The sequence below is a fragment of the Ambystoma mexicanum genome, chromosome 1p (assembly GCF_040938575.1).
Source record: "Ambystoma mexicanum isolate Mex_15411 chromosome 1p, UKY_AmexF1_1, whole genome shotgun sequence".
Classification (NCBI taxonomy): domain Eukaryota; kingdom Metazoa; phylum Chordata; class Amphibia; order Caudata; family Ambystomatidae; genus Ambystoma; species Ambystoma mexicanum.
Genome location: NC_090921.1, coordinates 665583835 through 665728013, shown reverse-complemented (window position 1 = coordinate 665728013; position 144179 = coordinate 665583835). Strand labels below are relative to the sequence as shown.

The window sequence follows — 144179 nt, the reverse complement described above, 5'->3', positions numbered from 1 at the left end:
AGTCCCAGTGTCCTGTCCACGTGGTCTTAGTCCTTCCACTTCCACTTCCTGTTCTGTTCCTCTTCTTGAATGCTCTCAACTGCACTCCAACTTGAACTGACATCTTGAACTAGTCCCAACAAAATCTCTGGGCCTCATTATGACCCTGGCGGTAGCCGTGCCGGTAAGTACCGCACGGCTGCCGCCAGAGTCATTCATTTTGCGGCACCCGGAAATGGGCAATTACCGGGGCATTACAGCCCCAGCGGGCCAGGTAATTGCCCATTTCTGGGTGCTGCAAAATATGACTCCCCATTCCCATTTGAGTCCCATTGGACTCAATGGGAATGGGGAGGACGGATGCACCGGCACCATTTATGAATGGTGCCGGTGCATCCATCTAGATATGCGAGCGGGTGCCTTTCAGTCTGCCAGGTCAGACCTGGTGGGCTGAAAGGCACCTGCTCGCATAACTCCTAGTTTGCCGGTCTGGTAACAACGGTACCGGCAATCTTACTGGTACTGTTGTTACCAGACCGGCAAAATTCTAAAGAGGCCCTCTGTCTTTTCCACTGCACTGTCCTGTGCTGCTTCTGCATTAAACTGGCGGCCTTGCTCTCAAACAGCTCCTGTCACCCAACCTGGCTCAGCTGTTCTTCTGATCATCTCCTAATGGGAGGACATAGAATAGCATATTAGAGAGGCGGATACCAATCCAATTCCGGGAGAAAATTAATCATAAGTACATCATAATGCATCAACATTAACTCTGCCATGTATCTAGGGCCGGAAAGTAATGCTCTCATCGTTGTCTTTAATAGAATCAAGACTCCCTGCGCTATTAGCAGGGGTAATCTTCATTCTATGTCAAGACGGAGGCGAGCATTATGCTTGTTCAATAGAATATCCTGCAGCATCGCGCCCTGTGCTAGCGCCTTTGAAGCCATCGCGCCCCTCACTGAATGCGCTCCAAACGTAGCCATGTCTATTCCTGCTTCTTGCATTACTTCCCTCACCCATCTAGCTATGGTGGCCATGGCCACTGCTTTATGGGGTTTTCTATGCGCTATAAGTAATTGGGTCTTCCCTAATGATCTCATCTCTGCGATCCTAAGCTCATGTTTTTTTATTCAGGCTGCTACGCACCACTTGGGTTATTCCTGTAGGTAGGGGTACACTATCATCGCTGAGCCTGTCTTGGTTCTTCTAACTAGTGTGAAAGTTATGCCCTCTGGCCCATACGACTTCCTATTCACGTCTAGGGCTTTGGCATCTGCCACTCTCCTGCATGACACTAGGCACAACAGCATCACTAGTTTCCCCAACAGCTTCTTCAGAGATAGGTATCTGCTCCCTGGCCAGCCAGCTAATAGTCTCAGCATTAGCAAAACATCCCATAAGGTGTCGTTTTTTGGCTTTGGTGGCTTCCTAAATCTTATTCCTTTGAGGAGTCACACTACTGCTATGTTTTCCCCCACGGGAAATCCCTCTATGGGTAGGTGGCCTGCTGATATTGCAGATCTGTTCACTCCAATGGTTCTGTACACTTTCCCGTCTTGGAGTAGCTCCGCTAAGAAGTTTCACATTTTTACTAGAGAGGCTGAAACGGAATGAATATTTCACCCTTTGCACCACTATGACTATCTACTCCAAGCTGCATCGTAGCTCCTTCTAGTCGATGGTGCCCACTACTCTGTGATGAGACGAGCAGCCTGCGCCGAAATTCCAGGGAGGTCTCCTGCTATCTTGCACGCTATCAATGGGAGAGTCCATCTCCCTCTCAGAGGATGATATCACCCAACTGGGTCTGTGAGAAACATGTCTCCTGGGGGCAGTATTCTTGGGTATCGGTCACTAATTCCATCAACGTTGGAAACCATACCTGGGACTTCCAGGTTGGAGCTATCACTATAATTGTCGCTCTCTCTCTGTGAACTTTTGTTAGCTCCCTGTTCATCATAACGAATGGTGGGAAGGCGTAGTGCATTTCTCCTCTCCAGTGCTGGAGAAAAGCATCTACTCCTGCTTCCATCGGGTCGAGTCTCGAGCTCAAGTATCTGCTCTTTTGCGCATTCAGTCTGGACGCAAACAGGTCCATGTGCACTGGACCCCAAAGCTCCTATCTGCCGAAAGATAGTCTTGTCTAGTATCCAATCGCGGAAGTCTGTTAGATATCTGGATTTCCAGTCCGCTACTACATTGAGCGAACCCGGAAGATACTCTGCCACCACTGAGGTCCCTGACTCTCGGCAAGAGTGCCAGAAGTCCTTGGCTAGTTCTGCTAATAATTTGGACCTCGTCCCTCCTAGATGATTGCTATATCTGACTGCAGAAATGTTGTCAATTTTCAGCAGTATACAAGAATTTACCTTGTCTTTCGTAAATGCCTTGATCGTAAATGACCTGGCTAGTAGTTCCAGACAATTGATGTGTAACTTGAGTTCCTCTGAGCTCCACTTTCCCTCTGTCTCTAGCTCTCTGCAGCGAGCTCCCCAGCCTGCCCTGCTGGCATCTGATTCTATCACCAGGTCAGGCTGATCTCCGAATATGGCTTTCCCGTTCCAGGCGTTCATATTCTGTCGCCACCACTCTAGTTCCGTCCTCGAGTCTACATCTAGGGGCACTAGCTGATGGTATCGCAGACCCTGTTGTGTAAGTGCTTTATCTTCAGTCATTGGAGGGCTCGATAGTGCAGAGGACCCGGAAATATCACTTCGATCGACGGTGCTAGCAGACCCACTACTCTCGCTATCATCCGCAGAGAGATGCTGCTTTTGCAGAGGCAATTTCTTATTTCCCTCTTTATATCCCTTATTTTCCTGGCTGGCAATTCCAGTGTAGCCTTCCTGCTATCTATGACGAAACCTAGGAACTCTATTCTTCTCATTGGTATCACTTCTGATTTTTCCTGATTCACAAGAAACCCTAGGGACGTCAGGAGGTCTGCTACCCAGTTCGTCTGATATCAGAGCGTTTCTCTGCTGCTTGCCATCAGCAGAATGTCGTCCAGATATATAATCATTCTTATCCCTCTCTCTCTGATTGCCGCTGCTATCGGCCTCATAAGCTTCGTGAATGCCCATGGTGCTGAGGCTAGTACAAACGGCATTGTGGCAAATTGCCAATTTTTCTTGTTCCACTCGAAGGCTAGAAATGGCAGATATTCCTCTTGGACTGGTATGGTAAGATATGCATCTGTCAGATCAATGCTCGTAAGCCAGTCGCCCTGTCTGAGGGTATCTCTGAGCTGGGGGATTCCCTCTATCTTGAAATGGTGGTAAATAAGTAAGCTGTGGGGGAAGCTCTGGGCTCTTTCCTGTCCTCTATTTCGCCTTCGTTTCGGCAAGCATCCTCTCGGGAGGAATAAAGGCATCCTGCTGCCGGTTTTCACAATATTGGGCCCTGTTGTTCCGAGGCCTTCTTGTGACCTGGTAGCAAACGGTAGCTCGGCCTCAATACCGACAGTTCCCGGCGAAAACCCTTCTGGGAAATGTGTTCTTTATTGAGGCTTGGGCTTTCTCTAAGGAGGTGTAGGTGCCCACGAACCTCCCCATTTCCTTCCCGAAGGTCTCTCCAAATAGCAGTCTTGGGCTGCCTCGCCTGCTTCGTAAGACACCAAATCACCTAACTTGGGATCTATTTTTAAGACCAGTCCTCTTCTTCGTTCTGAAGAAATGGCGCAATTAGCGTTGCCCAGGAGGCATACCACTCATTGAGCCCATTTAGCTAGGACCTCTGGGTCCACGTCTTCTCCAGTATCTCTTGATCATTCTGCTAAGTCCATTATCTTTGCAAGTGGACCTGCTAAATCAAGCACCTTTTCCTGGCAACTGCGCCAGGATCTGTCTATCCCTTTTCTGGGATCTCTGGTGGTCTTTGAAACGAAGGTCAGCATCTTCGGATCAAGCTCCGGTGCTTCTGCCACCTTCCCTGGTAGTTCCGGTTTTGGGCATTCTGCCCACATTCTCTGTCTAGCTTCTTTTTCCAGGGCCTTATGTAATCTGTGGGTTATATATTTTGTGAATAAAGTAGAGGCTGGCTTTGGTGGAAGCTGGCCAAGCGGCGACTCCTTAGTAAAGCTTTTGTACTGAGTAGCTACCAAATTCTTATTTAGTCTCTAATAAAAGCTGATGATTTGTCGGGTCTCGATAGAGGAAGCGGATGTAGCCAGAAACCGCTAATATTATCAGGAAAAAGATGGCTCTTCGAGATTTTATGCACTTTTACACGGCCTTAAGATGGGCGATTCCAAAATAAAGCACTAGGAAATAGAAAAGGGACTAACAAGTACGAGACGCGTTGCATTAGCAACGAGATAGCCTCACGTTCGGTAACTAAGGAAACCGAACAACATAATTACAGCAATGGTGTGGGGAGCCTGAGTGTTAGGAGCCGACGCGTATGAGACTTTGAATTACAATCACGTTAAGCTGTTACAACGGAATCCTTCCCTATTTTAATGTATCTATATTATTTTCACAGAATATGCCTTAAAGCATGTTAAACAGTCAAGTTTCCGAACGTGCATTTATAAATTCACTGCAGCATCAGACCAGCCGCGCTTACAGCAAGTTGGATGTAAATGCTGCAAGAGAATGTTAAACACGCACAAATATTCCAACGTGCTTAACAATATAACAGTAAGATTGAATGCATACAATATCTATATTGGAACTCACGAACGGGTGCTTCATCAGACTCTGATAATCAAACATTTTAGTAATGGCGGGTTTATCATTCACAGGAAACAAAGGGGATCTATCCCTTGATACAAAGGGGATCTATCCCTTGATACAACAAGTATCTAACAATCCTTTGAAACATAATACCCATGGTAAGCAAATATACACGTTCTGTCTGCAAGTTAAAGCAGACTTTTTGAAGATACAATCTGTGTTTTGTATAATTGCTAACCAAAAATTCCATATAACCGTTTCTCCTACTCTCTCACTTCCCAACAATCCTTCCCTTTACCAACCCCATTTTTTCTGTCTTTTTGTGAAAAAACAATGAATGGCTACATAAATTGTAATCAACAAATATAATACTATCATATGACAATTGATGTCTATGAAATACTTGATACAAGTGTGATCATAATTGGCTTGGGCACATAAAATGTGTTTATGAATGTTGATTAGATTACGACTATGCCCTAATTTGAAAAAGGCTGTAATCGGCCGAAACACGTGTCAGCGCAAGGGCACTATACAGTGAATAAAACTGATTTATCTAAATCAATTAAGATCTTTTTTTTTTTGGCGCAGTCTCGAAGAACCATCTTTTTCCTCATATATTTTGTGACCCTCTGTGATGCAACCAGTCTGAGGACTTGGGGTTACGGATGTCCTCTGGCTCGAACATGTCCGCTATTCCCTCTTTGTCCTCCGTATTGTTGAGTTTCCTCAACTTTTTCTTAGGTGGAGGCTGCACCTCCTTGTCATCCCCTTTATTGTCTTCCGCTTGAGAGTATTGTGGGGTTCCTGCTGGCTCCTCTTCAGAATCTCGCCCTTCATTGCCCATATTTTCTTCCCCTCTGTAGGGGGTCAGGAGACTCGGCACTTCCGAGTTCTGCATAAATGCGTTTCGCAGTCTTATGGATGCATCGGTAGCCTCAGGTGCCTTCAGGTTTGGGTGACCTGGGGGATCAGAAGAGTTCTTTCTCTTCCGGGTCTTCTTACACCCCTGTGGGTCTTCTGGTCTGACCCTTGTGGACGTGCTTTTTTTGGGTAAGGTGCTTGCTTCTTTCTGGTTCGGGTATGTCTCAATCATTTCTAGCTTTTCCTGAAGGAGTTTCACCCCTTGAGCAGCTGCCTCTATCAGTGATTTTTTCAGCACTTCCTTGAAGATATGGGCCAGATCCTCAGAATAGGCTGCCTTTTTCTCCTCCTCGCTCCACTCAAATTCTGCCATTTTTTGGGGTTTTAGTGATGTTATGTGCCTTCAATACCTGTTACGGTTTAGAGGCACGTCCACTGTCTCCCTGTATGCCTGATTATTGAGGCTGCACCCTTTGGCCTGCCAAGCAGGTTTCTGAAGAATGTTCTTGTTATGCTCACTTTGTCTCTTCGGGGGCTTGGGCACTGTCTGGTCTGTTCCGATGCTGTTTTTCTTCACACTGGTTCACTGGTCTGACGATAGTGGCGCGGGGACTGTTGGTTTTGCTGCTAAGGGAACAGGGATAGGAGATTTGGTGAATTGAAGGGTCCCTTATATCTGCTCCCCCCTTTTTGTTCCGGGTGCTCGCTCCCTCACTAGGGAACATGTTGGTGGCTCACCTCTTGATTCGAGTTGGTGAGCTCTCCTTCCTGCTATTCACTGCAGGGGTGCGTTGTTGCTGAGGTCCTAGTTACTTCACTGGACCTTTATGGAGTTTAATGTCCCTTTCAGGTTTCAATATTCACCCTTGGGTGTGTACGTTCCACGAGGTCTGTTTCGTGCTGTCTGTTCCATGATATTGTTCCATATGTTTCAGTGTCTCTAATGTCCCTCAACCGCTCCTTGATGAGCATTGTCTATTCCCGTACTGTCCGACTTTATTGCACGGTTTGTTTTCCTTCCGTGATTAATGTTCTTTTGTCTTTATTCCTTAGGTGAAGTCGCGGCTGGAGTAGCAGTGAATGGTGCGGCGCCGGAGTAGCAGCGAGGCGTGCTGAAGACAGAAGCCACGGTGAGTTGAGCTGAACACTGGGGCCACGGTTGCAAGTGTGTGGATTTGCATGTGCCCTGGAAGCTCAGAGTTCTAACCTTTCTCTTCTTCCTTTTCTTTCGGATAGCAGATGGACGTCGTGGTCGCCGGGTCCGGGTAAGTTGCTGGTTTTGTCGTTCTCTCCCTTGCAGGATGCAGGCTGGAGTCGCAGTGAGCGTCACGTTGCTAGAAGCAAAGTAATGCGAAGCACAGACCGATGCCAGGATGAGGCTTATATAGCCAGGTTTGTAGCCACGCCTCCATCAGGATGGCCACGTCTAGTCACACCTAGTGCACGTGCTAATGGGCCCAGATGCTGTTTTACAAGGTCAGCCACACCTAGTACACGTGCACATGGATGTTGACTCGCACCAACCTCCATATTTGAACCCTTTTTATGAGCCTGCCGCCACAGGTGCCAGGACGTGGTCCACAGGGCTTTTTTGAGCATCACATGAGAAAGAAGGGTGGTAGTATAGGATAGCCACCAGGTTCCCACCACACAGAGATGACTGGGCATGTATGCCCCTGAGCAGCCAACCGTGACAGTTCTGTGTGCACAAGTATTCAGCCTGTCTCTGGCTGTGAGTTCTGCAGTTTTTCCTTTCCTGTCAGGTATTGTGCTCTGAACTCGCTCCGCGGGCGAGATGCAGACTTTATAAATATATATCGTAAAGATATCTTCTCTGGTGCGAAGCGTGTGACTGTAATCTCGCACTACGCTCTCGCTGCGAGGAAGCCCCTCCTTTCCGAGGGTGGGGGGCTCCTCTCCCTCCAATGAGCTCTTCGCTCTGACATGCGTCTACCGTCTCACACGCGCCCGCTCCGGCCTCCCAAAGGTGGGGGCACCCTTGAAGGCTTGCGCTGACCACGCAAGTATCACTCCTCCTTCCCAAGGGAGGGGGCTGAATCTCTGTGTCTGTGAGGAGGATGGCGAGCCCCATGCCATGAATGCGGCACAGGACTGCCGTTAATATCACTGTTACTAACATTTCATTGTGCGCTCCTGAGTACTATTATCCTTGATCTGTTACGCACTTCACATATGATAATTAATAGCTTAACATCTACTAACAAAGACAATACAAGCATGTGTTACGCAGCTAAGAGTAAACACCACTTATCTGCATGGAGAGCAGTAAAAGAAGAGGGAGAGAACAGGAAGTGGAAGGACTAAGACCACGTGGACAGGATACTGGGACTACAGTGGGGCCTGGAACCAAGGGAAATGTCGTTTTTTGTAAAAAGATTTTTTTTTTTAAATAAACATGTTTTTTCCTAAAAGGGAAGTTACAAAAAGTTTGTTTATTGTTGAAACTGCTAGAGACAGGAATAAAGGAAAGATGAAGCATAATACTCGGCTCTGTCTTGACATTTGATACAAAGGGTGCAATACTACTCATTCATCTCCCCAACTTCAGTTAACCCTTTACCAAAAAATCACTATATATATATATTTCTGAGGATTGTGGAATCTGCTTAGATCACATGCTGTGCATAGGCCGACATCTAGTGGAAGCTGTGGAGTATTACAGTTTGTTTTTCGAAACTCGAAAATGGGCGTCGACACAGGTCGTGCCAGTAATACTATCCCTAGTGTGACGTCCACTGTACCCAAGATCCCTCACGCGTCTAGGATCCTCCGATTGTTTTTTTCCGCCATACTGGTTGGAAGCATTTTGCAGAGTCCCCTGGCCTTAGCCATACTTTTGCTAAAAATTTAAAATAATAATCTATTGACATCCTTCCCCACCCCAAAGTCGAACTTCGACACTCGACGCTGGCTGGAGAAGAAATCGACCGTCGGCTGCTGCATGACGGATTTGGGCCTCGGAAGGCCGCTGGCCTCGGCCCGGGCCTGGTAGGCCGCTGGCCTCGGCCCGGGCCTGGTAGGCCGCTGGCCTCGGCCCTGCAAGTAGGGAGAGTGGGGAGTGGTACATACTCTACACTCTTGGTATATAGGTACACCTTATACATTTCCTACACTTAACAGCCCGCTGCCTCAAGGTGCGTATGGAGGGTACCCCTTTTCAATTCTGCCCCAAGTGCAATCGCAAATACCCTTGGGTCGACAGGCACGCCACGTGCAATCTCTGCTTGCAGAGGGACCACCCCGAAGCGAACTGCAGAGCGTGTAGTAGGTTTAAACCTAAGACACTTAAGGACCGTTCGACGAAGCGTTGGGCCCACCACGCCAGGCAGGCGGCCATGGCAGCGGAGGGCGCCTTCAGCGATGGCAGCGACGCCGTACTTTCGGATGGCGAGGGCATTACGGCGTCGAAAGACAGCCGAGCGCAGGTCCCCAACCTCGGAAGGTCGTCCGGCAGGGCGGCTATGGGGAAGACCCCCGGCGACACAAGCGCTTCACATACTACACACACTAAACACACTAAGTCCAACCGAGATTCGACGGCGTCGAGTTCTCGGAAAGAGGCACAGACAGAACGGCCCAATTCGGTGTCCTCTGGGCGCTCTCGATCAAGATCGCCGCATGACTCCAGGCAATCATCCACTCTTGCCAAGCGTGCCTCGCTCCCTAGGCTAACAGAAGTTCGATCGTCGGAAGACGAAGACAACTTTCACCCCCAGGCCGCGCTCCAGGAGTCGGAGCCCGCAATTAAAGCCAGCGAGGCCCCACGCTCGAAGGACAAGGACACCTCTCCCGATCCTTGACGCCAGGCGTCAAAAAACTCCGGAGCCACTAAGGGACAGGGAAAACATTTTTCTACGCACGGGGAGGGGGGAAAACAGCAGAAGAAACTACCTGTACATTCTGCCACACCTGTAAAACACTCCACCCCCCCTAAACAGACCCAGGTCTGCTGATAGGTCCACAACCAGCAAAGCTACTCAAGATAAATCCCATAGACTTGCTGAGAGAGTCATTCCCAGTTCCAAAAAATGGTCCAGTGAAGACATGGATAGGGTCATGTCAAGAATGTCTTCTTTGGCTGGTTTTTATTATAAAAATCCAGAACATTTCCTCTCGTATGATCCACAAGGGGCCACACCCTCAGGCTCTACTGATCCTATCCCCCCGAGTAAGAAAGCCCGGTTTGAAACCCCGATGAGGTCTGAACCCTTCGAGGTACAACCTTACGCAACACCATACTCACGGTATCAAGGAGAGGCTTCCTTTTGTGAAGACCAAGAATTTGGTATGATAGAAGAGCAAACCGGGACGGGCTACTATGGGGATGATGAGGACCAGGAAGAAGAAGAGGATGACCCGGAAACATACAGAGTAGATTCCCCGGTAGAGAACGAAGCCCCGGTTACCGACTCCCCGGTCGATAACCAACCCCTCCTAAATGAGGTTCTCGCTCGCGCAGCAGAACATTTCCACATTGACACCCACGGTGTACAGGAGGAAAGGGACTTCGCAGAAGAGTTAGTGGGAGAAAGGAGGCCTGTTGCCCAGACCATCCCTATCCTTAAATCCATTCAGCGGAGAATAGATCCGTCCCTGGTGAACCCAAACCTCACCAGAGCAGTCAATCCCAGGGTTGAAAAACTTATCAGGGCGGCACAGTCTGACCCTCTCTATATAAGAGGACATCTGAAGCCAGACTCCCTAGTTGTCACCAACACTTGTAAGAGGGCTGGGACACCCTTGTCTTCGTCAGAAGCTCCTCCCGACAAGGAGAGCAAAAAACTATACGGTTTCGGCAGGAAGGTAGCCTCAACATCCGCCTATCAAGCAAGGATTGCTAACTCCACCACCCTGTTGGCCAGCTACAACTGCCATTAATGGGAAGAAGTCGCAGCTCTCATAGCCTCATAGCCTCTGCTCCTGAACCGTTAAAGGGCCAATTAGCTCGGATTTCCGCAGAGGGTAGAGCTGTGTCTGGTTGCATTTTGAAAGCAACCTTCGACGCCATGGACAACGCAGGCAGATTGCTAGCAGAAGGTACTGTTATCAAGAGACATGCGTGGTTATGGCAGTCTGGTTTTAAGGCAGAAACACAGGCATCATTGTTGGACAAACCGGTGGATGCCGATCTGTTGTTTGGTAAGGCGGTCGAAGACCCCCTGAAAAATGCCAAGGACGAATATGAGACACTCAAGTCCCTTGGCCAGTTAACCAATAAACCCCCTAACCAGAGAGGGAATAGTCATTTTCGTCGCCCACGCGGCCAATATTCCCAGAGGGGATCTACCTATTCCCAGGGGCAGGGTACACAGTGGAACAACAACCAACATTCTACCCAGGGTTACGGCAGAGGTAATAGGAGAGGTCGTGGTAAAGGCAGAGGCAGCCCCAGCAAGGGAGGCAGCACGCCTCCACCAAAGCAGTGACGCTCAGTTCAGGGTCCCTTCTCACGCAACCCCAGTAGAGGGACGCATTTCAAACTTCACCCAGGCTTGGGAAGGGATCACATCAGACAGATGGGTGCTGTCAACAGTATCCACAGGATATTGTATAGAGCTACTGCAGCGTCCCCGGAACCATCCTCCACGACAAAGAGTACACTCCTTAGAACATCAGAAGATTCTCCTCGAGGAGATCGCCATTCTTCTACAAAAGGACGCAATAGAACTCGTCCCGGGACACCAGGTAAACAAGGGTATTTATTCAACTTACTTCCTTGTGCCAAAGAAAGACTTGACAATGCGCCCAGTATTGGACTTACGGCCTGCCAGCATGTCAAGCCCCAAAAATTTCGTATGACCACGCTACAAGAGGTAATCCCCCTCCTAAAAAAGGGGGATTACATGGCAACCTTGGATATGAAAGATGCTTATTTTCATATTTCCATGTTCCCAGCGCACAGAAAGTACTTGCGCTTCAAGGTGGACAGTCGCCACTACCAATTCAAGGTACTGCCCTTCGGGATAGCTTCAGCACCAAGGGTATTCATCAAGGTACTGGCGGTGGCGGCTGCACACCTACGCAGGGAGGCAATCCCAGTGTACCCATATCTGGACGACTGGCTCATAACGGGGGAAACCCCAGGAATTTGCAAGACAAACATTCAAAGGACTATTGACCTCCTACACGAGTTAGGCTTCTCAATCAACGAGAAGAAGTCAAGCCTGGTGCCAAGCACCTCAAAACAATTCCTAGGAGCTATCCTGGATACCCAGGAGAGGTTGACCTTTCCTTCAGAAGAAAGAATTCAGAATATACTACTGCAAATTCCGCATTATCAGTCCGGTCAACAAATAACGTTACGCAAAGCTATGCGTTTACTGGGCATGATGGCGTCATGCATTTACCTGGTCCCCCATGCGTCCCATGCAGGAATGGTTGGCGAAACAGTGGTCTCAGGCAAGTGGTCAGTGGGACGATCTAGTGGTCATTTCGCCAACACTGGTACAAAGCCTTCACTGGTGGACAAGAGAGAATCTCGCACAGGGGAAACCCTTTTACGATCCCGAAGTACAGGCAGTAGTCACTACAGAAGCATGTCTGATGGGGTGGGGAGCTCACCATCTCCACCACACAGCTCAGGGTCTCTGGTCTCACTCAGTGGCCAAGAACCACATCAACCTGCTAGAGCTTCTGGCAGTATTCAGAGCGCTTCAGACGTTCGAGCCCCATCTACTAAACCTGTCAGTGCAAATCCGGACGGACAGCACTACAGCCATGTTCTACCTGAACAAGCAAGGAGGGACTCGCTCGTCAAATCTGTCCAAGCTTGCCCAGAAAATCTGGATATGGGCACTCAGACGGAACATCTTCCTGTCATCACAACATGTTCCAGTGGAGCTCAATTCCCTAGCGGATGCTCTGAGCAGAGACTCCCTCCCAGAGGAACACGAATGGGTTCTTCACAGAGAGGTCGTAGAAGATCTCTTCTCTCAGTGGGGTTTCCCCACTATAGACTTATTCGCCACAAGCGAAAACAGACAATGCCCAGGATTTGCATCCAGGTTCCCCCAACCAGACTCCCAGGGGAACGCCCTGTGGATGAACTGGCCAGGGATGTTTGCGTACGCTTTTCCACCAACTCCTCATCAGGAAAGTGGTGAACAAGATGAACAGGGAATCGATGACGCTCGTCCTAGTTGCTCCCATGTGGGCAAGACAACCGTGGTTCCCACACCTACGCAGGATGGCGGTGTGCAAGCCCATCAAACTTCCAGCCTGGTACAACCTACTGTCCCAGCACCAAGGTCAAACAGTGCACCAGCAACCCAACTCAATGAACCTGGCAGCATGGCCCCTGAGGTCATAGAGTTTGGACACCTCAATTTGCCACAGAGGTGTATGGACATCCTAAAGGAATCTAGGAAACCAAACACAAGGCACTGTTACTTTGACAAGTGGAAGATGTTCGTTATCTGGTGCCAGAGTAGACAAATCAACCCAGTTGATTGCACTCCTTCCACTATTGTTACATACATGCTCCACCTGCTAGGTGCAGGATTGGTTTTTAACTCACTGAAAGTACACCTGGCAGCCCTCTCGGCTTACACCACTTCCCATAGCAAGGTTTCGTGGTGGAAAGTACCAGTAGTTAAAGCCTTCATTGAAGGAGTAAAGAGACTTCACCCTCCTATTTCAAACCCACCACCAGGGTGGGACCTTAATGTGGTGCTAGCCAAGCTCATGGGCCCCCCTTTCGAAGCCATGCATAAAAGCAGTCTCAAACACCTGACTTATAAAACGGCCTTCTTAGTAGCTATTACTTCTATAAGAAGGGTCAGTGAAATTCAGGCTCTGTCAGTGCAGGATCCCTTCTTTACTATCCATAAGGACAAACTGGGTTTACGCACACACCCTAGGTTCTCAACTAAATTTATATCAAAATTCCATGTAAACCAGTCCATCGAGCTTCCGGCTTTCTTCCAGAACCCGCAGAGCTCGGCTGAGGTGAAACTACACACCCTAGATGTGCGTAGGGCGGTCCTCTACTATGTAAATAAAACAAGACCGCTAAGGAAAACAGATCAACTGTTTGTCTCCGTAGCTACAGGCAGAGAGGGGGATCGCGTCTCTAAAGGTGCCATCTCGAAGTGGATTATTAACTGTATCCGGGTGTGTTTCTCACTCTCTGAAAAGACTCTGCCTTTTACACCAAGGGCCCACTCTACTAGAGGCATTGGGGCCACTCTGGCTTTCATTGCAAATGTACCCCTTGACACCATTTGCAAAGCAGCTACTTGGAGCTCTATTCACATTTTTACTCAGCATTACTGCATTGACACCCATTCCAAGGCAGATACACAAGTGGGACAAGCGGTTCTAAGACACTTATTTGCTCATGACCCTTTTCACATCCCACCTCCTTCTTCTGGTACTGCTAGCTAATCTATGCACAGCATGTGATCTAAGCAGATTCCACAAGCCTCAGAAGGGATACATTACTCACCGTAATCGTATTTCTGATGCTTGTATCTGCTTAGATTCACATGCGACCCACCCTTCCTCCCCTCCGAGAGAAGGCGCATGATTGCTTGTAGTCTTACCTTTCTGTCTATCTGCTTGGATTATCTGTACTCACGCTACTCCTCATGCTACCTCATGTCAGAAAAAATACAATCTGAGGATCCTAGACGCGTGAGGGATCTTGTGTACAGTGGACGTCACACTAGGGATAGTATTACTGGCACGCCCTGTGTCGACGCCCATTTTCGAGTTTCGAAAAACAAACTGTAATACTCCGCAACTTCCACTAGATGTCGGCCTATGCACAGCATGTGAATCTAAGCAGATACAAGCATCAGAAATACTATTACGGTGAGTAATGTATCATATATATATATATGTATCATATATATATATATATATATATATATATATATATATATATATATATATATATATATATATATATATTCAGTAAAATAAACGTTGTTAAAGGGACGTTATGGTTCCAAGTAAAACCGAAAACCCCCTGAAATTCGCCAGTTATGGTAAGCTAAGCAACTGATGACATCACATGTCTGGCTCACTCTTTTTTCCTTTACTGATATATCTAGGCAAGTAACAGTCAGGAACTAAATTTTCAAGACTTATACTTCAAATATGTTCTTACAGTAATTCACTTAGGGTCCACTCACAGCATATGAAACATATACAAAGGGGACAACACAGACTTGGAAGAAAGCAATGCTTTCTATGTGTGAAGATGATTAGTAAGGTTATCAACACTGTCTTATAGTTCTGTTGTTTTTTTATTACTGTACTTTCCCTGGATATGCTCATATTTGTACACATTGCACATACACTACATTACTTAGAGCCTAGTCACAATATGTGATAGTTATACATAGGGAAGTAGTAGCTTTGAAGCAGAGCAATCATTTCTGTGCATGAAGATAATCAGTTAGGTTACTTCACTTTCCCTGTATATGCTCATATTTGCATGTGTAGTTGTCTGTTTGTGTTTTGTGTGCAGTATTGCAATAATGTAGTAAGCGGGTTTTATTAGGTACTTATTAAATGTTTCACAGTATGTAAAACTCTAATAAGAAAGCATTTATAATTTTAGTATTTAACATGGCAAGATAATTAATATTGCATCTCCATCATGTCTCCTGCAAACTATGCCTATGTTACTATATGTGTACCTTAATATATTGGAAAAAATTCATAATACAATGCTATTTGGATTAATTCATTGCTTAATGCACTACATACCTCATGATATTTATTCCAATGATCCTTGACACTACTTTTAACATTACAATAAGAATCCCATGTACAGACTTTTCATGAAAGGTAAATGCACATGTGATTTCATCAATGAGATGTGTGATGCCATCTTTGATGTCCTGGGTGTTAGTCTTAGCAGTGCACTGTGGTGGCGCGAGTTATGGTTGCTTAGTTTACCATAACTGGCGAATTTCAGGGTTTTTTTGGTTTTACTTGGAACCATAACGTCCCTTTAACAAAGTTTTTTCACTGAATTTCAAAGGTTTTTAGTAGCGCAACTTAACCATAACGTCCCTTTAACAAAGTTTTTTTATTGAATTTCATAGGTTTTTAGTAGCACAGCTTAACAATAATATTCCTGACTTTATGTACATGTAACATAGAACATACTGAACCCCCACTACTGAATTTGATGTCCGCAAACTTTTCCTATGTCCACGGACAGGTGCGGACAACAGCAGCACTACTCAAAAAGTCTGGGGGGGGGTATCTTAAATTGTTATATCATAACATATGAACACTGCACAAGTTCACAAACCAGTGCACATACACATTATATGTAGTCACAAATAAGAAGTGTAACTCGAATATTTAACACATCAACCATTCATTTAAATACAATATGTTCTAAAATGGAATATACCAAAAGAAGAAAGATAGGCTTCCAACATGATTACCTCACAGAAACTACACAACTAGGAACAACAGCAGAGCTACAAACCAGTAAGAACACGCCTTATCAGAAGCTAGTAAGTGCAATTCATTTTACTCATATATTTCTAAAATTTCTGTAATAGATAGAGAAAAAGTGATATTTTTTTTTTTCTCACAGAAATGTCTAGTAATCTGGAGTGGCTAGAGGAGAATTTCCCACGTGAGGAAATGTCTGAAGATAGTGAACCTAATGGTAGACACTTTTCTATATAAACCAATTAATAAATATTATTGTATATACATTTAACATACACATTTTATTTTGTACAGACAAACATTGAAAATAGTACACAAAAAGAAATGTTGGATAAGACTCTCCAGCGCATGGAAGAAAAAATGGACATACTCGTGGCAAATTTCAACAATTTGAAAAACTTTGTGGAGGATCACTTGAAAGAAAAAACTAGATACCATTGCCCCACATGTACCTGTCCCCCCCTCACCATATCCCAGTCAATTATCCACAAACCCTCTCCATGAACAAAAATGTTTTGATGAGACTTCCATCCCTTATTCACCTATGAATCCTCTTGAAACCCCCAATTCTCCTGTGTTGTCTCAGTTTCTGCTTCACCTTCTCTGTCATAAATTTAACATCCATGCATAATAAAGTAAAATTATAATATTGTGTCCTAATTCATATATATATATTTTTTTAAAGCAGTTGAGGTGTCCGCGGACAGTGCGGGTGTCTGGAATGTTCGTAAGCAAACAAAAATGTGGCGCCCTAAGGACACTATACCTGTCCGTACTGTTCGCAGGCAAGTTGCAACTGTTCTAAGAACAAACCTGGTGTTCGGGATGTCCGTAATTAATCAAAATGGAGGTGTCCTAAGGACACTATGCCTGTCCGCATTGTTCGCAGGCAAATTAAAACTGTTCTAAGAACAGAAGAGGTGTCTGCGATGTCCGTAATTAATCAAAATGGAGGTGTCCTAAGGACAGCATACATGTCTGTACTGTTCGCTTGCAAGTTGAAACTGTTCTAAAAACAAAAGAGATGTCCGGGATGTCCACAATTAACCAAAATGGAGATTTTCTAAGAACATTATGCCTGTCCATAATGTTCGCAAGCAAGTCCAATCTGTTCTAAAAAAACATTCGGTGTCCAGGATGTCCGCAATCAAACTAAAATGGCAGTGTCCTAAGGACACTATACCTGTTGGTACGGTTCGTAAGCAAGTTGAAACTGTTCTAAGAACACAAGAGGTGTCCGGGATGTCCGCAATTAACCAAAATGGAGGTGTTCTGAGGACACTATACCTGTCTGTGATGTTCGCAAGCAAGTTGAAACTGTTCTAAGAACACAACTGGTGTTCGCGATATCCGTAATTAATCAAAATAGAGGTGTCCTAAGTACACTATACCTGTCCGTACTGTTCTCTGGCAAGTAGAAACTGTTCTAAGAACACACGAGTTGTCCGGGATATCCGCAATTAATCAAAAGGGAGGTGTCCTAAGGACACTACACCCGTCCGTACTGTTTGCGGGCAAGTTGAAACTGTTCTGAGAACACACTCGGTGTCCGGGATGTCCAATTAACCAAAATGTAGATGTTCTAAGAACACTATTCCTGTCCGTACTGCCTGAAGAACATCTATGCACATGCGCACAACCGTAAGTTCTACGAACATTGCGCCTGTCCGTTCGCTGTTCGCATCGCTTGTGTTGCACTTTTAATTCATTTCAGGACCCGAACATTGTCCGTTGAACACCCGCGCGCATGCACACAACCGTTCCCGTGCAGCTGATGTCCTACGAACACCTCTTCCGTTCACAGACATGTTCGCGGCGCCATCACGTGACCGCACCCACGCTGAGCGTGTCTCCTGAATTGCAGACACTGTCCAGGTCCCTGAACATTTTAAAAGTACCTTTTTCGGGCAATCCACAGTGTTTCATACTAAAAGTGCACCATAGCACATGTCCCAGACAATAACCCTGACTTTCCACATATTTCTTAGAACTTATTTGAGCTCATTTGGGGTGTTCGTTCTGTCCGCGGACAGCACAGCTGTCCGCGAACCGCGCACCAGCGCCCCTATAAAAGGCCACACCCAGAGCTCATCCTCATTGTGTTTCTGGCTATCTTACAGAACACAGTGCATTTTGCTGCCAATTTTTGAAGATTTTCTTCTGAATCCTGATGGCATCCATGGCTCCTCTACTGCCACCTGGTACTACATCTGCCTCAACACCCCCCCACTCCCTCCACCACCACCTCCCCAAGGGCCTGAAGAGGGGAACAGGAGTGAGGATGCAGAGGAGGATGAAGAGGTTGAGGTAGTGGAAGTCCCTACTACCAGCACTCGCCGTGAGTATTGGGTGTGGCCAGTGGCGGCTGCTACGATAGGGCAGCCGGGCGCCGCCCCCCCAAACAAAAAGAGAAGCTAAAAGAGATTCAGACAGAGAACATCTCTGATTGAATCGCTTTTAGATTTAGTGCTGCTGCATTTCCTTTGCCAAGGGAATAGGCCGGCCCGGCTTTCACAGTGGGGCCGCGGGGCGCGCCCCAATTTAGTATATTTTTTTTCTATAGTAGAGTGCGTGGAGCTTGCAGGGAGAGCCAGGGCTTTCCCTGGTCCGTTTTATATTTTCAGTATTTTTTGTCAAAAAATGCTGAAAATATAAAACAGCACAATTAGCAGATGCGCCGGGAGTGGTCGCGGGCCGCGGTTGCCCACCACTTGTGTTGTTCATTTTTGTAGGCCTATCGTGCTTTCATCATTTGAAATAGCTAGAAACAAAGTTCACAGGGCTTTGTGTTGGTTGGCATTCCTCTCCTGTGATGGGGAGGGTGTTTTGTTATAACTGGTTATGTTAGCCACTTTGAAACCGGCAAAACAGCTGCACGGCTCTTCTAAATACAATGAAACCCCAAAATTTTGATTTAACGATTATGGTAAAATACTCCATATTTGCAAATGCCGGCTCTTTTTATCACCTGGAAATGTCTGGCTAGGCTGTATTCCGCAGGAATGCCACATGTGCCAAACACCACCTGATTATGAGGTGAAATGCCACACTTGTGTACTCTAATGTTTACCGCATCCCAAAATGTGGATGTAAAAACCATTAAAACTCCACCGAGTTTTTTAAAACGTGCTTCGATAACACTGACGCGCTTCCCATGAAAGCAGCAAATCCTTTGTTTGTCTGGGCATGCCTGATGTCACCTTCTCAAACCCTTTGCCACGCAATGAACCAAAGGGTTCAAATTGACTAAATTGTTCAGATTAAAAAATAGGCCAGTGTCAGCGTGGACATGAGGATGAAAGTTCATGAAAACAACATCAAACAGATGAATGCCTGCTGCAGATTTAGAGACCTCTCACAGTATTTGATGAAATTCACATCAGTTACCACCAACGCAGCATATTTTTCATAATGAGACAGATTTTCAGAAATACCACGTGTGGTAATTGCAACATTCAGTATTTATATTCGGAAATATGTTAAACTGATAATGAGGACCAGCATTCCTAGCATTTGCAAGTGCCATGCAACACATATCAGGGCTACTGTGGCGTGGGCAATTTTCACAGTGCAATGCCAGACCTAGTTCCTTACCATCTCCTTTGCTTTTTCACTTACATGTCGAGTTGCGGGCCTGTTTCTGCACGCACGTCACATACAAATGTCACATTGTTTTCCGGGCCTCCAGCAGAGAAAGGGCGTCACGGCTTCGTGTCCAAGACCTCTCTCAGCAGCTCCTTGTGACTGCACTCCATTGTCAGGGCACGATAATTACACTAAACGAAGGCGTGTTCTGCATCTGTTGTAGCCTCTGTGTGACGTAAGCTAGAATAAATTGCGTGACCAATTCAATTGTCCATCCATTTTCTGACCCGTGGTAGCCTATCCCTTTTCCCTTCTACGACTCTTTCATCTCGTTATCTTCCGCGTAGCCAAGTCTGTCCAACAAATCTTCCAAACTCTGTTTATTTCACACCCTATTTCTGCCATTCGGCAGAGTTCTTAGCCTACACCGCTCTCGTCCCACTCCGCCCTTTCCTGCACATTCTGTGCCCCCTCACCCCCCGCTGTCCTATCACCCTTTCCTTTGATGACTGCCTACATTTTTGGCCTCCTAATTATCTCCTGTGCCCTTCGTTCTGTTCTGGACGTCTCTTTCGATTTCCCTGCTTGAATATTCGAAATGAGCGTTTAACTACCTCGTTGTCTTATCCCCTCCTCTCCTGATGCCTACTCTCCCTGCCCCGTTTCGTTCTCCTCTCTGCAATAATTCCTTCAACATTTCCCTTTCAAGAGCTGCATGTGCTCCTTTGCAGGCTGTCGCAGTCCCCATCTCTTTCAGGCCCCATGGCAGCTTCTACCAGAGCTTTGGTTTTCTTGGACGTCATGCTGGGCCCAAAGGGTAGCCTTTGCTGATGCTTATTGCTCTTCCCCATTACATCTGTATCCCAGCTATTGACTTGCATGGGGGGTGGGGCACTATGCCACAGCGTTCTTTGCCTCTTTCCCTGGCCCAGTCACACGCCACCTGGAGAGCCCAGTCCTCTGATGGTCTGTTTTTCAAGGGGGCTCTCAGCTCTGGCAAGATTTTCCCTCACGCTCCAAGCTATTCACGAGATGCAGGTGCCGCCGCCTCTGTGTTAGAGAGCATGACTGCTGTCTCTATCTGGGGCGTCGCAAAGGGTTCACTCAGCCGGCCCTTGCCAGTTAGTTTCAATGTGCACGCAGCGCCTCTGGACCGGTCGCTTCCGCCCACTGTCTGCAATGGCCTCACAGTCCCACCTGCTCTCACCCCAGACTGGTGGGGGGCAACAGTCTGCAGTGTCTCGTTCTTATGGGCAGACCCTATCACAGTTACCCGGGCCCACCCGGGGGGCGGGCAGCCAGGACCAGGCCAGCCTAATCTAATGCTCACTCGAGGCCACATGATCTGTGCCTGTGTGGCTCACGTCCTCCGTTCTCTGTCTCGGCCTGATGCGTTCCCCTTCCCCTGCTGCGGCGTTCCTTGCCGCTGGCCCCTTACATTGCTCAGCATCATGCTGGGCTCAGTCACCTGTGGGGCAGCATGCTTCTCTGCAATATGCAATTCCAGCAGCAGGTTCTCCGTTGACGATTGTGCAGGAACTGACCACTACGGACCCCGCAGCACTACTCCTCTTATAGCTGCACAGATGACATTTATCGGAGCACTGCATTCTCTACAAACAGGCCCACTAACTTGGAAAATGCGTCTTTTAACAGTTTACTCCGGTTATGTGTATGATAACTCATTAAAATGAAGAAAGTGTGCTGTTGTAGCTGAAGGGGTTTTGTGTTCTACTAGAATCATAGACACAATACATCCAAGTGTGCTTGCCAAACACTGTGACCGAGATGAACTCGCAGAACCTCCCACCAATTTGCATTGCACCTTTAAATAAATAATGAAGGCTGCGCTTTTTGTTCGCACTTGTCACTATTGTTCGATGCTGGCAGAATGCACCGAAGGCCGTTAAAATAGACTGGGCTTAATCTCAAAGTTACATTTCATAAATGTAAAAACAATTTCGCACAATGTGAAAAGTAAATGTGATCTACATGAGCAGAAATAATACCCAATTTGAAATGATACTGAAGTTGCAAATGGCAGAGGACTGCCCAGATTAGGGGGGCTTTATAAGGGAGTGCCTTGCTGCTGCAGGCACGCAGCTCGTTATGCATGAGGAGATGGTATCTGCAATCCCAAACAAGTCAATGACAAATAAGTTGGCATCACGGGAATGACATAGACAGCGCTGGACACTTCACATGTGTGTGTGTTTCACTGCAGTCATGTAACCATTGAACAACCAATTGCAACATGCGGTGATGGGAATGCAGTCAAATCTAATAGTGACTGGATGCAAAGTAATTGCAGGCCAGCACGCGACCCTGCTGAGGTGTTTGTCTCCACGGTGTTACCTTGAATGGGACAGTAGCATTAATCCTGCGCTGGCATAAGGGGGGGTCGGGGGAGTCCTCTTTTACAAACGATAGTGAGACTCCACTTGGCTGGAGCCTCAACTTGTAGAGTCAGACGTGCGCAATACAATTTAACGCATGGATGGCCTGGCAGTGGCTGGCACACTCATAAACTCGTAGACAGTGTGTTTGAACAGGATCTCAGTGGCTTTGCCAATGCTGTTTTTAACAGGACTTCAGCGAAGGACACGCAGAGTGCTTATAAATCGGGTGCCTGAAGGGCTGCAGCAAATTAAACTTGTAATGTGTGCTCCGCAAAGCGCACTTTTAAAGCCCCAGAATGAAAACATTACCAAAATGTATATATTGCAGCATTATACAACTGATGACTGGCACATGGTGGTAGTTGCTGGTACTTTCTTTACACATTGTACTAATGATTATTCTGCTGCAGCTTCAATGTTACAGGCAGTTAACTCTCTCTCCTTCATGTGTGAAAACCATTTTAATACTGCTCTGAGCCTATATTGCCCTTTCTCAGATAAGTCTCTCGCTTTCTCTTTATAGACCATCAGCAACACCATACATGAACAAATCCAACCAGTCCAGGGCAATTGTATAACTAAGAACATCGGACTTCAACCTCCACAGTGCACCTCCCGGGATTTGAATTTCCCATAGCCTTCGAAGGAGTTCATGGCATTGACCATTCTCCAGAACGAGGTGAGCTAGCATGAGTCTTTTGTAGGGTTTAGTGCTCAGGGCTACCCAACTCTGTTTGTGTTCATCTGTAGTAAAGAAGGCACACAGCTATCTTGTTTAATTTTTTTTTAAAAGAACCCCATGTTTGTGGGGATCAATGAGGTGGGGGGAAAATCTGATGAACAGTACAGACTACAGAATGGCATCTATGACTAGCTGAGAGGGTGGCATGTAAAAATGGAAAGTCATACATATAATGCAAAAAGGCCTGCTTATGGTTCAACGGAAGCAAACCTGTCCATTTGGAAACTGTTTTTTGAAGGATAGGTTTGGGTGGTGGTTCCCACTTACCTCATGATGTCCTGGTATCTTCCAGTTGAATGGTATACAGTAATTTGTTTTACTGCTGTAAAATCCCACGGTCTTTCAAACATCAGAATACCTTCTTTCTAATCTTCACCATTGCTCCCACAGTGCTTGGGAGGGGTTGGGGTTGTGTCATGCAGTCAGAAAAATCTCCCTACATTCTAAACGATGTTTTTTTAGAACAGTATTAACAGAACAAACTTGCCTCATTTCTTCCATAAGTATTAATTTGCCAAACAAGCTGCAATACGTACTGTGTGGCTGCTGTCACATTTGCTAATGGGCATGTGTGTTAACACATGCATAGATAACATCGGCAATTATACTTAACTGTACTGGTCGATGATAAGTACAACAGAGTTGTGTATAATTGCAGACGCTATCTGTGTCTAGTACCGACTAATGATACTTATGTGTTATTGAAGACGATACCTAACAATGACTACATGATCCCATCTACATATACATGTACATAATCGTTTTGCTTATTAACAGGTGTCACTTTTGCCGAAAATGAATTCAGTGGACCAATTACTATCAAAACCATTTTCCGGACTTGCACACAGTGAACAACTGGAGGTGAAAAGACTAGGGCCTGATCGGCCAGATGTAAAAATTGAACAGTCCACAAAAGATAGGGGAAAGGCTTACACACGCACATTTTCCATGGTGTGGTATGAAAAGAAGACATGGCTCACTGGTAGCATTGCTAAGCATTCTTTGTTCTGCTTCCCTTGCCTGCTGTTTGGAGGTGAAACGGTCTGGACAAAAACAGGAGTCACTGACTTAAAGCATTTGTCAGAAAAAAGCAAGAGACATGAATCGTGCAAATCTCATATTGAGAATATATTACAGCTGCGCATGTTGGGAAGTGTAAACATTGCAACACAGTTGGATGATGCCTAGCGCCGGAGCGTGATGAGGCATAATGAGGATGTGGATAAAAACTGATACATCTTGTCAAAGTTAATAGACTGTGTGCGTTTTTGTGGTGAGTTTGAATTGGCTTTACACGGCCATGATGAAACTGAAGACTCTTTAAATCCTGGTGTATTTAGAGGCCTGGTGGATTTTGGATCCAGCATAGACAGTGCAATGGAACTACACTTAAAAAATGCAACAGTATTCAAGGGCACTTCAAAAACAATTCAGAATGAACTGCTGGACTGCATGCTCACAGTCACCAGAGAGATCATTATAGAGCAGTTAAAATGCACTGATTATGTGGCTATTCAGGCTGACGATACAACTGATGTTTCCACTAAGACTCAGTCTGTGCTAGTCTATCGCTAAATTGATGAACGATACAGAATTGTTGAAAGGTTTTATGGATTCTCTCATCTGAAAGACTCTAGTGCGCAGACCATTGCTACTGCCATAATGGAAAAATTGGACAAAGTATTCCCTGAAGATTGCCACCAAAATAAAGTAATTGCGCAAACATATGATGGTGCGAGTGTAATGAGGGGGGTGTCTGGTGGTGTCCAAAAGAAAGTAGCTGAAGTGTATCCAAATGCACATTTTGTACATTGCTATGCACACCAGCTTAACCTCATCATTGAACAGGCTGTTTCAAAAATCTCAGAAGCTTGAGTTTCTTTTGTGATATCTCTGGCTTCTGTACATTTTTTTCTCGTTCTCCAAAAAGAACCGCAGTTCTAGATGAGGTATCAGATCAAAGACTTCCAAAACCATCTCGCACTCGCTGGAGCTACCATATTCGGGTAGTGGAAGCCATATATCAGCACAGGGCAGCAATCCGTACATGCTTTGAGCTCATTATTGAAAGACAGACTGATTTTGAGGGGGTTATTGTGCATGAGGTCCATGGATTCATTCGAACTCTGAAAGAGAAGGAGTTCCTTTTCTTCCTTTTTTGTTCAATGCCCCATGTCGACATTCTATATAACCAGCTTCAGAAGCGAGACATTGACTCTGTGTATGTGCAGAAAGCTACTGAAACTTTTATCAAGTGCATTGGCAGAGTACGTGGAAGCAGTGACAATCTGGAAGCTAAACTTCCATCAGAGGCAACTTTTTCAGGTCACAATGCAATGAACACTTTGAATCGTTTGGCTAAAGAAGTATGTGATATTATAGTTACACAAGCCCAAGAACGCTTTGCATTTACTAACCACTTGGAGGGGGCCAAATTGTTGCAGAGTGACCTATTTCAAACACATGAACAGTCTTTTCCCAATGATGCACTGAATGCAACTGTCCAAGCGTACCCCATGTTGAACAAGGAAAGCCTGCGCACTGAGTTTTCAATTGTTTATGAGAGACCAGAATTCTGTAGTTCAAGTGGGGCAATTTCTTTAATAAAATTGTTTTTTGAAAACAATCTCGAGGAAGCATTTAGTGAGACAATGAAGTTATTAAAAATTCTGATTACTACACCCATGACAACAGCCGAGTCTGAGCGCTGTTTCTCCACCCTAAAGCGAATTAAAACATTCTTGAGAAACACAATGACTGAGGATTGTCAGAATGCTTTGGCCATGCTGTCCATGGAAAAACAACTAATTCAAGAGATCCCTTAAGTAGGTTTTTTTACCCTCCTTTCCCCTCCTCTCCTACTGTGTCGTGTGTAAAAAAACAAAAACAATACAAAAGCCGCCTTTCACAGTCAAAAAATAGAAGTGGGAAATAAACTGAGCAGGCTACTGTTTTTTTTTTTTTTTTAGAAGTCCGCGGACAGTTCGCAAACATCAAAGAAATTGGAGTATTGCCCTATAAGAATTATTGCACTTTTATTTGGGAGGAAGTGGTGGCTCTGAAAAGAGCCTTTTGTGGTATTTTTTGTATTTAAATGCATCTTGTACACATCACTCTCTGTGCCATTCCCTCATTGGATACAGGTAAACCGTCACACAGCCATCCAACAATCATATTCAAGACCTCTAAATATAACGGCATCATAGTTCAGCACTTCAAATGTACTGTAGATCACTCTGAGTACAAGTTTCATATCATTGGAAAGCACCTACTACACAAACTACTGCACAAGTCTCCAAGATTTCTTCTTGCAGCTGTATGCATATCCACATGCATGAATACAAACAACAGGTATGCATTTTTTCTGCCCAGTACAAATACAAATCTTATGAATGCATATAAACAGAGTAACTGTCACTTAATCTGTATAACCTACAAAATAAACTTACTGTCATTTTTCCCATCTACTACAATCAACTGTCACTTCCAGATTTGTCTATCTAAACACAATTTTACACACACAGCTATCTAAACAATTACACACAGCCAGGATAAGGTCAAGCACCTTCAAACACTCACACAGATAAACACTAACATTGAAAAATTCCCAATTGCAATAACACCACTAACTGTACATAATATACTTCTGATTTATTACCCACACCTTCACAAATGCATACATTCCATGCTTTTCTATAAAGTATCTGCCATTTACCTTATAAAAATTGCAAAATAAGTATATAATTATTTCTTCTGTTCTGTCTCCTAACATCCAATAACACAGCCTTAAGAAAGTGTGTTTCATACACTTTCTATTCTACTTATTTGCATAGCATGTTGAACTAACATAATGTAAATAAAATATGAAGGCTGTACATAGTCAAAGGAAACTACATACTATATACGCACACAATTACACACTTCTTTCCTTTACAATTACAGTGAAGAGCACTCTCCTGAAAAGCAGCAGAATCCAAAGTACAAACAACAACTCAGAAGAAACCTAATCTTTCCATACAAAAAAAGTAATACAATATTCAATACTGCCATAATATTCTTACTGTTACTCAAACGCTGTGTGCGGTTGATTCATGGTATTTGTGCATAAAAAAAAGATAAGAGCACCATTCTGTCCACAAATACCCATTTGTTAAACAGGAATTTGCAGACAGAATTCTGCACAAATCCCCGTTTTTTCGGCGCACAAATGACATAACTCAGCCTCTAGAATGTTATTATTGCAGAACAAAGTACTGTTTTAATCCTGTGCCGTTAGATTTAGTATTTGTGCTTCTCCTCACCACTAGCTTATTTTCTACTGTCATCTGAACCCAGTATAGTAACACACAAATAGAAGAATAGCCTCCACACACCATGTCATGCATCCCCACCATCATACTAAGACACTCACGCACACAGCACACAAGCATTGCAGAACAACCCAACCCATACCTTCTTTGTTTTTTTCAACAGACCCCAAAGAATGCCTACCAAAAAGCAAGTCCATAGAAAACAATGTAGAAGTAGAGCAAATGAAAAAAGAAGTATCCAAAATAAGCATCCATCTCTAGCAGAATTTGTACAAAAAGTTCAGACAAAACAGCTAATACAGTCATTTAGCAAAACTAAACATGTTTCCAGTACAGAAACTTTGCCTCCTCTATCAAAATGTAAAAGGAAACAGAAAACGATTTTCAAGAATTCAGCTACCACTGCTGCTAAAACTACTCCTATAAATCTTGATATAGTGACAAGTAAAAATACCCCAAAAAATATTTTTGCTAAAATGTTTCACCACAGAGGCCTTCTAAATCTTATAAAAACAGGAGAGAAATCATACACAATCCTTAAAAAAAAGACTTCTCAATAAACGGAATGTCAACAGAAATTACTTCTTAAATATCTGTGGAGGTGAATGGAGTCACACCACAAACACAGAACCATATTTTAATGAAGAAGCATACAAACAAAAGCAAACAAATACGATTGCTATACATAGCAGTGGACGAGGTTATGAAAAAATTTGTAATACCATAATGGAACAAGAAATACTGCTTACAAAAATATCCCCTGAAAACTCAGAATTACCTCTCCATTCGACTGGACAAAAACAACATCCAGTATACAAATGGTCATACACGTCAATGTGTAACATTCCCAAAAAATATTTCAAATCTTTACGCCAATTTCTCAATCAATATGTGAAAGGCAAAGACAAAATCAAAATGAAACTGCTGCAAAATATGGATACCTGTCCAGTACATAAATACACAGGGCTACAAGGACATTCATTAGCCTGCATTTCAGGACCAATTTGCAAAAGCACCTTCTAGCATATCAAAATGATATCAACTCATCATCCAACTATTAGAAATCTAGTCTATAAACTGTACTATGCCAAAAGTCCTGCATTAGCACTAGCCAATTTAAATAACAATCTTCTACATGGTACAGCCAAATAACTACTTGAAGAAATTGACCATATCCAGGAAAAATATTTTGGAAGTGAAAGCCACTTACAAAACGCAATACCTTTACAACAAACTAGCAACAATTGTACAAATGGCAACCTTCTACTATATCACATACAAAAAAGAAATACTAAAATTTAAAAGTACATCCGCAGAAATGTCAAACCATGTGTGTGTGTTGCCGCAGAACTTTTTATAAAACGAACACAAAAACTATAGACATAACATACAAAATAGACGACAATGAAGATTCTAAATGGTTTGAATTAGCTCTCTATCTTATAGCAGAAAAAAAATATGAAATAACTGACCCTTTAATACTTTACAGTTACTGCACTACAAAACTTGACAACAACCAAACTCATTCACGTGCTATCACAAATCATTTTGAATTATTTCCACTAGCAAAATCCCTGCAAAAACTTAATTTATATAAGAGCATCATAATTCAAACAGTACACCCATTTCAAGCAATAATACGTCTTCAACCAAAAACAGCTAAATTACCTCCCTCAGAATTGGTAAAAGGTATTTGTGGCAAAGTAGTTTATTTACCATTAAATCTGACAGAAAATGTACACACTCTAGGAGTGCAACGTCCAATAGAACAATCTTTAATTATCTTAGTAAATGGTGTACCAACAAAAGACAAAATAAATTGGCAACAACTTGTCGACTTACATAAAGTTAGATAAGCCTTGCAATATTCAAAAGAAAATAATGAGTACTACAAAGAAATAAATATTGAAGAAAACTTAAGTGGAACAACTGAAATAATTCAAGAGCAATGAGAAACTGATCAATTTGAACTTCTGGATACCAAAGCAGTATCCAATATATTAGACCATTATACAATTCATCCATTGCACTCTAAAGACAGCATAGATGATGCACTAGAAATGTACAAAATGCGACAAACCAAAGTATCACCAATGAGCATATGGGAAAAAAGTATAGAACACATGCTTTTCCTCTATTTCCTACTGGCAAAGGAGGAAGATACGATGACAGACCCACTCAAATAACAGTATCTGAATACAGCTCATTACGAATGTATTCTGAAGATCCCAGATTTAGACAAAATGTGGAATACATATTCCACCTACTCTTTGAAAGTGAACTAGCAACTCTATGTTACGGAGTTGCATACATATTGAAATCAGGAACACAGTTTCAAAATATGTCGGCTGCACAATTAATACAAAAAGTGCAAGAAAAAGATGAGGTTTTACAATCAAGTATTACAAATCTGTTTGCAAGCATGCGTGGTACGAAAGAATACTGGTTCCGACGTCACAGAGATGTATGTTGTTTGATCAAAAACCTTGGACCACCCACTTGGTTTGTTACATTAAGTTGTGCAGAATATGCATGGGAAGATTTACATGATTTCCTACGCATATCAAACAAAAACAAAACAAACATAGATATACTAACACCTGGAGAACTTTGCTCTCTAGATCCTGTTAATGCTTCAAGATATTTCCATCATCGTTTCATTGCTATGCTACACTTTATTTGTAATAAAACTGTTCCTCCACTTGGAGAAGTGCAACACTTCTTTTAGAGGTAAAGAATATCAAGCCAGAGGAGCACCACAAAGCCACATGCTTTTATGGATTAAAGATGCTCCTAAATTTGGTCAAGACAGTGATGCCACTGTTTTGCAGTTCATCCAAAAATATGTCACTTGTAAAATCCCTTCACAAACAACAAATAGTGACCTTCATGCACAAATTGTACAATTTCAAAGACACAAATGTGGCCAATATTGTCGTTGCAAATACAAAAATAAAGGGAAATACTACACCAAATGCCGGTTTGGTTTCCCTAGACCAGTTACAGAAACAGGTGAAGTAAACAACTTCATGTCTTCAGTTAGACAGAATGTTAAAGGTAAATAACCTAAGAACACATATTACATAAAAAGAAAAGAAGAATCAAAATATATCATTGATTACAATGCAATCATTTCGCACTTATGGAATGCAAACATAAATGTGGAGTACATTGCAGACAATTCCACTGCAGTTGCACAATATGTTACAGCATACTTACCAAAAGCAGAAAAACAGAGCTTCAAGACCTCTGGAATGACCTATCATCAGACAAAACACTATCTCAGAAATTGTACAGTTTAGGAATAAAAATGCTCTCTCATAGAGAATGTGGCATGTGGCGCCTACAAAGCTGCAAATCGTTTAACTGGTACCGCTTTGTATGGAAAATCTGAAAATATAGTATGGCTAAGTCTTGGTCCTGCTAAATCTAGAAAATGAGTTCTCAAATCATATGACAACATAAAAACAATAGCCAAAAATGATCATAACAGCCAAGACATTTTGAAAAACAATTTACTACACACATACTACCCGAACAGGAGTACCACTTTGGAAAACATGTGTCTATACTACATAGCCCAAAACTTTGCATACAAAAATAATATAAAACCCGCTGAAAGCAAAGATGACAGAAGTAGAAAGCACCATGTTTCACTTTGAAGAAGACACAGAAGACTTAACTGCACTACAATCAAAACTAAACACAGAGCAGCGCACCATTTTCGAAGAAGTACCAAAACAAATTGCACATGGTATACAACATGAAAATAAATAATGTACCTGCCAAAATTATAAACCTATACTACTATATGTCAGTGGTGAAGCTGGTTCAGGTAAAACATTCTTAATCAAAACCATCAGCAAGTTCCTTCAACAATTGACAAACAACAAACTGTCAGCTGTTGTAACTGCCCCCACAGGTTTAGCTGCCCACAACATAGGCAGTGTCACTTTACACCGATTACTGCACATGGTATACAACATGAAAATAAATAATGTACCTGCCAAAATTATAAACCTATACTACTATTTGTCAGTGGTGAAGCTGGTTCAGGTAAAACATTCTTAATCAAAACCATCAGCAAGTTCCTTCAACAATTGACAAACAACAAACTGTCAGCTGTTGTAACTGCCCCCACAGGTTTAGCTGCCCACAACATAGGCAGTGTCACTTTACACCGATTACTACTCCTTCCAGAAAAACACCAAAACAAATTAGATTATTACAAACTTTCTACAGAAGCTGCAATGGAACCACGCAGAGTTTTGAAACAAATGAAAATGCTACTAATAGATGAAGTGAGCATGGTCTCCAACCTAATGTTGGCTTTGATTCATCTCAGATTGCAAGAAGTACTTAAAACAAACTACGAAGAACTCTTTGGAGGAAAACACATTATTGTTTTTGGAGATCGTCTTCAATTGACACCAGTGAAAGGTGAACCTATTTTTAAAACCTTAGGACACAAACTCTGCCGTAAAACTATTGGCAGCATAGGAAATGTCTACCTTTGGCAACATTTCCAATACAGAGAATTAACAGAGAACATGCGCCAATCTACAGACCTCACGTATGCCAACATTTAAAAAAGTATTAGAGTTGGTGTATTATCTTAAGAAGCACAAACAATATTAAAAACCCAGCACATCCATGCACTTTATGGCGATAACTCACGTGCTACTGATGTTATGGAACAATTAGCACAAAAAATGTCAATTGTATGGCCTTAATGCCAACTCTTGCAAGCTGTTCCAAATTCAATGAAACAATGTTAAAAAAAGAAATGCAACCAATAATTGAAATTTGCTCCACAGACGTGCATGGTATTACACTACCTATGTGTCAACAAGCCACAACAAGACTAAATACCTTAGAAAATTCAATCTCAAACACAGCTGGCTTGGAAAAAATATTACAATTATCCTTACAATGTAGAGTAATGCTTAAACGTAACCTGGACGTGGAGCAAGGACTAGTTAATGGAGCACTGGGTACAGTTGTTAGCTTTCAAACATACCCACGTGACAACAACATTCAGTTTGTCAATATACTCTTTGACAAACTTTCAGAAGTAAAAAGGATAGAGCGCTCAACAGCTCGATTCCTTCTCTTCAAAGACATGTATGTACGTAGAGAACAATTTTCGCTAACTCTAGCATATGCAGTCACCATTCATAAATCCCAAGGTCTTACCCTAGACAAAGCATTAATAGATATTGGTAACACAGTCTTTAAAGAAGGCATGAGCTACGTAGCACTATCACGCTTATGTACACTTGAGGGTCTATTTCTAATCAACTTTGATGCAAGTAAAGTCAACCCTGATATTCTTTGCATTCTAGAATACAATAGACTACGTTCACTATACACCCCCAATCTAAACACACATCCTGTTCCACAAAAAATAAAACATAAAAGAAAACTAATTCAAACAGAGATGCAACAGAATCTGACTGCAAATCCTCCAAAGAGAGTAAAAGAAGCTAATACTTTATCATTCACAATAAGTAAAGAAGAACCTATTAGTCAAAGTAACTTAGGTACTTCTTCAGAAAGGCAACATACACTCCGAAAAATGACTTGGACACAGAACTCCCTGGTCCATTCAAATTTTCAAATGTAACTGGTGTAAGTTGTTACACAAATGTAGAAATTAATATTCTATTTCAATTGCCACCAATTGTTGACATTTACTTACACAGTACAGACCAACTGTGTTTGCAAATGTTAGTCCTTCACAGAAACACAAAAAACAATCCTTGCTACACGTATAGTGTTCACGGAATAAGACAAAAGTTGGACTACTGTGCTGGAATGGTAAAATTCACTATAAACTCACAAGAAGAACCACAAGCATGTCTAATGTACTTACTACAAGTATTGGAAAACAAAAACATAACTATAAATGAACTCTTCCAGATTTCATACAAGTGGAAACATACCTGCACTCTCTGCAACAATGATACACAAGAAGAAATCCCTAACGAGCGCTTTGTGTATGTATCCATACCAAATTGTGAATCCATTCCATTTCAGCAATTTGTACAACATGCAAACCATGGCAGATTATGTACTAACTGCAATTCAGATAATCGCTCCTCAAAACTAATACAAACACATAGTAACTATGTAATACTAATGCTTCTATGTTACAATGCAGATGATAACAAAAACAACTGCAAGCTGACTGGATTCACACATGGTCAATATCACTTGGTAGAAAAACCTTCACAACAATAGGTATAATCTACCACGCAGGAGCCACAACCAATGCAGGTCACTACACTGCATATATAAAAATAAAATGTGGATGGTTCGAATGTAATGATAGTACCATTACTCTAAAGCAGAGACTACACAGCAAATCTTACAAATGCTTATTTAATCTTCGTAAAACTGAAATTTAATAACTAATCTGTACTTAAACATTAACAAAACTTCAATTAGAAAACTATAAACTATTACAATATACCAACAGGTATCCTAATACCCCAAGATTCTATAACAACCAAATAGATAAATCAATACCACTAAATAAAAAAATATATATTAATTAAAGTTAGAATATGCCATCAGGTATCTAACTGCTTCAGAAATCTGCAAAAAAATGTGGATGGTCTTACAAACGCTTTTTAATCTTCTTAAAACCAAAATGTAATAACTAATCTGTACTTCAACATTAAAGAAAAGTTCAAAGAAAAAACTATAAACTGTTAGAATACGCCAATTGGTATCTAACTAGCCCAAGATTTATAACAACTAAAAATAGACAGTTACAATATGCCAACAGGTATGTAACTGCTTCAGAAATCTGCAACAATCCAACAGATTGAACATTAACCAAAAACAAAAGTAAACACTGAAAGGAAACAAACAAATAGACTGTAGCAAAACAAAAAAGGTTATTTTTAATCCTACAAGGATTTCTTTTTCCCACAGACCCAATGATTTCAAAAACAAACACAGAAACTGAGCAAAATTCACAGTACACTGGTTTGTAAAATAAATATGAGGGTCAAAAAATAAATACTGAAATAAATATGTATTATGAAATGTAATAAGTCTTTATAGAATACATACACTAACATTCTCTTTTCTTCTATTACAGAACCTGAAAAAGAATACTCCCTCCAGGTACCAAACTCATATAAAAAATGTATCGAATGTCAACAAATCATGCAGTAAGTATAATTGAAACCATTTGAAAGATAATCAAATCTATAGGTATGATCTATGGCTGTGATATGGTGCAATGGTTGTGGTCAGGACCTAGAGTATTGAGTATACAGCCTACAGCCTACAACCTTCACCCATGCACCCTGCCACAACCACCACAACATATCACACCCATAATAGTTTATAACTTCAGTACTTACAACTTCAGTCTTCGGTACATTCTGGCCACAACTCCAAAACATATCACACCCATACATCACACCCATGTTTGATTGTATGGGTGTGATCTATGGGTGTATTATGCTGCAGTGGTTGCCGCCAGGGCCTAGAGTCTTGGGTGCATGGCCTTCGACCATGCACCCAAGACTCTAGGCTCTGGCAGCAACCACCGCAGCATAATACACCCATAGATCACACCCATACAATCAAACATTTTTAACTAGGCCTCATGGCATTTTTAATGTCCGCGGACACCTTGGATGTCCTTAGAACAGTTTCTACTTGCCTGCGAACAATACGGATAAGTATAGTGTCCTCAGGACACTTCCATTTTAATTTATTTGAGGACATCCCGAACACCAAGTGTGTTCTTAGAACAATTTCAACTTGCCTGCGAACAGTACGGACAGGTATAGTGTCCTTAGAACACCTCCATTTTCATTTATTTGCAGACATCCTGGACACCGCGTGTGTTCTTAGAACAGTTTCAACTTGTCTGCGAACAGTACAGACATATATAGTGTCCTCAGAACACCTCCATTTTCATTTATTTGCGGACATCCCGGACACTGTGTGCGTTCTTAGAACAGTTTCAACTTGCCTGCGAACAGTACGGACAGGTATAGTTTCCTTGGGACATTCCCATATGGAACGATTACGGACACCAAGGACAGTGCTACTGTCCGTGGACACAATGAACACAATAGCGGTGCCTACCACCTAAATAGATACAATATTCGAACCATCTCTTACCCCCCACGATCCCCAGTCTTACAAAACAACACACTTGCCAAAATTGTATTTCCCCACCATTTGACACCGCGCTGTCCGCGAAAACAATATGGCAGGCTTTTCCAAAAATCTGACGCACTTCACGCTCTTCACCATCCAATCAGCGAACACGTCGCATGTCCGCGACCATGACGCAAGCCGATTAGCCAATCAGGACACTGTCTGCAGACTGAACATAGATATCACTGATTTTTGTTGACCTACTTTTTGGTCATTTTTTAAAAAACTACTCGACGGATTTTCACCAAACTTACAAAAGCACGCTTTCGAGACAAAGGCGCTGCTCCTGGTCCAAATGTGGTGAAAATCCATCCAGCGGTTTGGGCTGTAGGCGTGAGCAAAGTTTTTTCCCCATTCAGTCTATGGGAAAAAAGGCAAAGTGGGCTATATACTTTTTTTGTAAAGTTTGGTGAGATTTTGTCCAGGGAGCGCAAAGTTATAAGCCGTCCAAAAAAATGCTCTTCCTATGGAAACAGCAACTTAACCATAACTACACGGCCACTACCGTCGGCCGTGTAATATATATACATATATATATATATGTACATATATGTACACACACCAGCAGTAACCTGCGCCTTTTACCAATTGCAAGCTTTGTTTTCTGGGAGTTGTAGCGGTGAGGTGAATAAATCAACATAACATTGGTGGTCATGCTTTGAATCCATGTACTTCACGGATTTTCCATGAGTAACTATTTGGGAAGTTGCTAAACCTGGTGGCCAAACACAAGATTGCACATGTCATTTAACAATTGCTGTGTGGGGTGTGTGGATACAGTCTGCACCATATACCTTAGCATGTAAACAGTGAAGGCAGCATAGCGCAGGGGGTCGAAAGAATGCTGCAAGATTATCTGGCTACCACCGGGTTGGGGGGGGCATGCCAGCTGTGTCAGATTTGAATTTGGTAGGTTGGCATGTGGCCTTGTCTTCTTTCCTTAAAACGGCTGTCCTTCCAAGTGTACACAGCACCTATGCATGTACCACACAGAGAGAATCCTATCCCGGGGCCTGTTTATAAGCGGCACACATTCTCTGATAATACTTATTTACCACAAGTTCCACCGGCTGACGTAATTCCCCCTTCCTCCTCAAGCCTGAAATTTTAGAGGTGCAGTTATGATGAGTTGCCCAGCTAACCATGCAGGGACGTATTTACCTTGCGTGGGGGCGGGCCATGCCCACCGAGCTGTAGCCACTAGTTAGGAAGAATTTCCCATCTTTAGTATCACCCAACATCCCACTTAGTACCGCTGTTTTATTGTAATGCAACATTTTAAGTGATTGAATAGCTATATGCGCATAAAAGCTCTCTGGTGAACAGGGGAATTACGTTGGCGAATCTGTTGGCGAGATGCAGGATTTGAAGGGTGGCTGGTGGCGGCGCAGGGATCCCATAACAGAAATTGCCTGCGGAACAGGCCATGTGTTCATTAACCATGAAACCTTTCTTTTCTACTTCTGTTTATTATCTATGTATCTGCAACCAAGAGACCTTTGTTGTTCCTATGTAACCACTGAATGAAGCTTACGTACAATTTCCTGTAACAGCGCCTCGATGCCTCTGGGCTGCTAGTGCGCTCTACAAATAAATAAATACAACTAGCTCGTTCTAGCGCCCTTATACACCCGACACTATATGCATTAAGGGGAGTTAACGGGAGTGCGGTCGTCCCGATTAATCAAAAATAGGTGTAAATAAACCGGCATCTCATCTGATGGGTGTTCTGTACAATTAATAAGCAATGCGCACTGGGCTGTGTAGGAACATGTTGCCGCTCAAACCATGCATCTAATCTATCTAGTGCACTCATACACCTGTCTTTTAAAAATATTCCCTGCTGTCTCCCACACACAGGAGGGTAGCACAAGGTCTAGGCCTAAGGAAATTTAGTACATCAGTAGGACAGGGATGTTTATTAGAGAGGTAATGACTGATTGATGGGCCAACTGTCCAAATATATGACTGAAAGTGGGGGGGAGGGGGTGTGGAGAAAGGGGAGAGAAAACAAAAGAAAAAAATGTGTGGATTAGGTATGGAGGGTGGTGAATTATACACAGAAGGTCAGGGGGTGGCCAAGAGATGTTCAAACATTGGGTGTCAAGCTGGACTGGGGTTGAAGGGTACGCATGCTAACACTGCCAGGGCACTGGTTTAATCAACGCCGAACAAAGGTGGGGCGGTAGGGTGGTAGGCCTGAATGTTATATCACAGGGTTTGTCAAACTGGATATTTCAGTACAAATTACCATAGAAAGGGCACAAGAAGCACGGGGTGCCAATTGGATCAGGAACATATCCAGTGGCACATGGGCGAATCATGGAAATATTCCAGGAACGAGCAGTCTGCAAAAGGGGACGTAGGAGGAGCATGGACTGTGCGGATTAATAGCCGTACTTATTCAAGGACAATACAAGATATGGGTGACTTACAAAGTGGGGAATATCGCATGTTCAAAGGACGGGGCAGTACCACCCTCGATATCAAATTACGAGGGCAGTGGTGGGGTCTGGTCAAGCTGGCCGAGGTATCCCCCACTGAGGAATTAAACGAAGTGTAAACTGAGTTAGCACAGAGATAGTATAACGGTTACTGCTGTGGCATTACCGGCACGTTTGAGTGTCATCTTATGGCAACCAACTCTTGGGTGTCCACAGGAATCACAGATGGTTCTGGCTGGTTTTACACCAACAATCTGTATTGAAGTTGGCGTGCTTTGTGAACTCCCAAGTTTGCAGGCAATTAACAGGGAGATTAAATTATGAGCCCAAGGCAGTGGTAGCTGAATGAGACTCATCATCCACAGACTGAATTTTACCTGTTTGACTGATCATTGTTATGTATAAACCATGTCATGCCTCATACCCACGAGAAAACCAAAAATAGAGTGACTCCACTCTATTGGAACTGATGCTCTCATTTGGCCCTTAACCGGGCTGCGTGTGTGCTATTGTTTTGATCAGTTGTTCAAAATGATAGGAATTCTTCACTACAAATGGTTCGAATTATCACAAAGGAACTGTTTATTCACATTCATCTTTGGTTCTTTCATCAAATATTATTCCTTCATATTCAATGAGGCCAGGCAAATTTAATGGTTAAGGTTTCATGTACATATGCCTATGCATTTCGGTTTGTAACCTTCTTCAGGGCTGTACAAAATATCTGGCATACACTTTCTTTTACAGTTAATTGTATACAAAACACCAGGCATCAATATATTGAACTCATGCAAGTAAAGGCAGAAAAATCACATACCAAAATTTTAAGTGTCCATCCATGTGTGCCAAGGTGTTGACATGGAAACAAACAAAAAAGAACTGACAGTCAGCTAAGTTGAAAAAATTGAAATAACTAGTGTGTAACAAGAATGTGTTAAAATTAAGCGTTGTACCTTGTGTATTCAAAAAGGGATCTTCTGATAGCGTGCAGAATGCACGTACGAATGTTGCTCCTGTCAAAGACAAAAGAGCTGGTAAGTGCGACAGAAGGTCGGCAGGGAATGAGGTAACGGGCAATTAAAGAATTAGCGATGGAAAGAGTTGGGGAAGGAAAGTATTGGGAAACTAAAGAAGTGGGGCATGATAAGAATTGTGGAGTGAAAAGAAATGAGGAATGGACAGAATTGGCGGAAGGAAGAGAAGTGGGGGAATGGGGAAGATTGGGGAAATGAAAGACAATGGGAATGAACAGAATCTGGGAATGAATAGAATGGGGATGGGCAAGGAACTGGAGAAATGAAAAGAATTGGGAAAATGAAATACAAATGAAATAAAGAGAACATGTCCATGGGTAGAGAGGGAAGGGCTAGGTAGGGAAGGGGTTCTCCCGACAGCGTCCTCACAAACCCGGACGGGGATGGAAAAGGAAGCCACGCCCATCAAAGAATCTTGAGGTGTGGTGGAGAAACAGATCACCTGTAAGCTAACACCTGGTTCGATGTTCAATAAAGCTTGCTGCTGCAATATTAACTTCTACCCAGACAACTGGTGCTGCCTCTTTACTTAGGGAACTGTAAGGGGCTTTCAGGGTGGGATTAAGGGAGTGGGGTTACAAGTTTGGTGTGACTGGGGGGAGAGGAGACATGGTATGAGTTTGATGAGGCACAAAGGCGACTGTGTGGTCTGTCTGCGCTATGCTAGGTGACTGCACCCTCCATGACGGCCATCGGCAGGTGCCGCCCTTAGGGGGGAAGCCCACCAAGTCCTGCATCTCGATAAGGGGGATAGTCGGGCCCAGTGCTTTAAATGGAAAAAAAAGACATGCAGCTACTCACCAAACTACGAAGACGGACATTCCGGAGCAGCGCTGTCAGAGCCAGTTGTTTCAACGAGGCACCTTGGGCACGGGTCTCTTTTAGGCACACTTTGTTGTTTGCAGGCAATGCCCAGTGAGATTAAATTATGTGCCAAAGAGTACATGGTAAAGCAGTGTATCTGAGATCCTTTCACACAAACTTCAAGTTTGGTGCTAATCATTATGTTAAGAAAGTTTGAATATCTATATTAAATGAGACTTTCTATTTTTTGCGTATCAAACTAGCAGATATCATAGCTGTAAACTAAGCTTCAGAAGAGGAGTTTTATTATTGCTTGCTTTCATTGCCTAATAAGAAATTAGGTAGGTAACTGGAGCTGTGCGCGAGTTTTCAGTCGAAAACATTCCATCACAACTTCCATTACTTAAACATTTAAATATTAGAATACACACTGCTAATGAACAAGAAACATCTTCAAAAAGGAATTTCCCAGGCTTGCCAAATGAATCCCTACCCCATCAAAGAACACCAGTGGTAACAGGTGAAGTCCACTTAGCGAAACTGTGTTCCACGCCTAGTGCGCAGAGTTCGCAGCTTTGCAGGACTAGCCATCCTTTTGTTCTGCAGGGTGGGACCTGAAGGAGACATTATGTGCACTACCGGTGGTGTAGAGAGGAGGGGAAACAGGGTGCTGCTTTTGCTATCAAAGGCTGCAGAAGCTAAATCCAGGCCACGCCCGTTTGAATCCAGGGAGGCCCTGAAAAACAAAATATTGGCCTGGCTTAATTCCATATTGGGTCCTAACCGTGTGAGAATGCAAGACTTAAAAGTCCTCCAGAGAACTCAAATTGATGAGTGGTGTCCTACTGCCAATACTGATTGTATTGTCGTGGGCTGTGGGTCCAGCAGCCTACCTTTGTACTTAAACAGAAGTTTGATTGCACAGCATGTGTGCTCCTAGACTAACTTCAGAATTGTACTGAACTAACTAGCGAACTGTCGTAGTTTCTTATAACTGTTGCTCTCCTACCCTAGCTCTGCTGTTTATATGCCCTGTACTGTAACACCCGGCATCACCCAATACCTTTATAGCTTGTCTGTTAAGTTACTTGTTTTGGTATTTGTTTTTCTGCTTGTGCGTGATTGTCTCTTGATTTGTTACTCGAATGTTTTATGTCAAGCGCCCTGATGCCTGCGGCCCTCTATAAGCATACAAATAAATAAATAATAAATAAAATCCTTTAAATTGCGATAAAGTGAAATGAAAAGCTTTCATGTTCACATTGCAGCATAATTGAGTAGCAGTACTCTCTTTCAGGTGTTGAGAAGTGCAGGTACGCCAATGCCCAAAACAGTGGTCGAAGTGAGCGGGAACGGTCGGGAATGGTGTTCCACTACTTACATTTTTTACTGTTAACAGATCCACTACTTTTTGCAAGCATTTTCACCATTCCGGAACTGTTCTTTGTGAAGTAAAAGCACACTGCTTCATTTTACTCCCGCATTTCGGTTGCAGCTAAACTGAAATCAGTTTCAACTCCATTGGCTCTCAACCAGCATGACTGCAACCCTTGAAAAATGTGTTGCACGTTGCTCCCTTCCTTCCTACCCTTGTCTCCCGCCAGAGTCACAGTTCCACTACTTTTTTGGTACACTTCTATCATTGGCCAAAAAATAAGCAGTGCAGGTACTGAGGACCGGGTACAACCGGCCCATTTAAAGCACTTGTCGGGAGTGACCCAGTTCACAAGCCAATAGGGAAGGGGAAGCCACGTCACAGCGAGGCGACGGAAGGGGCAGCAGGGCCAAAGAGGGCTGGGGGCTGGGTGTGCAGTGAGCATTTAAATCGGAACTATATTGAGCCTATAGCCTGGTTATACAATTGTAAAAAGGCCCTTTTTTTTGGTTTGCATCTTGTTTATGGGGACTGTGCTATGTCGGATCAATGTAAATAAACCGCCCCTGGTGATAAGTGCCAGGCGGTTGCAGCGCTGCAGAATCAAGCCATGGGAAAGACAGAGGCTAAAGGGCGCGCAAAGGACTCTCAGGCGGAGGCTCGGGCCCAGTACCTGCGCAGACTGGTCGGGGGCCCTATGCAAATCTCTGTTTGCAGGCGCAACAATAACACCAGCGCGACTCCTGGCAGATGGTGCACTTTGCAAGCGCCTGTTGTGGGGACGTGAGAAACAGGCCCGGTGTGTGGCAGCTCCGGCGGGCCTCTATTTGCATGTGTATGTCTGGCACTGAAGGGGAAGCAGTTGGCGGTTGTATCCAGGTGCACAGGCGTGCCCAAACGGGGCTTTCTTAACTCGCGACGGGGTTCTACCCATCAGGCACGCACATAGTTTCGGGGCCTGCTGCTCACGTAACTAAAACCTCAAGATACATTACGAAACCGAAAAGTGCAACGTTTATCGGAGTCGGCTGTTGTTGCAGACCTAGTAAGGTGCAATGCCCAGCATTTTCAGGGCCAGAAATGCTCCTTGTACAATAGTAGCGAAATAACTGTGACGAGCTTCTTCCCACATAGGCCTGCGGGAACAAGCATCTAGTCGTCACGTGGAGCAGCACTTGCAACCTCTGGCTGAGGTTTGAATCTGTTGTGGAACCAAGAACTCACATATTCCGAGTTACATCTTGCAAGCCTTTCTATGGGCTTCCTTCTTGCTGCAGCCTGGCCGTGCAAGATGTCATGAGTTCAAAGTCTGTGCCAACTTGTCCAATAACTCATTGCGGCATCCTACGTTCCGGATCCTCTGCTTTTCAGGGTGCAGATTACAGCCAACTCCAGTCTCCACAGCCTCTTGGCCTTCTCGTTCAAGAGGCTTGTGCCGAGTTCAGCTGACGTGTCCCGCCTGTACAATGAGTAACAGGGCCAAGTTTACAAAACGATTTCGCACTTCAGACACAGAAGCGCATCAGAAGCAGCTTGCAATATGGTTCTGTACAGAGTCATTTGTACCCATTAGCCACCCACTTCCACTCTCTTGGTAAAACATTACTGGCAAATGGCATGTTAACAAAGACGCAGCACGAAAAACTGTAGAACCATTATGGATACAGGGCGATGATTAGTGCTTAATTTGTAGGGGGCTTGCCAGAGCTCAGCCCTTGCAGCACTTGCAACCTCTGGCTGAGGTTTGAATCTGTTGTGGAACCAAGAACTCACATATTCCGAGTTACATCTTACAAGCCTTTCTATGGGCTTATTTCTGAGCCCCAACATTTATTTTTAAGCCCAGCTTGATTATGTTGTGGTATTTTGGCAACTTTATTATTTTAATTGTCAGTCAGTCATAGTAACATAACAATCCAATCAACAACAGTGTGCACTGGCCAGGGAATACTGGGCCAGCAGATTGTTATTCACACACCTGATGACCCTGGTTGGCAGGGCAGGACTATTTATCCATGTTCATGAAAAACAATGAGATGCAAGGTGACAATCCTGGGCACTGGTGCTGGCCATGTCCACACACTGCTCCACTCGGCCTGCATGACACTGCTGCAAATTCTCTAGTGTAATAACAAGCCCGGGTGGGTTGACAGCAACAGCACAGTCACCAGCCCACAGCCCCAACACAGGGGCAAAAATCAGTAAAAAGGCCCATATCGAAGAGGAGGGCCAGTCATAAAGGCCAAGCAACCTAAGCAGGACGATCTTAATGTAGTGTTTGACAGGCAACTCATCAGTTCAGTAATGATTTTGCTGACATTTGTCCAACAATGTGATATCACACAAAAGACCATTACGAGGAGTGCCTTCAGTCTTGATACCTAGAAGCACCATTGGAAGTGACATCATTTTCTGTGAGTAATGAAAGAGCAAATAACTTGTGGTGTAAGATATAAGAATGGTCACTATTATTAATAAGCTGGGAACTGAATCAATTCCTTGGACGGTAGATACCGCAAAGATTAAATAGTTTGCACAGGGTCACACACTTTGGTTAAGTGGTGAAAATGGGTTGTTGACTTTGTAAGCACTTAACCACATATTTCGAAAACTTTCGTTTATATAAATATTTGGTTAGGTTTCATGTGATTTAATAAGACTTTGTTTTAGTGTGATGCTTTGTAAAGTACACAAATAACATGACTGACCTGATACTAATCACTGCATAAACAGGTTTTATTTTTATTTTCCCCATTCCGAATAGAAGGTCACAGTGCACCATGCAAAGTAATGTGATCCTAAATAAATCGCTCTTGGACTTTGCAACTATAGTAATTATTTCACACAGCATGCAACGTTATGCACTCTTCCCATTTATTATCATCCACCCTTCCCACCTCTTACGTGACGCCAGTCCCTATCACCTGCCTCTTCCCTGCTCTGCCGGCTGCGATGAGCCTCTAATCTCTTACCTTGTGATCCTCTGCTGATGCAGAGCGACATGCTAAAAAGTCATGCTTCACATACTGTGGAATCACTCTGCTCCCCTGTGCTCCAAATAGCACACGAGAGTGTGAGCGAGCGGTAAGGCTTGGTTTCTTATGGAGAAAAGCTGAGACTTATACCAGCCTGCACAGGGTGTGTGCTGGACGTGGGACACAGCCTGATTCATGGCACGTTTTCCTATGGGATTGCGCCATTATAAAACACTTCCATGAATCAAGCCCTATGTCTGCAAACTATGGGAGGCGAATGGCCGTCCTAACAGTGCGCCGTACCGCAGCACAGCACCAGCACCGCCCTGAGGACACTCACTCAGTGCCTTTCTGTGAGCACAGCCCAAGATCTCGGTGCTCCTACTCCACGTGTTAGGAGGTCATGCTTGCCTGATTTACGGTTCTGTGAGGAGTTGAAACAAGGGCACCCACACATTTACTGAAAGGTCACCTTGGGATAGATTCGGACGGCTTTAAGAATTGGTAGATTCTTTGCTGCTGTCGAAAGGATTATAGTTTTTTCGGTCCGCATGTTTTGCTGAAGTGTGTTTTTCTACACTGTCCAATGATTGGCCAGTATATGCACATCTTCTAAAGTAAGAGGTGCTCTGAAGGATTGGGAAACTTTACTTTGAAATAGATCAGAAACGGCAGGGATTGGGTCTACACGTGACTGTCGGTCATTTTACATCTATTCTTGCATGAACTTGGGTGAGAAGAGTTGTCCCAACACACCAGTAAGATGACTTCTGTAACCACTTTACTGTATTTGAGAACCACATTGTGTGAGCCCTACGTATATTGAACCCAGTAAAATATGTGCCCATGTCTCCGTCCCTCTAAGTAGAGAAGAAGGGCTTCCAGCAGTTAATGCATATCAGGTCTCTTGGGGCGAATCCTGTCAAGGTTTCTGCTCTGGAGCAGAAATTTTGTAGAGGGCAGCCCTGTGCACTTGCACACCTCGGTCACCAAGGGCTCACAGAGTATCAGAAGGGCCCACCTTGAAGTGTACTTACCATTGTAGGATATGTGGCGTTGCCCCTTTAAGGGCGAGCACGCGACGAGTGACGTCCACTCCGTCGCGTGCTGATATAAATAAACGGGGTGTTCCCGGCGGCCGCAGAGCCACTGGGAGCACACACGACCAGCACCTAGTCTCTGGGCCTGATCACGACCTCGGCGGTAACCCTTAAATCCAGCGGTAGCGCTATTACCGCCGGATTTAACGGTCCGCTGAATCAGGGCTTCGGCGGATTTCGCCCCAGCTCTTGGCTGGGGGGAAATCCGCTGAAATTTCACGCTATTACCGCCGGCGGGAAATCCGCCGGCGGTAAGAGCGTGAATTTTCCCCATTGAGCCCAATGGGGAATGGGGCATTCCCGAATGGGCTCAATGGGGAATGGGGACTTCCAAGTCCGCCCAACTCGTGATCCCGCGCTATTAGCGCCAGGGGCTATGGCGGTCGCGCTAAAAGCCCCCGCGCTAATAGCGTTAGCGTTACCGCCGAGGTCGTGATCAGGCCCCCTGTGTCTTTGTGTTCGGGTCAGTGGGGGGCTCACGGGGCGGCGGTGACCGCACACCGCTAACAGTGGCGACGAACGTCGGACAACTGACCTGGGACAGGCGGTCAACCTCGGAAGGTGCGCGATGATCAGATGTGAGGCGCACCTCCGAATTATGCCGTGGAGAGGGGAGTGACACACGCGGTTGGCGGCCATTTTGTACAATAGGCCCTGGGAGGTCACGGCTTCACAACTGAGCGACGGTGAGCCATCCAAGCCTAATTTTTGGACATTCCAGTAGCGGATAGCTACTAGAAGCAGCACATGACATTTTTATTGTGATTCCTTCACTGTTTCACTGTTTTTCACAGAGTATTTGGGTGTGGAACCAAAGGGGCCTGCTGTGTTTGTATTTGGGGCCCACCCTGCTCAATTTTTGGATACTCTACGCTGCCTGGCTACCTGATCTGCTGCACTGTGGAGCTGCTCATGCCTTACTGCAACTGAAGAACTTTGGCATCTGTGGATTTGCCAGTGGCCACATCCAAGACCATCTACTGCAGAGGACTACTGAGTGGTGTGGTGGTGAGTTGCGGCCCCTTTCTTCATATTTATGGGGTGCCTGTGCGCTTACCACCATGAGCCAAGCTGCGGCCGCTGCCCAACAGCCAGCCGCTCCTGCAGCTCCCCAACAGCAGCCACCCCGTCCTGCCACCAAAACCTTTGCCCAAGCCACCTGGTGCCCTGCAGCCAATGCCTGAGTTTGATGTCTCGAGCACTCCATTGAGTCTGGAGCTGAGGTGGAAGATGTGGATGGACAGGTTAGAGATGTACTTCAGGGCCACATTGGAGACTAGTGAGGGCAGAAGGTTAGCCACCCTCCTATATTGTGCAGGCCCTGCGGTACATGAAATATTCCTGTCTCTGAAACCGGCTGATGGGTCATATGCGGCTGCGAAGGATGCACTCCACAATCATTTTCTGCCCATGGCGAATGCAGATTATGAACGTTTTCTGATGGGGGCTGCTCGCCAAAAGGATGATGAGACTCTATGGGAGGCTACGCAGGCTGGCAATACCATATGCATGGAATGACCCAGACACCATGATTCAAAACCAACTCATCCATGGGTGTGTGTCGGGCAAGCTGCGCCGTCAAATCCTGCGAGAGCCGGGCATCACCCTTCCCCGCATCCTAGAACTGGGGAGGTGCCATGAGGTCTCTGAACTGCGGGCAACCAGAATGGAAGCCAGAGTGCGCCCCAGCAAGTTGGACAATGTCTGCGCAGTTGGTAGGGGCCGATGGCCTAGACGCCCGGCGGGTGGCCAAGGAGTGAGAGGACAAGTTGGGAACAGCTCATGCCTGAAATGCGGGTACGATATCCCGCACCCAGCGGAGTGCCCGGCCATTGGAAAGACGTGTGGCTGGTGTGGGAGCTGACCATTATGCCTAGATGTGTAGGGCCGCAACTCCAACAGTGGTTCCCAGAGGGCCTGTCCGGATTGGTGTCTTCCGCCCCCAGAGATTGTCTAACATCACCCAAATGGACCAAGAGGATGAGGGTGCCTCTCCTGATGGTGACGAGGAAGAAGAGGACGAAGAAAATGTGTTCTTCATCTCCAGCGTGGGCGTCCTAAAAACCAACTCTAAGAGACAGCCCAGGTGCAACGTGGTGGTGAATGGGGACTCAATACCAATGCTGGTGGACACCGGGGCTTCAGTTAATGTGATGGCCAGGGAACACTATGACTCTATGTAACCTCCGCCAACCCTGGCTGCGCCAAAGGCACGTATCTTCACGTTTGGGGGCAACCAGCTAATTCCCCTAGATGGTGTGTTTGTGGCGAGTGTCAAGTATGGCAGCACATCAGTCCGGGCCAGGTTCTAGATTACACCGGTGAGCAACAACACCCTGCTGTGCTGCGGCAGAGGCCCTAGGCATTGTGACATTTGCACATTTGGTGTACTTGGATGACATACAGGTACTACTGGGCAAGCACGCCTCCTTATTTGAAGGCATAGGACAGATGGTGGGTGAACCTGTACGGCTACATATAGATGAGTCTATTCAACCAGTGGTGCTCAAACATCGGCGAGTGCCTTTCAACCTTAGAGACCTGGTGGACAAGGAGCTGGATAACCTTGTTGGCTTAGACATCATCGAGAAAGTGGAGGGCCCCACCCCATGGGTGTCTCCCATCGTGATCGCCCGCAAACCCAAGCAGCCTGATGCAGTGAGAATTTGCGTGAATATGCGCCTTCCCAACAAGGCCATAAAAAGGGAACGGCACTTAACCCCCACCATTGACGGCATTATAACGGAACTGCAGGGGGCGAAATTCTTTTCCAAGCTGGACCTCAGAGCTGGGTACCATCAAGTGGTTTTGCACCCAGAGTCACGCTGCATAACTACGTTCACCACGCATCGGGGGCTGTACAGATATAAAAGACTGAGCTTTGCGGTCTCCTCGGCAGCTGAGGTGTTCCAGAACATCATCAGAGGGGCACTTGCGGACCTGCAAGGAGTCCTCAACATCAGTGATGACATTCTGGTGTACGCTAAATCAGAAGCCGGACACCTGGCACGCCTGGCCAAGACATTCGAGCGCCTCCGCTCACTGGGACTCACCTTGCACAGGGACAAATGTGAGTTTCTCAAAACCACAATTAAGTTTTTCGGGTTTGTTTTCAAGGCGGATGGCGTGTCACCAGATCCGTGCAAGGTGAGGGAAATTAAGGAGTCCAGACCATCAGAGAATGTAGCCGAGGTGTGGAGCTTTCTGGGCATGGTCACGTATTGTGGCTTCTTCATTCGGAACTTGGCGTCCCGCTCTGAGCCTTTGAGGACACTAACGAAGAAGGACACCACATGGCAGTGGGGTCCGCTTGAACAGGCAGCCTTTGACGACATCAAGGGCGCCCTTGCTGCTGAGGACACTATGGCGTTTTTCGACCCGGGGCTTCAGACTGAAATCATTGTGGATGCCAGCCCCGGTGGTCTAGGGGCGGTTCTCACGCAGATTGGGAATGACCAGGACGTCCGCCCGATAGCCTATGCCAGTAAGGCTCTCTCCGAGACTGAGCAGAGGTACTCGCAAATAGAGACAGAGGCCCTGGCTGTGCTGTGGGGCTGCAGCCACTTCCGCCTGTACATCTTGGGGAGACCTGTCACTGTCATCACGAACCACAAGCCCCTGCTGCCCATAATGGCTGGCTCCTTGTCCAAACCACCGGTGAGGATTGAGCGGTGGATGCTTGCGCTCCTCGAGTATGGAGTGTCACTGGTCTACCGCCCAGGAAGCAACAACACTGCTGACTACCTCTCCAGACACCCAAGAGGGGGCCCCCATTCATCTACATTGGCAGAGGAGGCAGATTAGCACGTCCGGCTGGTCATTGAAATGGCCACCCCAAATTCGATGCAGGTGGAGGAGCTGGAACACGCATCAAAGAGCGATGAGTGTTTGGAATTCTGAGGACAGCAATGGAACAAGGTGCCTGGAAAACCGCGTTGGAGGCATTAGGACGGAGAACAAATGGAGGCTGTGGAAGAACTGACATTCTCAGACTCGGGGCTCCTGTTGAGAGGAGATAGGATTGTGGTCCCCCAGGCCAAAGTTCAGCAAATCATCGTCCTGGCGCACCAAGGCCACCAAGGGGCCCCTAAGACAAAGGCTTGACTCAGGCAGAAGGTGTGGTTTCCGGAACTTGAAAGAAGGGTGGAGGAGATTGTAGCATCCTGTGTGTGGTGCCAGGCAGCCTCTCTGGCACAACGTGAGCCATCCATCGAAACGATGCCTCGAGGGACAAGGCCATGGGAAGTGGTTCATGCAGACTTTGGGTCCACAACCAGAGGTACCCACTTCCTGGTGATGGTGGACAAATGGGCACGATACCCCGAGGTAGAATTTGTGGAGTCGGTGTCGTTCGATAAGGTGGTGGTTGCACTGGAGAAAATATTTGCCACCCATGGACTGACCACAGGCTTATGCTCCGACAACGGGGTGCCATTCCAGGGAGACAGCTTCGCTGACCTCATGAGGGACTATGGCATCCATCATAGAAAGGTCACCCCGCTCTGGCCTCGGGCAAATGGGGAGGCAGAGCGCATGATGCGCACACTGAATAAAGTGTTTAGGATCGCTCAAGGAAGGGGTGAGTACCTGCAGAGGGCTCTGTACGTGTTCCTAAGGGGATATCGGACCACGCCTCACTCATCCACGGGCGTGACGCCAGTGGAAGCACTGTTTCAGTGATGCCCGAGGGACATAATACCAGAGGTGGGTGAGCGAGAGCCAGCCGTCATTAACAATGACCAAGTGGAGGAAGAAAGAAGGGCCTGGACCGAAATGGAAAACAACAGAATAGGTCTAAGGCCACCAAGAATTGCCCCAGGGGACAAAGTGTTAGTGAGGAATCGTCACCCGCAGGGCAAGCTGTCTCTCACTTATGAACTGGCTCAGTTGGACGTGGTGGCGGTCAAGGGCTCTATGGTGACCGCATCCGACGGAACAGCACCAGTGACCAGGAACGCCAGCTTCTTTAAGAAGCTGGGTGAGCCCCGGCAGGAGACAATGGAGGACATGGACCCATAGGAAGCACCGGACGAAGGAGCGGGTCATCCTTCCCAAGTGGATTCTCCCACCCGTGGTGGGCCAGGCGAAGCGACGCCAGTCAGAGAGGCCGGCGGGAGGTACCCCCTGAGAACAGGGCGTGGGAACCTTCCTGTTTTATAGACTATGTGACGGACTGAGATGGCGGAGCTGTGCGGTAGAGACTTTGATGCCGTTATGTGGGGTGCCATCTGGGGATCCAGGGTGGGCACCAATAAACGGGGGAGAGTTGGGTTTGTTAATGTGTGCTGTTAATGTGTGTTAGATTAGATCCTTGCTTTTCAGTTTGTTATGGAAAAGGAGGAGTGTGGCGTTGCCCCTTTAAGGGCGAGCATGCGACGGAGTGACGTCCACTCCGTCGCATGCTGATATAAATAAACAGGGGTTCCCGGCAGCCGCAGAGCCACCAGGGAGCCCACACGACCAGCACCTAGTCTCCGTGTCTTTGTGTTCGGGGAAGTGGGGGGATTCACGGGGCGGCAGTGACCACACACCGCTAACAGGATATTGCTCACAAAGCTTCAAGAGACCACCCAATCTGATGACAGTAAGCTCGAATGAACGACTGGATAAATGAATACATTTACAAAGTGAACTCAGTTGCATCGATGATGAAGCACGAGGGGCTAGTTGCCCCAATGATATTCTGTGCATGTGCTTAGCAGAGGCTGTTGCAGATTCGTTTTCTTGTAACATGTATTGGCGTTTCTGCAAACGAGCAAGCGGCACCTGGCTCAGGATGTCTCCTTGCCAGACGTCACCACGCAAGTTGCACCACAGAGATGCTTTTTTTAAGCTCTTCCATGACACATTGCATTGCTTGCATTGGGTGGGACCCCTGCACTCAATTACTATAAGAGGCAATCGGATGTTGACACAATAATCCACAACGGGAGACTGTAGGTATTGAGGACCGCTGATAAAATGCTAAGGGACATGCCTTTGAACAGTCCTTAATGGTGGTATTGACTCAAAGACGGTGGCGGGCTGATGCCTGGGGCAAATGTATTGAGAGCTGCAGCGTGGAGCATGCTTCGCCTGGAAATGCACATGCAAATTCACACGAGAAAGACTCGGTATGCCATATAAGTGCATTCATATGTGGGTGTCGACACCTGCTGCCAGTTTGAACTCTGGCATGACTACATGACTAGGCACTCGCCTGCCCTTTCTCACGAAACGCAAGCCGGATGTAAAAGAGCTTTAAAGGGTTGTACTCACAACTGCAGGCATGTTGGCAGTTTCCAGAGAGTGCAGTACACCTTTTTCTTGATAAATGTGTTTTGCTTTCTGCAACGGAGCAACCCGAACTGGGGGGAGTCACAGAGAGTAGAAGGGGGCTCTCCTTGCAGAGCATGAGAGAACAAAGTTCATCGCAGATATGCCCTTTATGAACAGAAGGATGTTTATTGTTACGAAGAAGCAACAGACCGTGCAGGAGTTGTTAGTGAAGTCCAATATATGTGTTAGTCATAACATCGGCAGGCTCTTGGCTCTCTCTCTCTCTCTCTCTTTCTCCCTCTCTTTCTCTCTATTTCCCACTCTCTCCCTCTCCCTCACTCATTCTCTCCTTCTCTTCCCCTTTCATCTCTCCCTCCCCTTCCCTCTCTCTCCGTCCCTCTGCTTCTCTCTTTCCCTCTCTTCCCTTCTCTCACTCTCTTCTTCTCTTCCTCTCTCCCTCTCTCTGTGTCTGTTCTCTGCCAGTCTCTGAGGTATAGCCCTTAGCAGACTCAAAGTATTCTCTCTTTATTTAGCAGTGTCTGAGATACAGGCCTGTGGCTTTCACTCCTCTTCTGTCTCTGCTATCTCCAATGGCCCGAGATACAGCGCTCCATGACTTCTCAGTCTCTGGTTCTGGGCTTATACAAGGTCTTAGATATAGCCCTCAGCAGGTTCTTAATCTTCTCTCACCCTCTGAGTCTGACCATTGCCAGAGTCTGAGATATAGCTCCCAGTAAGCTTTTGGCTCCTTCTTTGAATATTGGTATGGTTTCTGCCAGTGTCTGAGATATACTCCTCAGGTAGCTCTTTTTCTCATTGATTCTTCTGGTCCCTCCCCTTGTCTCTGCTAACAACCTCTCTCTGTCTTCACCATGCCAGCCTTTTCAAATGAATTGTGTCCTCCCACATATTCCTTATCTTTTGATAATATCTTTCCAGCTTCAGCTGCTTCAGAAAAAATGCTCTCGACAGAGGACGATGTGTGTTGTCTTGTCTTTTGCTTCGAAGAATTACGGCATGCTTCGGTTCTTCACTGAACTTCGTCACAGATCTTCTAATCAAAAATAACGTCACCGTCGGCTCCATCAACGTCTAAGACGGGCTTCAAGAAGTGCCATGATTGTGGGTCGAAAATATCGATCACTGACCCCCACTGCGTATGCCTGTGGAGTCTCAGGACTGAACATCGTATGTCCGAGTATAGCTCCTGTCAGGCGATGACCGACAAGGCTCTAAGGCAGCATAAAGCTAAATTGGCGGTGGGTAGGCTACCTTCGAAGTCTACTTTAAAGACTTTGAAACAGTCGAAGAGTCAAGAGATTCTCCTCGATGGAAAAAATCTAAAAGATCTCGATCGAGAATTCAATCACGTCATTCTTCATCTTCTTCCAAGAAGGCAAAGAAACAACGTTACAGGTCACCTTCGACCTCGAGTGATTCCTCCTACGAGGTAATCAAATGTCCAACCAAATCTGACTCCCCACCTAAATGGAATACTTTTCGTAAAGAAATGATAAAAACTTTCGAGAAGGTCGGTGAAATAACTTGGTACCTGAAGTAACACCTGGACCAGCAGGTAAGTTATCTGTAGGTTTATTTGTTAAGTTTGTGCTAAGTAGGAAGACACCGGCACGTCCCTTCATGCCAGCTTAGGTCTCCAACTGTATATGATAGAACCTGTATTCAGAACATAACATCCCAACACTCCACACTCACTGAGATCACCACATTCCACCATCAGTGATGTCACCCACACTCAGAGACACATTACAACAGTCGGCCCGACCCCCTTGAAAGAAAAGGATGAAGTCCATGCCCCTGTCGCTCTGCATAAAATTGTCAAAGGGAAGTCTGAGGCAAAAACCCGGGAACCTTCGAATCAGAGACATAAATTGGATTTACATTGAGAACTATCTAAATCTCGATCCGACGAGAAAACATCGAGGGCTTCGACAAGCCAAGAATTTAGTCCTTCAAAGATGAAAAAGAAGTCGGCAACTCTGACGGCAACAATATCAGTCTTGTCGACACCATCAGCGTCGCAGCCATGGACTCCAGTTTCGAAGTCGACTCTGACACAGCCGAAGTCTATGCCTGTTAACTTTGCAGTCATTGTCGACGATTACTTCGAAGTTGTCTAAGCCTCCAATAACACAGGATAAGATTTTCAAACCCTTACCATGAAAGGATTTCCTTAAATCTTTAACTTCAATTTATGAAGACAGTGAGCCCTCAGATGATAATACACCATCTGTTGGCTTACAATTTGATACCCAAAATATGCCAGATGTATTAATTTTTGAAGAGTCAAGAATGAAAGACTTACATGAAAACTTGCAGACAGCCAGTGGATTAGATACCTTTTCAGAATTAGATTTTGGGAAGCCAGACGCTATTGACCACGTTGACGCCTCATATAGACAATTTATGAGCAAGGTGGTAGAATTTTTGGGTTTGAGTAGGCCTGCACCACCATGTGAGCAGGATGATTTGACTGATATATTGGATCAGGGTCCCCAGAAAGATCCAATATTACCACTCCATATTGCCCTCCATAAAAGAGTTGCATCTAATTGGGAAACATCAGAAACTGCAACAGCAGTAAACAAAAAATTGTCAAACCAATATAGGCCATTCAGCAGCGACCCCGAATATTTGACAAAACATCCGACACCAGAGAGTTCAGTGGTTCAAGCATCCATGTCCACAAAGCAATCTGCATACCCTACAATCCCTCCTGATAGGGATGACAAGCAAGTGAACGCGTGGGCACAAACAATATGTATGGCTGGAAGTATGGCCTTGAAATCAGCTAATGCTACTTGTCGAAATTTACGTTTACCCTATGAGATTGTGTAGCTATGGCGGCTGACCATATCCCAGAAGGAGAAGAAAGAGACAGATTCCTGGCTATCATCAGGAATGGTAAGGAGGCAATGTGTGAATGCCTCCAGTCTGGTCTGGATACTGCAGATAGTGTTAGCTGATCCATGGCAACTAGTACCATGTTACGCAGGTTTGCGTGGTTGAGGAATTCTGGATTTGCACCGGATGTACAATCTAGACTCCTCAATATGCCTTTTGACGGCTCGGGGCTGTTTGGTAGCAAGGCTAATGAAAGTCTGGAAAAGCTGCAGACCTTGAAAGCGGCAGCTAAGTCTCTCATTGCTGCCATTAGACAGCTTCAACATTCTTACCCCGGTTTATCGTCTTGGAGGGGTAAGTCCTTTTGAGTCCATTCCTCAGTTGAAAGAGTGAGAAGACAGGCCAGTCATAGAGGCCAGAGAAGATTCCCTTGGGTGGACGAGGGAGAGGTACTAAATCAACCCAAGCGACTGCAACTTTGCCCCCAGCAGCTGCTTCAGCTGCCTCAAAACCTCTCTGAAGCCATATACCACAAGACCCCAGTGGGAATCAGGCTCTCTCGGCATCTGCAAGAGTGGCGGGGCATTACTTCAGATGCTTGGGCACTAGAACTGGTAGCCCATGGTTACTGCCTTCCTTTTCTAAAAAGACCTCAGGATCATCCACTGGGGAACAGCTCTTTCAAAATTCCAGATCTGCTCCTTGTGCAGGAAAGTTTGACCCTGCTGGGGAAAGGTGCATTAGAACCGGTGCCTCCAGTGGAAAGGAACAAGGGTTTGTACTCCACTTTCTACACCCCAAAAAGGACAGCGGATTGAGACCCATCCTGTACTTAAGAAATGTGAACAAGTTCCTCAGGAAGGACAAGTCCAAGATGTTTACCCTTCCCCAGAACCTTCAGGCCCTCCAACTCCAAGTCTGGATGGTGCCATTGGAGCTTCAGGATGCTTACTTTCATGTGCCTATCCATCACAAGCACAGAAAGTACCTGAGGTTCACAGTTGGTGGCTCTCATTATCAATTTTGAGCTCGGCCAGTCGGGCTGACCTCCGTCTGAGGGTTTTCGCCAAGTTGATGGTGGTGGTGGTGGCAGCGAGTCTCAGGAGAGGGGAGATTCATGTCTACCCCTACCTGGATGATTGGCTGATCAGGGCCCATTCTCCCGAACAGGCCTTGGAGCATCTCAACGTCACCTGCCACTCCCACAGACTGGGCTTCTCCAATTTCAAGAAGTCCCACATGATACCATCACAAAGGCTCCAATCTATTGGAGCAGTCCTGGATGCAACCTCAGGGAAAGACTCACCACCCGAGGTGAAGGCTCAAGACATTCTGCAGATGGTAACCAAATTCCTGAGTGCCCAGTGACTTCCAGCCTTTGACTTTTTGAGGTTGCAGGGCCTCATTGCATCTTGCATTTTGCTGGTGCCAGAGGCTCGCCTGAGAATGGGATTCCTCCAGTAGGCTTTCGAGGCTCAATGGTCACAATTCTCAGGCAGGATGTTGAGCCTTCTTCAGGTTCCGAGCAGAGTTGCACAGGATCTTCTATGGTGGGCCTACGAGGACTACATTCTGAAGGGAGAACCTTTTTGGCAACCATGGCCGGAGATAACAGTAGGTACAGACGCCTCACTCACGGGGTGGGTAGCACGTGCCAACAATCTGACAATTAATGGTTGTTGGTCTCCATCGGAGTACAAACTACACATCAACCCTTTGGAGCTGAGGGCAATCAGACCAGCGTTGAAGGCCTTTCTGCCCTCTGTACTGGGAAAGAATGTCCTGATAATGATGGACAACACAATGGCCATGTACTACCTCAACAAGAGAGGAGGTGTAGGGTCACTACCACTGTGCAGAGGGGCAATGCAGCTCTGGTTCTGGGCACTTCAAGAAGAAGTCTCACTATCAGCAGTTCACCTAGCCGGAGAGGAGAACACAGTGTCTGACTCTCAGAGCAGTCTCCCACGAGTGAGAACTAGCTCAGGAAGTCCTTCAGGAGATCTTCACCCTTTGAGGAACCCCTCACGTAGATCTATTTGCGACTAGTGTCAACCGAAAGTGCAAACTGTTCTGATCCAGGGAACTTCCCCCAAGACGAGCTCTAGGGGATGCGTTCATGGTAGACTGGGAGCTTCCACTCCTGTATGCGTTTCCTCCAGTCTCCGTTATTCCTCATGTGATCAGGCCCTCCAATACGTCTTCCACAAAGAGAACACCTTCTCTCACGAGAGGAGGGTCGTGTTTTCCATCCAGAGGGCAAGACACTCAACTTTCACTCATGGTTTCTGAGAGGTTGAGATATAAGTATTGGGACCTCCTGGATGATGTAATGGAAATGTTGCTTTCAGCCAGGAAGCTAGCAACAAAATCTTTGTACTGCTGCCATTGGAACAAGCTCAGCAGCTGGTGCAGAGATAAGAATGTGGATCCCTTTCTATGTGATACACCTACAGTGTTATCTTTTTTGTTGCATTTAGCACATCTGGGGCTCCATATTGGAACAATTAAGGGTTATCTGGCAGCGGTTTCAATTTTCAATCGCACTTCAGAGGAGACATATTTTAAAATCCTGCTGATTATTCAATTTCTAAAAGGACTTACTAATGTATTTCCACCAATTTCATTTCAAGTCCCTATATGGGATTTCAATCTTGTGTTAACATTTCTTGCATACATTCCTTTTGAACCAATGCATTCATGTCCATTAAGACTGTTAACTTTAAAGACTGTCTCACTAGAGGCAATAACATCAGCCCGCAGGGTAAGCGATTTACAGGCACTTTCTCGTAAATCCCCTAATACTATTTTCCTTATGGACAAGGTCGTTCTCAGGGTTATACCTTCATTTCTACCAAAAGTAGTCTCACACTTGTCACAAAAAATAATTTTGCCAATGATCTACCAACCTCCTCATCCTGGAAAGGAAGAGGAGAGATTACATAGACTGGACCCAAAAAGGGCCCTCAGTTTTTATATATCAAAGATGTCCAAAATTAATTAGAATTACCAATTATTAATTGACTATATAGGTCATAAATGAGGTTTGGCTGTGACAAAACAGACCCTATCCAGGTGGATTATTCTGGGTATTGGGGAATGTTACAGATTAGCAGGTAAGGAACCACCAGAAGGGTTAAGAGCCCATTCCACAAGGGGCATGTCAACTTCTGCTCTTCAGAGAGGTGTTCCAGTAAAAGACATTTGTGCAGCGGCCACTTGGTCATCTGTTCACACTTTTGTGAAACATTACTGCCTGGATTCATCTTCCACAGAAAACAAAAAGGTGTCCTGACAGGTTCACTAAACATGCATATAAAGTCTATTTATAGTAGTCATCTCAATGCCAAGAGTATGGCACAAACTATCTGAAATAGTTCCTAGGTATGATTTTTATAATTTTATAGGTCCACCTAAGTCTTCATTGGGCTAAGTCTTTCAAATCCACCATTTCATACTTCTGTTTAAGAATGTATCCAAAAGTAACTTTTTATTATTTTTTTGTTATTGCTCACAAGCAAGGTCTGTAAATTACCAAGCACAATTGGCTAAAAATAAATTCCAAAGCAAGCACAATATATACAAAAATGGAACAGATGGGTATCCATATTAATGTACACAATTTTTCATATAGAACAAAATACAATTATTTATACACATTTGAAAAGAACATTTGACAGAAGAAAAAACCTTTTTCTCTAAACAGTCAACACAATGTGAATATTGGAAATGATAGGTCCCCTCTCGGTGGTTGAAACCATATTTAGCTGAATTTTAAATTTTCAGTTCAGTTGGGGGCATTTCCAATTTGCTAGCTGAACTCAAGGTCTACTAGCTGACCTCAGGTCTACGTGTGACACCGGGATGGATCTAGAGGGTGTCGTACTCGTACAAGTATGAATCCAAAAGTATAAGTAATCTACGTTTCGGCGGAGTAGGCAATCCCGCCTTCCTCAGGACCAGTAGAAGTCATGACCCATGTCTGGGGCTCAAGATCGAATTCGCCACTTATTGTACAGTCAGTAGAGTGTATAGCACGACAACCCGTCACGTATATACACAGACGTTTCTTTAAATAGCAGAAGAAACTTTGCAGCAGCCACTTAGCATCTTTTAGCGTGCAGAGCACTGGGGTGCCATTAGGAAGCCATGCGCAGTTTGACACCATGGTTGTACCCAGGATGGACTGCAACCTTCCAAAGTTGTATTCGTCAGTCTGTGTGCTGGAGTCACAGTATACAGGTTGTTGCTCTCTCACAGGACTGCGGACGTGTGAGTCGGCGAGTCATGCGAGCGTAGTCATGGTAAACCTGATTTATCTTCCAGTCAAGAAGGACAATCTGGGAAGGCTGCCCTTCATTCTGTCCATGGTAACATTTAAGAACAAAAATTCTTACTCCCACCCCCAAAATTATTACTGCTTTAGGCGTCTATCAAAAGATAGGAATACGTGGGTGGACACAATCCATTCGAAGAACAAGTTACTTACCCGTAGTACCGATCTTTCCATTGGATGTTCCTCCCACGTATTCCTCATCGCCCCTCCCAGCCGACCCCACCATAGAATTTATGTGTCTTTACACTTTACACTTTCTTGGAGCCTACGGTCTATGGTACGGTAATTCCTCTACGGTGGGGAAAAACAGAACTGAAGCCAACGGGCGCTGCGTGCACTATTTACACTAATGATGATGTTGACAGTTGAATGGAGGCCCTCAACGGACATCGACTCGACCAGACAACACACAGTGCCCCCTGTAGAGAACATTTTTTCCGAAGCAGCTGAAGCTGGAAAGATATTATCAAACGATGAGGAATACGTGGGAGGAACACCCAATAGAAAGAACCTTACCACGGGTAACTAACGTATTTATCTGTGACACTCCCTGAAGGGCCTGGCACCCTTTCATAGCGTGGCAGATCACTCAGATTTTTCATTAAGGGTGGCAGATTACTCTGATTTTTCATTATAGTCAATAATTAGTTTTTCTTACTTCTTCCCTGTATCGCTGTACGTGATTGGTTATTCCATGGTTCCAATCACCCCATAACCAGTATTTCTTTTAATCCTTAAGTGGTTCCCACTGTGGCTAAAGACCTAAAAGGTGTTGCTGCCCTTTTGAAGTCAGGCAGGCATAATGATTCCAGTTTGGGGCCCTGCAGCATGAACCACAGGCTCACTGCGTGTGCAGGTGTGCCACAGGCTATTTCTTGAGCTGGCACGTGAGTTGCTCTATTGTTTGGGATGGAACAGGAGTGGATGTGCCTTGTTCTACGCTGGCAGCGCAGCCATTAGTCTCTGTGACTGCTCAATGCTGATTTACCTTTACTCTTGAGTAGATTTCTTTTGGGGCACTGTTATTGCCTGGGATTCTGTTGTACTTTGAGCCATATGATTGTGTGGATTGACAGGTGTCTGGGAATAGGGCTGTTGTAGCAAGGAGGTCACTGTTGTAAAATGTGGTGTGACATATTCACTCCCCTCTCCCATCCCATGACAGTGATGTATAAACTGCACAGCCTGGAGCCCTGAGTTTAGACCCCAAGGTGACCAGGGCTATAAGGAGGGGCTTTGGGGAATCTCCTGTATATTCCTTTGGGTCTCACTGCACTGCAGTTTGTGCATCCCTTGTAGGCAGGGCCCCCGTGACTATTAATGGAGGGTTGTACAATGTGACTTTGTCAAACTATGTATAGGTATATTATAATACCGCTGTAAGGCAGTATAGTTGAGGCTACATGACACTTTACAGAGGGAAAACGTTTTCTTCTGTAATGTTTGACTTTGTTGATGTAAAAAGGTGCAAATTTACCAGGTGAGTGAGTAGCTCTTTGAATGGGGAGGGGACTTCCTTGATAGCCACATAGTAATTTGAACTAGGCTGGAGAATGCCGTAAATAACAGTGTCTCACGTTAAAGAAACATAGATAATAAAGATGGTTCACAAGTAAGTATATCAAATTTAGCATTAGGCTGAGGCGCGGCAAACAGGCCTTAAAGTATGCTTTTTCAGAAATGTGTGCTCATTTCATTTATTTGCTATAAGCCGCACTAGTTGATGGCACATTGCAAATCCCATGATCCCAAGCTCACACGTTAGGAAGCAAACAACGTTTTTTACTTTCAAGGTCATGAACCAGAGCTCAGGAGTCCTGCCGAAAGCCAATGAATGCACAATCATTTTATAAATGGGTATATTATTTTATGAAGCCTGATCTACTGATGGTTTCAAAAAGCCCATGGCGCTCTCAAATTGCCCCTGAAAACATTTCTGCCTGGGAAGAAGGTTGAAAAGTTCTTAATGTGCTACATTTACACTGTAACTTGTTCTTGGTTCAAGGCTCTGACAGTGTCATGGTAGCAGGTTTTCTCATGAGAACGAAGATGAGATGAACGGGACAGATGAATAAAGTTCCGCTGGTCATCTCAAATGTTTCAATGAATTGGCACTATGATGTGGTAATTGAGGGTTGGATTGTGACATCACAACGGAGGACCAGGGGTGTGGTGGTAAGGTCTGCAGGACCAAATCCTAGAAAGTAATGTATGACCTTCTATAGGGATTTGATAAGCAATTACCAATCAGCTACTTATGGGGAGATGTTTTATGTTGCAAAGTGACTGATGTTAATTAGTTTAAGCAGTAATAAAAGCTTTTGATTTAGCGGTGTTTCTTTGTGTCAGGATTAGTCAGGCGAGTACAAAGGCAGCGAATATGGCAAGGGAAATGTGCACCCAGGAACTACGACTCAGGTATGCTAGAACCCAGGAGTGCAAATAGAGTGTGACATCAAAACCAATATACGAAAAGGGATGTGGGGTAAGCACCTGACCGCGAGGAAAGTCGGCAAGCGCCTTACCCGCAATTGCTGTTACAGGTACTGACAGCGCTAAACCCACGTGGAGGGCAAGCAATGACAGGATCTGTGTACTAACACTCTTGATGGTATTACATAAGGGAACTTAAGAACTGTACTCACGAGGACGAGATAAACCTCTTGAATGTCAGCTAGCCCACGAATCCTGTTGAAGAAACTGGGACCCCGAAAGGCTAGAACAGCAATGGAAGGAAAACCAAATACCTAAGTGGGAATAGTGTTTACAAAATAGTGAGGAAAACATAAGCATTCACACAGGAGCTAGCTAGCTACTACCGCACACCACACCTAATTCAAAGGGAAAATAAATGCAGAAGTGCAGTGGAAAACATGGAATGGATCCTCTAGAAAGTAAGGATCAGGAGCAGGGAAAAACGAAATAACCTATGCAAACTTCTCCCTACCCCTCCAAGGAAAAGACAGGAAACTAAACTAAGAGGAAGGCTAAGGCAAACGGGTAACAGCAGCAAAGGACAGAGTCAAAGAAATATAGAACACAGACAAACTGGGCTGCATCTAAAAGGGGAAAGCACTGAGAAATGCTGCCTGCAAACAGAGGAAGACAAAAAGGGAAATCAAGGGAGCAGAAATCAATTAGCGCATGAATCTGAAATTCAGGGCGGAGGAAACAAGAAAACAGGAACAAGGAAGTAGGTACAAAGGCAAGGAACCAGGAACCAGGGACTAGTCAAAAACAGGAACACTGCAATCGATGACCAGCGCTGGACTGAAGTAAGACTGAGGCTTTTAAAGCTGCTTAACGAGCACACGCCTCGGGTGTGCTGATTGCTGCACCTGCCGCCACAGCTGTTACCTATCCTCCACCCAACCTTGTGTTGCAAGGGTGGAGGTGGAGCAGTGGGCCAGGCATTCTGGGAAGCATAGTCATTTGGTTAAAGAAGCATGCTGGCTGCCAAAAACCTGGAATGGATCCGGAAGGGAAGTAGCTGGGAAAATAGGGATTTAGCGCTCCCAAATCATCACAGCACTGGAGCATAAAGTTCGGAGGAAAAGTCCAGTAGGGAATAAACCCCAAATCATGCCCCCAAATGGTGGGAACGGGAGCGAAGGGAGCGAGTCGTGACAGTATACCCCCTCCTACGGCCGGCTTCGGGTGCCCGCCACCCGCACGAGACATCTTCTTTCCATGATGGGAGTGCTTTTTCTTTGGAGGTGGCACTGATGGAAATGGTGGCCTGTGGGCAAAGGCAGATGGACTTCCATGATAGGAGTGCTTTGTCTTTGGAGGTGGTACTGATGGAAACGGTGGCTTCTGGTGAGGAAGAGACTCATGGTTCGAAGAAAGGCATGAAGGACTTGCAGGACCAGAAGCAGAGTTGGAAGGTCCAGGAAGCTCAGTCACTGGGAGTGGACCCTTATAAGTCTTTGAGGAGGGAGGCAGGCTGGTGCAACATGCCTTAGGCAATGGTAGAAGCTCTGTTAGCCTTTCTGCCGAGAGTGGACATGCGGGAGGTGAGGAAAATGCTGGCTTCAGGAAAGGTTTATGCTCAGCCATTAGAGAAGGTGGTGGCTGAGGTAGAGGTTCAGATTTCCTTCTGTCATCCATCTGGGAAAAGGCTTTAGGTTGAAAGTGACTTAGGTTTGACTGCACATGTTCTACGCCTTGGAGACCTGAAAGTCCAATGGGTTGTACAAGGCTAGTACTCCTGGTGACAGTCGTGTAGCCACTTTGTTTCACGTGGGATACCACAGCAGGGATGTTTGGCATCCTGATAGGAGTGATAGACGCAGTACTTGGGATTTCAGGCAGACTCGCAGAAGGAGCAATAACAGACACATCTCGAACTGCAGCAGTCATTCCCTTCCTTTGGCTACTAGCACCCGACTGGTGCTTCTTGGCGGAATTCTGTTGCACAAGTCCTGTAGGTAATACGCCGGTCTGCACCACCCCTTGTGCACACCCAAGTGAGTGGTTCTGACTCACCACTTGGTCCAGCTTGATGACTCTGAAGCGGGAGCTGGCAAAAGTCTCAAACTCTGATGCTGCATCTTTAGGAGGCCCTGATGCTAAAGTGAAGCAGTTGGGAGAATCGTCTTTTGGAAAAGGCAGGCATTCTGGTGCTCCTCCTGAAGCAAAAGAAAGGCAGGCTAGACGTTCATCGACTGTAAATGGTTGGGATTCAGGAGGAATCACTGGAGCAGAAGAAAATACAGCAGAATCTGATGGTGTAGACAGGTATACCTCTGATATTGGCAGCGAGGCTATGCAGGATACAGGCGTCTCATGAACTGAAGGCAAATACTCAGTATACTCCGGGACTGAAGACATGCTCTTTTGATGGACTACCGGAGGCTCTAAAGCTGAAGGATGATCTGCAGGATGAGTCACTGTATCTGAAGACAGGCAGGTCAGGGGAAACCTTGAGGCTGAAGGCATGCAAGCTGGAGCAATCTCGGTTGCTGGATACAAGCATGTCCAGGTCTTTGGGACTGGCTCTTGAGTAAATGGCAGACATGGCAGCGGTTCATTGGTTGAAGACAGGTGTGCCAAAGATGACTGCAGGGCTGTGGATTGAATCATAGAAGAGTCAATGGTTGTAGGAGGACAGACAGAAGTCTCAGAAGTTGACAGACCCATCGGTGGCTCAGGAATGAAGGGCACCTTTAGGGCAGTAGACTCCTTGGCACCAGTAACCAAAGACTGAGCTGTACCCTTGCAGTCACTTTCTTTAGTGGGTGACACAGAGTCTTTTTCTTTGTAGAAGTCAAAGTCAATCAGTGGAATCACCATAGTAAAGTCTCTGTTAATCAGGATTTCGTCTATTGTCCATTCCTCTGTTTTAGCTTCTGAAAGAGGCAGATTATCAATCAACAGTTCAGGAACCGCCTGACGGTTCTTTGGTTCGGTATACTGTGGAATGAGTCCATCAGAACATGAAATCTGTACTGTCTCTGACTGTTCGTATTGATCAGAAGTGGCAGAAGGAAGAGTGAACCCAGAGGTAACATTGTTTTCCACATCAGCTTTAACATCTACTTCAGTCTCAGCAGCTGTATCAAGAGCAGGGCCTAAGCCTACGGTAGTGACTGAATCTGTGTATGCCACCATTGTGGATTGTGTTTGGAAATCAGGAGCTTGTATGTGTGCTAGCTCAGAATTATGGCAAACTGCTACACAGGGTATTTTTGGTAAAGGAGTGGCTTGTAACTCTTCAGCTAACTGCAATCCCTGATAAACAGCAGAACAATTGTTAGAACCTGTGCCTAGATTAAGCGCTGTGCTAGACGAAAGACCTTCACTCCCAATAGATCTAACATATCGACAAATATCATGGTTTACCAAAGTCTCTGCACTCAGGGGCTGAACAGTGTTCACTTCCTCCACATCAACAGATAAAGTCTGAGGTGTATTCAGTAAAGAGTGTAAGGTTTTATTTTCCTCTTGTGCAGAAATGAGTTCTTGTCTTAACTCCTCAAGTTTAGCTCTTAGCAAGCCCTGCATTAACTGTACATCACTATCAGTAGGCACAGGGGGAAGCATAGTGGCATCAGGGCTGGATCCTGCACTAGCAATCTGGATGTGCATCGATTGTACATTGTCCTCTACTGCTTGCAGGTTCTGTGATTTATAGTTTCTCTTACCAACTTGGTCTGTGTTTCCCTTAAACAAACTATTGACATTAGACCTCTTGGCATTAGGGACTACAGTATGTACCTGTGCAACGGAGTATGCGTTAGACTGAGGGTAGAAAACAGAAGTTATGCAAGAAACCCCTCCATTCTTTATGTTGGTATCATGAAACTGTTCTATCTGAGGTGAAGCACAACTGGAATCATGGGGTTCAACAACAGAGGTACTCTCGTATAATAAGTCTAACAGTGTGTTGTTTTCTGCGGCTAAGGCTTGTGCTGACATAGAATCGGGATCAAAACCAAAGATAGAACTAGGATCAGGCCATGTAGGATGTGCCATCCTATGGGAAAAATACTTTGCACGTAAATGCCCATTCGTGACAAGGAGTTCATTGAAGTCAGGACTAGTGATTTGATTGTCACAGGTAAATGTAGGGGAAGCTTTCTGTACAAACTTGTTAGAGGCCTTGCTGCCTTTCTTTCTTAAACTTGCCATATTCAATGGGAATTTTGGGCTGGTCATACTGTCAGGATTAGTCAGGCGAGTACAAAGGCAGCGAATATGGCAAGGGAAATGTGCACCCAGGAACTACGACTCAGGTATGCTAGAACCCAGGAGTGCAAATAGAGTGTGACATCAAAACCAATATACGAAAAGGGATGTGGGGTAAGCACCTGACCGCGAGGAAAGTCGGCAAGCGCCTTACCCGCAATTGCTGTTACAGGTACTGACAGCGCTAAACCCACGTGGAGGGCAAGCAATGACAGGATCTGTGTACTAACACTCTTGATGGTATTACATAAGGGAACTTAAGAACTGTACTCACGAGGACGAGATAAACCTCTTGAATGTCAGCTAGCCCACGAATCCTGTTGAAGAAACTGGGACCCCGAAAGGCTAGAACAGCAATGGAAGGAAAACTAAATACCTAAGTGGGAATAGTGTTTACAAAATAGTGAGGAAAACATAAGCATTCACACAGGAGCTAGCTAGCTACTATCGCACACCACACCTAATTCAAAGGGAAAATAAATGCAGAAGTGCAGTGGAAAACATGGAATGGATCCTCTAGAAAGTAAGGATCAGGAGCAGGGAAAAACGAAATAACCTATGCAAACTTCTCCCTACCCCTCCAAGGAAAAGACAGGAAACTAAACTAAGAGGAAGGCTAAGGCAAACGGGTAACAGCAGCAAAGGACAGAGTCAAAGAAATATAGAACACAGACAAACTGGGCTGCATCTAAAAGGGGAAAGCACTGAGAAATGCTGCCTGCAAACAGAGGAAGACAAAAAGGGAAATCAAGGGAGCAGAAATCAATTAGCGCATGAATCTGAAATTCAGGGCGGAGGAAACAAGAAAACAGGAACAAGGAAGTAGGTACAAAGGCAAGGAACCAGGAACCAGGGACTAGTCAAAAACAGGAACACTGCAATCGATGACCAGCGCTGGACTGAAGTAAGACTGAGGCTTTTAAAGCTGCTTAACGAGCACACGCCTCGGGTGTGCTGATTGCTGCACCTGCCGCCACAGCTGTTACCTATCCTCCACCCAACCTTGTGTTGCAAGGGTGGAGGTGGAGCAGTGGGCCAGGCATTCTGGGAAGCATAGTCATTTGGTTAAAGAAGCATGCTGGCTGCCAAAAACCTGGAATGGATCCGGAAGGGAAGTAGCTGGGAAAATAGGGATTTAGCGCTCCCAAATCATCACAGCACTGGAGCATAAAGTTCGGAGGAAAAGTCCAGTAGGGAATAAACCCCAAATCATGCCCCCAAATGGTGGGAACGGGAGCGAAGGGAGCGAGTCGTGACACTTTGACAGCACCTTTTCATGCAGTTTTGTTCCACGTTCTGTTTGAATATTGCTGTCCCAGCTGCGTCTGGGGCCCTGAATAAAACTGTGTTACATCACCAACAAGAACCTGTGTTGAACAAATATGTATGCATCGGCAATACGTGCAGAATACTATGGATAACGCTTACTGCTGAATGTATGGACACTAAATGTATGGACACAAACTCAGTTTGCATCCAAAAGGCTCAAAATAGGCAAAACAACATGCACATACCATATGTGCAGAATGGTTATATGTGGTTTAATTGCTGGAAATAAACATTGAGGGGGAAACAATACATATTTTTCAAACCCACTAAACATCCATCCAAACATATTTTAGGACTCGTGCAATTACATAACAAAGTATTCCTAGAATATTTAAAGTGTTGGATAGTGGCTTAAAAGAAAATATCATTCCCCCCTTAATGTTTATTTCCAGCGATGGTATCACTCAGTATTGTGCAGAATAAACAGTTAAGCACAAAAATTAAAAGAGCAGGAAATCAGTACAAGAAAAGAGGTGTTTAAAAAGTGTCAAAGCTAGTTCTTACAAAAGGGGGCAATCTACATATGTTTGGAATGGCAATTTTAAGGTACAAAGACAGTGTCCAAATGTGTGAAAATGTAAACTCTACAAACGTTAGGAATTCCAATGTTAAGGTACATGCACTCTGTTCAAATGTACCCATCCTCTACTCCAAACAAAATCCATTTAATCATAACTCACACTACCATGTTACTTCGCAAATGAGTGTCGTCAAGTAAAAGTACAGTGTGAGTTAACATTAAATCTGTAGCGTTCTGGACATTTTATTAAGGAATCAATCCATTTGGACTGAGTACTGGTACCAAAACATTGCCATTTCCAATGCTAGTAGAATTGACCTTTTTACAGATATTAACCAACAATATTTTTAAAAGCTTGTTTTTTTACTTATAAATTTGAATGTATACTGATATAGTGTGGGGTGTAACCAAAGGCCTCAAACTAAAAGAACTGAAGGGTCATGTGTAAAAGGCCTACCTCTCATTACCAAATGAAAAGCAGCATTTTTTAAACTCACAAATGAAGAAGAAATCCAAGGGTCCCTTCCACATGAAAAACTGGATTTTTAAACACTGACACCAAAACGGCTTTGCGTGTGTGTTTGCAGTTTAAATGAGAAAAGTGTACCCCTGCTAACATAAATATGGCAGGGAAAATATATGGTTCATGTTGACAATAAGTAAGGAATATTATGTTTTGCATGCAAAATACCTACACACATTTGAAAAGAAAAGCCCACTTTGTTTCCATGAAAAATAAAATTCTAGGCTGTGGGACAAATGTCACAAAGTACTCCCCCTACAGAAAGCCTGGTTTACATCCTTCCAGATATTTGACTACTGAAATAAAGTGTGGCTCCTAAGAGGTGTTGAAAACAGACTTTCACTAGAGTTTCTGCCTTTGTCAGGGCTCTGTCCAGAGACAAATAGCCCTGGCTGGTACATCCCCGGAATGTAGAGAGGAGGTGTGAAGACAGGGGCCACAATTAAGAGAAGCTGAACTTTGAAAGAAATACAATAAATGGATGGCTTTCAGATCAAAATAGTGGCCCCCTCCGGATAGGAGGACAGGCCTTGTGACATCACAGGGCCAGACCGGCTTATTATCAACAGTGGGGGATCTCTGTGTAGCAAATGCATCCCCTATTAACGAGCTGTAGCTAATCTTCAAATGACCAACCTCAAAGAGACTAATAAAAACACTGGCCCAGAGAAACAAATGGCACTGAAGACAGGAGGCTCCAATTTGCATATGGCAAAGAGTTGCTATTAATTGAAAAGGAATATTATAACTTAGGCCTTTTTCTCAGCAACCATAAGTCATATTGATTGCAGGTATGTGTCATTTTAGGTACTTTGTAGGCGATTTTGGTGATATAAAATTCATCCAACTACGACTCAGGGAACTGTAATGGCCATCTAAAATGGGTTTCTGGCTGATCTGAAAATGTTCCAAATTTGAGAGTTGGTGAACTGGTGGACGGTGAAATTAGGAATAAGGATAATAAATTGCATGTTGCTAACTGTTATGCTTTTTATAAAAATAGCAGAAAATTGCCACACGGCCATACAACATGGTTGGAACATTGGCTGTCGTTTTATTAAATTTCCCCTGGTTAGCTGAATCGGAAAATATATACATTAAGGCAGTTACTAGTAAATCACAAAGTTTTTTCCAAAAATGTGAGATAAGAACAAATGGCGATTACAAATGAAGCTGCCATATGGCTGCTCCAGGCTTTTAAACTAATTTGTAGAGGGAGGCTGGAGTTGAGAGGAGGGAGAAGGATGACTGTCTAATCCTATTTGTGAGAACTCTTCCAGGGTACTGCCCAGCATTGTAAACGTGATGGTGTTATCCCTGCTATATTAAGGGGATGCACTATGAAGAAAGGGGAGAGCTGCTGAAACTTACCATCTGACCGCTGCAAGGAAACACCAGAGGAAATTGCGTAGAGGTCATCTGGGTGGAGCTGTCTTTTCTGGGAAGGCCTAAAAGCTGACTGGGTCCTATGTTGGAGTTCAGGGGGCTATCCTTGACAGTGGAGTGACCAGATCCCTGCCTTATCTTTTCAGAGGGTCCTGAAATGCAGATGGCTTTCCTGAATTTTAAACAGAGGTTTTCTATGCAAGTAAAAGTGAACCCTTCGCAACCAAAAGGTGGGGGATTCTGCTAGCTTTAACTCCTTTCCCTTTATAGCGGAGGTGGGGGGGGCACTATGTAGATTCTTAGTCGATTTAACAAAAAATATTCATTTAATTAATTCCAATTGGCAGAACACTACAGGGTTCCCAGTGTGCGCTGAAAAACTATAGCCCATGATTTAATTGGGTAATTCCTTTTGTCCTGTTCACCCTGACTTCCTTAAAGGATAGTTCCGGGACTTTTTTTTTTATTGTCCCTACGGTTCGGCCATGTGTTTTTAAGCATAAATCGGTAGATCGTAGAAAACTTTCCTATGGACCTTACCGGACTTTTCGCCCATTAACGCACTCGAAATCAGCTGCCATTTTGTGATAATCCTATCACTTTCCGCATCGCCCTGGCTGACCTGCTTTTGCGGCACTAAATCAAATCCCCCGCCCCTGAAACAGACTTTATCAAAACATTCATATTCCCCGCCTCTATCCGTGACGTGACTGTGCTGCGTAGGCAAACGCGCCCAGGCGTCTTCTATGCGACTCCACACAGAACCCGGAAACCAACACAGATCAGCTCACAACACAGCGCGCCACAATTCGGAATATGAAACTGTACTTTTAAATCAAACAGCAACACGGTACATTTGGTAAAGTACATTTGGATATCTAAATATGATTCAATTTGCTCGATTGTAGGAAGTGTCACCACCCAGAGATCTGAATCCACTACTAGGGGTGATGTTCTTGTAGAAGAAGCTCCGTCATCTCCCTGAAACATAGTACTTGCGTTAATAAAGAAGGAAGTATAGCGGATGTAATCACGTCATATGATCTCGCTTGATCGAACTGTCAGTATCCATACCTCAAAATGCATAAGAACATCAAGGGACGCTGTAACTGCGGTGCACACTTCTGCAAGCTGTTGCGCCGCCCCGTAAATGCATGCTCCCCCTTCTTCTTGGACTAATGCTCCATCGACTCCCTGAACCAAAGGACTTTCATTAGTAATGAACACAATATTGAAAAAAGAAGACACATAGGAGGGCGACGACAGAAGGACATATCAATGGCTAAAAACGAAAGAATCATTGTGTGTAACAATCACGCTACAAGAATGCAAGATCTGATGATCTCCATCGATGGAACTGTCTGGAAACGTACCTCGAGCATCTGAGTGACATCAACGGTTGTCGTCAATGCGTTGGACTCCTCAGCATCTCCCTGAAAGACAGTACTTGCATTATTTTGGATAACAATAATTATAATTGAAAACAAAGACTAGAGGACGAGTACTAGGGTGTACCATTAGGTAAAATAATTACACGATAAATTAAAAGTATTGATTTACATGCCTAAAACAAGTCAGTGGCAGAATAGCTAAGTAAGATTACCCGATAGGCGCTTGAAGTGGCTGATGACTGCAATAACGACACGGATGGAGAATCTTCCGCCTTCATATTGAGTGGATACATAAATGGGGAAATTATTGTTAGCTAATGCTACACACTACCGCAAGGCCGAGAGCTAAATCCGTAAACTTGACTCACCAGTGGAGGGATGTGGACGAATAGAGTGGGAATAGCGGTTGAGAGCAATTTTCGCCTCGCTCGCGGTGTTTTCTTCTTTATTAGCAATGATGTGGAGTACATGTCTGAGCTAAAGTGCCTGCTGCAGATGCGGTATCGATCACCCCTCTTGTCCGCAAAGACTTCTAGGACTCTACTTTCAAGCTCAGACGGTGGATATCCGCAATATCGGACCCATTCTCTTATCTGATCTATTGTCTTAGGGAAAACATGCATTATAGTACCTTCAGATTTATTATGGGTCTTCGAAGGGCAACCGCCAATGGAACAGGCAGGCATTGTGGAAAGTTCTGAAAAGTAAAGATCAACAATTCTCAATGAATACCAATGTGTTAAAAAATTAAATTACACATAAAAGGTCCAATGCTTGGTTCGTTTTGGTTCTTGGAACTATACACGTTATTCACATGCGGATAAGTATTTGAATAACTTTAAGAAAATTGAAAAATAATTTGACTAAACTCAGAACATGTGACTAGTTCCTTGCATGTACTGTCTTGAACGAAAAGAAAACATGGATGCAATTTGATGACTACTAGCAAATAGATATAAATGAACAAATTGGACGCAAAATGATTATGGTACATGGCCTTACCTTGACGAACAAACAGTTAGATGCAGGGATCAGAGTAGTTTCTTGTCGTAGAACAGGGAGCAGTTCACAGGTTGCAAACTGACGAGTTTGCTCGAAGTGGTCACGGAAGTTCACAGAGACGAAGAGCAGATAACCAGCACCTTCGCGGGTTGACTAGCAAAGCGCAAAGAAGTTCTCATTCGAAATATGAAGTGGGTTATAAAGAATTCGAAACAGGGGTGTGTTTGTGAATGAATGACGTGTATATGTCATGGCATTATGCGGTTTGAAGGGGGGTGGCCAGCGTGAGGGAGGATGCTTGGCAGGAGACACGGGGTCTGGAGGTAGACATGGGAACAACAACCCATGCTCTATTGACCACTTTGAAGTGTACATGGTCTTTGGCACCTCTTGGCCTTTATCGCTCCCTGACAGCTCCACTTGCCAGCGCAAGTACCCCGGTGCGAACTGCCTTTGATAGGGCGGGGGGTGGATTGGGGCGGTGGTCGTGCAGACAAGACACAGGAAGACTCGTGAATGGAGACACACTTATGTGGATTGAAGGGGGGCGGCCAGCGTGAGGGAGGATGCTTGGCAGGAGACACGGGGTCTGGAGGTAGACATGGGAACAACAACCCATGCTCTATAGACCACTTTGAAGTGTACATGGTCTTTGGCACCTCTTGGCCTTTATCGCTCCCTGACAGCTCCACTTTCCAGCGCAAGTACCCCGGTGCGAACTGCCTTTGATAGGGCGGGGGGTGGATTGGGGCGGTGGTCGTGCAGACAAGACACAGGAAGACTCGTGAATGGAGACACACTTATGTGGATTGAAGGTGGGCGGCCAGCGTGAGGGAGGATGCTTGGCAGGAGACATGTGGTGTGACAAGACAAGGCACAGGAAGACTATTCAATGGAGACACACTAGATTCATTTAAAAAATCAAAACAACCATTGTTAAAATATATGTTGGGTTTTATTTTAGATCTTAATTTCAATTGAACATAAATAATAAACATTACACATTGTAAAGTTCCGGTTGCAGCCCATCCAGGGAAAATCCGCGGTATTGTCCACTGTCGCTGGGGAAATGTTGTCTAATGGCAAGTACCGCACAGGCAGGTATTACTCTCCGAACGCGGTGTCCGAACCTCCCGTGAAGCCACCAAGTGAAGCAACGATAGGCCACCAGCCTGTACCACCTGTGAAAAAGAAAGATGCAATGGAACCAATTTACATGCGTTCGAATGATATGTAGATGTAATTTTATATGTGGGAGACGACCATGAAATAGTAGTGGCATCACTGACATCACAACCAGAGTATACTTACTCGTTACTCGGATTACGCGGACGAACAGTACCGCGAAGTTCGTGCATAAGCACCATCATCATCCTCAACACGGTCCGTGAGAGGCAGGCTTCCCTGAACTCTGGCAGCTCGGTGATGCATTGCGGACTTGGCTCACCTTCCGAAATGTAGGCCAAGCACCCGGAATTTTCACGGCAGCAGCAGTTCTGCTCCTCAGTTGGCATTAGCTCGCACCGATTGCACGTGCACCAGGTGGAGACGCCGTCCATGCGACATGGTCCAGGCTCTTCATCCGTTGACTGGTCCTCCCAACTGCCGTCCGAATCCCCATCGTTTTCTCGTGCTTGCCTTTCCAGTAGTTCCTCCTCGGTGTACTCGGGCTCGTACATATACGGCATTATTGTAGCCATTGTGTGGTAAAGAAAGTAAAATAATTTACAGAGATGGTACAGGTGTTCACAAGGCCTAGAAGCGGCGAAGGTAGCTGACCAGAGCACAGAAACGAGTGACAGAATACTCAAAGTAACACAGAGAGAGGAATGGAATCGGAAATCGGCTGCTGTGTGTTGTGAAACGGTGTGTTTATACTTATTGAGGAAAGAGGCGTCCTGCCATTTCCATGGCGACACGTCATTAGCTGAGGCGCAGCGATTGTTGACACGAAACGTGCTTTGGCGTTGGGAAATGGGCGGTACGCGTCTGCTGATGTCAGACTCAGGGGCGGGGGATTTGATTTAGTGCCGCAAAAGCAGGTCAGCCAGGGCGATGCGGAAAGTGATAGGATTATCACAAAATGGCAGCTGATTTCGAGTGCGTTAATGGGCGAAAAGTCGGGTAAGGTCCATAGGAAAGTTTTCTACGATCTACCGATTTATGCTTAAAAACACATGGCCGAACCGTAGGGACAATAAAAAAAAAGTCCCGGAACTATCCTTTAAGGAAGAGGGGTGTCGTTCTTAAATCAGTCCAATCTTTTTGTCCAACTTTTCCCAACACAGGCCTTTAAGTGGATGGAGGTCTAAAATCCAAAATTCTTCAATCACCCTAATTTTTCTGTCGGACTTCCCCAACCCCGACCAAAGTAGGGGCGGTCTAAAAACAAACTGCTAAATAACCCTGTGTTTATTTTAAACGAAAAGTGTGGGTGAAATCATAATTGCCATATGCAATTGTCCAAATCTGAAAAACCAAACTGCTAGCCTTTTAAGCGCACAGTGGAATCGAAATTGCACAGCACTACATTTGTAAATTGTGTACACTGACCAGTGCATATTTTTTCTTGAATTGAAATTGAAATAAAGTACTGTGATTTGTGTGTTTCCCCAATGTATTTGAATAATTGATGTATCTAACAAGAAGTTAATGGTGAGCCACAAAGAAGGTGGCGTGTGTAGTTTGTGCGATTTTTCTTAACATCTAATTCAAATAACATACATTTATTTCCCGTACACCTGGCTGTTTCTTGGCTCATTGGTAGCTCAAGTGGAGGGATCCAAGGGGTATTAGGTGATTTGGAGATAGGGCTGGATAAAAGAATCCATTAAACAGTTTGTTGCATAACTACTTGAGTGGGGAAGGAAGGAACTCCCTGTGTTGAGGGTGACCTACCAATAAACTGTTACAATAGACACACACACACACACACACGCGCACGAGTGAGGATTAATTGGAGTCATCAAAGGTGATAGTGAGATGTTCTGACCTTGGATCATTTCTGTGTCCCAATTTAGTCATTTTTATTATGGGGATGACTTCTTGGCTTCTGGTCTTTACCTTGTGGGTGACTGACCCAGAATTCCTGTCATTGTTTTATGGGTGAGAGGTTGCTGGAGCGTTTGGCATTGAGCCCAATGTAACCAGGGATACAAGAAGGGGCTTTGGGGACTCCACTGTGTACCCCTTCAGTTGTTCAATTTTGCTTATGTCATTAGTGCTTAAAAAGCAGAATGCCCAGTTCCTAGGGTCTTGCATGGGTCGAAATAAGGATTTGATGGGCAGGAGCTGCAAGTAGCTTCTGGGTATCAGGCATCACCTACTACGCAGAATCTACCCCTGGGGCACACAGCGCGTTGCAAATGTAGCTTCCACACTATAACAGTTTGCCCAATTTATATGACGTAATATGCTTTAAAAAATGTCTCCTGAATGTTCAATGTTCCTTTCTGCACATACCCAACCATGCAGAGGTGATGTCAGGTAGGTATGTTTGAATGGCACCAGCTGCCCTGGAAAGTCAAGTGTAGCTCCTGGTGGCGATTTGTCTGAAGCAAAAGAGGTTCTTCTAGGCTACATGAGGAGCTAAATAGATCCCAGCTGCTGGCAATTTCTAACCCTGGTCTTGTATTTGTTTCCTGTGTTGGTGATGCGCAGGTAGAGCTAAGTGCTATCTTCGATAGGTGACCAAGAGACTTACTGAGTCATGAGTGGCTGAGTCAGTTGTGAATGTTTTTTGATCTTCAGCAGGGATGGGGTAGATGTTCATGAGATGTAGTAATCCTCCTTATATGGCACCTGAACGCTGAAAGCAGTTGAAGAGCAAGAGGAGGAGTGTGAGACATTAAAATTATGTGGAGACAAATCACATGAACAATTGTAAGGAGCATTCTAAGACCCAAGACAAAGTTGCATCCTGTGTTCAGCAGTGTTAACGTCCATGGTGAGGTCTAGACGTTATAGCAAGCACGCTGTGTCTTTTCCTGCTGATTTTAAATGATTGCCTCAGATTTAACAGAAGAGTTGTTGTATTCTGTGTGTAGGTATATGTGGCAATGCAAGGTTAGGCCTCATGGAATGCGATGAGCTATGCTGGAACCTGGGGAACTACAGGGTTCCAAGAAAGGCCGTTAGAGGACTTGGAGCTGAGACAGTAAGTAGTATGGATGCTAGTGACCTACTCTCCCACCTCTTACCTATGTAACCTGTAACTAAGAAGAAATAAAGAAATAACTAAGAAGAAATGACGCATTCTGTTCTTTTGCACTTACCTGGGTCAGTCTGGTTCCTGCTCCTTGTTCACTTACCTGACCCAGACACATCATGAGTCTTTCTATAACATGCCTTGAGTAGATCATGAGGGTGCAGGGTCAAGAAGTCCATGACTGTGGAGGTGGACCTGGAGTTGGGCAACCACGGTGTGCATAGTCCTTTGACAGAAGGGAATAGGTCATATGAAATGAATTTCAAAATGTTTTGATTAATCAATTTGTTGCAGCACTGAAAACCATCAAAAGAACCTGGATATAATGCCGTGTTCATAATGGCTTTATGTTACCACCAACTCTGAGTAAATGCAAAGAACTCTGAAATGAAAAGAATTATTCCAGAACGGACACATAACGCTAACATGTTTCAAGGTGCACCCCCTTCAGGATAATATCCACGTCCATAAAGACATACTTTTTTGAGTGAAATGTCTGACAAGACACAAAAAGCCGACACTCAACCAGGAAGCACTTTTATGGTTCCTCATAGGCACTTTTTATCCGCTGAGACTTTTTGTCTCAGCGGATAAAAGGTTCCTATGAGAAACCATACAAGTGGCTCCTGGTCGTGTGGCAGCTTTTTTTTGTCTTGTCAGACTTTTCATCTTAAATGTTTATTTTGCATCTGCTACAGGGGAATTTAGTATTGATTCAATTTAGTTTGTGTCCTTCATTCAATTTGATACTGTTCTCTGGTGTTTTACTTTGTTTAATTCAGCAATGCCTGCTGTCTGCGATGGTTTGAGGAAGGCATTTTTGTGGTCCGATCAGTAGGCTTAGGGTGAGCTGTGGTGTTTAGTCTAAAGCTAGATAATGACAGAGGGAAAATGAGGGGCCGGAAGATGAGATTACGTTAATTAGACAGTGATGCTTCCTCGAGTTCTGGCTGTAGACATCCCACCCAGGTCCTCCTTTTACAGTTAACCCTGCGCATACGGATAACAATCACAGGACAGCATACAGTGTGCCATTTCTGAATCTATGGAATACAGGTCAGAGATGCTATAGAAGGGTGAGGAGCCTGGATCAATGTGTACCCATTGACAATTCCACGACTTTGCATAGCCCTGCGGCACTACTTGGTCTTTTCTAAAGGAATCTGTCATGCACCCCCATTGCACGGTTCTTGTATGCAATGGGAGTTGTGAAAAGGATTCATTTTCCTGCTATGTCCACCGCCCACCTGTCTCTCTGGAGATTGGACAAAACCCCAGACCCGCCAAACTTTCCTTTGTCCTCCCCCTCACTCCATTCCTCACTGTTCGGCAGATTTGGGTAATCCTTGGAAACCCCATCACTCCAGTCACCACCTTTCCCCCTCCCCTACGACACTCGGCATTCAGCTCGACCACCTCCTCGACCCTCCCCTTCCACGCTGGCTGGTCCGTTTGGACCCCTTTCTCTGTCCATGTTTTGTAGAGAGGTTGTTTCACACTGGATGTGCAAAACGTTCTCTTTAGAATACATGTCACGGGCCGGCCCTGCCACTCCTGTTGATCGCTATACCAGATCCCTATACCAAGTCAATGGTTAATATTATAGCTATACAAAGTCCTAAACAACTTACTAAATTCAACCTCAAAGACACTCCCTCCCTCAAAGCCTTTTTGAGATCAGCTAGTGCTCACTTCCAAAAAGAGGACCCTGAAACACTTGCCTAACTGAGGATTTAAGCATGATACAAACAGACAATTTCATGCGTAGCCCATTAGTGTGGTGGCCTTGAAGCCGAAAGAGGAGATGCTTTTTAGGCGAGAAAGAGGAGATGCTTTTTAGGCGAGAGGGATGAGCCAACATGCCAAAGGCAGCAGAGAGATCAAGGAGTTTGAGGATCAGGAGAGGTGAGGGTGGTGCGCAGTTATCAGAAAGTTGGAGGCATGGACAAGAGCGTTTTCAGTGGAGTGTTTACTCTGGAATCTTGATGGAAGAAGATTGAAGAGTGAGTGGGCTTCCAGTTACTTCAATATGCTCAAGGATTGTTGAGCGGTGGGGCATGAGAAAGACAGGTCTGTAGAAGGAGGTATTGTTGGGAGCAGCAGCTGCTTTCTTCAGTATGGGGATGACAATAGCTGTTGTATAGCAGACAGGGAAGATACTTATGAAGAGGGATAGGTCGAAGAGGGGTGTGAGGTGGGAAGAGGTGATGGGTACTAATAATTTGTGGTGTGAAGGGATTGATGGGAGCACATTATAGGTTGTCTGAGTGGAGGATGGGTAAGAGAACTATGGCACAGGTGGGAGTGAGGTTCATGCATGCTGTGTGGGCAGCCGCTGGGTGCCGCAGCCTTTTCTTATCGGCTCTTTGTTGCGCGACAGAAAGTGCTGCAGACCAGCCTACATAAGGCTGCATCCATCTGACGGGGAGACCAGGACAACTGGATGCTTGAGGAGTAGGGGGGGTTGTTGCAGTGGCGTGTCCAGACTCTTTTGAGTGGGGTGGCCCAAGTGGGGCACTAATTTATGCAGGGGTGGCATAAAGTAAGAGCACACACACAAAAAATTATCATAGTTTAGGATAATGTGCTGGCACCGGGGCACCGGGGATGACCAATCAGATTCCAGGGGTTGCACGTGCCACCCCAGGTCACTCCCTGGACACGCCACTGGGATGTTGGCCAGTGGGAGGACACAGACTCACTGGTGAGGCGGGGGGCAGGACTCATCACATGGCAGATGGCCTCCTGTGAGGCCGGATGGTCACTACATGCTGTGTTATGATGCAATTCTCGCCTGGTTACACTGTCGTGGATGTTTGGTCCCCGTTTATACCCCGCCTTATCTGTATCCTTTATACATCTGTCCAGTGCGTTTGTGGTTTATGTCCTATCCCTTGTAACTGAAGTGTACACTTTGCCATTATTATTCTGTATTATATATATATTCATGTGTTCTGCTTTGCCATTTAGGGACTGGGAAAGCAATCGTTGCATGGTTCGGCTGAAGCAGGGGTAAGGCTGGGCCAATGTAAAGGGCAACAGAGGGCTGTGACAATCCGAATAGGAACTGTTTAGGAGAAGGTGCCTTCATTCACCCTCTTCCTCCTCCCCTTAAACATGCTGTGAGCCAGTGGCCTAGCAGAATTAGAGGCATCCATTTTAATTTTAGTAAATGGTTTCGTTCCGCTAGGTGACGTATGGTCCTTCATCATTTCGGCCTGGAAGCTTCCTCCCATTGCATAATTGAGATCCAGTTGGTTCCCCACTGACACGTCACCTGTGGCGGAAGGAGGAAGTTCTCATTAAAATACTGAAACCATCACAGAGGCCAGGTGATTGGTTAAATAGTTAAAACGACTGAATTCATATTCGTTTCCCGCTTCTGAATAATGTCATACTCAGTGGAATGTGGAAGCAGGCGGATTAGGACATTTTTAGACATTCTAATTGAATGACTTTACAGTGATCGCGACCTGCGCCCTGCTTAATGTATGCCGAAATGTTTTTAGAGAGGGACTCTGATATGGGGAAAGAAAAAATAATTCGCAAGGCCTTGATAAAAAATAACTTACACTTAGATTACTATCTCTCGATATTGAAACATATTTGGCAACTACGTGAAGTCCTATGCTGGCCAGGCTATGAGTATTATCCATTGTTTACGTAATGTTTCTCAATATAGAACTAGGTGGTTTGATTGCATTATTCATTTACTGATGGGAATCTTGCATGCAATGGATTTCTTTGTTGGGAATCGCATTAGGATTCCCCTTGTAGTGTTTAATGAACTCTATGCATCATTTATTTTCATCTGTTTTTGTATCATGCGTTATATACTATATAACGGCCTTGCTGACATGGTAGGGGTTAACGGGGCCGGTGGAGCTGCCGGCCCCGTTAACCCCCCACCGCCTCATGACGAGGTCCGCTTGCGGGACCCGCTAAGGACGCCTGGTAAAACCAGGCGTCCTTAGCGGGTCCCGCGGGGGGACCAGCATGCTAACAACGGGACGGTCATTAACGGGCCTGTTGTTAGCATGCTCCCCATTCCCATTGAGGCCTATGGGGGCTCGAATGGGGATGCACAGGGTCTGGGTTCCCTGAATGGGGAAATACCGGGCTCTCCAAGGTCGGAATGGCCCGGTATTTCCCCATTCAGGGAACCCGGACCCGGTATGGGGGTAGCCATGCCGCTAAAGGTGGCATGGCTACCGCCATACTCGGAATGAGCCCCAAAGTCTAAAATGCCATTTAAGACCTGTTACACTTTCGAAGACCATTGGTCCCCAGGGATGCCCCGCCTTGTCTGTATGCCCTATATATGTTCCTGACGTGTTTGTATGTTTTATCCCTGGAAAAGACATGTTTTCTAGTTACTAAGAATTCTCATTAATGACAACAGATTCCACCGTTTATCTACAGGCTGCATATGAAGTGTACGTTCTGCAGTTATTTTTTTGTTGCATATATAATGTTACATAATAAAAAAAACATGTGCGTTCACTTAGCAAAGCAAACTCTGTTAGCAAGGGGCGGAACAGGAACGGAAAAGAACAACAGATGATCAGCCCAGGATTAGTCAAGTAATAACCCTCCTTTTCTCGTCACCAACGCCCATCCGGGAAAGCACAGGAGTGAGACACGCAGGGGCAGCGTGTGCAATGGCGGTGCCTTGGGCCCTTTCCTCACCAGGGAGACCTCACTCTCGGAGGGATAGATCACGTGCTCGCCGCTCGGTTACATATAGACATTTTCTTTATTCTTGGCGCGCTTTGGGCCCAGGTGGAGTAAATCATGTTTCTCAGGTCCGTTGCCTCCAGCACGCACCCTTTCCATATACAGGGTTTATATATACCAGTAGTGAGCATAAAACCTCACACTTCACTCTGACGTAACAGGGAGAACCAATCACTGAAAAGCACAGGATTTCTTCTCTGTAGTAGACCTGCAAGGCACCGACTGGCGACCTGGGAAACTGGCATTGCCTGCCGTGCACCCGGGTCTGTTCCTGGCACACACTGTCAGATTCCTGGCACACACTGACAGATTCCTACTGCCTCCATGGGCATAGAATATGGGGGGCGGGGGGTAGGGGGATTACGAATCCCCCCACAATTTTAAGTGGGGGGATACAATGGCATTTATCCCCCCCATTTACCCCCAGTTTGTGTGTATTTCTGCTGCACCAGTTTGTGTGTTTGCAGGGTGTCCCTGTGCAGTGATGTGGGCAAACTTCAGAGTCTGAAGTTTGCACGCAGTTCAGACACTGGCGTAAGAGGGCCCCCCGCAGCCCCTGTGGTCCAGGGGGGCCCGCTAGCACATGTCCTGGGAGATGCCCCCTGGAGAAAAAAAATAAAACATATATTTTTCCATTTTTTTTTTAATAAAATGTTTCTTTTTGTAGTCACTCTGCATTTATAAAGAAATTATTTCTGTAACAGCTTGAGGCCTCCATGTCATGGGGTGGGGAGCCCTATGACTTAAAAAAGAAATAGTTTATTTTTGAAGGCACTCTGCCTTCATAAAGAAATTATTTCCGTTAAGAATCGGTCCTTAATGGAAATAATTTCAGAAGAGTGACCTCAAAAAGAAACAATCTCTTTTTGAAGTAATAGGGCTCCCCTCAACCCTAACCCCATAACGTGTGTGTATCTGAGTGTATTATGAAAGGGTGTAAACTTAAACGTTTAGGTGGCTGCCTGTGTGAGTGTATGGTGAAAGGGTGCACACAAATGTATGGATGGCTGGGTGTGCGTGTGTGCATGTATGGTGAAAGGGTGAACACTTAAATGTATGGGTGGCTGCCTGAGTGTGCCTGCATAGTCAAAGGGTGCACACTTAAATGTATAGGTGGGTGCCTGGCTGGGTGTGCCTCTATGGTGAAAGGGTGCACACTTAAATGTTCGGATGGCTGCTTGGGTGTGCCTGCATGGTGAACATAGCCCAAAATTTCAGGGGGGCATGGGAGGTGCTGAAGCCCAGTCAACTCAATGGTGTTACGCCACTACTTGTGTTTAATGTCTTGATTACTTATTGGTAATTGTCATTACTCCTAGCCCTATTCTTCCTCGTCCCTGTACTTGTGTATGAGGCAGTACTTGTGTATGAGGCACTCTGCCTCATACACAAGTACTGGGATGAGGTAGAGTTAATGCCTGATTTAGCTACCGGTAATCTTCATTACTCCTAGTCCCACTCTTCCTTAACCCAATACTTACCTATGAGGCAAGGAGCCTCATACGTAAGCTCTGGGACAAGGTAGAAGGACGTGAAGGTAATTCTGGGCAAATGAGCTGATTTTGGAGGATGGGGAAGGAGGTGGGAGAGAGAGGGGATGTGTGGGGGTCAGGATTGTGCAATAAATCATGATGGTTGTCCATGTCCGGGCTAAGCAGGCATGATATGTGCTATTAGTGCCTAGTGAGGCATTTTGGTGCAGCCAGTCTAGTCATTCCTCAGTTTGGTATGACTTTTTTTTAACTGCGCATTTCTGATAAAGTAGACCTGCTAAGTATAATTACTTGGCTAGACTGGAATTTGGGTGCTTCCAGTCTAGCCATTTCTAACTGTGGCATTATATATTTTTCTAGACATCTGTGATAAAGGGATATTATATGATATAAAAATATCCACATGTTGAACCAAAGGGGGGTCCTACAACACCAGGAGGCAGGAGAGGAACACAGAAGGTTCCCCGGTATGCACTTTGGAGAGCGCCCCTGGTTGTAAGTTAAACGCGCGTCTTCCGCCTGAGAAGGACCGCCACGTGTGTGAAAATTCTAACATGAGGGTGAGGCCTCCTGGAAACAGCCAAATCAATGATGCTGAAACCGAACAAGAAGGCAGCACACTAGCAAGTGCGAGTCTAAGATAGCCCTGATGAAAGTGGGTTAATGACTCTACATCACTGACACCGGTAGGCCTTTGTCTGTGCCCTGGCAAATACAAGCGAAGAAACAGGAACTTGATGCCAGGCCACAGATTGATCCTCCAATAAATCAAGAGAGCGGACCACGATATCTTTTACACTATGAATGGAGTTCAAGAAATCAAAATAACTCTTTTCTAGTGTACAAGAGAATTTACCTTGCTACCTCGGGCCATTCACCTTTTAACTGTGTTACTAGGGAGACACACACAACTGTTCTCTGGCAAAACTGTTTGTCCTTTGACCAGAACTTTTAAATACTGCTTTCCATAGAAAACAAATAAAATTGGCATATATTTCATTTGGAAAGCAGTCAATGCACATGGGAAAAGGGCAAAAACAAAAACCCAAAACATTGGGAAATTATAATTTATCACAAACTAATTCACCTGAATCACAATGTGGGACCATGATATGATATAAGTCATTTATAACAGGCCTGTACACAAGTGTTTCTAGGCACCACAGGACAAGGGAGGGAAAATAGAGGGAGAACAAGACAACCAATCTTACTAGGCCTCGTGTCATTCAGATTGTGCAAGTGCGAGAATGAGAAATGGGAGGGGGAGTGCAAGGAAGAGGGGAGGAGAAAACAGAGCAGTAATGCTCTGAGTGGGTGCAGTCAGGGCAGCGTGGCTCTGTGTAGTTCAAGGAGAACAAGGGACTGTATGGTTACAGTTACAGCCCCTTTGTGCGTGGTAGGCCTGGAGGCAGAGGGTGACTGATCAAAAAAGAGCCTGCACAAGGTGAGACTCTGAGGGTAGCCAAGCAACCAGTCGGTACAGCCGACAGGTAGGTCTGGTGGGTCAGCAGGGGAGGTAGAGAGAGAAAGCAGAGGAGAAGAGGAATGTTTTGAGCTGCTTCTGGAACTTCAGGTGGTCTGCTCACGTGTGAGAGGGACAGGATGGCCATTCCAGAGGGAGGCATCTGCAAAGGAGAGAGATCTACCCCCCACTCTCTGCCTGGAGAAGCGTATACCCTTATAGAGTTGGAGATGTCTGGGGGAAGGGCTCGAGAAGGAAGGTATTTTGGAAGAGAGTTTTGAATGTAGTGTGGTCCCTGGCCCCAGAAAGCCTTGTGGACAATGCAAAGGGTCTTGAACCTGATCCTTGCAGCCACTGGGAGCCAGTGGAGAGATTTCAGGGCTGGAGAGATACAATCCCTCAGCTTGAGGTCAAGGATAAGTCTCTCAGTCCTGTTCTGGATTAGTGGCAGAGGGCCGAGAGTAGAGGAGGGCAGATTGAGAAAGAGGTTGTTGCATTAGGCCAACCTAGACCGAAACAGGGCTCTGGAGACCGTGAGATTCTGGTGGAAAGTGAGAAAGGGAAGAGTCCCTTTGAGGAGGAGCAGCTAGTAGTGGGACTTCTTGGCGACGTCCGAGATGTGAGGAGAGAAAGAGAGAGGTTGTTTGCCTCGAAGGAAGGTGAAGGAAGAGGGCCCAAGGTGGGCGGCCAGAGTGAGTGAGGGAAAGCAGGGGCAGGGATCCCAATGAAAATGATCTCCATTTTACTGACATTAAGGCAGAGATTGTAGGAGGTGCACCAATCCTGAATTGCGGATAGGTGGCAAATAGAAAGAGACCAAGTTGGACCTGGAGGGGCAGTCCATGAGGAAGGAGGTTGGCCACTCCAGGGCCTGATCTGTGATGCCCAGGTTCTCACGTAGTTGATTGATCAGGATGGTGTGGTTGACTGTGTCGAAAGTAGAGGAAAGATCAAGGAGGATTAGCAAAGAAGGAATGCTGGAATCAAGGTTAGAGAGCAGATCTTCACAGGTGTTCAGCAGAGCAGTTTCTGTGCCTCCGCCAGCTGTAAAGCCAGGCTGATAGTCATGGAGACAACCAACAGATTCAGTGTGGAGAGTAAGCTGGGAGATGGCCAGCTTTTCCAAGAGTTTGCCCAGGAAAGGCGTGATGGAGATTGGGCAATTGTTTGCCGGGCAGGTAGGATCGGCAGACGGTTTCTTGAGGATTGGGTGCATAAGGGAGTGCTTAACAGGAGAGGGGAACGTTTCAGTGGCCAAAGAGTGATTTCAGAAATCGGCCAAGGCTGGAGCGAGGGTGTCAATATGGTCCTTAAAGGTTCTAGAGGAGCAGGCGAGCACCTGTTTGGACAACACTTTCACAGATCGGACTTGTCTAGAAACCTTGTCAGGTGTTGCCAGAGAGAAAGAGGAGAAGGGTGGAGGAGAGGTAGAGATGGCCGAAGGGGGGCATAGAGAGGAAGAAGGAGAGGAAGAGGAGATAGAGGACAGCATGTCCTGACGTGAGAGGACAAAGCCATACAGAGGGCCTGGGAGGGAACAGGAGGGGTGGTGACCGCAACAGGATTGACCAGTTCCTTCCAGATTTTAAAGAGTTTGGCTATGTTGTTAGACGCTGCAGAGACCCGGGCTTGAATGTGTGCTCTTTTCTTGATGAGTGTTATTGCTTCGACTGGCATTTTTGTGCAACCAGTCTAGGTTTGTCTAAATGTGGCCTGGCATGCTTACTGTAATGTTATTATGTATCTACATTGTGCAGCCAGTGGGACATGTTTTCAATGTGGCATGGAATTTTTAATAGCAAAGCATTCATGTTTCTGTGCACTGTGGTTGACTTGCATGTATTGGATTGGCATTACCCTACAAACCAATTGCAAACACTCTGACCTTTTAGCCAATTTTTCTCAGAAAGTGTGCTGTATATTGCATTAAAACGCATATTTATATATTTCTCCTAGTACAGTGTGCGGCATACCCCTTCAGCAGCACGTTTGTGCATATTGTGCAAACGTGATAATCTAGGCCGGCCCAGAGTGTGGCACGACCTGTGATTTGTTGCTGAGATGGAGGGCCCCCTCAGTATGGATCGCATGGGGGCCCACACATTTTGTGTTACGCCACTGAGTTCAGACAGTCAGCAGCAGCGCCGCGGCCCGGGTATTGGTAATGGTAAACAAACTAGATTCTTAACTCTGCTGCCTGCTGCACAGCTCGCTCATGCGTTCCCCCTCCACCCGCGCCTGCACATTTGGAGTGTCACGTGCCCAGGCCGGCATAATGCACGTGCCCCTGCGAGTGCGCAGCCTCAGCTTCAGAAGCCACTAGTCAGGCAGCGACGTGTGCTCCTGACTACTGACAGCGTGAGAGAAGTGTGACTCCGCCGACTCGACCTCCTGGAGACTGGAGTCCTGAGGAGAGACCTCAAACTTACTCAACCTACTAAGTAAGGTAAGTCAAATCTAAGTGACCCAGGCAGGTGTGTTTTCGTGCAGGGGTGCCACAGCGATGCAACTCTGCCTGTTTTGTCAATGTTTAGAATTCAGAAAAAGCCAGCAACCCCTTAATTCCTCCCACTTGTTAATTAATTTGCACGGGATAAATTGTAACACTTCCCCGGCTTTCCTGTCTGGCACCTTTAAAGCTGCATAAACTGCTGATGGAGCCGAGCGGGGAGCGAGGGGGGTTTGTGCAGCATGGTTTCTCACCACACAAACCTGTGCTGCTCGTTCACACGCCGTGGCTCTAAGCAAAAGATTGTGCACAGCTGTGAAGTGTCCCCCCTTCACCCCCATGTCCTGTCTGACACCCTGGGTGGTGCAGTGCAGGCCAGGCCTGCATCGGGTGTTGGGGGAGGAGGATTTAATTAGAGGGAACGAACGATCGACCGCCACATTTAACAGCGCGTGTTAACTGTATAAATATGATATTTATACAGTTAACATATGCGGTGCGTTGAAGTTGAAGGAGCTGCTAGTGCTTCCTCAGTGTGGGCCCGCCCCATGCAGCCTTGCATGCCCCCCGTGGGCAGGTGGCATACTTGTCAACATTCTGTGACCAAAATGTCTAAAATGTAGGATTTTTCAAGTTTCAACAATAATACTTAGCATAACAATGACATCACAGTAAATTACAAACCATACATTGTTGGCACCACTGGAGCCTTCTAAAATGCACAACCCATCAAACAGCACAACATGGAGAGATGTTGAAATGTTTACAATGTATAATTTTGAATGGTAAGTTAACACTAAATTTAATTACCCACCTTCACAGAAGGTAATCACACAGAGCTGGTAGGCGTTTGCCACTCCTCTGTAGCATCAGCCCGGTAGTACATATTTATTACTGCAGTGGAGGTGGAACACTGAACAAAATGGAGACTGATACTCTCCTCAGACTGATAGGCAGATGCTGTGTGATGGTGGTACGCATTGCAACTTGCCTTTACTGGCCGTTAACATAAGGTCTGTCCCTGCAAGAGTGCAGGTCAGAGTCATGTAGCTGTCAGGTCAGTGGATTGATCTGAGCCCATCACTCAAATGTATCACGTATCCACCCACTGCACAGACAGATTAATTGCCTTAGAGTCACATAAAGTGCCTGCCAATGTAAAAAGCAGTAGGATCTGTCACCCAAATCTGCAGGCAGTAGTACTGCTTAAATCAGTAGGGTTGGCAAGTATGAGGCGGTACACAGGCCCAAAACCGCTGTCAGTCTGGGCCATGCTGTTTGCGCAAAAGTTGAGGGGCAGCCATTCCAGACCTCTTATACCCTGCTGGCATCCAAAGAACAAACCTATGCTATCTTTGTCTTGCGCTTTAGGCACTGTTAAAAAAAAAACAAACACAACCCCCACAAGCATTGCACTGCCTCACAATCAGCTGCATCTTGCTAGCTACATGTCCCTGACTGTCTCTGGTGTAGCATTACTGCACTTCGTGCTAGGAACGTTGTGAGTTTTGAATTTGAATCCAAACTTATATCTCTTTACAAGGGGGCAGTGTCTTTGCTCCCAGACGCACAGCCACCACTGTTACATCTATCCATGGAGACACGGGCATACAAGCTTCTTCACAACACCACCCTACCCCTCCTCCCCCTGCACCGCCGCCAGGGAAGAACATCTTTCTTCCCAATCCAGCAATCTCAACCTAATAATATGCACCCAACAAGTATTGCCCAAAAACAGGCTGCACACACGTTAAACCAGAACATTGGACTCAAACTGTGTGTCATAAAGGGTATCACCCCATCACTGCACATCCCAAAATGCCAAATTTCCACAGCCCCATTTCACTGCATATATATATATATATATATATATATATATATATATATATATATATATATATATATATATATATATATATATATATGGGGGGGTAAAGTTAATAATAAATGTGAGAGGTTATAGGGGGGAAGGCTGCGCAGGGTCTCCGATGCACATATATGCAGTGAAATGGGGTAAAACAAAAACCTCTGCATTTTGGTGATGCACAGTAATAAATGCGTAGTGATCACATAAAGTTAAGGACATAAATAGAAATTTCTGGTTGAATGCACCACTTTGTTGATAACTTTTAAGTTACTTACCTTCATGCAATGTGTCTTATACATCAAATATATTTCAAAAATATTCTTGAACCACACATTTGTGTCCCAACAAATGTCGTGGTACTGCAGTTAGTCTTCTTGGGACACATTTTAAGTAACTTAAAAGTTATCAATAAAGCGGTGCATTCAGCCTGGTGTTTCCACTTACATACATGGATAACGCGCCCAATGTGATACAATAAAGGAAATGCTGTGCAGTTTGAGTGTTACCCTTATGTCCAGCAAAATTCAGTAGTACTACAGTGCTAATACTAACAAGGGAGACAGTGACCGTAACCTGGCCAGTATGAGCAGCAACCACGCGTGCCTACTCTCTCATGAGTGGGGTATTATTTCACCCTCTGTGGTCAGATAAGGGTCAGCATTGATGGGCAACAGTAGTTTGTTACCCTTCTACACCAACTTCTGCTTGGTGAGAATAAGGTAAAAAATTCCTCTCGGCTCCTCTCTACCCCCTTTAAAAGGACTTTATGTGGCAGCTTGCGTAATCACCTGCTCTTCTCAACACAATCACAACCACAGTGCCACCACACTGGTCGTTTTTCACAGGCTTACACTACCAACTGACCTTCTCTACACAATGTTCTACATCATAATAAAGGCCCTCCCCATCAAGAAGACATTGCCAGTAGCCTAACAATCTAACTGCGCCATGAGGCTACCATTCCACTCAAAGCAATGCCCAAGTCAGGATGGAAATCTCTAGGTGTAAGAAAGAGAAGACACGCAAAGCCCGTCTTAACTGTATGACCAAGGATTTAGCGTGCTCTCCCCAGTTCCGTCAGACAGTGGGACTGCAAAGTGAAAAAAGGGTAGAAAGGGTGCAGAGGACAGAAAAAGAGAGAAGCAAGGGAGAGGAGAGATGGGATCAAGAACGGAGTGCAGATGAAAGATAGGGATGGTTTGCAGCATGGGGTGACCAGTGTGTGCAGTGGAGAGAGGAGTGTAGGACAAGCAAGGATTGCTGAGTGGCCACCCAATCTTTTTTGGACGAGCTATGCCCAGGCCATGAAACCCTTTTGACCGGGGAAGTGGGTGGTAACATTTTTACATTAACTGCACCTTCTGAATTGAGAAGCCAAATTGAAGGATTTTGTACTCTGAACTGCTTTACTTTTTTTTTAATTTTCTTCTGTTTTCTTTTCTTCTTTTCTCTTGTTTTATACAGTGATGATATATGCGATTGAATACGTACTGCTATTTTACTTTTGGGAAAAGTTGAGTTATTTGACTAAACACAATAAATAAATAAAAAAAGAAAAGTCCCAAGGTGTCTCCTGTCCTCCCCCCAGATTTTATGGGTCTCCTGCTCCCCTTACTCCCTCCTCATCCCACAATCGTACCGTGAAGGGGTTTGTTTGCAAGAGTTGTGGTACAAATAAATAACTACATAATGTAGGGCTCTCCTACAGACTCTTGACCTGACAGTATGGCCTTATCATTGACCAGGCTTGGCTTCTGCCAGTGCCGGCACCAGGTCGGCCAGTGCCCTGTGCAAGTTTTTTCGGTGCGCCTTTAGATATGAAGCCAGCACGGGGCTCAGTGCTTGTAGTTCGGCTGTTACTTGTTTTTGACAGTATCAACCGAGCAGCAGAACAGAGCCCCCTGCCGTGGCATGATTCTTGAATAGGCGCTGGTCCAGACCGATACTTAGATTTACATGACACTGAGCTGGAGCCTTGAGCTGGGTGGGCCCCCTTTGAGCATACCTTGAGCCGGCTCTGGCATCTGTGCCTGACAGTATGGCCATCCCATAAGGCTTGGACTCTGCAACAGACAGTATGGCCTTGCCACTAATGAGGCTTGGACTCTACGACTGACAGTATGGCCATCCCATGAGGCTTGATTTGATTAGTGCATTTGTAGAGCGCATTCCCATGAGGGGACCAAGCACAAATGCATCTAGGCGCAGAAGTGTTCTTACATAATTCATTTCAGTGTCACAGGGGTTCAGGCTGACGGAAAACGATCTAGCTATTGTTATTGTTATTATGCTTGTACCGCGCCAAAGCCTGTGGGCATCCAGGCGCCGAGAGACAGATAGATGACAGGAGAGCTGCTTACGGGTATTTGTACTAGTTGAAAAGGTACGTTTTCAACTGCTTCCGTAAAACAAGATGGTCTTCTGTTTTACGCAGCAATGGGGGTAAAGCATTCCGTGCCTTGGCTCCTTGGATGTAAAAGGCCCGACCAAAGCCACAGGCTCGTTTTACCCGATGCAGTACCATTAATGAACCTTCTGCTGACCTCAAATTTCTTTTTGGCTGATTGATGTTAACTTTGTCTTTCAAGTAGGCAGGTGCATTACCAAAAATGTACTTATGGCATATGGTTAGCAATTTAAACTGGATTCTAGCTCCCAACAGGAGCCAATGTAGCCTTTTCCTTGCTGCAGTGGTTGGCTCCAACCGCTTCATCTGGAAAATGATGCGAATAGCTGCATTCTGGATTTTCTGTAGTTGTTGGACATCGGCCTTGTTTGCACCACCTAAAAGTGCGTTGTAATAGTCCACCCGTGGGAGGATAACTGCTCTCACGAGTTTAGTGCGGTTTTCAATTGAGACCAATGGTGCAACTTGCCTAAGTACTTTAAGATGGTAATTAGTACTGGTGGTAATGGCTGCTACATGGGCTTCACAGTCTTGACTGTTGTCCATGAATGTGCCTAGGGTCTTTACCTTCTGCACTATGTTTATTTGGCTACCGTCTATGATAAAACCGACATACTCTTGACCCAGCTTGATTTGCGCCTGCCGGCGGCCGAATAGCATGAGTTCGGTTTTAGTTGCATTTAGACAGAGCCAATTTGTGGACATGCAGCAATTTATGATTTGATACACCACATCCAGCGTGCGTTGGTCTTTCTCATAATCACCAGTAATGTCAAGGACCAACTGAAAGTCGTCAGCATAATCTCAAAAAGATATCTGTAATAAGTCTAAGTCATTGCAGAGGGGAAAAATGTAAATGTTTAACAGCAAGGGGGAGAGACATGCCCCCCCGGGCACTCCACACGTTATAGTTTGTCACTTGGAGGCACAGTCACCCCAGTGCACTTGTGACTGGCGGCCCTCCAGGAAGGATCTCATCCAGATGATGGCATTTATGGATAGGCCCCCGACAGTTTGCATCTGTTCAAGTATTATTTTATGATCTAGCAAGTCAAAGGCTGCTGATAGATCCAACAACATCAGCAGCCCTGACTTAGGAGGAGGAGGAGGAGGAGGAGGAGGAGGAGGATCTACTGGGGCCACGCACTGAGATGTGGCGGCCCAAGGTATATGACTTCTCTGGCCTGAGGAACCCACAATGGTGGCAGAATGCAGCGAACAAGCTGGGGGCTGTTCTCCGGAGGATGCATTATACTGAGATGCTAATGGAATAGAATAACAGTGCCAGGGCCTAAATGAGCATCGAACGCGGCTTCTAGCTGGGATTTACAGGCTGCTATTCTCCAGGGAACTTATATCTTTGTTGGTTACATCTCTGTTATTTGTAAGTAGGTTGTATATCGTTTTGTTCTGATCCTCATGTGCAATCATGTGTGACGGACCAGGGTTCTGGAGCCATCAAAGTGGACTGTTTCCGCCGGGATTGGCTGGAAGGAGCTCAGGTAGGCTGGGAACAGTGTAGTAATGTGTCTTACTCATGTGATGTCAGAGCTTGGAACGTGGTGCCATCTAGGTTCTAATAGGGACCGTTGGTTAGTGGTTGTGAGAGCGGCTGGCTGATGTGTGTGGGGTAGTCAAGTGTTTCACATCATTCATACTTATGTACTTGTTGTTTTTGGGATCCATTACTCCTGCTGTCCTATGAATCCTAAGTGTTTGGCAGACCATGGACAATAAATTGTGATGATAACTTACCATAAGAAGTACACCTTTGTTATTTCACTGGCGATCAGGATGACGATTCCAGGTAGAGGGTCCAGACGTGAGGGCTGCTGGGGGAGTGCAGCACATCGCAGACACTGCCCCCAGGCAGAGTTTCCCCACACCCAGAGGACGAAGTGCCAGCCGGCCGAAGAAATTCCAGTCATGCGGAGTGAGTCTGGTGCAGACCTCTGGCGAGGTGCTCCGCACAAGACAAGGTCCTCATCTCTGTCAATGCGGAGGGTCATGAACATTGCCGCGGAGGAAGCAATCCGCTGTTTGTTTGCTGAAACTGGCATCCATCCCAGCCTGAGAGTGAGAGTCCTGGGACCCCTTTCCTCCACTGTTTTGCTGTTGCTGCCAAGAGGAGTGGTGGGAACGCGCCAGCCATGGTGCTAATTTTCGAGCAGCATGCCTGAGGGTGGGCGCATAATCCTCAGAGATGCTCTCCACGCAAGAGGGAGTAAGAAGACCCTCTCACACAATTGTTTTCATAGAAATGGTGACATCAGCGCAGAAGAAGAGAGTGTGCACCAGTCATGGAGACTTGTCATTGATGCGCATGCGGCCAGCTGTGAGAAACCTGAAGTTGTCTAATTTACTAGTCCCCGGGGATCTGTCATCTAGGTGGCCAGGACACAGCCATCACTGTTGGATCCAGTTCCTGGGGGTGGACCAGTGCGGGAGGATCGCCTGGATGGGTGGGGTCTTCAGGGAGTGGAAGTGGGACACGGTATCCCCTTCCTTATGACACCTTTTCCCCATACTGTCCAGTAGGATATTTAGAAACTCTACCCCCCCTTTTCTAACACAAACACTTTCTCACACCGTGAGCAACAACAGACTAATACCAGAGCCGTTTACCTGACATGTCCCAACCCAAGGGTCAGGCAGAGTCAGGCAATTGATGACAACTACACACACCTGACTGCCCTTTCCCTTCCGCACTGGGATAAAAGGCGGAGCACAAGAGCACACTTTGAGCAAGATGGAACGCACTAGGAAACAGCTATTCCAAGATGGCAGCTCAAACGCAGGAGAAAAGCACTGACACCTGAAAGGACGTCAAGGAGGGAGATACCGTTGCCCTTTTTAACCCAGACCCGCAAAGCCTCCAACAAAAGAAACATAAGACCGGGAATCCCAGCTGGCGAGTAGTGTGACGGATGTCAGTGGTACATGGAACCATCCCACACTGATAGCCAGGGCGGAGAGATGTGGTTGCCATCGTGGTACTGTCCTTGACTCCAGCAGAAAAAGAAAAGCCAACAAGTTCAGCACATCCAGTGAGTCTGAAGAACCAGATAGTTTAGGCTCAAGGTTGCAGTGGAAACATTAAGAAGATTAAGATACAAAGCTCTTTTTTGAACGAACTCGGTACCAGAGATAGAGTGGTCCACCCCATGTGGGTGCTCGTACGGAGGTCTCTAGCTGGTACCCCTCTCCTAGACAAACAGACTATATTGAGGTAAAAGTGACTACAAATAGCAAAAGGCCATAGGGAAGGCCGGTGTCAGGTGTTAAGGTGGTCATACAAGGGTCCAGCTAAACCCCTTGTACAATCAAAAGTCCTTGACACGTTGCAGAGGTTTTTGACAAGTGCAAAATTAGGAAACAGGCATTTGCGCATGGCGAAGGGGAACGCTGTGCGAACTATGTGTTTTTGTGAAAAAACAGACACTGGCCGCAGGCTGACATAGTGACCCAGCGAGACGTGGTCGCCCTTTGGAAGTCTTTGTTTAAACCTGGCAAGGACTGTGGAAGGTCTGAGCCCAGATGAGGGGGACCTAACTAAAAAGTGGTTGTTTAAAAAGACTTTAAGACTTTTGAATATTACAAGTAAGGAGATTGTGATTGAAAAGGCGATAGTGAACCCAAACGATGGACGTCAAGAGAAAAGTTGTGAAGAAGCTGAGTGAACAACATTGTGATGGAAAGTATGAACCCGACTGAGGGATGTCCACAGTGAGTGGTTGGTCTGAGCCCGATTGAGGGAGGCTAACGAGTAAGAGAAGGATCACAGCCCAGCTGAGGGGGAGCCAAAGGGTGAAGGGTAATCACCTGATGTAACGGTTAACAGAAGGAACTTTTGTTTTATTATTTTGGCATATCCGGCCCTCTGAAGCAAGAGACTTTGCATGAGAAGAGACTTGGGCACGGAAGGCCCTGATATAAAGAAAAGGAACTGTACGCTTGTGCCAGAGAAGCCCAGGAGTGTGCTGTGCTCAAGAGTCCTGCCTTGTCCCATACTAAAAAAGTGCAGAATGTAGACCCCGGGCATAACATCCAGACTTATCATTTTGTGAACACTTTTTTATTTTCTTGTGAACATTATCCCACAATATTTTGTAGCATATGAGGTACGGATTGGCAAATAGGTTTCTTAGTATAGGCCCTTTTTTTTTTACTAGACTCCTCTAGGACTGTATTATTATTATTTGATGGTCATAGCTTGCTACCATCTTAGATTTAGGTTTAGATTAGGTGTTTATCTCACCCATTTTACAGTTTAATAAACACCCTTGAACTGTGATCACTTGTGTCTGTCTTGCTTTGATACCATGCCTTTCTTACACGGCACATCGTAAGGTGAATTCCAGTCTTTATCTTTTCCAGTCACAACGCGAAGAGGGGAACGATAGAAGAGAAGAGTTCAGAAGTGTGGTATGCCTTTCACCAGCTTGGAGCGGTTGCCAGGCTGAAGTCCAACACAGTGGGCGTGTGGGTGTCCATCTTCCATTATTTCAACCAGCCTTTTCTGGCAAAAAGGAGGCTTTAAATTCCCCAGGAGCCTCGAGGTACACCTTATTTTTAGTTTGGCTGCCTGGACTGTTCAGCATTGGCTTAATACATTATTGAAAGGCTACCCCAAGGATTGTGAGAGGGACTTATTGTACAAAGGATTCAGAGATGAATTTATGTGGGGTAATTCATAGAATTCAGCGCACAAGTGTCGCACGCGGCTGGCGCACAGTGTGCGCGTGTGGCAGTCTGTGCCAGCCGCGTGCGCCAAAACCCATTTCGGCGCACAGCGTATTCATGGATTTTAACATCCCTAAGCAGCCGTGGCGCAGCGTGGCGCAGCGACCCTGCAGCAGCGCCGGTTACGCCCCCAAACCTGCCCCATGCGCCATGAACAGCGCACAAATCCAGTACATGGCGCACAGGCCAGTGGACCAGCATACAGCCCCCCAACCACGAAAATGCGTGTAAAACTCCCCAAGCACCCCTCGGAATACACGTACCGCGCTCGCGCTAGGCCAATCGTGTGTAAAACTCCCCACGCACCCTTCGAAATACACGTACCCCGCTCATTCGCAGGAATTTTCACACGCGCTAGGCCCTGTGCGAGTGGGGTACGCGTATTACCTGGGTTCGCGGGAAGTTTCACACACGATTGGGCCTGTGCAAGTGGGGTACGTGCATAACTGGGGTTTGTGGGAATTTTCACACGCGATTGTCCCATTGCGAGGGGGATACGTGTATTTCTGGGGTTCGCAGGGAGTTTCACACGCGGTAGGACCTTTGCGAGTCGGGTACGTGTATTTCTGGGGTTCGCGGGAAGTTTCACACGCGATCGGGCCTGTGCGAGTGGGGTATGTGCATAACTGGTGTTCGCAGGAATTTTCACATGCGATTGGCCCTGTGCGAGAGGGGTACGTATATTTCTGGGGTTCACAGGGAGTTTCACACGCGGTAGGACCTGTGTGAGCGGGGTATGTGTATTTCTGGGATTCGCGGGGACTTTCACACGCGATAGGCCTTGTGCGAGTGGGGTAATGCGTATTACTTGGGTTCGCGGGGCTTTTCACACGCGGTAGTCCCTGTGCGAGCGGGGCACGTGTAATTCTGGGGTTCGCAGGGAGTTTCACACGCGGTAGGCCCTGTGCGAGTGGGGTACGTGTATTACTGGGGTTTGCGGTATGTTTCACACGCGGTAGGCCCTGTGCGAGTGGGGTATGTGTTTTACTGGGGTTCGCGGTACGTTTCACATGCGGTAGGCCCTGTGCGAGTGGGGTACGTGTATTACTGGGGTTCACGGGAAGTTTCACATGCGATAGGCCCTTTGCGAGTGGGGTACGTGCATAACTGGGGTTCGCAGGAATTTTCACACGCGATTGTCCCTGTGCGAGGGGGGTACGTGTATTTCTGGGGTTTGCGGGGAGTTTCACATGCGGTAGGACCTGTGCGAGTGGGGTATGTGTATTTCTGGGGTTGGCGGGAAGTTTCACACGCGATCGGGCTTGTGCGAGTGGGGTATGTGCATAACTGGGGTTCCCAGGAATTTTCACACGCGATTGGGCCTGTGCGAGCGGGGTACGTGTATTTCTGGGGTTCACGGGGAGTTTCACACGCGGTAGGACCTGTGTGAGTGGGGTACGTGTATTTCTGGGATTCGCTGGGACTTTCACACGCGATAGGCCCTGTGCGAGTGGGGTACGCGTATTACTTGGGTTCGCGGGGACTTTCACACGCGGTAGGCCCTGTGCGAGTGGGGTACGTATAATACTGGGGTTCGCGGTACGTTTCACACGCGGTAGGCCCTGTGCGAGTGGGGTACGTGTATTACTGGGGTTCGCGGGAAGTTTCACACGCGATAGGCCCTGTGCGAGTGGGGTACATGAATAACTGGGGTTCGCAGGAATTTTCACACGCGATTGGCCCTGTGCGAGTGCAGTACGTGTATAACTGGGGTTCGCGGGAAGTTTCACATGCGATTGGAGCGGGGTACGTGTATTTCGGGGGTTCGCGGGAAGTTTCACACGCGATAGGCCCTGTGCGAGCGGGGTACATGTATTTCGGGGGTGCACGGGGAGTCCTACATGTGAATTGGCAGTGTGGGTCCTCCCAGGTGTGCCCTCTACCCCCTCCACGGCCCCTGCAGGCAGCCCACACCACAGGGGACTGCCCTGCACCCCTGGTCATGTCCCACAGGCAGCCCATCCACCATGGGCATGCCCCCCAGCCAAGCCACATGTCACCTTGCACTAGTGATCACCAACTCATGTCCCCCAGCACCCCCACCCCCCCAGCAGTGAGGGGCACCTGCCAGCAGGCCCCCACTCATGTCTCACTCATGTCCGCCAGAACCCACACCCCCCAACAGTGAGGGGCACCTGCCAGCAGGCCCCAACTCATGACCCACTCATGTCCCCTAGCACCCCCACCCCTCAGCAGTGAGGGGCACCTGCCAGCAGGCCCCCACTCATGTCCCCCAGCACCCCCACCACCCAGCAGTGAGGGGCACCTGCCAGCAGGCCACCACTCATGTCCCACTCATGTCCCGCAGCACACCCACCCCCCAGCAGTGAGGGGCACCTGCCAGCAGGCCCCCACTCATGTCCCACTCATGTCCCCCAGCACCTCCACCCCCCAACAGTGAGGGGCACCTGCCAGCAGGCCCCCACTTATGTCCCCCAGCACCCCCACCCCCCAGCAGTTAGGGGCACCTGCCAGCAGGCCCCCACTCATGTCCCACTCATGTCCCCCAGCACCCCCACCCCCCAGAAGTGAGGGGCACCTGCCAGCAGGCCCCCACTCATGTCCCCCAGCACCCACACCCCCCAGCAGTGAGGGGCACCTGCCAGCAGGCCCCCACTCGTGTCCCCCCTACATGAACTAAAGATGCACAATCATGGCCCACTTCTACACCCAAATACCAAAGCACACCACCCCATTCTTGAGACGCAATGATTTCCCAATCCACCCCACACTGACATGCCTATCTCAAGACAAAAACCAAAAGTCAACTATGTACATCAACACATGTCCGTCACACACACACACTGGTTGGCATTGATTGTGTAAACCCACATTTTCACATGCATCAACCCAATGAGCGAATCCCACACATGGAACTAAAATATGAAAATGTATTATGTAGAAAAATAAAGCAATGAAATGAAAGCATAACAAAATAGCAAACACGAAATGAAAACCATGTGCAAAAGATGAGTAAATGAAAAGTTTAACCAATCCAAAGTAATGCTAAAGAAAAATAGTAAAAACTCTCCCTCCACCAATGCAAATCCAAAGGAAACGTAAAAAGAAAAATCCATTGATCCATGGTTAAATCAAAAGAAAAAGTTTTAAAAAATCCATTGTCCAACTATGTACAATCCATTGTCCAAAAGAAAAATCCATTAATCCACGTTTAAAATCAAATAAAAAGTTCAAATAAATCCTTTGTCCAACTATGTACAATCCATTGTCAAGGGTCCATGAGCCCAATGAAAGAAATGAAACCTACCTAAGAAACTACCTAATAAAAAACTATATAAAAATGTGTGTGGCATAGTCCATTCACCTCAAATCAAAGGAAAAGGAAAAGGAAACCTAACTCTAAAAACTATTTACAATGGCAGCGGCTAGTCCAACAGCTCACTTTTGGATGTCCCGGGCCAGGGCATCATCGAACTCCCGCTCAATGTCCTGGAGGCGGTCCTCTTCCATGGCCCCGAGGGTTCGCAGGGACGACGACATGTTCACCTCCAACTCCCTGCGAATTGCCTCGGGGCACTCGCCCCGCCTCAGGGCCCTCCGCATGGAGTTCTCTGCCATGACCATTGTGAGCCATGCCTCTTCCGCCCGCTGCCGCTCCGCATCTATGGCATGGCCCAACCGCTGCCACACGGAAGACACTTGAAATCCGGGGTCCTCCTGCCCTATGGCCGATGCCTGCCCCTCCGATGTTGAAGGCCCCGAGCCATCATTGCTCCCACCGTGTTGCTGCTGCTGTGCCTGCGCCCTGGCTCTTGCTGCCTGCACGTCCTCCTCTGGCTGGGGTGCAGTTGTCGTGGTGGCCACCCCTGCTGGACGTCCGACTCCCGACTGTGGCAGGGATGTGTCCTCCACCAGCCTGGCCGCTGGGTCAGAGGCAGCTCCACAGGGTACCCAGGTGATACATGGGTGGGAAGATGGCATGGAGGACGACTGGCACGTAGGGGGTTCAGGTGAGGAGGGGGTCGCAAGAAGGTCCAGCACACAGTGGAATCCAGCACCGGTGACCCGTCCCAGTAGGTCAACGTGGTCAAAGAAGCATGCGAGACAACATGCAGTCTCTCCACGAAAAGACTGCAGGTCACCTCGCATGCCCCGTTGATGCAACACTATCCCACTCAGGACAGGCTCAACACGGTCCCGGATAGCCACGTCCGCAGGGAGAGGAAGGCCAGTTGTTGTGCGCTCATCCCCTCCCTGAAAACGGGTCTGGACGTAGGCATCCCTGCTGGTGCCAGATGATGCAGTGACAGGATCAGGGACAGGATTACACACCCAGCTGCCACTGACACAAGTCAGGCCTTTGGTCGTCCCTCCACCTGCCACTCCCTTGGCTCAATCCACCGAACCCACTGGCCATACTGATCAGGGTGGCATTAGCCAGCCAGGGTCTGCGCCACAATCGAAGAGGAGGAAGGTTGCACCTGCAGCACAGGCTGGGACCCCACACACAGCCACGACCTCCGGCATGTCGAGGAAGAAGCCTTTCTGCAAACAGGAACTGGGCTTCCTTGTGGACTACGTGCGGGACCACAGCTGTGACATGCTAGTGGGTGCTAATTGTCAGACTATACGGCTGCCCACCGTGATACCCACTGGAAGCAAGTTGCGGAACATTGAAGTTCATTCGGCCATGAGGTGCGCACGGCGCAAGAGTGCAAAAAGCGTTGGAATGACCTCAAACGCAGCGCTAAGGCTAATCGTGCCTCAAATTACAACTTGACTCTGGTGACTGGCATTGGGCCTGCACCAGAGGAGGAAGACCTCACTCCGCATGAGTCACTCGTTGCGGAGTTCATACCATCTGAATCGGTCGAAGGAGTGGGAGAGATACCGGACTTTGATGCCCAGTCCAGTGAGTGTTGATGCGTGTTTGTCGAGGACGTGTGTGTTTTACTTGTGTGATGTGTTGTGCATGACTGCCACTACATGTCACGTGTACATGATTCTGATGTGCAAGTAATGCAATGTTTCCCTGATGCATGTCTACTCTGCTGGATGGTGGACATGTGGAGCAGACGGGGACTGTCCGCATCACCACTATTGCACCCTACTCAAATGCTGGTTACCAGTATACCCCTCCGGTCCATGTTGCAGCTCACTGGCACTTCTGCATGTAGCGTGGGGTGACCTTCCTCTCAGCCCAGGGACTATGCATAGCATGACTGACGTGCATGTGCCTGCAAGCGGGTACTCAATGTTGGCATGCTCCCTTGCCTCTCAACCCCCCGCTCTGCACCCCAATTCCACCTTAGCACTGGTCTGCTACAATATTGCCGTTGGGTACTTCCCTATTCATGCCTCCTGTGTATATGCTAACATCCAGCGGCCAGTCTGCCAGACATATGCTGTGTTGTACATCCTTAGTACTTGATGCAGGGTGTCTCACTTGGACTGTGCAGAGGTCAGATGCCCCGCAGGGATATGAGTGCCCATTCATGCTCCATGTGCATTCCACGCATGCCCTTATGTGTCCATGACTGGATGATCACTGTAATACAAGTCCTGGATGACCTACATTGCATGGCATTTCATCTGCCTTCCCATGTCAACTGTGGCTCAGTACTGCGTTGCACACATGTTTAGGGTCTGACAATCTGTGGGGGTCACAGGCCTCAGCCTGTTTAATGGCCAATGACTCTGTCCAACTCGTGTAGTGTCTTCTTCACACGTGGGTGTACTCCAGAGGTTTCATCATGTGTCCTGCTTACTGTCCCATCATCATGTGCTGTGTGTCACTTGACTCACATGATGCTGTTGATGCTAGTCAACACTGTCTGTCAATACACAGGTCTATGGTCAGCCTTTTGATACCATGCTAGGCATCCCTGCTTTTGCACTTGGGGGTAGGGGTGGTTTGCTTGTAGACATGCTACCCATTGAATGCACATTGCACGTGATGCCTGAAGTTGACCTTGCACTGCCTTCACATTTTCTGACACACACCATGAAGTCCTTGTACATGTAGATAGTGAGTAACATACATATTTGCTGCACTGCATAGACCCACTTCAGTGCAAACTGCCACCTTTCCACAGGTCTAATCACAGAAGCAATTTCAAGATGACCCAGCATGCATGCCAGGTTCTATTTTGTGTGTCAGATGTCTGCCTGATGTGTTTGGTGTCGGGGTGTGTGTGTGTTGTGTGCCTCTAACATGTGTAGTGACCTTTTTTCTCTCTATTTTTCAGGTGATGACGCAATGGAGCCAGAGGATGGTGTTGTCATGCCAGGCACAGGGTTGTTATCACTACATCAACCCAGCACAAGTGGGGGTCGTGGGGTGGTAGGCCACGAAAACCCCCAAGTGCTACAGTCCATCTTGTCTCTGGCTGCCTATGAGTCCAGCTCTGATGATTACTCTGACGACCATGTTGAGTTGGATGAGCACCAGGTCAGGGGTGAGTGATTCTGATGTGGACACTCCTCTGTCCGCGACACCTGCACTGAGGGGTCAGACAGTCTTGGAACCTCTGCCCATGGTGGATCGGGACACATGGTCACCCTCCACACCAGTCACTGATGTGCCTGGGACATCACGTCGACGGGGGCATGTAGTCGTGCAGCCGCGGGCGGTGCCAACACAACAAGGATACCCGGTCCTTGGGTCCCGCAGGGGTCAAGCCCAGCAACGCGGTCACCGCGCGCAACCACTGTATACTTAGTGGGAGCAAGACATGACTGCCATTTCTGAACGCCAGAGGGCAGCAATGGAGAACATCGCTGAGAGCATGGAGCGTGTGGCCCGATCCGTGCTCCCCCCTGCTAGGCAGGTGCTTCTCCAGCAGCAGGAGGCATGGTCCACAGCCCGCTCACTCAGGCTGGGCATGGCGGCCTCAGACAGGGCACGCCAGGCTGAAATGTCTTCTCTGCGTCAAGCAATTGCTGCTCACGCAGAGGGACACATGGAGGCCCTAAGGGAGGAGTATGCTTCCCTCAGATCCACTCTGAGTGTCCTTCTGATGTCCCAGAGGGAGCGGGCAGAGGAGAGGTTTGCACAGCTTGAGCGTACCATCTCCGCTGAGCTACATGCTTGCCGGGAGGTGCAGCGGTTGTCCAGCCAGGCCTTGCAGGAGGAACTCCGTGTTACACGTGCTACCTTGCAAGAGGAAGCACGTGTATCACGGGAGGTTCTGCATGCAGACCTACGTGTCATCGCCACACAGAACCAGGCTCACCCGTCCGGCAGACTTGCTGCCGACGAGGGGCAAGCTGCAGCTAGGTGTGGTCATGCTCCTGTGCCACATCCTCTTTTCCAGGAAGAGCCAGACTCGGACGACAATCTATCTCCCACATAGGTCGGGCTGTGCAGGCGTTGAGCCCATGGAGGTTTTTTTTTTTCTCAGCATCATCGCATGTGGGTGTTGAGTAGCACCCTGTACCTCTCCCATCCTGGGTGCCTTCCCCCCCGGGTTGTATGTGGCCATTTTTGATTTTTCTTTTAGTTTAGTTTGTTAAGTTTCTGTTTGATAGTTAGTTTAAATAGGTAACATAGGTTTTTCATAGTTAGTGTAATTAGTTAATATAGTTTAAAATTGCTTGTCTATTGTGCTTTCATGTGATGGTGTGGTGCTTTGTGGCTTCTGAAAGCATTCACTGTCTGTTCCAGCTGGGCCCTTCAAGCTTGTCTTGTGTATGTGTTTGCTGTTTGGGGTCCTTGACTCACATATGCCACTCCTGCTTCCCTTATCCATGGGCTCGCAAGGATGGTTCGGTGTAACAGCCTATTACACAAAGGCTTTGGACTGTCATATATGTGGCATGTCTGCTGCTGTGGAACTGGTGTTGACACCCCTAGTGGGGATGATTGGGGTGTAATTGACCACTGTTCTTCTTTTGCTAGATGGGGTGTTTCATGATTCATGTGCACATTCATTGCTATGCATTGTGTAGTATGTTTCTTATCTTTACTGTACATGTGCTTGTTGCAATTCATGCCGTAGATAGTGCGTTCCACACTTTGGCTGTGAAAGACGGACTGATGGTGTGATTTTTGATGTACGTGTCTGACATGGTCCAGTCATGAAATGCCTGAAGAGACACACACAGATGAATCTAAAGCATTAATCATGTGTTTCATGGCCTTTCTGCAGGGGGATGAGCCTCCAGACCACCTTTGCGAGGAGACATGGGCCATTGGATGTCTGGAATCTGGACATGTTTGGTGGTGCATGTGTGCGCAAGCAGAGGCACAGGGATTGTGAGCATACATCCGAAAACTGCTGATGTGTTTCAAGGGACTGCAGGGAAGGTGAGCAGCACAGGGGGGGTCACAACACAGCAAACCTTCCACCAGGCCAGTTGCACATGCATGCTTAGTAGCAGCACTGACGGTGAGCTTGGACAAATATTGGTGTTGAAGCACACAATACAGCTCAGATGTGTTAGTGGACAGATGGCTAGTTGATAGGGAAAGTTGTCTGGGGCACCTGCAGGGGCAGTGGCACATAGCCTCCGGTCCACCATGGGCCATTGAGGCACTTTTATTAGCCATGTAGCGTTCTGAGACATGGAAAGAAGCAGCTCACAGGGACAGACAGCAAGGGACAGACTCGGGTGCAGTGCATTTCATTTCCAAGTAGAATTTGAAACATGCACTGCCTACGTTATTTTGGTCATGGTGGTACACGATTTGTTCTGAAGTCATACCTTGCTATATGCGTCTGTCTGCTTACCCAGGGAACATTGCATGTTGCGTGAATCGTGACACGTGTTCCATTTGCCACGCACCCAGCAGCACCTGACTTACTGCATTGACTGTGTATGAACCATCACAGGGGTAATGTTACGGTGGGAAGCATCCACACAAGATTGTCTGGTTGTAGAGTAGTTTGTTACTTTGGGGCATATTTGGTGGTGTGTTTGTGTGTTTTGGGCACGCACAGATTAGTAACTGTGGCTCTCTTTGCAGCATTGAACTGCTCCTGTTACCGGCCCTGAGAGTGCACAGGCAGGAGGCCAGCACTCACCCCAGAGATAAGTTTCTCTTTGACTTCCATTTGAGTCATTTGCTGCTATGTGCATGATGAACAAGTTTGGTCTAATTGTGTATGTGTTAATGTGAGTACTACATTTTTGTGCATTTCCTACTTTCCCATGTCAATCCTACTCCCCTCTCCTGCCCCTCATTCCGGTTATCCATTATGCCAATGCCTGTCCCGACTGTATATCCCTGGTTGGTTCGTGCCACTCCTGTGCCTGTACACGGGAGCTGTGACAGTACACATCCATTCGTGGTGCATCATTCTATGTTATATACCACACATGGTACTCATCCTGTTGTGACATTGTTTTACTGTGCTACCTTGGTTGTTAACATCATTGTGGTAGTACTTGGCCTTTGTGGCGTACTGCTACTTCAAGTCATTTACTGGAGGCTGTTCTGGTTTGTTTTTCTGCCTGCAGGCTATTTGCTTGGCTTCTGCGTTGGCCTGCTTTTAGTTCTCTTGGATTTGGTGCTTTTGCAAATCAAGGTGGACTCTGAGGGTGCTGGCAACTTTTGACACACAAGGTGGGAGATGGTGACAAAGGGGAAGGGTGATCCTGTGGCCAGGTTAAATTAAAGGATGAGGCTGAATAACCCAGGTGCAGTTGTTCAGTGGGTCGTGGTGATTTGTGAGGGGGGGGTGTTTTTTTGTTCATAGTTGTCTTGCCCTGCAGTGTGATGGGCACCCTGACATTGTAATTGTGGTATCCTATGTATATGATGTATTCTGCTGCTCAATGCCTGTTCATGTGTTGTGTTTACCTTTCAGGTGTGAGGGGATAGTTGTGGTTTGACATGCTGGGGTATACACATGGTGAATGTTAACATGTGATGTGTAGAGGACACTGATGGTCACTTGATTGCACATGCATATGTTGAGTGCCTGTCCCTACTGACCCACACACTCGCACTATTATCCACTACATGTACAACCACCCTTCCATGTCCATGTGCACACTCTGTTTGCCTTCTGGTGCCCACTGTGTCCCTGCAGCACATGTTCTATGAACAATTATGGATCCTGTACATGCCTAATTTGCTTTTTGATGTAGGTTGTCGCTTAGATGTGATGCTCAGGGTGTGCATCACACGCAATAGCTGTTCACTGTGCTGTGCACTGAGCAGTGTGTTGCAGGAGGTGGACACGGCACACAGAAGCTGCAGTGTTTGTTTTGCAATGCACATTGTGCATGTAGACAGGCATTCATTGTTATGTTACAACTACAACTTTTGGAATGCAGTTGGGTATGACTTATTTTGGGTGGGAGGTTGTTGGTCAGTCATTTCATCTGATTCCATGTCAGGCATCATTGTCTGATGCCAATTTACATTTTTCATATGGCAATGTGTACCTTATTGGTACTGTGTTGGTGTATGGGTATTGCTTGCCATGTCATGTTGTGGTTTGGGAGGGTTTGAGTGACATACCAGTGATAGTCATGGCCTGTTTTGCCGGTCGGTGTGATTCACACCTTGCATGTGTGCCTTTTGGTCACACAGGATTGCTTGTGTTTAAGTAGCTAGGGTTGCACACAATGTGGCAACAATCTCAGGGTGGTAAGGTTGTGACAGTTGACTGTCTCTTTGTCATCATCAATTGTCACCTGGTATGTGCCAGGCCTGTGTGCACTCCGCAGGGTTGGGAGTTTAGGTGAAAAATGTGGCCACAAGCTGGGTCCGGGCTGCCTCGCCACGTGCCCTATCCCCTTCCATGTGCAGCGCCTGTGCCTGTGGTTGGGGATGTGGGGGCACCACCATGTCCACCGGTACGCCCTGCCGTGTTGCAACATTGTGCAGGACACATGCTGCCACAATGATCCTGCACACTACTGGGGGTGCATAGAGTAGCTGCCCGCCAGAGCGGTCAAGGGAGCAGAAGCGTGACTTGAGCACTCCGAATGTGCGCTCCACTATGGCCCTGGTTGCAATATGGGCGGCGTTGTATCTTACCTGGGGTGGTGTGGTGGGGTTCCGGATTGGCATCATCATGTGGTTGCTCAGAGGGTAGGCACTGTCCCCTGGAGAGGTGACAATGGTTGTGATTATTGGGGTTTGTGTATTTGTGTGTGTGTGTGACATGAATGCATGTGCATGGGCATTTGTACTCACCTAGGAGCCATGTGTCGCCATGCTGCCCAGCTTCCAGGGCCCGGCTCAGGGCGGACAATCTGTATATGAAACTGCCATGGGTGGAGCCAGGGTAGTTTGCATAGACAGAGGTGATGATTCCCTTTGCATCGCATACCACCTGTATGTTGATGGAATGCCAGTGCTTGCGATTTCGGTAGATGTGCTCAGTTGCCCTAGGTGGACGTAGGGCCACATGGGTGCAATTTATGGCACCGACCATTTTGTGGAAGTGTGCCACCCTGTAAAAGTCCTGGACAACGGCCTGCCTTTCTGCGGGTGTTCTGGGCATGTATATGTGCCTGCGGACTGAGGGGCGCGCTGTCATGATTGCCAAGACCTGGTGTAGGCAGCGTGACTGCGTGGCCTGTGAGACCCCCCCCCCACTATGGCAGTAGTCCGCTGAAAAGACCCAGTGGCCAAAATATGCAGGACATTGAGCACCTTCTCCAAGGGGCTCAATGCTTGGGAGCAGAGGGTCGGGATGTAAGGTCATCTTCCCACTCCCTGACCAGGTCTAGGATGATACGGGGTGGGAACCTATACCTGCCGCAGACCTGGTCGTCAGACATCCCAAAAAGGCTTGTCCGTGGTGAAAAAATGCGTGCCCTGGCTATTCTCCTCCTCCTGTGGTGTCCCAGTGCTGCGACAAATGGGGCATTCATCGTAGCTGTACATACGTGTTTGTTGTTTGCGCGCACTTTTATACTGTGCGCGGGGACGCTTCCGCCTGCCTTCATGTGGCGGACGCGTTGACGCCTGTGTGCGTCTTTTGCCGTGCGCAGGTTTCCCGTATTCAAATCCATGAATAGGGATTGTTCGCATGTGTGTGGGCGTTCCGTGTAGTTCCCTGCAGTACTTCCCCAGTTACGCCTTCTTTTTCACACGTTATTCCCCATTCCGCGTGTTACGCCCACTGTTCCGCCCACTTTTGTTGTGTGCGCCGCGCTATGTGCGCTTTTGCTGTGCGTGTAGCGCACGCTGTTTGATGATGTGTGTGCCCGCATGCGGCATGCACGGATTTGGCGCACAACCAGTGGGAAACAAGTGCAGCGCCTTCCTTGAATAGCACGCGCCTGCTTGCGCTGGGATTTTCGGCGCACCTTTGTTCCATGAATCGGCCCCATGATCTCTTAAGGAGGACGTCTGACTATCAGAATGTCTAAAATTCTACCTTCTGATGAAGAGCGGCTGGGTGTAGTCACTGATTAATGTTTGAAAGAAGGGGGACCCTGGGGGGAATGCAAAGCGTTTCCCCCCGGGGAGGTTTTTGGTGCTGCACACGGCCAGCGAGTGGCCGTGGGGGGCAGAGCGCCTCGTTAGGGTATTTAAGGGCAGGGAAGGTTCGGGAGGCAGGCGACGGTTGGACTTGATGATTGACAGTCCTGTCGCCTGCTCCCGAGCCTTTCCTGAGTAGCTGGGCCTTCGGTGCGGAAGGTTAGCGTAGGTGAGAGGGACAGGGTTTTAGAAATTGGGGGAGGTTAGTCATAGTTAGTTATAAAAAAAAAAATAAAAAAAATCTTTTAATTTCAGAATTGTTGTTATAGCCCGGGGTACCGTAGATAAGGTAACCTCTCTTACTTGTCAGGCTCTGGTTCCCGTGGTGCGTGTGCGGGCGTAGGGGTTTTTTCTTCCAGTCACGGCATCGTGACGCGGCATTTTCGGCCGGTGCTGCAGGGAGTGGGGGGGTTTAGGTAGGGTGCAGGGGAACGCGGGCCGTTGGGAGTGAGGGCGGGTTCAGCGGGCATTTGTGTTCTGTGCCTTCCTGCACACGGGTTGTAGTGAGAGGGGAGCTCCCGGTCCCGTGTGGTTTTGTCTGTGAGGGAGGAAGGCTGCGCGCGGTGGCCGTCGCGTGACGGAGGGGGCAGTGTGCTCCCATTAAAGGTGCCGCGTCCATTTGTTGTCTTTAGGTGCGGTTGGGCTTACACGCCGCCAGGGGGCAGTGTGACACGGGGCGCATCTCGGCCCCTGTTAGTTGGGCCTCTGGTTTTGGGGGGGGGCTTTCTGTGGCTGGTGGCACATTATTGCCAGGTCAAGGGGTTAGGGGGTTGCAGGGGCTTGGCCTGTAATTTTAGGGGGTAATTAAAAAAACAAAAAAAAAAAAAAAGAGAAGTTGTCTATTAATTAATAATAATTTGGAGCATTTTATTGGGGAAGTCATATTAACGTTTGGGTGTGGTGAAGTGCTGATTTACTAGGTTCAAGGTTAGCTGTTCAATTGAGGTATAGGTCCACGGGTAGTTTTGGCTCGGGGGCTTAGGTTTTGCTAGGTACATTTTCAAGGGGTTACATATATTGTAGTGCACAACCAGATTAGTAGTGCAGTATGGTGGGCCAGGGAGCCAGCAAGAAGGGTCTGGTGGATGCTAAGGCTCTGAGGGAGGCCTTGGAAATAATTAGTAGGGCATCTAGGGCCCAGTTGGAGGGGGCAGTGGGGGAGGTCACTGGTGGTGAGGTCACGGGGGAGGAGGAGATAAGTGGCGGTAGGCCGCAGCGTAAAGCAGCGGCAGATGGGGCTCTTGCGGCAGTGGTGGCTTGCACCCCCGCGGCGGGGAGAGGGGAGGTGTGGGAATCCAGGGGCAGGAAGTTGAGAAGGGAGATAGACAGGAGGGCGTCCGGGGGAGAAATGATTTCGGGGGGCAGCCATTGAGGGAGGGAGTGAAGGATAGCCCTAGGGAAGGTGGGTGTGCTCAAAAGGAGGTGGCTCAAAGGAACCAGAGTGGGGCCAGCGAGAGGGGGCAGAAGGGGGGACAGGGCAGAGGGGAGGAGGGGGTAAATACCTGCAGAAGAGTGCAGGTGGGAGAAGGAGGGAGAGGTCCGCACCACTTGAGGAGGTAAGAGTGGGGCGTGGAACGGCCCCCCCGGGTAGGAGGAGTGAGAGCAGAGGGCGCGGCGCAGCCCCCGCTGGTCAGGTGGAGGTAGAGGGTTTTAGAACGGCCCCTCATGAGTCACCGGAAGGAGAGCCTAGAGGGTGCAGCACGGCCCCTAGCGACGAGGTTTCCAGGGTGGAGGACGGAACGTCTCGCCTGAGAGAAGAGGACCAGGCAGGGGTTTCCGCGGCCCCGCCGAGAAGACGTCAAAGGAGTGGCGGGGCGGACGCCCCGGGCTCGCAAGAGGAAGATCAACTGAACTCGGGCATGAGCTTGCATCCGCAATGGTATTTAAGGGGCGATGAAGTGGGGTTGGAGGATTATGTGGGGCAATGGGAGGTAGAAGGTTATAGGGCGGTAAGGGAAAGGGGGGAGGAGAGAAGAAGTTTGAGGTGGAATCTGGGAAAGCAGGTGCAGGGTGGTCGGGGGGCAAGAGATCGGGGAACTATTGGCTGGGTGAGTCTGCTGACATGTTTTGTCCCCGCAGCAGGAGCCCTCTAAGAGAGATAAGGAGCATCGGTGTGGACGCCAGACCGCAGACGGCCGGCGTGGAAAGAGGTGAGCGGGAAAGGGAATGGTCATCTGCATGGCAGAGAGGGGTCGAAAGGGGGGTGACGGGAAAGGAAGGGGCTGGTTTGCAAGGGGTAGGGAAAGAAGTTGGTGTGCAGGCCATTGGAGCCTTGGGGGTTGAGAAGAGCGTTTGCTCAGTGGAGGTCCAAACGGACAAGGTGGTGGAGCCATTGGTGCTCGAGGTGCAAGCTGAAAAAGGAAAGGAGGTTGAAGTGGAAGGCAAGGAGAAAGAATTGCCATACATGGGGATAACAAAACCGTTGGGGGCGCACTTGATGGCAGCGACCAGGGAGAAGATTCAGGCGGGGGAATTTGTAGATGTTTTTAAATTGCTCCATAAGGAAGTGCGAGCGAAGGAGGGGTCTAAGGAGGAAGAGAGGGAACTGGCTTCGCGCCCAAGGGTCCCGGTGACTATTGAGAATTGGACATCGGCATTTATCATTTATGCCAGTGTTTATTGTGAAAAATTCCCGGAGCGTTGCATGGCCCTGCTTAAATACATGGACGTCATTAGGAAGGCTTTCACGAGTTTTGGGGGTTTTGCCTAGGTAAGGTCTGATGAGGAATTCAGAGCGAGAATGGCGGAGGACAGTCAGGTGGTCTGGGGGGAGATAGACATGGATCTTTGCACACAGCAAGTGGGCTGCCTGTGCCTTTCCGGCCCTTTCTTGGTCGCCCCGCCCATGAGGGTGCGGTGGGAGGAGGCAGAGGACAGCCCTCGACAGCATGTTGGTCGTTCAATAAAGGAGGATGCACGAGGTGGATGTGCAAATTTAAACACGAGTGCAGTAGGTGTGCGGGTCGGCATCCGGTTACGGATTGTTTTCAGGCAGGGGACAGTGGGTCAGGGCGAGGAGCGGGGCAAGGAGGTGGGGTGGAAGGACCGCATGCCAGTTGAATTGGGGTGTGTTGGTAGGTCGGGCTCAGTTTATCGGATAAGGAGGGGGGGCACAAGGTTTGATGAAGGTTTTGGGGGCGGTATAAAGGGGGTAGGAGAGGGGTGAGGAGGAAGAATCGAAGGTAGGGGAGGGCCGCAGGGGGGTGTAACTGTGGAAATTGTTAAGGGGTGGTGGCCGTCGTTTGGAGGGCATGGTTGACGGTGGTGAAGCCCTCACGATTGCCGCACGACAAGGTGAGTAAGCTTCAGGCTGCATGGACGAAGGTGCGGGAGCTCCTCTGGTGCAGCAGGGGGAAGTGATGAGATGGGTCTGCATGGACGGGGGTGCACTAGGGCCCCTGGTGCAGCTGGGGGAAAAAAAGTGAAGCAACAAAGCAAGGTGCTGGAAGAGGAGTTTATGTGGAATGGTCTGCATGGACGGGGGCGCAGGTTTGGCCCCTGGTGCAGCGGTGGAGAGGAGTAAGGCAGAAAAGGGGCCTGCATGGACGGGGGTGCACTAGGGCCCCTTGTGCAGGTGGGAAACAGGGGTAATGGTCGCAAGGAGCTTGAAGATTAGTTATATGGAAGGGACTACAGGGACGGCGGAGCAGGTTGGCCCCTGTTACAGTGGCGAGGGGAGTAAGAAAGTAAAGGGCCTGCATGGACGGGGGTGCACGTGGGCCCCCGGTGCAGGGGGGGCAACGCAGGGCCAAATGAATAAGGTGATGGAAGGTGGGGGGGGCAAGGGTGAGCAGGAGGGTAATAGTTTGGGGGGAAAAGGGAGGGGGCTAAGTGGGTTTAGGTGTATTGTGGAAAGGTTAGGTGAAAGGGGCGAAATATAGGGGGACAGGTAGGAGAGGACCTTGGGTGTTTTCCGGAGAGGGTTAAGGAGATGGTCAGAAAGGATAGGGTACTGAGGAAGGTGTTACTAGTGGTGCGGGAAAGGTTAGGAGGTTGGTAACTCATTCTTTTAGGAGGGGTGCAGCATCTGAAGGTAGCAGGCTGGGCTATTCAGAGGAGTAGGTGAATAGGTTGGGACGCTGGGAGTAAGGGAGATACAAAGGGTATGCCAGGGACCGGGTCAAATGGAATGTCGTTATAACAAATTTTTCAGTAGGTAGCAGGAGTGTTGCATTCATTAGGATGTTGTTGATTTGTAAGTGATTTTGTAATTTCTTTTTCAGATGCGGCTAGGAGGTACGGTCAGATGTCGAAAATCTGGTTTTGGGACATTCTAGGGTTAAGTGGGCGGGGTAAGAAGCTGAGAAAAGGGTTGTTGTCAGGCAACTGGGGTGCAACTATAAGATGTTGTGGTAAGATGGTGTGGGTTTGGGGGGCTGGGCTGGGATCAGTCGCTTCCTATGTTGGCGGGGTTGAGGGAAAACTATAGGCCTCCAGTTGGGGGGGGATTAGTCTTGGTGGGGAAAATGATCTGGTAAGGGACACGGGTGTGGCCCTTCTTAGGATAATAAAAAGGGTTTTTTGTTAGGGGTCTGACAAGTGTGGCCTCAAGCAACTGTAGGGGGGGACCAAGTGTTTGCCACAGAGAGTTGGGAGGGGAGCGAAAAATGAGGGTCCGATAGAGCAGGCAAGGAAGGGGTTAAATAGAGAGATGTTAGAATGTTGTACATCAGTGTCAGTACAGGTTTTGGACCGTAAGGAGATGGTTTAGAAAGGATTGATGAGATTTAGAGAGGATGGGTAAACTTTCCGGTTTGGGGAACAATCATTATCTGGCGGACTGGAGCTCTTGGTTGGGAGATTGGTTGAGGAGTTGGAGCTAGGAAAATTGGTGGGGGGGGGCAGAAAGAACACCTCGGGGGAAGGTTTTTCTGGTGCCGGGGGCATGGCCCCTTTTGATGTGGGGGGAGGGAAGCACAATGGGGGAATGACACGGGAAAGGATGGGGTGCCGCTGTTTGCACAAGCGGGCCACCACGGGGGAACAGGTATTGAGCCTGGAGGGGCATGGCCCCGGGGAGAAAGCGGGACGCCTGGAAAAGGGGTAAGGAGACGGTAGGGTCCAAGGGATAGTTAGGGAGGAAATGGCTTTATTTAATTATTTAATTGTTGGGGAAAAATGGAAAATGTTTAATTATTTAATTGGTTGTTTAAAATATTTCTTTAGTTTGTAAGGCCATGGAGCCAGGTAAGCGTTTAATTGTAAGCTTTGGCCTGTAACATTAAAGCGACCTTTTCCACTTTTAAATGAGTCTGGGTTTTTGTGCAGTAAGCCAAAAGGGGGTCCCTCCGGGGAGGTTTTTGGCGCTGCACACGGCCAGCGAGTGGCCGTGGGGGGCAGAGCGCCTCCTTAGGGTATTTAAGGGCAGGGAAGGTTCGGGAGGCAGGCGACGGTTGGACTTGATGATTGTCCCGCCTTCCCACCCCTTCATTTTGTTTAAGGCAGGGGTCTGGTTTTATAAAAGGGGGGGACCATGGTACTTGGGGTTCTGCGGGGGGGTTTTACAGGCCAGGTCAAGTTTTTATGGGTTTTTTTGGTCTGTTAAGGAGTCTTGGGTTGGTAGTTTCGTGTGACAGGTCGGGGCATTAGTCAAGTTGTGATGTAAATTTCTGTTGCTGATGTGGCAGGTAAGACTGGCTGCAGGTCATAGGAAGGGGGAGATTGGTGTAGAGGGGAGTATGAGGGGTATTGAAGTGGTTCTGGGCTCCGGGGGCATGGCCCCTTTTGATGGGGGGGGGAGGGAAGCACAATGGGGGAATGACACGGGAAAGGATGGGGTGGCGCTGTTTGCACAAGTGGGCCACCACGGGGGAACATGTATTGAGCCTGGAGGGGCATGGCCCCGGGGAGAAAGCGGGACGCCTGGAAAAGGGGTAAGGAGACGGTAGGGTCCAAGGGATAGTTAGGGAGGAAATGGCTTTATTTAATTATTTAATTGTTGGGGAAAAATGGAAAATGTTTAATTATTTAATTGGTTGTTTAAAATATTTCTTTAGTTTGTAAGGCCATGGAGCCAGGTAAGCGTTTAATTGTAAGCTTTGGCCTGTCACATTAAAGCAACCTTTTCCACTTTTAAATGAGTCTGGGTTTTTGTGCAGTAAGCCAAAAAAGGAACTAGACAGGATAGCAGGTCCCTTTGCATCACCCCCGTTAGAGAATTTCATAACTTACCCAATGGGAATGTTGCCTAAGAAAGAGCAAGGCAAATATCGTTTGATTCACCATTTAACACACCCCCTGGGCCACTCAGTCATTCATTGGCTGGATCCTGAGCACTGCATGGTTTCTATGCAACATTTGTCTCGAGAGGATAGCTCAGCGGCAACATGCTAGCCTTGGAAACAAGACGACACGGAGCAACACAGGTTCAGCCCCGGGTCCGCGCTTAGAAACCTCTGGGTATTAAGCGCATTATAAATAACCTATCATATCATATCATATCCAGTGGACTTGGTTTCCAGAATGGGCAAGGGGGTACTCATGCAAAAGTGGATACAGAATCGGCTTTCCGCCTACTACCAGTCCATATGGATAGCTTTCACTTGCTGGCCTGTGCCCTGTTGAAGCCTTTAGTTAATATTTGGAGTGGGCGGCATGTGAAAAGGAGTGGAGATGAGGCATGGTTCATTACCTGGACGATTTCCACTTTGTGGGAAAAATGGGCTCACAGGACTATGCCAGGGCCTTAGCGTCCTTTCAAGAAATGATTGCCTGTCTGAGAGTACCATTGGGAGCAGGGAAAACGCTGGGGCCAGGTAAAGTGTTGACATTTCTGGGCATTGAGATTGATAACCTCAGAGGCAGCTGCAGGTTGCCAAAGGGAAAGACTGAGGAACTGATAGCCGACATTGAGGTCAATCTCTCAAAGGAGACAACTATCCTGGGAAAGCTGAACTTTGCCTCTAAAGTAATCCACACAGGCATGGTATTTTCTAGAAAGGTTGGCTAGGGCAACGGCCAGGATCACCCAGAAATATCATTACATCAGGCTCGGTGCTGCTCTCAAGGAGAACCTCTGCATGTGGATGTCTTTCTTGTTAGAATTCAATAGTGTTAATTTATGGAGGACCCCATGGGTCACCAGCGACGAGCTTCAGTTATACTTGGATGCATCTGGTCAGGAAGGGTTCGGGGTCGGTATGCAGTTGTTTTGCCGCCAGGTTGTTTTGATTTGAAAAAACCCATAGAAAAATATAGGCTGGTAAGTAGATAAAAGGGGTAGGGAGGTGGTTGGGATAGAAATAACATAAAAGGGAAAGGGGTTTGCATGGGAACCCCAACATTTTTTTTTTTTTAAACGAATTTAATGAGTTTTTTTGATGTAATTTGTTCATTAAAAAAGAAACAAAATCTGGTGGAAAAAGACCATAGAACATCGATCCTCTGGGAACTTCGGGGTCATCCTGGGGGATGAGTGGTGTGCCCAACGCTGGCCCAGGCCATGGCACAGGAGAGGTAGGATGGAGAACGCAATGGCCTTGGAGCTTTCCCCATTGTTATAGCTCTCATGATCCTGCCTAGGCAGTTGTGCAACAGGAGGGGGTGCATTTCTGGTCGGATAACCTGGCCGTGATCCAGGCTATTAGCTTATAATCTGCTGCCTCTACAGTGGTTTTGGTCTTGCTGAGGAAAGTGGCTGAGTTGTGCCTATAACGGAATATTGAGTCCAGAACTCGGCATGTGCAAGGGATTGCCAATAATGTAGTAATGCATTTTCTCGTTTACAGTGGGACAGATTCTAGAAAACTTGCTCAGAAGCACAGATTTGAGGGAGACTCTTCACGACTGAGTGGTGGAAGTTGGTGTTGTGGACTCGACACTCTGGGAAGTGGGGGAGAGTTTGCTCACAGAAGGACTAAGGTACAGCACCAGCGGAATTATGGTATGTTTAGAAGGGTTGTGGTGGAAAGTGGCTGGGAGACTAACACGTTGGAAGGACAGGTAAAAGAGCTTGTGGCTTGGGCAAGGAACACAGGGAAATCAAAGAGTTGAACATCCGTCACCTTGCGGCACATTTGTTTTACATCAAGCTTAGCAAGGGGCAGGACTTTACCAGAATCTTTTTAGTGCGGGTGACACTTACAGACTGGGCCAGAATAAAAGTGCCAAAGCAGGATGGTCGCCACCCAATTGACTTTGAAATACTAAGGAAGCTGCTAGATTTATTGCTGGAAGTGTGCTCCAATAGCTTTGAGGTGGCATTGTTTCGGGCAGCGTTTGCAACCGCCTTCTTCGGGGCAACGTGCATAAGAGAGTTAGTAGCTAAACGTAAGCAGGACACAACTGAGAGGGCATTGGGTGACATCTCCTTTGACCATGCACGGTTGGTGATCAAGGTGAGGATTTCCAAAACGGATCAAAATGGGAGAGGTAGGAACATCAGAATGAAAAGGTCAGCAGACGCACAGAGTTGCCCCACCACTTTGCTTTCGCATTTCCTGATCAACAGACTGGCCGGGGGTGGGGGTTGGGTGCTACTTGCTGTGTCATGAATATGAGTTACCCCTGACTCTGTTCCTATTCTGGAAGATTCCACCGTTAATACCGCAGAGAGCAGGTTTGCAAGGCACGATTAATTCCTGCCGCCTTTAAGGAAAGGATGTTTTGGCAGGAAATACAGAGGACTGGTATATGGCTACATGGGAATCTGACAGATATCCGCCCAGAGTTCAAGAAGCATGTGGGCCTGGGTGGCACAAGGTAACAGGGGAATGTTGAGGAGTGACGTCAATAAAGGAGTGAGCGGGTAATTACAATGTTGATTTTTAGGTAAATGTAAATTTAGTACCTCATGGAAGGGGAAAGGTTCAGAGATGTCAGGAGGAGCCTTTAATGGCAAGGGTAATTTTTATGTTTCTTTTCTTAAGTGTAAATACAGTATGACATGTTTGCAGTATTAATGGATGTGGTTTCTAATTATTTTGTGATTACCTCCAGCAGATGCAAAGGCATGTGTCACCCGGCCTTCGTTTGGGGCACCTGCAGTGAGGAGGACCCATCAGTGGCATCGAAGGGATGGCAGTGTTGTTTGAAAGAGAACCAAAATGGTTTGGCTCGGTGTCTTACTGATGCAATGGGCGGCCCTGCTGCCAGAGTGAAAAGACATCTGAGGCTGGCCACTGCAGCAGATGTTTTAGAGATCCACCTGGGGGTAATGCTACAACCTTGCTGGGAATGGCTTCACTTCTGCGCCACATGCAGGAGACCATAATGCCTTAGCACAGTTGTTGGTTGGAACTGAAACAATATGGTCCGAGATCATCCGCGGGGGGGGGGGGATGGCGTGGTGCCGGGTCAGGCAAAGCAGTCGAAAGATCAGGACAAAGGATAAATAGGACAATGCAGAAGTTCATGCAGAGTGAAGGCCTGGATTTCCTCATGCAGGGGATGCTTTGCGAGAAGGAATCCACCAATTTCTCATCAGATGGGGTGCACTTATAGGATGCAGGACATGTCATATTCCTGTTTGATGATTTTGGGGTACTCGTGAGAGCAGGATGGCCATACATGATAGATGGATGAGTATCTGCAAGGTTAAGGTGTGGGGGTGTTGAGGTGGCAGGGGGGCCAACCCCAAAGCATGGCAGAGTTACTGGGCGATCCTAGCTGAGGATGAATCACGTTGCAGATGGTATCTGCCAGCATTACCCGCTGGTTGTGGAAGCCAGAGTGGGTGCAATGGGATCTTTCAGTTGGATTCCTCGATAACTGCAGAGTGGCATGAGGTTTGCTCCACGCAGGGCTCTGGCAGTTAACAGACTGTTCCTGGCAGGAAAGGCTACCATAGTTGGATTTTAACCTGGAAGGACTTCACTGGAATTGACGTAGTCCACTCGGTAGGAATGTAAAACCAAAGTGTTGGGTTCACCTGTTGGAAAGCCCGGGATGGTAGTAGGCCACTCAGGGATCATGCTTAGGGCCTGGTTCATTCAGGGCTTTTGCATAGCTGGGATTGCCCGTACATTGACTGTTTAATAAAGTGGCCCAACCGTGTGCAAGTTATTTAATGTACACCAGTCAAGGGGGCCTTAGTTGGGGCTAGCCTCGCTAAGCGCCTTTGTGACTTCTCACTTCCATGAAGGTAAAACTGGAAGCAACGCTTAGTGAGTCGTGTGGGACCTGCCTGGGCTTTGGTGTCCCCCCTAATGGAGCCCCTGTGCTTTGCTCAATTAGCTTTCTTAGCGGTGGTGCCTGCTTTGGCTGCCTCCTAACTCCCTCCCTTTGTAAGATAAAAAGTCCACCCCCAGTTTTAACAGGCTGTAAAAACGCAACTATTCACAAAGTAATCGTTTTGGATGGTTGGCTCCCTAATTTAGTTGATTAAGATATCCCGGTGACACAGTGAGGACATGTTTGAGGTACTTTAGCAAATCTCTATTAGATAACATGACCCGGTACACGGAAAATCCCAAAAGAAGATTTTCCCACACTTGGGCAACTCATAATCCAGCCTTTCTTGCTAGCGATACCCAATAGGGAAAACCACAGGACTAAAAATAGAGCCGTGGAGCTTGCGCAATGGCTGCCACTTGGATCCTTTCCCTATTTCCTTCTCCACTGAGGTCTAGTTTTGCAGAAGAAAGGGCGTGGGAACCGTTTTCAAATGGATAAAATAACGCCTTATTTCTGGTATTGCACCAGTGACTCTGGTTTACCGTGTTCAGTGAGTAGATACTGGGGTGTGACTGCTAGTCTCGTTGCAAATCGACTTTGCTGTAAGTGTTCCGGGAGGTTTCATTCATTCTTGGTTAGTTTTGTGTCCTGAAGAAGCATAAACGACCTCTTTCTTAACACAGAGGTACGTAGATAGTACCTGCATTACCACGGGTATCTGAGCCACCCTTCCCAAACCAGTGGCGTCGCTAGGGGAGGGCTGGGGGGGCTGGTGCCCCCCTGTGAAACCCTATGCCCCCTTGTGCCCCCCTACCTAAAACAAGCAGTGACCATGTTCTCCCCCTACTTTTGTCTGTGCCCCCCAACTTTTGTCTTTGGCCCGCTCTGTGCCCCTCCTAAATTTGATTCCTGGCGACGCCACTGTCCCAAACAGAGGTGCCCCCTGCTCAGACATCACTTCACCATGCTCATACACAAGCACTCCCTCTAGCCACACGCAAGACCCCCCCTGCTCATACACAGGCTCCCTGTGCTCACGCACAGGCCCCATACTTGCACAGGGTCATTTCATTAAAACACGGGCCCACGCTCACACAAGTGGAAGTCGTTCAGGTGACCGCCCCTATAGACTCATTAGCACACCCTATTCACAGACAATGGGGGTAATTCATGGATTATTTGTGCCAAAAAAAACAGGATTTATGTGCCATTCTGCCCGCAAAGATTTGCGGGCAGAATGGCGCACAAATCCCTTTTTTTCGGCGCAAATAATCCATGAATTCTATGACAAGACTGGAGGCGAGCATTATGCTTCATCTTCATTTATTCTACTCTTCAGCAGTTCAACAAAACACATATAACAACTGTGAAAATGTTAGAACAAACTTTTCTCTTTTTTTTTTTTTTTAAACTACAACCCCCATGAGTCTCTGTAGTCCATGCTCCATCTACCAGTCACAACCCACTTCCTGTGCTTGGACTCCTCCTCTTCTTTAACTGCTCTTGAAGCAGATAAGTACTATTTCCTTTCCTCTCCGTATGTCCGCGCAAAGTGACTGAGTGAGAGGGAGAGTTTTTAGCTTAAAGAGTGAAATAATGCATGGAGAGTGAGTACACTTCAGTGTGGACGTGAGAAAGATTGCTTAAATTTCTGTAATGTGACCATATTAGTATTTATCGCAGGCGCGCGCCCGCGCATTGAATTTAAATATTTTTAGTATTCGTGAGCCGCAAGGGATAGCCGCGGGATCTCGGAGAAAGTTTTTCTCGGAAAGAGTATTAGACATAATTTCGGCCGCGAGGCCAACGGCCCCGTGTCGTATGCCCGACACCCTTGGGGATTCAGTCAGCCTCGCGAGCAGCAGAGCTCCGCCGCTGCTGCGCTCACGACCAGTGGCCCCCTCCCTCGGGGAGGAGGAGCCGGCGCCCGTGAGGCCCACAGCAGGCCGAGCTCACAACATCAGTGGGCGGAGTTAAACGCGAAGCATCGCGTACTACCATCACAGAGTGCCGGCGACTCCTCTACACAGCTAACAAGCAGTCGTAGGAGCCGAGCAGTAGACATTGTGATTCTTAAAATGATCGTTAAGAAAATTACAGCGATCCTTCGGTCGCGTGCGTCATGCTTAGCTAAACCACTGTCCCTACAGTTCCGCAGCCCCGCGAACTCAAGGAGGACACAGGTCGGTAGACCCTAACACTGCCGAGGAGCAGTAAGATTGACGCGGTGAGTGCGAGGTTTACTCACAAGAGCCGGAAGGCGAAGTACAGACGAGGGTGCAGCCACTGGATAAAAAAAAAATAAAAAAATATATATATAACATCATAAGAGAGCAGTGGGCGTGCTTGAGACACCTGATCGAGGTATTTAGGCACACAGCACAGAGAACATGTCTGAATTTGAATGGAGTGAGGAGGAGCAATCCCATGACCTCGCTGCCAGCTTTAAGCAAGTGCTGGGTAGCTTTCTTACTGATGCAGTGGCAGAAGGGGTGAGACCCCTGCAGGAGAGGCTGGAGACATTGAAAGCTATGCTTTCTCAGTCGAATACCAGCACCAAAGTCGATAAGCGCATGCCCACAGAACCCTTCAAGGAGGGACTTAAGGGGAGTAAGCTGGTCCTCAAGAGGAAATCCTCTGACGACCCCCGGGGCTCATTGGAAGAGGCAACAGATATGGCCTCAGAGGTGCCTGACGGTTTCGCGAAGCTTAAAGAAGCTTATCTACAAAGGCAGGCAGTGCCGGACCTCACGACCCCCGCTCCAGGGGAAGACAACATCGGAGAGGACCCGGGCTCGGAAGAGGAGCTAACGGAAGACCAGGCCTCATTCGGGGAAGAGGAGGCCGAGGAGGATGACTGGGCTAAGCCCAGCGGGGGTAAGAGAGCAAAGAAGGAGAAGCACCTCCTTGAGGCACAGAATGATATGTTCGACCCAGACACCATCCACAATCCAAGATCCACCGAGTGGCAACCATCCCCCCGAGTAACGCAGTATATGGCGGCAAGACTACGCAAACCACTAGACAAAGAAGTGAGGCAGCGGCTATGAGTGGAGTGCCCACGCCCACAGCTGCCAGGGAAGGTAGCGGAAGCCCCCGAGCTCGACCCGAAAATGCTGACCTTTGTGTCAAAAACGAGCAAGGACCCCCGCAAGGGCATCGATAGGTCCTGGAAGAGCTGCCAGGAAAAACTATTAAAGGATAGTTCCGGGACTTTTTTTTTATTGTCCCTACGGTTCGGCCATGTGTTTTTAAGCATAAATCGGTAGATCGTAGAAAACTTTCCTATGGACCTTACCGGACTTTTCGCCCATTAACGCACTCGAAATCAGCCGCCATTTTCTGATAATCCTATCATTTCCCCCCATCGCCCTGGCTCACCTGCTTTTGCGGCACTAAATCAAATCCCCCGCCCCTGAGCCTGACATCAGCAGACGCGTACCGCCCATTTCCCAACGCCAAAGCACGTTTCGTGTCAACAATCGCTGCGCCTCAGCTAATGACGTGTCGCCATGGAAATGGCAGGACGCCTCTTTCCTCAATAAGTATAAACACACCGTTTCACAACACACAGCAGCAGATTTTCGATTCCATTATTCTCTCAGTGTTACTTTGAGTATTCTGTGACTCGTTTCTGTGCTCTGGTCAGCTACCTTCGCCACTTCTAGGCCTTGTGAACACCTGTACCATCTCTGTAAATTATTTTACTTTCTTTACCACACAATGGCTACAATAATGCCGTATATGTACGAGCCCGAGTACACCGAGGAGGAACTACTGGAAAGGCAAGCACGCGAAAACGATGGGGATTCGGACGGCAGTTGGGAGGACCAGTCAACGGATGAAGAGCCTGGACCATGTCGCATGGACGGCGTCTCCACCTGGTGCACGTGCAATCGGTGCGAGCTAATGCCAACTGAGGAGGAGAACTGCTGCTGCCGTGAAAATTCCGGGTGCTTGGCCTACATTTCGGAAGGCGAGCCAAGTCCGCAATGCATCACCGAGCAGCCAGAGTTCAGGGAAGCCTGCCTCTCACGGACCGTGTTGAGGATGATGATGGTGCTTATGCACAAACTTCGCGGCACTGTTCGTCCGCGTAATCCGAGTAACGAGTAAGTATACTCTGGTTTTGATGTCAGTGATGCCACTACTATGTCATGGTCGTCTCCCACATATAAAATTACATCTACATATCATTCGAATGCATGTAAATTGGGTCCATATTGTGCATTTTCTAGATAGAATTTTTTTCAAAGCAGAATGATAAGAAAGTTTTGTCATTTTAATACAGTTTGCATCTTTCATTTTCACAGGTGTTACAGGCTGGTGGCCTATCGTTGCTTCACTTGGTGGCTTCACGGGAGGCTCGGACACCACGTTCGGAGAGTAATACCTGCCTGTGCGGTACTTGCCATTAGACAACATTTCCCAAGCGACAGTGGACAATACCGCGGATTTTCCCTGGATGTGCTGCAACCGGAACTTTACAATGTGTAATGTTTATTATTTATGTTCATTTGAAATTAAGATCTAAAATAAAACCCAACATATATTTTAACAATGGTTGTTTTCATTTTTTAAATGAATCTAGTGTGTCTCCATTGAATAGTCTTCCTCTGCCTTGTCTTGTCACACCACATGTCTCCGGCCAGCATCCTCCCTCACGCTGGCCGCACACCTTCAATCCACATAACCTTTGCACCCATATATTCCCCTGGGAGGGTGAGGTATTTATAAAGTCACCCCCCTGCCTTCCATGTACTAGATCCTGCAGCCTGCCTCTTGCATGCAGTTAGATGGCCTCTCCTTGGTGAGGCCCTGCGGCAAACGAGTCTTGTCTGCACGACCACCGCCCCAATCCACCCCCCCGCCCTATCAAAGGCAGTTCGCACCGGGGTACTTGTGCTGCCAAGTGGAGCTGTCAGGGAGCGATAAAGGCCAAGAGGTGCCAAAGACCATGTACACTTCAAAGTGGTCTATAGAGCATGGGTTGTTGTTCCCATGTCTACCTCCAGATCCCGTGTCTCCTGCCAAGCATTCCCCTTCACGCTGGACAGCCCCCTGCAATCCACATAAGTGTGTCTCCATTCACGAGTCTTCCTGTGTCTTGTCTGCACGACCACCGCCCCAATCCAGCCCCCGCCCTATCAAAGGCAGTTCGCACCGGGGTACTTGTGCTGCCAAGTGGAGCTGTCAGGGAGCGATAAAGGCCAAGAGGTGCCAAAGACCATGTACACTTCAAAGTGGTCTATAGAGCATGGGTTGTTGTTCCCATGTCTACCTCCAGACCCCGTGTCTCCTGCCAAGCATCCCCCCTCACGCTGGACGGCCCCCTGCAATCCACATAATGCCACGACATATAGACGTCATTCATTCACAAACACACCCATGTTTCGAATTCTTTATAACCCACTTCATATTTCTAATGAGCACTTCTTTGCGCTTTGCTAGTCAACCCGTGAAGGTGCTGGTTATCTGCTCCCCGTCTCTGTGAACTTCCGTGACCACTCCGAGGAAACTCCTCAGTTTGCAACCGGTGAACTGCTCCCTGTTGTACGACAAGAAAGTACTCTGATCCCTGCATCTAACTGTTTGTTCGTCAAGGTAAGGCCATGTACCATAATCATTTTGCGTCCAATTTCTTTCTGTTCAAGACAGTACATGCAAGGAACTAGTCACATGTTCTGAGTTTACATTGGTATTCATAGAGAATTGTTGATCTTTACTTTTCAGAACTTTCCACAATGCCTGCCTGTTCCATTGGCGGTTGCCCTTCGAAGACCCATAATAAATCTGAAGGTACTATAATGCATGTTTTCCCTAAGACAATAGATCAGATAAGAGAATGGGTCCGATATTGCGGATATCCACCGTCTGAGCTTGAAAGTAGAGTCCTAGAAGTCTTTGCGGACAAGAGGGGTGATCGATACCGCATCTGCAGCAGGCACTTTAGCTCAGACATGTACTCCACATCATTGCTAATAAAGAAGAACACACCGCGAGCGAGGCGAAAATTGCTCTCAACCGCTATTCCCACTCTATTCGTCCACATCCCTCCACTGGTGAGTCAAGTTTACGTATTTATCTCTCGGCCTTGCGGTAGTGTGTAGCATTAGCTAACAATAATTTCCCCATTTATGTATCCACTCAATATGAAGGCGGAAGATTCTCCATCCGTGTCGTTATTGCAGTCATCAGCCACTTCAAGCGCCTATCGGGTAATCTTACTTGGCTATTCTGCCACTGACTTTTTTTAGGCATGTAAATCAATAGTTTTAATTTATCGTGTAATTATTTTACCTAATGGTACACCCTTGTACTCGTCCTCTAGTCTTTGTTTTCAGTTATAATTATTGTTATCCAAAATAATGCAAGTACTGTCTTTCAGGGAGATGCTGAGGAGTCCAACGTATTGACGACAACTGTTGATGTCACTCAGATGCTCGAGGTACGTTTCCGGACAGTTCCATCGATGGAGATCATCAGATCTTGCATTCTTGTAGCGTGATTGTTACACACAATGTTTCTTTCATTTTTAGCCATTGATATGTCCTTCTGTCGTCGCCCTCCTATGTGTCTTCTTTTTTCAATATTGTGTTCATTACTAATGAAAGTCCTATGTTTCAGGGAGTCGATGGAGCATTAGTCCAAGAAGAAGGGGGAGCATGCAGTTACGGGTCGGCGCAACAGCTTGCAGAAGTGTGCACCGCAGTTACATCGTCCCTTGATGTTCTTATGCATTTCGAGGTATGGATACTGACAGTTCGATCAAGCGAAATCATATGACGTGATTACATCCGCTATACTTCCATCTTTATTAACGCAAGTACTATGTTTCAGGGAGATGACGGAGCTTCTTCTACAAGGACATCACCCCTAGTAGTTGATGCAGATCTCTGGGTGGTGACACTTCCAACGATCGAGCAAATCGAATCATATTTACATATCCATTATTTATTTTAGACAACTGATCATTTGTGCAGGTCTATTTAGATGAGCCGTTGACGCCTGCACAAAATGTATGTTCTTTTTAACAAAATAGAAAACCATGCTAATGCAATTACTGTGTTTCAGGGAGTTACTGAAGCATCATCTTCAATAATATCATCAATGGAAGTCTATGAGGAGCTCGAGGTATGGATCTTGACAGTTCCATCTAACTAGATCAACAATGCGTGAATAATTGTCGTTTGAATGTTCTACACAAAGCGTTCATTCGTGTTTTGCTATTGAGATGTACGTGGGTATTGGTCCCCAAGTACATTTTGTGTTTTCGATATTATTATACATACTAATGAAAGTTCTATGTTTCAGGGAGTCGATGGAGCGTCAGTGCGTGATGGATGTGCTTATCATGAAAATATAGTCGTTGCAGCGCAAGAGGAAGTGGAGACATGCACACACGAGTCAGAGCAACAGCGTCCTGATGTTGAAGTTCGAGGCAAGAAAGTTTCAAAGAAAAGAAAGCAAAAGAAGGTTAGTGTCCTGGTCACTATATTATGTTGTTTTTCACTGTTAATAGTTCAATACTGTAAGTTGTGTTTAAACTGAACATCCCTTTTCCAATCTGTCCTCTAGTTGCGAGTGGGTGTACGAACTAGATCTACACAGACAGTGAAGTGAACGAGAGATGTTGCTTGTCAAACCTTTTGGCAGGGACTTGAGACTGGAGATGCATCGTGCCAATGGGAAGAATATGAAGTGATTGACAACGGAGCTATACCACATCCAGCCATTGATAGTGAATGTCCTCCTGGTAGTTCGGATGCAGTCGGAGATCAGTTCACAGAATCCACACCCGCAAAAACTAAGACCGCGAGAAAGTTGAAGAAATTGTCTTATTCACCCATCGCCGGAGAAGGAACAGATGTTGCTATGGAAGAGAATGAAGTGGACGACAATGAAACACCATCAATATCACTGAACATAGCGGAAGACGATATCAGAGATTCTACCTTTCATGTGAGTGACATGTCCTCAACGTTACAGGCCGAACCAGCTGGGATGCAGAGTGACAGTATAAGGAAAGAGGCCAAATTCATTGTATTCGATAGTTGTTTGATTGATATTATTATTCGGATGAAATGTGGGCATTCGGTTGGTGGGGAAGTATGTGGGGAGCCATTGATTAATGTGACTCGTGCAATTCGAGGCACTAACCTTAAAATACATGCCACCTGTACAAAATATCATCCTTTCTCATGGTCTGCACAACCCATGCTGGGGCAACTGCCAGCAGGCAATCTACTTTGTGCAGCGGCTGCACTTTTTAGTGGTTCAAGTTTTAAAAAGTTAGAGTCTTTCTTTCAGTTTGTGGGAATCCATTTCATTGCGAAAACTCAGTTCTACAAATACCAAACCGATTATCTATTTCCAGCCATTAGCGAAGCTTGGAGAATGGAAAAAATGTCTATTGATAGTACATTCGCGGGCAAACGGTTCAGGCTAGCCGGTGATGGACAGTGCGACAGCCCAGGATTTTCAGCCAAGTACTGCACCTACCACTTTCAGGACATGGAAAGTAAGAAAATTGTGAGTTCGGTGGTCGTGCAGGTGTCACAAAGTACATCCTCAGTGGCCATGGAGAAAGTTGGCTTTGTAGCATCATTGCAAGAACTACAATCGCGGGGAATGGTGATCGACCTGATAGCCACGGACAGACACGTTTCAATTGGCAAGACAATGAGAGAAGAGTACAAAAATATAAATCACCAATTTGACGTTTGGCATCTTGCAAAAACAATCAATAAAAAAATGTCTGCTGCAGGTAAAAAAAAAGAAACGCAAGGTATTTCACAGTGGTCCAAGTCAATCAGCAACCATCTTTGGTGGAGCTCAAAAACATGTGGAGGGTCGTTGGAAATTCTACTGGAAAAATGGCGGTCAGTAATTCTACACTGTACAAACGTTCACCGTTGGAACACAAACCAACATTTCCACAATTGTGAACATGGCCATTTGTCCACAGAGGAGGCACGGAAGAAGAAGTGGTTGATTCCTTCATCACCCACTCACAAAGCCATTGAAAAGATTGTATTTGATAAAACTATAACAAGAGATTTGAGGGGACTCACGGAATTCTGCCACACAGGAGATTTGGAGGTGTTCCACAATATGTGCCTAAAGTACAGGCCAAAACGATTGCATTTTGGCATGGAGGGCATGATAAATCGGACTCTTCTAGCGGTCTTGGCACATAACCATAATGTTGGACGTCAACAAAGAAGGACGACCGGAACTTTAGGGACGCTTCGCTACAATAAGGCCTTCACTAAAAGAAGTAAACAATGGGTGATCAAACCAGTGTTTGAGGATATGCAATATGAGTTTATTGAGAGACTTATTGTTGACGTCCTAGATATGCACATAAATGGAGTTGTGAACGAACCTGTGCAGGGGACAACTGCATTGCCACCCAACATTGCCTCTATTCCATGTCCACCTAAAGAAGAGCTCATTGAGAAATACACATCACGGTTTAAATGATTGTAATTTGATTGTCTGTTCTCTCGAGTCTCCTCATGTCGCAGGCCCATTGAATATGTGTATCTATGTAATGTGTAAATAAAAGTGATTGCTCAGTGTACATGCAATGTGTCTATCCAACCTTGTTCATCTGCGCATTAAATTAAACCAAACAGTATTATAAATCATTTTTCAAAAAATATAGAATGTCTCCGTATTTATGGTTCTCTGGGGCTGCAAAGCACGCAGACAAAATGCAAAGATGGAGTGTAAATTTCAAGTCCTGTGAGATGGCCTTACACTGAATGTAGCTAACTAGGAATGTGCGCTCGTTCAAAGTGAAGGTCAGCTGCTTTGATTTTTTGCTCGGGTGCCGGAATGGCCCACGACTCAGTATAAGGTTGTATTGTTATTTGACCTTGACAGGCCGGGACCATCCCGAAAGACTTCTTTTTGGGGGTGTGGGGCAATAACGTAAGAAACGATAATGAAGCCATTTCATGTTCGTTCATTAGAAGAAATAACGTCGGCATAGAAGGAGTGGTATTTCGGGGCTGCCCTACGCACAGACACAATGGAAAATGCAAATATAATGTAAGTAACTCTTTAGATGAGTTTATACCGCAATTTAATTACTATACAGTAGCTTTAAAGATGGGTTAAGTTGTACTTGTTCGTTCTATGTGGCATATTGTTTTGTACCGCCACTATCTTGAGGAGAACCATCTCCTTTTACGGAAGCACCTCAAAACCTTCCTCTTTGCTTCTGCTTTCTCTCTCCCTCTCCCCTGCTACAACTGGTCCACTGTCTGCGACCTCGGTCCTGGGCCCTTCCACTCTCCACCTGCACTGCCTCCCTGTCAACCCCTGCACTGGGGGACTGTCTCAGTATCCTACAGCCCCCCCTTGATGTATAATACCCAGTTGCACTGTCCTAGCTATGAAATAATTTCCCGACCTAATATATAAAATGAATAATTTTAATAAAGATCTGATGGTGAGACTAATTTCATTTTTTATGTTTTTCAAACAGGTACATCATGCATTACTGCATGTGTCACGAGTACCAGACACCGGCGGATGGTTTTTTTAACCGCCAGTTGCTTCTCCGCGTGAACAACGTTACCACCCTGACCATTTTATGGGACGATCGCCAAGTACAAGTATGCCCTTACACGGTACTAACGGCTAGATGCAACATACAGACCGTTGTGGTGGCCTAGTGCCTCGTTGTTGGAACAGCCATGCGATTATCAGTGCGACCGAAGAGCTTATTTTATCGTAAACCAACACCCTGTGTACTGCACACGAACATCGCTTGCCTCAAGACGAACTATTTTGGATCGACAGCAAAGAAAAATGCAAATCGCAGAATATTCTCTAAACATTTGATGTCGAATAAATGTACTTTGCCAAATGTACAATCTTGCCGTTTGCTTTTAAACCACAGTTTCATATTCCGAATTGTGGCGCTGTATTGTGAGATGATCTAAGACCCTGTGTACAGCAAAGGAACATCGCGTGCCTCAAAACAAACTTTTTGGAACGTGAGCAAATAAAAATGAAAATCGCTGAATATTCTCAAAACATTTGATGTCAAATAAATGTACTTTACCAAATTTACAATCTTGAAGTTTAATTTAAAAGTACAGTTTCATATTCCCGATTGTGGCGCGCTGTGTTGTGTGAGCTCATCTGTGTTGATTTCCGGGTTCTGTGTGGAGTCGCGTAGAAGATGCCTGGGCGCGTTTGCCTACGCAGCTCAGTCACGTCACGGATAGAGGCGGGGAATATGAATGTTTTGATAAAGTCTGTTTCAGGGGCGGGGGATTTCATTTAGTGCCGCAAAAGGAGGTGAGCCAGGGCGATGCGGCAAGTGATAGGATTATCAGAAAATGGCGGCTGATTTCGAGTGCGTTAATTGGCGAAAAGTCGGGTATGGTCCATAGGAAAGTTTTCTATGATCTACCGATTTATGCTTAAAAACACATGGCCGAACCGTAGGGACAATAAAAAAAAGTCCCGGAACTATCCTTTAAATCTAACTGGTCCCCTCGCCAAGATTATGGACCTCGCGGAAAGGGCAAGTGGACCCAGAAGCCCTCGCAGGGTGGGCTCAGAGAGCTGTCTGTCTTCTAGGAAACGCAAACTGCGCCATCGCGTCGGAAAGACGTAAAGGCCTATTACTCAAAATAGATTCGAAGCTTAGCGATTTATCATCGTATGAAGAAGGTGCCCAAGGCCTACTGTTCGGAGAGACCTTTGGAAAGGAGATGGGCCGGTTTGTCGGCACTTTCGCTTCCCTGGAGAAGGCTCAAGCATCTATCTGAAAAATTTTCCCTAGTAAGGTTTTTGGAGGGACCAGCCGCTCCAGGGGTCGTGCAGCTGGTCGCAGTCAAGGAGGGAGAAGACCTCAGAACCCCAGAGTGCAATACTGGGAGAACAAAGGTCAAGACTCCTTCTTCCCATCCAGAGGGAGGTTCCAGAGAGGCTGCCGGTCCAGGGGCTCAGGACGAGGTCAAGGGTTCACACCAGGTGAGAGCGAGTTACTACGCGCCAGTAGGCGGGAGGACGCGCATATTTTTAGAGAATTGGCGCGAGCTTTCAAGCGATTCCTGGGTCTTGCAAACGGTCAAGGGCCTACGGATAGATTTTATAGAGACTCCGGTGCAGCAGCACGAGCCGCAAGGGCAGAAATTAGCACAAGCAGAACAAGTGTCCCTGGACAACGAAATAGCGCAGCTAGCCATCAAGCAGGCAATAGAAAAATGCGAGACAGCCCCAAAGTTTGTGAGCAATATGTTCCTGGTGCACAGGAAAGAGAAAGTTCGACCGGTGATAAACCTCAAGGAGCTAAACAGTTGGATTATATATCGACACTTCAAGATGGAGGGCGTCCATCAACTCAGAGACTCCTTAAGAGAAGGAGACTGGCTAACGCGGCTAGATCTGAAGGACGCCTACCTTACGGTCCCTGTTCTCGAGGAGTTCAGACCTTTCCTAGCTTTTCGCTGGCGGAGTAAATTTTGGCAATTCAAAACAATGCCATTCGGGCTTGCCTCCGCACCCTGCGCATTTACGAAGCTGATGAAGCCAGTAGCAGCAGCAATCAGGGAGAAAGGCGTCAGGCTGATAGTCTACCTGGACGATCTCTTACTTATGGCGGAGGATCGAGAGGGGTGCAAGACCTCCTGACCTCCCTAGGTTTCCTTTTGAATACAGAGAAGTCGGATACCACACCAGCGCAGAGGCTGGACTTCCTGGGGTTTGTACTGGACACCAGGAAGGCGACACTGGAACTTCCAGCTCGGAAGATGAAAGACATCAAGAGAGAGATCAGAGTATGTCTAGAGAAACGACAAGTATCTCTCAGAGCATTAGCGAGGATAGTAGGGCTTCTAGCAGCATCCATCCAGGCCATATTTCCGGGCCCCTTACACTACCGAGCGCTGCAGAGATTGAAGATAAAGCATCTGCAGCAAGGGCTGAAAAACCATCAACAAGTACCTCTAGATCAGGATTGCATTACAGAACTAGAGTGGTGGTTAAAGAATATGGATGCTTGGAATGGACGCGCCATATTCGGAGACAAGCCAGATCTGATTATAGAATCAGACGCCAGCCGGAAGGGTTGGGGAGCCAGATGTGGACAGCTACAGACCGGAGGCAAGTGGAGCGAAGAGGAGCTTCGACTGCACATAAACTGTCTAGAGCTTCTGGCAAGATCGTTCGCGATCAAAGTTTTCACAAAAGAAAAAGTGAAGTCTTGTGTCCTGCTGAAGATGGACAATATATCAGCAGTGCGATACATCAAACACTTAGGCGGGACGAGGTCCAAGATGTTAGCGGAGCTGGCAAAGGACCTGTGGCACTTCTGCCTAAAATCAGGGACGTCAGTGACAGCAGAGTACCTGCCGGGTTCACTGAACGCAGTAGCGGATTGGAACTCTCGCTACCTGACGGACTCCAGCGATTGGAAGCTGGACCCAGCGGTGTTCCAGAGGCTGAACACGAGATGGGGACCGCTGCAGATAGACCTTTTCGCCTCCCGGCTCAATGCTCAGAAGAGCCGCTATTACAGTTGAAGGCTAGATCCAGGAGCTCTAGGAACAGACGCGTTCCTTCAAGAGTGGACAGGAGGCCCGCACTATGCCTTCCCCCCCTTCGTGATACTGAGCAGAGTGCTAGCGAAATGTCGGAGGGAGAGTGCGGAGCTAGTATTGATTGCACCGTTATGGAAGTCTCAAGTGTGGTTTCCCACCTTAATGGAGTTAGTGACGGACATTCCCAGAGTTCTCCCCGAAGGAGAAGGACTCCTCACGGACCCAGCTGGGTCGTGTCATCCTCTGAGAGCGAGAGGGACACTTCCGCTAGTCGCGTGCCAGATATCAGGAAGCGTTGGGCGCTGCCGGGAATTTCGGATCAGGCTGCACTGCTCATCGCAGAATCGTGGGCTCCATCCACTAGGAGGAGCTATGACGCAGCTTGGGCGAAATGGACAAGCTGGTGTAAGAACAGAAGTGTTCATCCCGTTTCTGCACCTGTAGTGGAAATCCTGGACTTCCTAGCGAACCTATTGCAGAACGGGAGAGCGTTTCGTACGATAGGAGTGTACAGATCAGCAATCTCAGCCGGGCACATGCCAATAGATAACGTCCCAGCAGGAGAACATCCCGCGGTAGTGAGGCTCATCAGAGGGGCAAGGTTTAAGGTACCTCCAGAGCCCAGGTATAAGTCAACCTGGGAGGTAGCTACAGTATTACACCTACTATCGAGCTGGCCGACGAATAGGTTCCTATCGCGCAAGCAGTTATCAGGCAAACTAGCTATGTTACTATGTTTGGTGTCCTGCAAAAGAGTATCGGACGTAAGAGCACTAGAGATTAATAGACGGTCCTTCGGGCCAGAAGGCGTTACGTTCTCTATATTGAGAAGGACCAAGACGGGAACGTCTACAGTACACTATCCTTATTTCCCGAACAACTCAAAATGGTGCGTAGCACGATGCATTAAAGAGTATGAGAATAGAACAGCTGAGAACAGAGCAGCGAATACCACTCAGTTATTAATAGCGTGCAGAAAGCCTTTTCATGCAGTTACAGTAGCTACCATCGCAAGATGGGTTAAGGAGATCATGCAGGCAGCAGGTGTGAATGTGAGCATGTATGGAGCACATTCAGTAAGAGGAGCAATGGCCTCATCCACCGCAAGAGCGGGAGTGTCGCTGAGCGAGATAATGCTAGCCGCAGATTGGTCGAGCGAGCAAACGTTTAAAGAATTTTATTTTAAGCCAGTTGAGAGCTTAGCTAATGCGGTGATGGGGAAGCTTTGAACAAGCATAATGCTCGCCTCCAGTCTTGTCATAGAATAAAGATTACCCCTGCTAGCTGCGCAGGGAGTATTAATTCTATTAAAGACTAAGGAGGCGAGCATTAAATTCCCACCCAAGTTTCTGTACTAGTATAAAATGCCATCGTATTATATGAACAAGTACGTTTGTACACACCACCCTAATATCTCCTATTGTTATTTTTTCGGATAGGAGAAGACCAGAAGAATAACTGAAAGCATTATCGCAGCCGAGAGCGACAGGAGTCCGGGAGTTCACCGGCAGTTGAGTTAATAGTTCAAGAAGACCTTCACTACGTTGGCAAGGACAAGTTAAATACTATGAGAGGCTATCAGAGCAAGTAAAAGCAGAGGAGGAGTCCAAGCACAGGAAGTGGGTTGTGACTGGTAGATGGAGCATGGACTACAGAGACTCATGGGGGTTGTAGTTTTAAAAAAAAAAAAGAGAAAAGTTTGTTCTAACATTTTCACAGTTGTTATATGTGTTTTGTTGAACTGCTGAAGAGTAGAATAAATGAAGATGAAGCATAATGCTCGCCTCCTTAGTCTTTAATAGAATTAATACTCCCTGCGCAGCTAGCAGGGGTAATCTTTATTACCCCCAGTATTTCTACATGAACACACAGGAGCTCCCGCTGCTCACAAGGCAGCTCACGGTAGTTGCACAAACAAGCAGCCTACTCATGCTTGAGCTCCCCATTCCCACACTCAAGGGCTGCATTCACAAACATGAGGCACTAGATGACCTCTGAACTCAGCTGACAGAAGCACCCCCCTCAATTTATACTCACTTCTTACACGTCAGCTCGCCAGGGGCACACATGCCCTCTCTCACACGACCCCTCTCACACAGGATCTTAAAGTATATATAAGCGCAATATAAGATCACAGGAGCTCGCCATAACCAGAGAGGCGCACATGCTTGGGACCCACCTGCATGGCGAGCAGTGGAGCATATCCCAGACGGGCCACCAAAGGATGCTTTAATCATCATGGGAGACGATGCAGCCGTGTTTATACAGTCACACCCTCTTGCCTCAGACCCCCAGAAGCATCCCATTTGGGTAGGCATTCCCAACCCTCCCTGTGAAGTCGCCTGTACACTCTTGGGAAGATTGACCTTCACAGTTCGATTGTCTAGGGTCCTGGAATACAATAAGTTTAATTGCATTGTAAGTCTGTAATAAAGGATTTGAACAGTCATATGCGAATCTCATGTGAGCACCTGAAATGTATTTTATAAATATTTCTGTTGAGGCATAGCAATATATATATATATTCAGTAAAAAAACTTTGTTAAAAGGACGTTATGGTTAAGTTGCGCAACTAAAAACCTATGAAATTCAGTGAAAAAACTTTGTTAAAGGGACGTTATCGTTCCAAGTAAAACCGAAAAACCCCTGAAATTCGCCAGTTATGGTAAGCTAAGCAACCATAACTCGCACCACCACCGTGCACTGCTAAGCCTAACACCCATGACATCAAAGATGACATCACAAATGTCATTGATGACATCACTGATGACATCACATGTCTGACTCCCCCTTTTTTCCTTTCCTGACATATCTAGGGCGCATGATTTTCTTCAGTAACAGTCAGGAACTAAAAATTGTAAATTACTATATTCGTAGACTTATCTTTCAAGTATGTTCTTAGAATAATTCCCTTATGGTCCAGCCATATCATATGAAACATATACATAGGGGAAGACACAACCTTGAAAGACAGCAATCCTTTTTGTGCATTAAAATTATCAGTAGATTTATCAGCACTTTCTGATACTTTTGATGTTTTTTTATTACTGTACTTTCCCTGTCTATGCTCATATTTTTATATGTTGTACTCACACTATTTTCCTTAGGGTCCAGACACATCATGTGATATATATAGACAGGGTAAGTAACAGCTTTGAAACAGAGCAATCATTTCTCTGCATAAAGGTAATCAGTTAGGTTATGAACACTTTCTGCTACTGTTGCTGTTTTTTTTTCTTACTTCAATTCCCTGTATATATTCATATTTGTATGTGGTGTTGTCTCTTTGTGATTTGTCTATAATAATGCAATTATGTAGTAAGTGGGTTTTATTACCTACGTATCACAAGTTTCACTGTACGCAAAACTCTAATATGAAAACAGTTATCATTTCACTATTCAACATGGCAATCTTATGAATCTTGCACCTCCATCATGTATGCTGCACACAATGCCTATGTTTCTACATGAGTACCTTAGTATACTGGATTGAAGTTAATAAAAGAATGCTATTTATATCAATGCATAGCTTAATGCACTGATTAGCACTTGATATTTATTCCAATAATCTTTCACACTTTTTTAATTAACATTACACTAAGAATCCCTTGTACAGACTTTTCATGAAAGGTAAATGCACATGGGATGTCATCAGTGATGTCATCAATGACATTTGTGATGTCATCTTTGATGTCCTGGGTGTTAGGCTTAGCAGTGCACGGTGGTGGCGCGAGTTATGGTTGCTTAGCTTACCATAACTGGCGCGTTTCAGGGGGTTTTCGGTTTTACTTGGAACCATAACGTCCCTTTAACAAAGTTTTTTCACTGAATTTCATAGGTTTTTAGCTGCGCAACTTAACCATAACGTCCCGTTAACAAAGTTTTTTTACTGAATTTCATAGGTTTCTAGTAGCGCAAGTTAACCATAAACTCCCTTTAACAAACTTTTTTCATTAGCACGCAGACAATATACAAAGATGGAGTGTAAAAAACAATTTCTCAGGGATGGCTTTACACAGAATGTTGCAAAGTAAGAATTTATGCTTGTTCACAGTGAAGGCCAGCTGCTTCCATTTTTTGCTTGCGGCCCGGAGTGGCCCACGACTCGCACTATAAGGTTCTATTGTTTTTTTACCTTGACAGACAGGGATCGTGCCAAAAGACTTCTTTTGAAGGAGGGGTGCAACAACGTAAGAGACGATAAGGATGAAATTTCTGAAACGAAACCGCTTTTATATATTATATCACTATGAGAAAGATCGTTGGCACAGACAGAGTCGTATTTAGGGACTGCATTACGCGTAGACAATGGAAAATGCCAATATAATGTATGTAACCCTTTAGATTATTTCATACCGGAATATAATAACAATAGCGTGGCGTTAAAGACCGGTTAAGTTGTACTTGTTCATTCAATGTGGCATATTGTTTTGTACCGCGCACTATCACCGCCAAAGTTGTCCCCCGGCACTCAGACGGCTCTGAAAAGGGCAGAGGAGAGAGGGTGGGTTCGTGGGAATAAGTTAACATACTCCGTTGCACTATCCTCGCTAGCAAATAGTTTCACGCCCTAATAAATAAAATGAATATTTTTAATGAAGATCAGCTCGTGAGACTAATTTATGTTTTTAAAACAGGTACATCCTGCCCTACTGTCAATGCCACGATTTTCAGACCCCGGCCGATGGATTTTTTAACTGCCAGGTGCAGCTATTTCTAAACAACTTCATGACCCTCACCATTTTATGGGACAATCGCCAAGGACTAATATGCCCTTACGCGGTACTAGCGGCTAGAAGCAACATACCAACCATTATGGTGGTCTAATGCCTCGTTGTTGGAACAGCCTTCCGATTATCAGTGCGACCATAGTGCTTCTTTTATCATAAACCAACACCCTGTGTACCACAAAGGAACAGTGCGTGACTCAAGATGAACTTTTGCGGATCGACAGCAAAGACAAATGCAAATCGCTGAATATTCTCTGAACATTTGATGTCAAATAAAAGTACTTTACGAAATGTACAATCTTGCTGTTTGCTTTTAAATCACAGTTTCATATTCCGAATTGTTTTGCGCTGCATTGTGAGATGATCTGTGTTGTTTTCCGTGTTCTGTGTAAAGTCGCGTAGGACTGGAGACGACTGGGCGCGTTTGGCTACGCACCCTGTAACGTCACGGATAGAGACGGGGAATGTGAATGCTTTGATAATGTCAGGCTTAGAGGCAGGAGATATGATTTAGTGTTGCAAAAGCAGGTCAGCTAGATCGATGGGGCAAGTGATAGGATTATCACATAATGTTGGCGCACAGCAGCCTGATTTATCGTTTGTTTAGTGGACAAAAAGTCGGGTAAGGCCCATAGGAAATTCTAATGTCAACGGACATAAGGAGTGTTCTTAGAACACTTTCAACCTGACAACGAACAATACGAACAGCGTTCTCAGAACACCCCCATTTTGTTTAATTGCAAACATTACCTCCACGTCCACTCTTCCTCGTCCCAGTACTTACTTCATGAGGCCCCTGGCTCCGACACAGGACCTTCTTCTATTTCTTTAAATTCCTATGACTCCTCCCCCACATCCACATCACTCAGTTTCATATTACCAAGCCGGAACATGGGACCATCCCCGTAGGGAGGGTGAGGAGGGTCGTCAGTACTGTGACGAGGAAGAGTAGGACTAGGAGTAATGAAGATTACTGGTAAGTAATCAGAGCATTTCAGGACACAGCGAGTGTTCTTAGAACACATTCAACTTGCCAGAGTACAATACCGACAGCGTCCTCAGGACACCCCCATTTTGTTTATGTACAAACATGTATGGACACCGCAAGTGTTCTTAGCTCAATTTTAGCTTGCTTGCGAACAAAACGGACACATACTCCATCCTCAGTACACCCCAACATTTAGTTTATATAGAACATTTCAGAACAGCCGTGTTGTCCGCAGACAAATCGAACACAACAAAAGTGTCTAGCATATAAAAAAAACAGAACATTGAACCTATCTCATACTCCCCCACCCTCCCCAAACTCTCTTACACACCAACACACTCCACTAAATACAATTTTTAATCCAAGTTTCACTGCGCTGTCCGCGGTCGTTGGCGAATGCAAAATGGCGGGCGCCACAGAAAATCTGACACGCTCCATGCCCCACGGCGTCCAATCAGCGAACACGTCGCATGTTCGCGGACATCACGCAAGCCGTCTGGCCAATCAGGGCACTGTCCGCGGAGCAAACCGGGAAGTCCGTCCGCGAAGCGAACGGAGATATCACTCATTTTTTTGCCTTACTTTTTGGTCATTTAATAAAAGAACTACTGGACGGATTTACACCAAATTTGCAAAAGCACGCTTTCGGGAGCAAGCCTCCACTCCTGCCACAAATTTGGTGTAAATCCGTCCAGCGGTTTGGGCTGTAGGCGTGCACAAAGTTTTTTCCCATTATGTCTATGGGAAAAAACAAAAGTTTTGGGACCCCCCTATAACTTTGTCCCCCCTGGACCAAACCTCTCCAAACTTTGCATATAAATTCAGAGTGGGCCATATACTTTTTTTACAAAGTTTGGTGAGGTTTCGTCCAGAGGGAGCGAAGTTATAAGCCACCCAGAAAATGCTCTTCCTATGGAAACACCAACTTAACCATAACTACATGGACGCTACTGCGTCCATGTAATATATATATAAAATGTGTAAAACATATATATATATATATATATATTATATATAATATATATATATATCTCCGAAAAAGTACCTCGTACCATACGTTATGAGGATATTTCAAGTCACAGCCCAACAGAGAAACAAGGCCAAGCTAATCCCTAAGGTACATGGTCACACTGGCATCCCCTTCCATACGTGGTTTCGTACTCATGCAAGACGCCTTACAATTGTTCATATGATTAAACGTAAAATCAGTTAAAACTGTCAGAAAATCATCAAAAATGCAGTTTGTAACTCGTTGCAAAAAAAATGGCAAGATGATGAATAAAATACACTTAAAATCTGTGTGTGTAGTTTAAAGTAATTGTTTTAAGACATAGACACTGATTTGGCCACGGTCTAGTTCTTCACTGTTCAGCTGGACATTCTTGCATTGTGTCATAAATCCATTGTCCTTATTGTAAGCTTGACGGTCCTTCAGATTTCATTCTAGCCACAGTAAGGATAGAGCTGGAGTTCATTAAGAGACGTCCCGCAAGCAATGTTCCCATGTGTCTGAAGACATTGCCTCATTACGAGCTTGCCGGTCCGGATACAACGGTACTGGTAAGCTTGCCGGTACCGTTGTATCCGGACCGGCAAACTCAGAGTAGTGCTCGCGGATGCCTTACAGCATTTCGGATGCACAGGCACCATTGATAACGGTGCCTGTGCATCCGGCTTCCCCATTCCCATTGAACCTCATGGGGCTCAAATGGGAATGGGGAAAAAAAAATTCCTGGGCCCAGGAATGGCCAAATACTGGCAAGGCCGTAATGACCCGCTAATTGCCGATTTCTGGGCGCTGGAAAAAATACAACTACGGCGGCAGCAGTGCCTGCTTTACAGGCACAGCTACCACCAGGGTTGTAATGAGGCCCATTGAAGCCTTCAATACTACAAAACCCCTAGAAATGAGCAAACATACAAGGCAATAAAAGGCTGCTAACCAACGATTCACATTCACATGCAATGAATGGGGGATGGAAACGTAGTGAGATAAACATGCTTTACTGTTAACAAACATCCCTGCAGCACTCGAGTTAACGCCTCCAAATGCCTCCGTCCTAACGGCTGTTCTCTTCTACCAGTCTGCATTCCTATCAGAATTGTCTGTGGACCTAGTATGATAGCAACCTTGTCTGTCTCCTCCCCACTCCCATTATTTGTGCCCCCCCCAACCATTACCTGAAATGTCGTCAGGCATAGTATGATAGTCATTTTTGTTGTTCCTCCCCTCCCTTTCTGCACCCCTCTCCCTCACCTTTTGTTTTCTCCGGCTCCACCAGAAATGTTGTCAGGCCTAGAACGGTAGTCACCTGTCTGTTTCCATTTCCTTCCCACTCTCCGCTCCCTTCCTTATCTATGTCTTAGCTCTTGCACTATCTGAAATGTTGTCAGGCCGAGTACGATAGTTAATTTCACATCCTTACTGTTCATGGCCTGTAAGAATGTCATTATCAATGGAAGGAGGACCCTTTCTTGGACCGGTATAGAGATCAGCCAATGAGTGTAGAAAGTTTGTATCCTCTTGTAGAAATGTACGTTGTTTGTAATGTTCTAAATCAATAAGTGTAAAGGGCCTGGTCATGGACCAAGTAGTGTTGGAGATTAAGCTGTTGGCTAGAACCACCTCTCCATGGGCTTCCTGGCCATGACCAAGGAGGATGATAAAGTTTGAGCTGTATCTTCCCATTGCAGCCCAGTCACTCCTTAAATTGTTTTATAACTGTGCTTTAAGGGAGTACTGGACAGAGTCACTCCGTTATTGAGCAGTGTTAAGACTTGGCCACACCATGTGCACATAAACACTACCTCAGTGCAGAGCTGGAGCAAGTCAATGTGCCCAATTATCAATCGTAGGATCTTCATTGATGATTTTAAACATTGAATCTCTGAACATTCGTGTGTTGCATGACTGTAACATTGGCATCCTGTGTGGGGGGGTGGGGAGAAGTTCTCCAGCATGGGGTCTGGCATGGATTCACATGCTCATGAATATTCCACGTCAGGTCATCAGCTTGGTAAAAGATGTTTCACTTACAAACTGTCTTTCTCCTATAAACCAAACAACTTCTCGGCCAGCGGCAACGTGCTTGCCTTGAAAGCAAGATGACACGAAGCAACACAGGTTCGATCCCCGGGTCAGCGCTTAGAAACCTGGGTATTTAAGCATGTTATAAATACACAACTAAGACAACAAAAAACCAATTGCGCAACTAAAAATCAATTCCTGTAACAGCGCCTCAATGCCCGCGGGCTGTGTGAGCGCTTTAAAAATACACAAAAAAAACCTGAGCTCTTGGTCATACTGTCCCCAGCCAATGACTGCCCTCTCACTAAGCCCCTCCTCTGACAGATATATTTAGATTTTTACTGCATGTTCAAGTGTCGGGAGTCCTCATGTTTTGCTCTGAGCTTATCTTTGATTTTTTGCGCTTTTTCGGTAAAGCGTTATATTTTTTGTCATCTAGATCCTGTGCACGCTTTCATTCTTTTGACTGGCAAGCAGGGATCCGTTTGTCGGCGTCTTTCATGGCCCCTCAATTGCAAGAATCTTCGAGTTTTCATCAAAGGTTCCAGAAGGCCATCAGGCCTACATTGCACGCCGGACCCTGTCGCGAGGACGACAGAGGTTCACTCTTCAAGCTCTGCTCCAGCTGCGGATTGAGGAATGAGGATCACAAGGAGGCAGGCATTGGCTGGGGGAAGTGTGACCCAGAGCTCAGTGATTGGTTTATAGGAGAAAGTTTATAAACAAAAGTCAGTTTTACTGAGGATTCCCGGCCTAACCACTGGGAATATTCGTGAGCATGTGACTCCATGCCAGACCTCATGCTGGAGAACAATAGTTACAGGTATAGAAGGAACAAGTTAAAGGTATGTAAGGAACATCCTCTTCTGTACATCCAACACCTGCATGTGGAGAGTGGACAGGCGACATGTTCCATGGGAGTTGTCTGGGGGGTAGGCTTGCTGGGCCCACATAGTCGTCGGTGTCTCTGCTGTCATCCCACCTAGACAATCCCGTCCTACTCTGCATTTCCGCCGTACTGGTCGTTCCCCCCCAGATGCTCCTGGACCGTGTGAACGCAGACAATATCTGGCTTCGAAGAAGAAATATATGTGCCCTGGAGCATGGTAGAGGCCTCCAATGTCTCTCTCCCCCCACCCTTCAACCCCTCTGAGACCTGAGGGTTTGGAGCCGGACTCAGGGATGGCATCCTCTTCTCTGGTGTCTTCTCCAGCAGCTTGGCGAAGCCTCCCGTCTGGGTGGAAGGCCCCCTCTGGGCACCGCCAGGCCCCCCTGAGTGGGTCAGCCCCTTTAGCCTTCGAGAGGGCTGCCGCCACCAGCTCCATCATCGAGGATGATGTACTCTGGTCCACCTGGGACTTCAGGGGTTGGTCCACACTAATTAAGCTGTGGATATTGGCAGGGGCATGGACCAAAGAGCTGTGAATTTAGGCAGACGCCACCCCTGGGCATAAGAGCGGTAACATGAAAGAGCAACCAAATAAAATGATAAATGCTGAGCAGGCCTCGACACATGGAGAGAGTAAACCCGGGCTTACCAATGCCGCCCTCAACTAGATTAGGAATGCTTTCTGGGCTAGACTGTGAAGGATGCACAAACGCCTGCCAGCCCCGCATACAAACAGGGGCCACGTAAGCAGCCAGTTGCCCAGCTTGGGCAAGGTTATGCATATGAATGGATGCCATATTGGAAATGGACCGTGAGTGTCGTACAGCCCTGAGCTGGACATAGACAATGAGACGCCCACACACCCCACCTGATTAGAAATACGAAAATTTAGCACCTCACTTCAAGACAGGAATGCCAACTAACCAACCCACTTTCCATCGTGCTGAGCAGGTGAGCGCTCCATACAGAAGACCCTCTGGGCCTTTTTGGTCATTTTCTTTGCTTTTCTGTGCAGGCCCGTGTGCAGCCCCCTCCTTCCCGACCCCTCGCTTCCCTATTGCCGCCCCCAGCCCTCCCACCTCCCCTGATTGGTACTGATACTTTCCATTCCAAAGTGGCTGAACAGGTGAGTGGTGGGCCTGTGAGACCCCCCGGGCCTCTGTTGAAATCATCTGGGCTCTCTTGTGCCCGTTAGCCTCCTCTCCCACCCCCCACTCCATCACGGCTCCTTTCCCGTTCCTCCCACCTCCCCTAGCCGCCCTCCCTCCCTCCCATTGGTACATTCATTGTGCCCGTTGAGTCTAGCGACTTGTGAGTGCTCACTGGCTCCCTTTAACATCCCAGGAGCCCAGTGAGTGAGAGCTTGAAAGCGCCTAATTTGTATTTGTTTTGCCCACTATTGTTGGCACCCGAGCCCTGGTTGCCACTTGCCATCGCTCCCTGCACCCTCTTCCCCATCCCGTCCCTTCCCACCTCCTTTCCCAGGTGAGCTGAGGTTCCCCCCGACCTGTTTTGGGTCAGTTGCATGTTTGGGCCGTTTGTCCATGGACCCATCAGCCTGTGTGCAGCCTCTTTTCCCCTACCTCCCTGCCCTCCTCCTCCCCTCCCTCTGCCCGCCTCCCGGTCCCTCCCTTTTCGTGATTGGTCCACACTCTGGTCTTCACTAACCCCCCCCCCAGGCAGCATTCTGCCTGGCAGCCCCTGCGGCTAAGGGCCCCAAGGCATAGGGCAGCTCCTACATTGGCGGCTCCAAGACGTGTCTGCAGGTGTCAGTAGGGGAAGCCAGTGAAGCCAGCAGCGGACAGACACCAACAAAACTGTATGTGTGTTATGGGTGGGGTGTAGAGCAATTACTCTACTCCAGAAAGCCCCTGCCACTCTACCTTACCTTCCCATAATGTAAACTCCCAAAGAATTACACCATGCACACCTAGAGAGATCCGAGCACCAACCTAATTCAACGCCGGACTGTGAATATTTCCCTGTGTAACATTCTAACTTACTTGCATTACTAACTAGTGGAGACAATAGTGAAAATTAGCCAGCCTCACATTGAGACGGGTGTAACAATGTTAGCATGTGCCACAATTAGACGGAATTGCGAATGTTAGCATATGCCTCTCCTAGATAGAATTATGACTGGTAGCATACCCCTCACGTTGGTGCATTGTGAATGATAGCATGTCCCTAAGTTGGAACTGTGGAAAACAGCAAGCACAACATTTAGACAGAATTCGGAAAGATAGCATGTACCACATTTAGACACAATTGTGATAAATAGCATGTGCCCTAATAGCATCACTGTGTTAGGGTTGAATCTAGAAAGTGTGCCCGAATAGCGTCGCTGTGTTAAAGTTGAACTTAGAAAGTGTGCCCTAATAGCGTCACTGTGCTAATATTGAATCTAGAAGGTATTCCTATCATCATTGAGTGTGCCCAATAGCGTCACTGTGTTAAAGCTGAACTTAGAAAGCGTGCCTAATAGCGTTACTGTGTTAATATTGAATCTAGAAAGCGTGCCCTAATAGCGTCACTGTATTAAAGTTGAAATTAGAAAGTGTGCCCGAATAACATCACTGTGTTAAAGTTGAATCTAGAAAGTGTACCCTAATAGCATCACTGTGTTAAAGTTGAATCTAGAAAGTGTGCCCGAATAGCGTCACTGTGTTAAAGTTGATCTTAGAAAGTGTGCCCTAATAGCGTCACTGTGCTAATATTGAATCTAGATGGTATTCCCAACATCATTGAGTGTGCCCAATAGTGTCACTGTGTTAAAGCTGAACTTAGAACACGTGCCTAATAGCGTCACTGTGTTAATATTGAATCTAGAAAGCGTGCCCTAATAGCGTCACTGTGTCAATGTTGAATTTAGAGGGTATTCCCAACATCACGGAGTGTGCCGTAACAGCGTCACTGTGTTAAATCTGAACTTAGAAAGCGTGCCCTAATAGTGTCACTGTGTTAAATCTGAACTTAGAAAGCGTGCCCTAATACCGTCACTGTGCTAATACTGAATCTAGATGGTATTCCCAACATCATTGAGTGTGCCTAATAGCGTCACTGTGTTGAAGCTGAACCTAGAAAGCGTGCCTACTAGCGTCACTGTGTTAATGTTGAATCTAGAAAGTACGCCCTAATAGCGTCACTGTGTTAATGTTAAAGCTGAACTTAGAAAGCGTGCCCTAATACCATCATTGTGCTAATGTTGGATGTAGACGGTATTCCCAACATAAGTGAGTGTGCCCCAATAGCGTCACTGTGTTAAAGTTGAACTTAGAATATGCCCTAATAGCGTCACTGTATTAGAGTTCAATTAAGATGGTATTCCCAACATCATTGAATGTGCCCTAATAGCATCACTGTGCTAATGGTGAATCTAGACGGTAATCCCAACATCATTGAGTGTGCCCCAATAGCATCACTGTGTTAAATTGAATTTAGAGGTATGCCCTAATAGCGTCACTGTATTAGAGTCGAATTAAGATGGTATTCCCAACATCATTGAATGTGCCCTAAAAGCGTCACTGTGTTAAAAGTTGAATTTAGAAGGTATTCCAAAAATGATTGAGTGTGCCTGGTCGCATACACTTTACTGATTACCACAATATCACACTACTACGCTTACTCTCTCCTATACACCACCATTCAACTATAACACAGCAGTACTATGACACATTCGGTAAAGCTGTTCTCATACTAACATAACTCATCAAACTACCCATCATCCTAATAAAACACAGCTAGCTAGCACATACCGGCTAGCCTAGGCATCTCCTCAGGCCTAACGCAGCCAAACCTCAGTCTGGATGTCCCCCTCCAGACTGAACACATTCAACTGAGCTCCCCAGCACCACACCTACCACTAAGAA

At 46.6% G+C, this 144179-nt stretch overlaps 1 long non-coding RNA gene across 1 annotated transcript; it reads left to right on the top strand.

Annotated features, from left to right (window-relative positions):
• Positions 1–21469: 21469 nt before the first annotated feature.
• On the top strand, positions 21470–24415 carry LOC138578854 (uncharacterized). Its single transcript, XR_011304000.1, has 2 exons — positions 21470–22625; positions 23466–24415. It is a non-coding gene; the product is annotated as an uncharacterized lncRNA (long non-coding RNA).
• Positions 24416–144179: the final 119764 nt, after the last annotated feature.